The sequence below is a fragment of the Pecten maximus genome, chromosome 1 (assembly GCF_902652985.1).
Source record: "Pecten maximus chromosome 1, xPecMax1.1, whole genome shotgun sequence".
NCBI classification, from domain to species: Eukaryota; Metazoa; Mollusca; class Bivalvia; order Pectinida; family Pectinidae; genus Pecten; species Pecten maximus.
Window position 1 is genome coordinate 42,233,576 of NC_047015.1, and position 121,896 is coordinate 42,355,471.

The window sequence follows — 121,896 nt, forward strand, 5'->3', positions numbered from 1 at the left end:
TGATGACAATATTGTATAGTATGTCCGTTTGTGATGACGTTGTACTGCATATCCGTTTGTGTTGACGTTGTACAGTATGTCCGTTTGTGTCGACGTTGTACAGTATGTCCGTTTGTGTTGACGTACAGTATGTCCGTTTGTGTTGACGTTGTACTGTATGTCCGTTTGTGTTGACGTTGTACTGTATGTCCGTTTGTGTTGACGTTGTACTGTATGTCCGTTTGTGTTGACGTTGTACAGTATGTCCGTTTGTGCTGACGTTGTACAGTATGTCAGTCTGTGGTGACGTTCTATAGTACGTCCGTTTGTGATGACGTTATATAGTATGTCAGTCTGTGGTGACGTTCTATAGTATGTCCATTTGTGATGACAATATTGTACAGTATGTCCGTTTGTGTTGACGTTGTACAGCATGTCCGTTTGTGTTGACGTTGTACAGCATGTCCGTTTGTGTTGACGTTGTACAGTATGCCCGTTTGTGTTGACGTTGTACAGTATGCCCGTTTGTGTTGACGTTGTACAGTATGTCCGTTTGTATTGGCGTTGTACAGCATGTCCGTTTGTGTTGACGTTGTACTGTATGTCCGTTTGTGTTGACGTTGTACAGTATGTCCGTCTGTGGTGACGTTGTACAGTATGTCCGTTTGTGTTGACATCGTGGGATATTTCCATCCTACATAGGTGCACCGAGTGACCTCAGGTCCGGGACTACTTTTTAATTGTGTGACGTCACTGGGAAAACCCTTCTGTTTGTTTATATGCATTGCGCTATATCATGTTTTCTATGTCATTTGAACAAATTATTAATTTTGATGGTTGACCTATAAATTCAGTCATATTATCACTGTATCAAGAATTTATTTTGTACAGCGGAAGACTAGATATTTTTCGTGTGTGCTAGCAAGAATAGGGAGAGGAATATGACTTGATGTTGAACATCAGTCGGCTATTTCCAGAAAGCCGATCGCCTCTGACAAACATTACTTCATATGTGTCGTTATCTTGACACTTAAAGAGTCAGCTTATCTTTTCATGGGATACCGCAGGTTACAGGTATACCATACTCTTTTCTTATCTTCCAAATACAATTTGTATCTAATTGGTTTTAAAAAAATACAAATTTTCTATATAGTTTCGCCATGTTGGACCGATTTCCCCATGCATTTCACGAAAAAGATGTGAGACAAATAGTCCATCAAATGTGAGATATGAGGGATAGGGAAATTCTACCCGAGTGTGTAGGATTCGGGGTCAGAACACTAAATTTTACGCATTTCACGCGCTCGGGGTAATCTGCATTCAAAGGGGGCAACATTTAAAACGTCGCCTGGTTGTGTTCTGTCAGTCGTCATCGCCAGTGTCAGGTTTAAAAAGTTGGATTTAATTTAAATAATTGTATATATATGCAGTTGAAACATGTATTGTGCAACAATATCCACTCCGTTACTGCCAGTACAGTACAATAGTACCCTGCAGGTTTGTCGTTTGTCACTAACAAGCATGCAAACAAACACAGTCACCGGACAATGATTGGACGTTGAATTTACGCAATAAATAAATACATGTACAGTGTGTATCCCCAAACAGCGAAATGGTTGTGTTAACGTCAGCGCAGGGGCCTGTTATTTGCTCTACTCTACGTGTGTCAAGACTTGTCCTAGTGTGTATATGTAATACCTTTTCAGACGGTTTTGGCTGTTAGATTAACTAACATTTGATAAAAATGACATCCGCGATGTCTATATAAGAAAATATTTGTTTTAATTGCGCAAAGTCTACATTTGTGTACAGGAGCCAGGCTAACTAACAGTCACCCTTCCAATGATCGTCGTTATCGACCAACCTTATTGCGTCACTCATAAAAAACGGTTTGTGCGTATAATCCAATGTCAAAGAAACGATCAAATATCCGTATCGAGTCACTGTGTGCTGGCTCACAGATAAAGTCGCCACAACTACCATGAATATTACCACACACGAAATATCGCTGCATCATGACGACCAAGATTGACAGTGACTCCCAACAGGCGTAGACTAAGCCTATGAATGGAATTTCAATGACAGTCGTGACGTGCAGTGACGTAGTATTTTATATAAAAAGATAACTGATAAAGGAAAAGTACCGGTGTATTCCGTAAAATGATCAAAACTATGTGGAAGCGCAGATGAAATTATGTGTAAAATTGGTAACTCATTTCATCGTAGACGCTGTTGTTGATATAACTTTTTTTCTCGGATGTTGACAATTTGATCTCGGATACGTCAAAAGTCGGTCATGTTACGGACATTTTTATCGGCGAGTTATACATTGGTCCATCATAACCAGAACCATTAAAGAAATGAAATGTGTATGCAACCTTACAGTTTGCCAAAAATGGGTATGATCTTTCAGAAGTGTTCTGAGTATTTGGTTTGGTTTATTTTGTTTAACGTCCTATTAACAGCTAAGGTCATTTAAGGACGGCCTCCCGTGCGTGCGACATGCAAGTGTGTGGTGAGTGGATATGTGTTTTGGGAGGCTGCGGTATGTTCGTGTTAAGTTTCCTTGTGATAGGCCGGAACTTTTGCCGATTTACAGTGCTACCTCACTTAAGCATACCGCCGAAGACACCCAGCAGGACACCCCACCCGGTCACATTATACTGACAACGGGCCAACCAGTCGTCCCAACTCCTTGTATGCTGAGCGCTAAGCAGGAGCAGTAGCTACCATTTTTAAAGACTCTTGTATGTCTTGGCCAGGGTACAGAACCCAAAGCCTTCCTCACGGGGGCGAACGCTCAACTAAAGGCCAAAAGTGAGGCAGTGTCAAGGGAGACGTTAGGAAGAAGAAAGTTGTTAAGAAAGAAGAGAAAAGATAAGATCCCAAATTTAGTCGCCTCTTACGATCATGCAATGGGGGCAGCAGGTAGGATTCTTACCTTCCTACCTGCAGGGATAGTGTTTTTAGGAAAAACATCAAACAGAGAAAGTAATCAAATGAAGAAAATGGATTGTTGAAAGACATTTTCACCAGAAATTTGGTAGCGATATGAGAGAAAAAGACACTTTTATTATGTGTGTATGGAGTATAAGGGAATTCAACCCTCGGGATTATAAAATGTGGTAAAAACCCTCAGTAGGCCTTGGGTTTCACCACATTTTGTGACCCTCTGGTGAAATATGCCTGTCCTACATGCACGCATAGGAAAGAGTCTGATAATTTTCCACATTCGTGTCACATACAATTGTATATAGAGGATATGTCATCATTTTTCTTTCCTATTAGAAGAAGTATACGGGATTATAGAGCGACAAATAAGTATCATAAATCTAATACAATGGGTAACGAATGACAGGTTCCGTTTTTATCACATGACTGATTAACCATTATTCTTGTCTAATTATATTTTACCTCGACTCACGTTTTATAGACACGATACATTTACAGCAATGACAATACTAAGAAATAGTTCCCCTACAATGGTATCAACGACGTATTAAAGGGACAATTTAGTCAAGCATGCTTTTTATAATTCAGACAGAAACGATAAAACATATATCCAGACAAAAACATTTGCGGTCAATAATTATCTCTACGTAGCCAATGTCCATTATGGTCAGTTTAAGTTTTGGGAAAGCCCACGTCAAATATAGCTATACTCCAAATATAGTGCAACTTGTTGCGCCCTCTGGCGGGAACAGAGTTGGTTGTAAGTGACGACACGGTAGATCCGACGTATACTTATTTCTTTGGATTTCGATTTAACAACATGCGTGGCAAACAGTTGTTACATGTATCATAATTGATAGATTCAATAATGATTTATTGTTTTGACAATTCAAATCGACCAAACACAGGTTTATTCCAGGGTCACCGAACGGGAATTCGTGTTCATGTAATTGTGTACACGCATGCATGTATATGGCCGATACGTATGCAGAAAAAGATTGTATTTTCATTTGTGTACGAATGCAAACAAACGCTAACACCAATCTAGGTGATTTCTTTCATCCATGATGTAATCAGAACAATACTTATAACAAGAACGAATGGAATTATGATAATGGAAGTTGTACAGAACAAAAATATCGCACCTCAACATTACTCCGTAGGCCGATCTAGGTCAAGTCTCGGCAAACTCGCTCGCAACTGTATGAACTTCTTCATTGTTGTCGCAACCGTTCGAAAAACTCACATCTGTTATATTCATGACCTAACAGTAATTCTCCATATATTTTGTTTATCCATTCACTGTCTACGTTTGGTACGAGACCCGCAACCTATAGTTAAAATATCCGCTAACAGCTTCAAATGCAAACCAATGTTGTTTACAGTCACGAGACGGGGCTGTGCTTGCACACATGTATACAAAGTGTGTAGAGACGACTTGCTCATTTGCATATAAATCGTATGGTTATACGATTATGATCCCCCTTACAATTAATTAAAAAAACGCATGGAAAACAAACTTGTATCAATATATGACCAAGGATAGTTCATAAGGAGAACTGAAGTACACTTTCATGGAATAATTTGTGAAATGATAAAAAAGTAAACAAACTTGACTAAATTGACCCTTTAAATGAACTGTAATATATTTATAGAAATTTTATTTGGGAAGCTGTTGGTACGATTTTAAACATTACCAAACCGAACCATTTCGGGAACATTGATTAATTCCGCCATGAATATAATTGCGCCTCGTGACATTCAAGTCAGATTCATTAATAAAATCCTTTCCTGTGGTGATGTTGTTTGCAACTTGAAGCCATTAGAATGGCAAAATACATACATTTTAATTTCCTGTCTGTGTTTCGATATCAAAGGATCTGCTATCCATGCGGAGTATCAAGTCCTAAATGTGTCCGTGTGTAGTTATTGTATCGAAGGCAAAATAGGAAACACACGGGCAGCAGCATGGCTACGCCATTGTATAATCCACATTAAGTTGGTATCCATTGGGCTGCTAGCAATTAATCAATATACATTATATATGGAACTGTAAGGGATTATCAGGGTTCCTTGTTTAACAGTATATCATGATCCACTAGACACCTTATAGCGTTTAATAGGTTTACAAGATTGGTATTCGGGCTGAGAATAAGGAAACTGTCGAATCACCTGCTGAAGTTGAGCCACGTAAAGTCGATTTATCATCTCCGTATAGAACTGTTTAATACCTTAACTTTATATTGTTTGTAGTATTAACCAACTTAAATTTCATGAACAACATATTGTTTGTACCAATGGAGTAGAAGAATTGACAGGCTAATCGGCATGATGGATGATTTAGCGTATGTCATTCTTTTCGGCGGAGTCAGTCTTCGCTGAAGACGGATGTAGCGAATTGGATTATCAAACGATGTAATATATATCAGCATAAACAAAGCGATTTAGAGAAAGTTAAAAATTTGTAAGAGAGAAAGTTTTTATTACGCTTACATTATACAACAAAAGTGAGCTGTCATGGCCGTAACGTGAGTGAAAGAGTAGTGAAAGACAGACCTAGAGACGTATGTACAGTTATCTTAATAACATTTCTCTTGCCTCGCCTTTGATCTATAAAGTTGAACTCGCACCTGTTTTAATGGTTATTAGAGAGCGCACTTGATATAGCTACCGGAGTACACTGATCACTGACATCTCAAATCAAGTCTCTGGATCACTGCTCCGATCACTGTTCAGTCTGCTCTTTCTCGCGAGGTGGTGCACGTGGAGCAAACTACAATTCAAAATGACGGATGATAGTAACAGACGAACAATGTTCGAGTTAAATTTGCTGTGATAGCTCAATTTTTATGAAAATTGTATTTTCTAGAAAGACTCTCTTTGTCGTAATAGGAATTTAACAAAAATTCATTAATTTTTTCTGAATATGTTTTCCTTTTGAGACTAGTAAGAATAACGGCCGAAATGCGTAACGTCATTACGTTACTCTCCATAGTAAAATCTCGACTGATTTTTACTAGAAAAGAAGAAACATTTTTCATTATCGGAATCAAGATAAAAAAATTAGAAAATCCAGTTACGACAAAGCAAGTGCTGTTAAAAAATACAAATCATGTTAAGATAGAGTGAGTTAAACCAATTTCACAGCGATTTTTCGTCAACCAAAACTAAGTTCACAGACAGTAGTCTAGCATTTAATAGAATCACCACAGCGTAATAAGTCATAATGGCGTTAAAACTAATCAGAGACTCACATTGCAGCAACAATAGCTGGAATGAAGATGGTCATACGCTCTGTTTCGTCTTTCCTCCTATCTCCATGTTCATCTAAAATTTCATCAACAACGAGATAGGAGACCACCGCTTTCGTTTCAGACATGTTACTTCCGGTTCTGAATTGTGTAACCTACTTGATTTAATTTTGATCGGAGTGGTGATCCGAGCAGTAAATCAAGTGCGCACAGAGTTGTTCGGTGTAAACTGTTTATTACTAAGGCTTTTGTTTATTCTGGATGTTTTTTCAAGTAAAGCAAATTGTTAAACTATGTTGATTATGTTCATAAACGAAGTTAGGATGGTTATTATGTTTGGTTTGGTTTGGTTAATTGTTTAACGTCCTACGTCAACAGCTAAGGTCATTTAAGGACGACCTGTGCGTGGGATACATGGACATGCGTGTGGTGAATGTGTGTTTTGGGAGACTGCGATGTCTTCGTATCAGGAACGTTTGCCAATTTCATAGTGCAACCTCACTGAAGCATACTGCCGAATTCATCCAGCAGAGCACCACACTCGGTCAAATCATACTGACAACGGGGAAACTAGTCGTCCAACCCCAAGAAATGCTGAGCGCTAAGTAAGAGTAACAATATTTATTAACTCCGGTATGTCTCGGCTAGTGGTTTGGTTTGGTTTGGTTTATTTTGTTTAACGTCCTATTAACAGCTAAGGTAATTTAAGGACGGCCTCCCGTGCGTGCGACATGCATGTGTGTGGCGAGTGCGTATGTGTGTTTTTGGAGGCTGCGGTACATTCGTGTTAAGTCTCCTTGTTTTAGGGCGGAACTTTTGCCGATTTATAGTGCTACCTCACTGAAGCATACGCATGTGGGTTAATGTTGCGTCCCATTTCGTTGCTCATTAGTGTAGTCATGTAAAATATACATTGTTGCAACTTGTACATTCCGATGACGTCACATTGTTTACAGATCCCGCGTTGTGTCTGCACTGCCTGACACGAAAGCTTCATTCTGTGTTTTTTTGTGTTTTTGTCAGTTTTCTTTTATTTCAATTGATGAGGTATGGTCAAACAATATCAATCAATATGAGTTGTACATGTAGTTTTAAGAAAAAAATGGCATGTTGCGCATAAGACTTCAACTTTCACTTTGTCAGTGCATTCGTGATTGCGGCTTAGATCGGCTGTCATGGCAACGACGAGGATGGTGGTTTTACCACAGTGTCGAATCTACAAACTTGTTTGTACAACCGAAAACGTCTAACTATACCTTATGTCTTTGGAAATCATCTGTACATAATTAATAGAATTAATTACGATCCATTGCATTCGTCTATCAACGTTTGTTTGTTTCTATATGCCGATTTCGATACTTAAAACATTGAAGAGTTCCAATATTGAAGCGTGAACATTAACACTTGCTCTATAAATCGTCCTAGAGCACCCGACTTCCCAATTAATACATATGAAACGGACAAGAGCTTGAAGGTAATCGTACGAGAACAACGAAAAGTGCTGTACATTCTTACGAAAATGACAAACATCGTCAAAATTATTAAACAAGTAGTCAATTAATCGGCAATCCGTCAATTAATACCAGTTTATAACGTTGTTATGTAACTGTACGTGAATAAAAAGAAGAATGTACAGCACTTTTCCTCGGTGTCTTAGTACGATGAACAAGTGTATCACGTTTGTTTGTACGGCAAAATACGTTAGTTGGGTGCTCTGGCCATATTTACCGACCAAGTGTTAATGTTTCCTTCGTGCCGGTCACGTGACCACGCGACAACACGAGGACCGACGAAAACATCCCGATAATGACGTTGGACACCTAACATTAAAATCCGGTCAAGGAAACACACAGAACTGACGGGGATATTGTTAAATAATGCCTTTATTTAAAAACATAACGATTTTAGTTCTTTTTAATTATATATGCAACATTAACCCACATGCGTACTGCCGAAGACACCCAGCATCACACCCCACCCGGTCACATTATACTGACAACGGGCGAACCAGTCGTCCCACTCCTAATATTCTGAGCGCTAAGCAGGAGCAGCAACTACCATTTTTAAAGACTCTGGTATGTCTCGGCTAGTGGACAGAACCCAAAAACTTCCTTGCAAGGATGAACGCTCAACGTAAGGCCAAAAGTGAGGCAACCTATCATGTAGCAATAACTACGAATTAAATGTGTTATTTATATATCGGCGTAATTATATTGATAAATCAGTTGGTCTTCACAGGGTATTGGCCTTATTAATTTGTTTACATCGCCGATATTTTGCCAATATAATCACTCGACTATCACATGACGCTGATGATATTTTGTAAATTTATACCAATAGGGTTTCATCTCGCCGTCAACTTGCCAATACAATCAATTCGGTAATCACATTCTATTGGCCATTTCGATGAACGATAGTACTTCGTCATATTGATTATGTTGACAAAACAAGTTAACTTGACAAATGTTTGCACGTGTATCAATCATTTATTCAATGCGATTTTTAAGGATTCAAATATGTTTGTAAGTATCAACAGATTCAAGAAAATTTTCGAGCAAAATATGTACCCCGTTCGTGTTTACCCTCGTTTTATTGATTTAGTGTTAGAATTATGGTTTCAGCATTTTCAATTTAACGCTTTGAAATGTTTACTGTGTTTGGTCTGCTCCCTTTTATCATTAAACATTATACAGCGTTTAGTAAGGATAATTTTCTGGTAATAATGAAGCTCACATTTAGCGCACGTTTAATCTAAAACACCACTACTTCAGCACAATATCACCAAACCCATAGTGGACGTTTTCAGTACTGATACTGAATGACCAAAGGCTTGATCTAAAACACCACTACTTCAACAAAAGAGTCATAAAAACCATAGTTGATGCCATCATTACTAATGCGGAATTAACCCAGGCTTAAACTAAAACATCACTACTTCAGCAAAAGAGCCAGAAAAAAATCATAGTGGAAGTTTTCAGTGCAGATACTAAATTCAGTATTTTGGAAAAAGATTTTGCAAATCCAATTCGTTCGTCAAAGCAAAAAGTTCCCATAATGTGCAGAGCCACCATATAACACGACGATGGTCTTAATTCTTTTGCAGAGTCTTGGCGTCCACCGTAAAAATCTTAGTAATGACTTTCTGTCTCCATCTCAAAGGTATCCTGCCTTTCATTGTGTCAGAATAATCAATGTCGACATTTTCTTTAACTTCAGTGATATAAATAAATCAAACTAGGAATCCAGGAAGTATGCTGACACTCTATCAATTAATTCTGGTTCGTTACCGACGGGTGACAGAAACAATACTGATTGTAGACAGGCAGAAAAACACAATAACAGTGCATAGTGACATATTTTGCATAGCTTGATTATAACTGCACTGTAATCAAACAAGACAACTTAGAAAGACTTGTCTATACATACTTCCAAACTTGAACAAAATGTACTTTAAAGATTGTCTTTAGCCCTAAATAACTTTAACATAGCACTGGATTCCGGAAATTATGTAATTACATAGATATAAATGAATATCCCTGATCGGTCTTAATCGTCAGGATGATGAGATAACATGCAAATGAAGCTCCTATATAAGGCTCTCTAATCCATTACTTTTAATTGATGTTCTAATGTAAACAACAACAAAAACGAGAAAACGTATGCCCGGCCTGTATCACTTCCTCGGTCTTTTTTATCTCAATAACGGTCTAATGATAGAAATTCGAAATTTCTGCAAATCACTATACATCAAACATTTTACCTTTGATAAAGCCGTTCTTGAGATGAAAACAGTCCGAGTACTGGAATCTTTCCCGGGGAAGGAAATGGGCATCTTGGTGCAAAATGTATTAATATGTGAATTTCGATATTTCCCCGATATTCTATATGATGACCTCCATTTAGATACACCACAACCTCAAAAGGTTAGCTGCGAGCATTATCCAAGCCTGATTTGAATGACTTTTTTGGCTTTGTCAAGATAACGTGAACTGGTGTGGTGCCCGGATAAGTGTCTTTGGTAGCATGCTTCATTGTGGTAACACTAACGTCAGTATCAGTTCCGCGCTATCACAAGGAGACAGCCCGATATCAAACTCCAATATACTGGTCTTCAACCAGTTGTCTCAGCTGAAATTAAAGACGTTCTCCATCAACGATGGTCGCAATAAACTAATAACAGCAGGATATACTCAGAACATGCCTTTCTATCTTTGCGAACCGTAGAGAGGTGGTTGTCCTATCTCGACTTTGAACAGTACAGGCTTATTTTACCTATTTTTTTTCTTCTACAGGAGAAGGCCACCTGTTTGTTATGCATGCGATACCATGTTTACAGTGCGACATGTTTTAATAGATTGTTCAGATTACTCTGACCCGGGGTTTCCAGGTCTTAAATACAAAAACCCTCCTCCTATACGTGAACGATCTTAAATAAAAAAAGAGAACAACACATTATAACTAGACCTGCACGTTTTTATACAACAGAATTTTAAATTACTATATGCCATTTGGTTTTACTCTTGAAATGTTTTGAAATGCTGAGGTGGCTGGTGTATGACATTTTATAATTTAATTGTATTTCCCGCGAAATTTTGCCAGGCGATAAAATAATGAACATGAAAATCAACAATGATACAAACGCGAAATGAGGAAACTGGACCAAAGAGACTGAAAAACGCAAAGAAAAAGTTTCGTTTTTGTTTTTTCATCTGCCGATCTATATTTTATTCACTCATCCCTTTTTTAGTTCACTCTAATCAAAATGTCATAATCTATAATACTTCATTGCAGCAAAATTATGGTATAACTTTCGTTTTAAGAAGGACATATTAACAAACTTGATGAATATAATCTCTATTTTGAAGCACTGTTACTTTTATTTTATTTTTAAAAATCAGATCTGATATGCTTAGCGCGTAATTTCTTTTTTCAAATATGTTTGGTGTTGTTTCGTCTTTTGCCCATTTTACTCATTTTTTTACCCTTATGACCTTGATAGTTTTGGTGGGCCGTTTAGCATTTATAACTAACTAACTAGTATCGTCCCATACCGACAATATATATATACATGTATACAAATATAGAATACAAAAAGTATATGAATGTGTTCTATAGTTGTTTGATATTTAGTAATTGAATACCGAGCGTGTGTTGCTACTTTCACTTAGAATGATAAGAGAGAGAGTGTAAGACAAGTAACTATGTTACTTGACACCTTCTTAAACATCCTCACACAAACTAAACTTAACCACTCAGTTGTTATAGATCAATAATACCTCACGTATAGAACAATTATCCGCATGTCTATCAGCTCACTGTATAATGGGTTCCGCTAATTTACGACACTATCGTAATGATAAATCGCGTCATAAATAGCACCTGTGAAATAGGCGTTAAAGATAAGTGATTGGATCGAAATAACTTTACACTGAATAAGATCCTACGAAAGGATAGCAATTAAGTCGAGAACCGCTTTTATCGTCGTGTTGTAGGACCTTCGTATAAATTGCATCTCATTAGGGGACTTTCAAGGGTATATCATTTTCGGTTAGCATATACAGTCTGTCACAATCTCCGTTTACTTAGCAGACTTTTAAGTATCGCAGCATATTTTATATTTAAAAATTCATAACGAATATTACCAGCATGTTATTTATAACGTCTGATTGCTTTGTAAACTGTTATCATGCATACATGTGGGACGATCGACATATTCGTGTGGATGCAATTAGCAGTTTATTAGTTGTGAACTAGATCAGTGAAATCAGTGTTAAATCAAACTTGCATGATCGTGCACACTTACCATATTCACAATGCACCGCTATCTTTCTCGCGATACTATGTAACAAATTAAAGAACACTGTAGGGCCTTTTGAATATGTTCATGGTGTAGTCCGTTATTCTAAACGTCCAGCTCATTTTAGGATGTTGTCGACAAAGTATGGGGTATAACGCTTAATACGATTGTTTAGGGAACATGGAAGTAACTCCAAATGGAGTGCCTAGAAGTAAAGGGCCGTATCTCAAATTTATCAGTTTTTAGATTTTGATAAATTACAATTACGAGCCAGCTTTTCTTATAGAATTTGTACTTAATATCAATGGAAATTGTCTAATTCTTTTAAACTGCATAGTATTTTAACAGAATTAGACTATTCCAATTGATATAATGTACAAGTTCTATTAGAAAATATCACTCGTAGTTATAGTGTAATCCAACTGAAATGCCTCATCTGGAGAGTGGTAAGTTCCAGTTTTACCGAGTTGTTTTCTCTCGGCCAAGGGACAGAATCCAAGGCATTCCTCACTGCTAAAATGGGCAATATCAAGGGTGATATTACGAAGAAATTATATTTAGAAAAAAGACAAACGGTAAGTTCACAACCATATGTATTCGGCTTTTACGTATGTACGTACTATTCTTACGCCTTACCCGCAAAACTGTCAAAAATTATGGGGAATATTCTAACACTTAGTACAATATTAACAGCCGGTGCATGTTTGTTAGAATTTCCTTCCTAGCAGGTTCACACGTGGGATCATTCCAAGCTTTGCGGCGCCGTACAAATGGAATTTTCTCTCTATATATAGGGAGAACAAACACATGCTCAATATCTTTAGAACATGATCATTGTAAATAAACTAAATGTGCTGTCCTCATCCTCCTGGTAAATGGTAATACAACCTATCAACAGCTTTGTAAACACGTTGACTGTAGCATGGGAAATCAGACAATTTCATCCCCGGAGACTACAGCCTATTCTAATCTAGTGGAAATTTAAAGCGTAAAGGCTGTCAGAGAGAGCAGAAGAAATACAGCGTTGTCGTGCTCTTTAAGATATGCACACATTGTGATAAATTAACAAAGCAATTCCACGATGTTTAACAGCTCGAAATATGGTCCGAGAATCCTTCAAACATGATGACAGATAAATGTCTGGCGGAGTATTATCCTGGCTATACCAGCATATGGCGGATGTAGGGCGGATAGCACGCTTGGGATAGCTCGGCAATGTTAATTCTATCAGATGCTAGTAGATGTCTGGTGCGATCAAAAAAATATTTATCACAGAACCGTATGTAATTATTATTATGTAAACTCTATAATGATTCAACGGACACATGTCCGAATTAGGAATTCGGTCAGCAGTGACAATATCTAGCACCAGATTTACAAGATTGTGAAAATGTTTTGTACACTGTTGAGCATTGCCATATCAATAAGAAAACAAACCAAAGTCATGTAGTACAAACGGTAGGTGATCAGATAGTCTTGTATAAAACATTTAAAAAATCAAAGTATTATTTTTGTGATAGCAAAATATATTGACTTGTAAATAGTGAACTCGCGTGTAATGACAATCTAATGTTTGCAACTAGGAAATGAAATACTTCTTTTAAATTAATCAACAGTACTGATTCTGGGAGGCGGTCGATAATAAATTGGTGTGATTGAGTTATGAAATCATCTTACTATTTTGATACAGCTTTGATTTGGTTGGTTTATTATTGTTTAACGTCTTACCAACAGAGATGGCATATAACAAGCTAACCGAGAAAACTTGACGCCATGGACTTGACTGATCATTAGAGTCTCTGTATATGCATAACATAAATATAGAAACGAAACAAACTATCAACAAGCCGGTCAATGGCACTGAATTGCTTATCTGTCGGCTTAAAAACAGGATTTAATTCATGTTAGTTTCGCAGTAAATGCAGTTTGTTCGGATTTTAGATATTACTGTTATAAGCGTTCTTAGAATTCCAGTTACCAAATAACAGGACCCAATTGCCTTTGAACAAAGAAGGTATATGAAGATTTTAACTCTTTTGATTTGATCTTAAACGTGAAAAGTAGATAAAAGCAATTAATTTGAACAGACCTGGTAGCCATTTAACCTAGCATGCTACTGGTCCAATATCATGACACCGGGCCTTTTGGTTAACCAAAAGAATGTCATAAAAGTGTTAACCTAATCGACCCTTGTAAAGTTAATTTAGCTCTTGATCCCAGCATTCTACTGGCTCAACATCATGACCAGGTGCCTTTTGGTTAATACAATAAAGTCGTTTAAACACCTTTGACCTTCGAAGTATGTCATTGTCATTCACTTGGACAAACGCAGTAGCCGTTCAAACCCGCATATCACAGGTCAAGAATCAGTGTCCTCGGTCTTGCTGTATTGAGAAGTCGTTTGAAGGAGAAGGTTGAAGCCGAATGGCACGAAGGTGAACTAAATACAGAAAAGACAGTAGTCTACTAAACCACAAAACCCGTGCAGTAGTGGGGAAATACTATGGCTGCTATGTCTCGCTGCATGTCGTTAAAGACAACTGATTGCGGGGGTCCCTTGCAAGGTCGGGGTTGGTTTCCACATTGTCTTATGAAGGCGACTGAAAGCAGGCACCCTGAAGAATCGGGGATTTTCTTCCGCATTTTCTTCATAGGGGACAGCGAAGAGACACAAATAGATCTTGTGTCCCAATTACAACACTTTGTATCTTTTCATTTCGGTCTTCGCTGCCCTGTCTTTCTGTGTTTTGTGTTCTTACTCTGTCTCTCCTTGGCACCCATCCTATGACCCTGGCTGTTGCTTGGACGTTAAAACTCTAAAACAATACAAACAAACTTAAGTATCTACGCTGTTTATCTTCGGACTAACATACAAGATAAAAGGTTGGTAGCCGTCCAGACTGATGGAAGATTTTTTTTACTTGTATCGAGTTATAAAGAAAATGTTTGTAGAAATAAAACGAATGCATGTTACTTGATTATATTTTGTTATCACAAAATTTGTTTTGTATTGTGCCCCAGGACATATTCAATAACGTCTGGTAAGAAGGATATTTAACGGAATACTTTCATTTCAGATCAAAACAATATCCGTATATCAAAAATCCAGTGAGGAGATTCATTACTTTTTAACCAGAGCTGATAAACATTCAGTACTTTGCAATTGCCGGCGAATGTCTGCTGACAAAATAAGTATTTGTTTTACCTTTCATTTCTAAACATTTACTGTTCAGATGTTATGTACTAAAATGATAGTGAAACCTAAATAACGTTCCTATTGTATTGGTAATGTATACATTCAAAGGCAAGATTGCGTATATATATCGTCTGACTAGTTATTCGTTTTAGATTTCAACGCTACTGTTTATTGCCCATTTATTACATTCGTCTGCAGATGCATCACGCAAAACAAACCCTGAGCTATTCTGAGTGGACATATCGGTGTCAAGTCGCCAACGGAAACATCACAGCATCGACACATTACCACACCTTATTAGTCTTCATGGAGAAAACCGATATTTGTTTTTCTTGAAGGCAGATAAACACCCAATTATATACCAAATTCCCGCAAAATATCAATCCAGATATGCCAATCATTTCCTACTCAATGATGCCATTAAGTTCATTCCAAAAGAAATGCTAGAACTAGTTGCAGGATATAAGGATTCTTATTTTTGTTTAATTCCCCTTTTGGTAGGTATTTTTCTCGGTTAATGGAATACTCTCGTGTAATAGAAATAAATTATTATCAAGAGTTGCATACCATCTTGTAATAGTAGGAATATGGAATCTACGTGTTAACTTAGCTATCGTTTCACATTGTGATATCAGAGAAAAGTCAACTAAAACGAGAAAATAGTTTTGTTGTTTTCGCTCTCTCTCTGGTTTCATGTCATATCATTTGACCGATTACACAATAACTAAACAAGCTGCTAACAGGAATTGAAATTTACTAAATCAATACAAAGAGACTGTAAATATTTGCGCTTCTCTTTAATTTAAAATTATTTAAAGCAGGTCACCGTTAAACGGGCAATATAAAATTTCTATCAATATTCTATTTCTTCAATTCTCGATCAATTCAGTCATCATAGCTTTACCTATTTCTTTTTTTAAACAAACAAAGATCGTCATGTTTATATACCAGTACGTCGCGTAGCCGGGAGACGTATCAGACCAATGGACAGAATCAATTAACACATGGTCCAGTTGCGTCTGACCTTTCTGGTGGCGTTTTGCGTGGGTACAGTTTTGACCTAAATACGTCATCTCGTCCTCTGTTTATTTGTGTTTCTGTATATATGATGAACCAATCGCAGCCAAATCAGAAAGACAAGAAAAGAAAAACAAGCAATACCATGTATGTACGGTCAAGGACCTGTACTAAGAATGAAAAGGAAAATTAGATCAGTGCATGGTTGAGCAATTTGCTCAAGGTTTATAGAATATTGTTTATACGGAATCTCTAGTTCGGTCTATATCATCTGTGTAAAAGTCAAAATAGGACATGGGACTTCCTTGATTATTCGACATAAAATCAACAGAATACTGTCATAATAACAAAACTGATTCTATCTCAAAATCGATTGAACGAGGCTAAAATAAAACAAAAATATAAATTTGCATGGAGCCTCTTGAAAACTACAAGGAGAATGCATGATACGAGGTGTTCCGAAAGGTAAGCATCTTCAGCTTTATCAACAAAACATGCATTACAAATCTTAATCTCGGGTTAAGTCACATCATCAAATTGTGAACTATGCTGTTGACAACGAACCACTAGACATATCAAGAATGATCGAACACGTCTGACTTCACATCACACAAGAAAATAGAACATTTTCCAATTAGATCATGTAAATCATAATACTTTTCCAATGACTTCATGAACCTTAATCTCCTGAAATATTTCATGGTCATTTACCTGTCAGTAGTCTACACGAGTAACGTCTATCGTAATAATGGGAAGAAGTCCCCGAATATCAAACGAATAGTGAAGCAGGAATGTTACTAATTAGAAATAGAAGATTGATAATTTTTATCATACAACTTAGATGTAAGCTGTCCCAGTTGTTACCGCAGCTGACGTTGAAGTAAGTAATGACCTTTATCGCGTTTTACAGGATATATATCCAATCGACATTAATCCGCAGCCTCCCAAAACACACATACGCACTCACCCACGCATGCATGTCGCATGCACGGGAGGCCGTTCTTAAATGACCTTAGCTATTAATAGGACGTTAAAACCAAATCTCTGTTCATGCCAAGTGTCGCTGAAAGATTTGGAAGCAAAGTAATAAAATAATTGTTTGTGGTAGATTTGTACATTCATAAGTTTTATTTCCAGCGCAAGCTTTTGAAGGTCGTTAATGGTTTAAATAGTACCCCAACTATTGCCTTGATAATTCGACAATAACACCGAGCTAAGAGAGCTACATCTGTGCAACAAGATATGTAATTTAATTAATTCTTCAGATAGATTCCTATGGTTTCAAAGAGCAGATATAGCTGAATTATCTTGCACTATTAGCAATACAAGAAGCTACTTTATGTAGTTTAGAATGGACATCTAATATTTTTTTCTTAAGGGTTTCCAAGCGTAACATTATAATCCGTTAGGCAGTTGTAGTCTATACCCACGTCTATAATTAAATTGATTTGGAGGAGTGATCATGGGTAGAGCAACTTATTGCTAGATTCGATGATTTTCTTACATAATTTACAAGGTTTTTACATCCGTATTTTGCAGAAGGTACAGAAATGGAATTTGTATGTTATCTCTCAGACTACAGTACGGTATACTACGAGTAAGTATAGGGCAATTGACACTATGATATATTTTCTCTGGTATATGGATATTTGTTAACAAAGAAGAATGGGCATGGGACGTTTTCATTGATTCTCTCCGCGGTTCATTGCCGAACAGTAGCTATTCATTATTTGTTGTAATTGGCCTTTACTTCACCCACATATATCACACCACAAAGAGCACACTCCTATCTTACAAGTAATGAATTCATACGTTCCATAGCGATCCTTTGTCCTTTCATGTGCGAAAGTTAACCATCTCTAATTATGTCAAACCGAACGAGTATTGCGTCAGGCCGAAGGCTATTACGTCAGGCCGAAGGTGCAATAAGTTGTATTAGTCATAAAAAAACTGAAAATAAGTCGTTTGTCTTTCAGATACAAGCCTGCTGACATAAAAATAACACACATTCAACTACATCATCGACAGAGGAAAAGTGAAACAAACGTTGTTAGCTTAGTAAAGCATGATAGTTAAATACGTCTTTTACTGTAAACAGATACCATTAAATCTGGCAGATAATTGGATCCCCGGACCTGTATAATTGATACGGCTGAAACATGTCCATCGGTGATGACTTGTTTCTCTGCATAAGGTATTGTGCAGCAAATCGAAATTCAAAAGATACCAAACGACCTCATCTCCGCTAGGACAAGTTAACGAAAAAAATCTAGATTTGATTACTCTATCTCTTCAAATACTCTATCTGCAATAAAGGCCATTCATGGCAAAAATAGTTCATTGCTCGATATATGAAACACATCCCTCACCGCGTTGTATTTATCTAGTCATTAGGATAGAAAAGATGCCTAATATTTAGCTCGAATAACAAAAGGCTAATTAGAACTGTCTATTTGTACTTTCCTCGTTTAATGTCCAGTGTTTATATGTGTTCCTACTGGGTTTACTGACCGTCTGATTGATTTTAGGAACGTGACCATACATTGACATTACCAAGATTCACGCAATGAATGTCGTCGATGGAGCAGGAAACGATTACCCTGCCGGATCATTCTATATCATTATCGTTGTACTGCTCCTAGGGTCTCGGGATACAGTTTAACGGCATATATCGCAACTTGTGTAGTTTGTGTATTATGCTTTGTGATTTCTGGTTGGTAAGCTCTGATGGTGGACTTCGCGTTCCCTAGGTTTGCCGTCACCCTTTGATACCTAGAACCACAGACGAGATTAAAATGACGTTTTATCCTACACATATGTACCTGTATATGTTTTTAGCCAAATTATTTTAAAGGGATATTCCTTCGTTTGGACGGCGAATATGAGTTGCACAGTAATTTATAAAATTATTATATTAAAGCAATTTAATTTAACCTGCGATGAAAAACAAATTATTTGTACATAAAAACCGCAAGACTCTGCCGCTGTGCATCCGCTCAGGAATATATTCCGTCACGCCTCCTTCGTTTAGATGACACATGACACCGTAGGCAGATCAAAGCATGGCGAGTGATGTAGGTGTATTGTTTTTGTTGTGATGAAAAATCGCAATTATAGTCGAGTAAAACGCAGAAGCAATGCGAATTCCTCGTTTGGCTCGACCGACGGGGCCTCTTTCGCTCTCTTCAATCTTTCCATATGGTTGTCGATATTTAAACGACTATTTATGACCTTATTTTCTCGTTGATTTCGATTTCAGTGACCGATTAGCTAATCACTTCCTCGAGGAGCCGCATCCGTCATTTTAGTTTTTTGTTGGTGAATTTGTGTGCATGCTCGTATTGAAAGTTTTCAAAAACTTTAATATCTAACACCTATGGGTTATCTTCAGACTTTGCATGTTGTATTAGAAACCAGTTTATATTTTTTACTAGTTTAGAATAATACAGGAATCCCGTTTACTTTTCTTTTTATAGATCAACTTATTTCTGCGGTGTAGTGTCCGTTTAAATAGGTGATTATTTGTTGAGTGCTTTTATGTTTTGAATGTTTCGCGGGTGATAACTTGAACTGTATGTATTTTTGTTAACTTCAAGTAACAGTACTGATTATATGTGCCTAGTCCAACAGGTATTGCAGTTTGCTACACCATGTTGATAATGTCGGTAAAACACAACTCAGATTTTACAAAGAGAAGTTTTAATAAACTATTTTAATTTCCCATAATGTGTTGTTTCCTTATCAAATCACAAAAAACTCAAAAACATCAAAACAAAACAAAGAACAAAAAAGATATCGAAGGAACAATAAGTAATAAAACGCATCGTGGGATTTTTTTTTTTTTTTTTTTTTTGTACAAAATCAAAGAAGTAGCAAATACTCCTGGCGAAACAACTAAACAAACCACCGAGCTTCGTTTGATTCCAAATCGTATTTTAAAATTGTATATAATTTTGATATGTGCGCATGCGTGTGTTTTTTGTACAACCTTTACATGAAATGTGTGTCCTTTAGTTTTTAAGTGGTTGGTAATACAATATAACTATACAGCAGTGTCACAATCGGACACTAATTAAGTAAAAACCACGTTATTATGACGTCCTGTTTAACATGACGTTTGAGCGTGATTGGAACATTGACGAGGACTGGACGTTGTGAATCCATTTACTGGAGAAATGACTTGTCAATATCTTACTTAACTATATTTCACGTTTCCGAAACTTACGTACAAGTAAAAGCACAATATATACATAACCATCACGTTATGGTATAAACCACAAAGATGACAGACGACACCGTAGGCTAATAATCGCTTGACAACATTTAGGACAAAACATATTTGACAAGACCGGTGCAGATGCTTAGACAGTACTTGGAGGTCCGAAATGAAAGCTCAGATTTTGATTTGTTTCCGTGGAAGAGACATGAATGAGATTTTTTTTTGTAAATTTGCTTTAGGAAGACTTCTTTCTCGCAGGAGTTTATCTTCGTTCTCGCTAGAGTTAATGGCAAATCCACACTGGATGTCCACAAGAACCTTTGATCATTGTAAGAATGCTTTATAAATTATTAAGTTGGTATCAGTTCGACGCTATCACAAGGTTGATGTTAGGATGTTAAACAATGCTATACCAAACCAAAGCAAACCACCTTTTCGCTAACCCTGGTTACTATTTTAGAAACATGACATTGGATGAATTTGACGTAGAGTTCCATGACGGGCATTTTGTATTCCATTATGTTCTTTTAAAAGGGACCTTGGATATATAAATTTTCTGTAACTTGCGTGTAAGTACTGTTGAAGGTCCTGGTGTATGAATGCTAATTGTACGGTTCTGCGCTCTTAACCTTAATTATAAGACAGTGGGTATATATTGTTGTTTGTCTGTGCCTCTTTTCAAGCCAAATGGGAGCCATAATTGTTTGTCGAGCTATTTACTCGCAGAGAGACGTCTCTATCCTGGCGACCACTTATCATGATTGATGGCCACAGAAATCGGTATATTTCGGAAACATAAGACTGGATTTACTGTCTCTGTACAGCCTCCACTGCCCGCGTAATAGGTATTAATCTTGATTGCTAGTTTATCAAAACGGACAGACATTTTGATATTTCCGGTCGGATTAAAGTCTTTTAAGGGACAAGTTTGGATTTAGTCTGATACGAATGTGTTTGATTCAGATATATATATATATATCACTTAAACAATATCAGGATGTTGGCAACATGATCCTAACTATTAAGCAGTAGTCTATATTCTAGACTGAAGAGAGAATGGGAGACGTATTTTAAAGTAATGAATACGTTCGTCTAGTCTACCTCATTCATCATCACTTGATCATAGCGGATGACAGGACGTTAAACAATATTAACCAACTCAACCATTAGATCAAAGGTGTAGAGAATTCAGTTTAGTTTCATAGTGAGGTCAGCATCTTTCATGTTTCGTAGTACATCCCGGAACACCTTTGCTGCTATATACTCGTTGTACAGTGTCATATGTGTGTTCCGAATAAAAAGAATAACGTGAGCATTTAATGATGGAGTGTGTTGTCTGTGTGTCACCGGACCGATAATCCGGCCGATATAATATTACAAAAGGGTTTTACCGATTAACATTATATTAGTACTTGTAAATACAACTTCTTATTAACAAAACTTGATTTAAAAACCAATATATTATATAAACTGACTGATTTGCGAAAATAAGCGAGTGTATATTTTTTTTACCTTTACATGGTAAAAGAACTTTTGTGATGGTTTTACAAAAAGAAACCAGTGCAGGAGCGGGAAAAGAATACGGCTGGCTGTATCTAACTGCAAGTTGATCATAAAAGGCGAGTAAAAGTGGGTCACTGAAATATCGGGGATTTTCCTCCGTGACTTCTATCTAGGGGGTCTGAAACAGATCTTCTGTACCCTTTGCAACACTTGGGATGTGAAATCTTTCCTTTCGTTCCTCATTGCTCTGTCCCCCCGTGTTGTGTTTCTTAGTCTGAGTGTCTCCTTGAAACCTATACCCATATGACCCTTGCAAAATAAAACAGACTGGCAAATAATGTGTTCGGATCTAAAGTGACGACATGTAAAATTTGCCGGGAAAACATTAACGATAAAACATATTAAACTAGACTGCACTGGCCTACAATCAACAAGAGATATTTTTTACCATTATAACAAATTGTCATATTGGGTTTTTTATGTTTTGTTTTTACCTAATTTGCCCATCATTTATTGGCCTTAATGACAATTTCCTGTTTTGATGGGTTGTTAAGAGCATTATAATGATAGTAATTATCAGGAAATAACGAGTATCCTTACTTTTATCTTCTATATAATATAACTTCATCACCATGGAAATAAAGCATTAAAACCTAATATAGTGATATTTCGTGCTTCAAGAATTACACGAGAAAGGCGTGTGATTTTTCTCAATATTTGCAATTTATTTTCTTGGTCGTACGAGGAACTATGAAATTCGCCATTTTATTTTGATCAATTTCAAAGAAATTCTTACATTGGTTTCTTATATAAAGTGGAGATATCCTGTGTACATTTTAATCATTTTCTTTGATGTTGTTTTCAACAAATTGAGGAAATACTCGCTGATCAGTTTTTATATCTGTAGAAATGTTGTAGCGACAGCTTACCACCGACCCTTTACCTTCAGATTTTGATTTTCCACACCCAAGTTTAAGGGTCATCTATATAGCAGAATAGTGTTGAATTTCAAACACGAATAAAGATTTGCACAAAAAATGTAATATACCAAAATGTTTGTTTGGACATTCTTACAATCACCAATAATATGCTATAGATGCTACCAGTTTCTTCTGTAGAGTAACTTTGTGGTAAGATTTGGCATGGAATAATTCTAAGTCACGCAAATGATCAAACCTGAAAAATAGCCATGTTCACAAGTGTCTATAGCACAGGGTAGGAGCATTTGTTTGACCGGATTTTACTGTATGTACGTATAAACACTTATTTTGTTTTGACCTTGAAATGCAAATGGCAGCTGAGAATAATATTACACAAATATGGCTTAAAGGAGGCATTTCAGTTAATAACAAAACTCCTATATCGTACTTTTAAGACATCTCATCATAGTAACATGAACATTTGAATGTCAATGGGTTAAAATGGTGAGTTTGCAGCCTTTTTCAGAAATAGGCATATTTTACCCCAAACTCAACGGTTGAACATTTTTTCATAAAAGCAGTCGTCTTGCCACTTCAAGAATACTTTATATTGTCTATTAAGAGCATTGTTGATGTTTTAAATACCTCCTTATATGCCATATTTGTGTGATATCATTCACGACCGCCATTTGCAATTCAAGGTCAAAATAAAAACAGCGTTTTTACATATAATAACGTCAAAGCTGGTCAAACCAATGCTCCTATTTTGTGCTTTAGACACTTGTGAGCAAAACGACATGGCAAGTTTGTGTAATATATGGGATACAAATGAGTTAATTATGTCCCCCTGAAACATGCATTTTTCTTACGTTTTGTTGAAATTTACAAACAGCTTAACAAATTACATGTCAACAGCAAGACCCAGGGTTTGCCATGATACATACTAAAAGTCCATCATGTTACTTCTGTGACATTGCACCATAATAGGGATCTATAGGCTTGTAAAATATCAATGTTTTGACTGGATTTGCTGTTTAGAGCCCCTTAAATGATTTGATGCTAATGGATTCTGGAAATCGGTTACATTTATTGAAGACCTGTTTTTACTCACCGAATCAGCTGAACGGCTGTGTATATCCTAGTCAGACTCCATTAATATTGTAGATCTATGGCTTGTCATGCAACAAACAACGTAGGCTATGGGTTTTCAGCGATATGAGAATCTGTACATTCCCGACATAGAACTATGACAGGAATTACCCCCTGTGAATATGAATGTGTATGCTATATTATGAACACTGCAGGGAAGCGTGTGTCGTCCATAAAATATCCTGTCAAGCAAAACTCTGAAGGATTTATTTACAACCAAATAGTATCTTATGAGATCTACACATTTTCTGCCGAATCACAAGATCTTCATGTCAACTGTTTGGTTCACGTTATGCCACTACATGTATTAAAAATATGTGATATTAGAAATTGTAATTCATTTTGAAATATTATATTTCCTTAATCGATAGACGTCAGACGCCTTCCAACATAGCTCTCACTTCGGGAATGTGATGTATCCCGGATTTGACTTATGTATGACGGGTGTCGTCAATGAAGCAGAAGTCAATTTTTCGATGTTATCAAACTCCTTTCGTCACATCATGCATCTGAGGTAGCCATTGCGGTACAGCTTGTATATAACTACTAAGTATATGCTTCTTTGGACGAAATGACTTGAAACAGATTGACAGATTATGCAAGCTATGCACTCTAGTCATGCTATATCGCACATAAGAAATTAACTTCCAAGATTCTGTAAGTAGCAACTTGATTGGTTAATCAAAACGGTCATCCTGAAATGACCCTTTTATTTTATTTACATTGCATATTTTTTCAAACGAGATATTATTTTCAATATTTATTTTTTTCCTTTAAAATGCCATTTCAAAATGGTTTGGTTTGGTTTATTTTGTTTAACGTCCTATCAACAGCTAAGATCATTTAAAGACGGCCTCCCGTGCGTGCGACATGCATGTGTGTGGCGAGAGCGCATGTGTGTTTTGGGAGGCTGCGGTATGTTCGTGTTAAATCTCCTTGTGTTAGGCCAGAGCTTTTGCCGATTTATAGTGCAACCTCACAGAGGCATACTGCCGAAAACACCCAGCAGGACACCCCACCCGGTCACATTATACTGACAACGGGCGAACCAGTCGTCCTACTCCTTATATGCTGAGCACTAAGCAGGAATAGCAACTACCATTTTTAAAGACTCTGGTATGTCTCGGCTAGGGGACAGAACCCAAAGCCTTCCTCACAGGGGCGAACGCTCAACTAAAGGCCAAAAGTGGGGCATTGTCAAGGAAGACGTTAGGAAGAAGGGAAAAGATAAGATCCCAAATTTAGTCGCCTCCTACGATCATGCAATGGGGGCAGCAGGTATAATTCTTACGCCCTTACCTGCAGGGCAGACAATTAACTACAAAAGTACACAAACATATATATGTGTGTGTTATATGTTACAGTCTCCACAATGTACTAATGGAATATGTCATTATGTGTATTGTATGGTTTTTATAAGAAGTAAAGTAGATTACCGATATACAGTGATATCATTAAAATTAAGGCCTGATACCAACTGGCTACCAATTTCAACGTATCGGTTTTTCCTATTCATTTTCCCAAAACGTCGGACTTATTTTCGCTGTATAGATTTAAATGCATGGAATAGTTCTATCCCATTGATCCCGAGGGATAATGTAATGTATGGCATCACGCAACCTCTCGGATAGCCACATAATCTGGTCGGTTGGTTCGGAACAATGTTTAGGATTTTACATTGTTTTTGTATGAGTCCAGTTTGACCTGTCATTCGTTCTCGAGATTCCTCTTTTATTGCTCTTGTATCGGAAGTTAGTTAAGACGTTACACATGGAAACTGCTGAGCAGTTTGTAATTTGTACTTAGGTTCCATGGGAGTATTATTTCAGGAATGTATGGAAATGTAATGCCCGGAGAGAGGTTGAATGTAATCGCGCAAACACACTAACACACACACCCTCACACACCCTCACACACACACAAACACACACATATATATATGTTACTTTATTACAGCCTTTATTCCCCAATAACAGAATACGTAATACTAAGACGACTTAACCTTGGTTGGGTTTAACGTCCTCACAGCAGCTAGGGTTATATAAGGACAGTTGTGGAGCAGACACTAGCAGTCACGGCCATACAAGTACGGTTGCCATGGAGACACAAACAGTCGCGGCCATACGAAGACGGGTGCCAAGAAGACAAAAACAGCCTGGGTCATATGAGAACGGGTGTGGGGGGAACAGTCACGGCCGTACGAGGATGGATGCCAAGAGGGCATCAATGTAGGAAAATGTCTTCTGTGTTTCCACATGTTTTGCCCAAAACAGTCACGTAGAGATTTACAACAAAGCGCGCGAGGATGACTTATAGCCATCGTGTTCCGTCCGTCGTCGTGCGCCGTGCGCAAGACTTTCTATTTCAAAACGCTACTCCTCCTTAACCCTCGGGTGGATTACTACCAAAGGTTTGAAACATCATTGGGGGAGTGCGATAATACTTTATGTAAATAAGGCTGATCCGACCCTAGGGACAGAGGGGGCGGGGCCCAAAAAGGGAAACTTTGCTGAAATTTTGCTTTAAAATCCTACTCCTCCTTTACACTTTAGTTGATTTCATCCAAATTTGGTGTGAAACATTATTTGGGGAGGCCGATCATCTTTTATATAAATGAGGCTGATCCGACCCCTGGGGACAGAGGGGCGAGGTCCCAAAAGGGGAACGTAGCCAAAATTTTGCTTTAAAACGCCACTTCTTAATTGATTACAACCAAATTTGGTTTGAAACATCATAAGGAGACAAAAATCTTAAATTTTATAAATGAGGCTTGTGGGGCCCCTGGGGACAGAGGAGCGAGGCCCCAAAAGGGGAACTCAGCCAAAAGTTTACTTTAAAATGCTACACCTACTTAATGCCTTAAATGATTACAAACATATTTATTATGAAACCTCATTGGAGAAGGGCAATCCTAATTGATATATATGAGGCTTGTCCGCCCCATGAGGACAGAGGGACATGGCCCAAAAATGGTAACTTGGTTGCGTATAGATAATGTATCGTAATGATGCTGGATTGAGAAGTGTGTCCCTGCTGTAAGTGTTTGTCCGATGACCGTTAAGGCCCATGGGCCTCTCGTCTACATTACCCAACATGATTGTGTATTACTAAACTCGTAGTTGAAGGTGGTCTCACAGGGAAACAACTTGTAATGTTAACTGTCGAAGACCATGGGAAAATAATGGTAGTTAGCAATATCTTGATAGAACTCGTATATGTTGATTCCGTTATCAACACACCTGGTTCCCATTTAGAGAAGGGTTGGTTTGGTTTATTTTGTTTAACGTCCTATTAACGGCCAAGGTCATTTAAGGACGGCCTCCCGTGAGTGCGACATGCATGCGTGTGGTGAGTGCGTATGTGTGTTTTTGGAGGCTGCGGTATGTTCGTGTTAAATCTCCTTGTGATAGGCCGGAACTTTTGCCGATTTATAGTGCTACCTCACTGAAGCATGCTGCCGAAAACACCCAGCGAGAAGGACCATTGCCATATTTGACCATATCGACATTACAAGTATCGTTGATGAAGAGGGAGACGCTTACGCTTCGAGATACATGGTATTATTCACTTTGCACTGTTCAAAGTGTCTCAGTTAAAATCTATATTTTGACCCCGTTTTATCGATTTGGAGCAAGAATTACAGTTTCAGTTATACATCATTGTTTTCTTCCATTTGTGAATGTTTTGTTAAATTCATATCAGACTTCAATAGCTACCTTAGATTACCCTAGGTCATGTAAGTGGTCCTACATTTGAGATCACACCAGACTGTGTTGAGTGGTACGGATGTTCATGTTAATAGTTGGATGCTAAGTTTGTTAAGAATGTTGTAAGACAACAATAATGGAAATGTTGACCACGTGTTACAAGTAGCCCGGTGTCCCTTGAGGCTAACCAGACAACCTACCGTTGAGGTGTCATACAATCAGCAATGGCCGACAATGTCCACGATATTGGTTTATCGATTGATGTCGAGAAAATAGAAAATGTGGCAATCTAATTTTTCGACTTATCTGCGCACATTGTGAAACCTGTTGTCGGTGGTCAACAACATAAAAAAAACCTAATATGTCTCATTACAGGGAAACTCGCGTCAGTGAATAGGTTAAGAATTCCCTTCGTTAACGAGACTTTTGTTAGGGTTTTTAAACAACTAAGGTGAAATACAGCAAATTGTCGAAGGAAAGGTGTCCTCCCGCGTTAACGCATTGTCCATACATATATCATTCACCGTGATATTTTAGGAGAGGAAGATCATCCTTTTGCCATTCATGCCATCAACCTTTTACTGTCAAGCATGTTATGATAGAATGCTCCAAGTTTTGATTGACTCGTGGAAACCATTTTAATGTCAAGTCTATAAAAATGTTCATTTCATAATTTTGTGTGTGTTATTTATACCGTAAAATATGTGTTTTGCAACCAGTTCGTTTGATATGAATATTTTTTCCAGATTTTTATCATTTAACATTTTATTTTTAGTTTGATGCGTTTCTTCCTGTCAATGTCCTTTAAATCTTGTCTTGTTTGGCCCTGAATGACTTAAATTGTCGACGGGCCGTAAAACAATACAATACAACTAACATATACCGATATAACAGACATTTGTGTCACAGAAAAATACGAGTTTTATCTTCCTCGCAACAGCCAGGGTCAGAGGAGGACGAAGCATCAAATGGACGAACATACAGAAATAAGGTATTGTGAAGGTGGTAACATATCAATTTTGGTGCCTTAAATGTCCCCTTGGAAGAAGACAGAAGAAAATACCAGATTCTGCAGGGGCAGTGGAGCTCTACTCGCCCCCTACGATCAACATACAGTAGGATACAGTAGGTTTTATTGTTGGGATCTCCAACGTCCCCTAAACGGGAGACAGCGATGAAACCACTTCCGGTTCTGTAAAGATCCCACACCAATCATCTGCCCTGTAGGTAGGGCGTAAGAATTGTACCTGCTGCCCCCATTGCATGATCGTAAGAGGCGACTTAATTTGGGATCTTATCTTTTCTCTTCTTTCTGAACAACTTTCTTCTTCCTAATGTCTCCCTTGACAATGCCTCACTTTTGGCCTTTAGTTGAGCGTTCGCCCCTGTGAGGAAGGCTTTGGGTTCTGTCCCCTAGCCGAGACATACCAGAGTCTTTAAAAATGGTAGTTGCTGCTCCTGCTTAGCGCTCAGTATATTAGGAGTGGGACGACTGGTTCGCCTGTTGTCAGTATAATGTGACCGGGTGGGGTGTGGTTCTGGGTGTCTTCGGCAGTATGCTTCAGTGAGGTAGCACTATAAATCGGCAAAATTTCGGCCTATCACAAGGAGACTTAACACGAACATACTGCAGCCTTCCAAAACACGCATACGCACTCGCCACACGCATGCATGTCACACGCACGGAAGGCCGTCTTTAAATGACCTTAGCTGTTAATAGGACGTTAAACAAAATAAACCAAACCAAACCCACACCAATCATGACATGCAGCGAGATGTAATAGGCTAATCTTTTCCCGCTCATATATTTAAATGGAGAATGCAATGAAAGTACAACAGTCCCGAATGTCATGAACATTCTTAAACGCAAAGGAAAAAGTTATAAAAAAAAAATCAAAACACTCCTGAAGCTAGTTCTTAGAACCGTTCGATCGCCAGCAGAAGCCAAAATGATGGTTATATGATTAAAAATATGCAGAGAGCCGATTTCGATGCATTGCCCTCGGGTTATATGCTACGCAGCGAATAAAACATTGTAGTAGTAGTGGCACTGTTTGTCCTTACATCACTTGTATATTACTGTCTTTTTCATGTTTGACATTAAACGGCAACCGCTATTTACACGGCAGGCTAAACGCGAATATATATTTGTGTTTTTGTGTTATGTATGAGTATTAGCCAAACTTGAGTACACTTTTTAATGTAGAGATGTACAATCTCATTATCCGGGAAACCCCTCGCTGTGTGTGTGTGTATTTAGATCTCATAGTTGAGACTTGTATTGCCTTTACAAGTGAACAGTGTTATAAACGTATTTCTAGATATACCATTCATATTCTGGACGTAAACAGCAATGTATAGCCCGCAGTTTTTATATTTTCTAAAATGTTTTAAACCATTAAGCCCAATGCCAATACACAAGAAATTACGGTAGCCTCAGCATTAGGCTTCATAAAATGTACATATTTACACGATGCGTACTTGTCTTAACGTATACTTATTGTTCCATTTCGAAACCTAAGTCTCGTACGTACGGATTTGACCATGGCTATTTCCTGTCAACATTACTTTAGTTCATTCCAGGTCAATTTATTCACATTCGTGTTGTCAATATATTTCTATACTTTATAGCCCTCTACTATGACAGGTTTCCCAATTAGTGGTCATTTGTATCGGAACTGTCTTCTCGCAAATACCAGCGGCCAATGTACAAAAGATCAAGAGCTTCTGGAGAACTGTCCTCGAAAATTGCATTCACAGACTATATAATTTTCTCATTTTCATTTGTAAAAAAATCACAACCCCATCTCCGAGGAACTTTGAAATGTAATCACCAAAGCAGTTTTATAGATCCAACAATGAAGGGCTATACATTCAGAACATGAATACTAATCCTCGTAATCGTTCATTGTGGCCTTTGTTCCGTGAGACTGGTAATATTGATACATGGATCTTGTTTTACATGAACATGCAAATCCTTAATAACTGTCATTATAGCCTTGGTTTCGTGATCATTAGTATTGTGGAACGTTTAGGATATGTGAATCTCACTGGCATGTATCCAATTTCAAATGGAAATGATCCTTCATAGGTCTTCATTATAATCGTTGTTCCACGAATGTTTATGTAGAGGTAAACAACCTACCTGTTTCTTGCCTTGCAGGTAGGACCTAAGAATTGTACCTGCTGTCCCAATTGCATCGTCGTAAGAATATTTTTCTAAACAACATTTCAGAAAAGACCGTTGTCTGCGACCTGGGGGAGGCATTATAATTTATTATAAAGATAACATCAGTATGAGGAGAAGACTGGATCTTGAGGTGCCTGATTTAGAATTATTATGGTCAGAAATAACTGTTGGTAATAATAAAATCTTATTAGGTTGCATATATAGACCTCCTGACAGTAACATTGACTATTGGAACAGACTTGATAACTCCCTACATTATGTAACTGACAATTCTAGACAATCAAATGCAGACATAATTATTACAGGTGACATAAATGTAAATATGTGCAATATCCAACCAAACTCTCGCTTAAGTAGACTTCTTGTAAAATATGGTATGTCTAGTTATGTAAAAGATCCTACAAGAATAACTCCAGATTCTTCTACCTCAATTGATGTTATTTTCTCCAACAATGACAATATTGTGAGAAATGTAAGTGTTACTCCTCCAATATGTAGAAACCATTCTGTGATCAATTTTAGCATTGCTTACTCTATATTTAAACAACATGCATACAGTAAATATGTTCTAGAATATAATAATGCTGATGTCATTAAAATGAACCAAATACTTGATGATATGAACTGGGTAAGTATAAGTGATGAGAAGGATGTTGATGATCTTAACACTATACTTGTTGATACTATTAACAAAGCTGTAGATGACTGTATACCAAGGAAAAAAATAATTATCCGTCCTAATGATAAGCCATGGATGTCGAACGAGATAAGGCTAAAGTTAAGACAGAGGAATAGAATCCATAAACAAGAGGCCCATGGGCCTTAACGGTCACCTGAGATTTGAAATATTTCAGTTTATTTAATTGACCCTTTTTGCCCCCCCCCCCCCCCCCCTATCAGCCCCTAGGGGTCAGTCAGGGCCAACATATGCATATTATCAAACTTTCATTCCATGCTGAAAATGTTAACCAGAATGAATTCCAATAGAAATCAAAACAAATCAGTCAAAAATGTGATTTCCCTATATAAACTATAGTAAAATTTACCCCCTCCCCAGGGGCAAACTTGTGACCCCAGGGTCATGAAATTTAAAATTTCAATAAAGCACCAAATGACCCTTCAAACTATAAAGAGTATTTGATTCCACATTATTTCAGTCTTGAGAAGAAGATTTTTGAAATTTCAGTCAATTTGACCCTTTTTAGCCCCGTCCAGCAGCCCCGGGGGGTCAATCAAGGCCAACACGTGCATGCCATCAAACTGTCATCCCATGCTGACAATGTTTACAAAATTAGAATGAATTCCAAAACAAATAAAACAAATAAAAGTCAAAAATGTTATTTCCCTATATAAACTATAGTAAAGTTTACCCCCGCCCCAGGGGCAAACTTGAGACCCCAGGGTCATGAAATTCACAATTTTGGTAAAGCACCTTCAGACCCTGCCATCTATGAAGTGTATTTGATTCTATCATATCTGAGAGTAGAGAAGAAGATTTTTGAAATTTCAGTCAATTTGGCCCTTTTAAGCCCTGCCTATCAGCCCCTGGGGGTCAGTCAGGGCCAACATGTGCATGCCATCAAACTGTCATCCCATGCTGACAATGGTTACAAAATTAGAATGAATTCCAATAGAAATAAAACAAATTAAAGTCAAAAATGTTATTTCACTATATAAACTATAGTAAAGTTTAGCCCCGCCCCAGGGGCAAACGTGAAACCCCTGGGTCATGAAATTTACAATTTTGGTAAAGCACCTTAAGACCCTTCCATCTATGAAGAGTGTTTGATTCCAGCATATCTGAGAGTAGAGAAGAAGATTTTTGAAGTTTTAGTCAATTTGACCCTTATTGGCCCCGCCCCTTAGGCCCCTGGGGGGTGGGGACCATATAATTTACAATTTTGGTTGACCTTTAGCCATAGAAGCTTCCTGCCAAATTTCATTGAATTTGGTTTGTGGGTTTTGGAGAAGAAGTCGATAATGTAAATTGTTTACGGACGCACGACGGACGACGCACGACGCACGACGACGGACAAAAGGGGATTAGAATAGGTCACTTGAGACTTTGTCTCAGGTGACCTAAAAAGCACTTCATACCAATAGTCCAAATCACTGGGCCAGCTTCAGAAATATAAGAAATGAAACTATCAGATTGATACGTGATTCTAAATCCTTATACATTGAAAAATTAGAAAACTCTCTGAATGACTCAAATCCCTCATCATCAAAATGGTGGAAAACTGCTAAATCTATTCTTAAAATCAACAACAAATCAATTACTATTCCACCATTAAACTACAATAACACATCTCTGTTTCACCCATTTGATAAAGCTGAATGCCTTGTTGACTATTTTTCATCTATTTCTACATCTTCTGATAATATTGATCCTTTGCCGCCTGCTCCTGAGTCTCCAAATATACTTAACATTTTATTTCATGAACAGGATGTGAGAGATCAACTTTCAGTTCTTAATGCTAGGAAGCCTGCAGGGCCTGATGAAATGATACCTAAAGTTATAAAACTCCTTACACCATCTTTAGTAACTCCGCTCACTATGTTATTTAATAAAACCATGTCAACTGGTTCTGTTCCTCTGTCTTGGAAATTGGGTAATATTAATGCTTTATATAAAGGCAAAGGTGATAAAAATGATGTTTCAAACTATCGGCCAATTTCTATCACTTCCTGTTTCAGTAAAATATTAGAAAAAATAATTTTCAATCATTTATATAATCATTTATTAGAGTTTGAATTATTAACAAAATACCAGTCTGGGTTCATTCCAGGTGACTCAACTGTTTATCCGTTATTATCCATGTATGATACAATTATTAACAAACTTGATAAAGGAATGGAAATTAGGTCAATATTTTGTGATGTGAGCAAAGCGTTTGATCGTGTCTGGCATCCTGGCTTGTTATTTAAACTTGAAATGTATGGCATTAAAGGTAAGTTACTTAATTGGTTCAAGAGTTATTTAAGTAATCGTAAACAGAGTGATGACAGAAGGTTAAAGCTCCACGTATAGACAGGTAAGTGCCGGTGTCCCCCAGGGATCAGTCCTCGGTCCTTTTCTGTTTCTAATTTATATAAATGATATTGTTGAATGTATAACAAATGAGAAACGGCTATTTGCTGATGATACTTCAATTTCTTAAGTAATACAATTGTACAAACCAATTCACTTGATGCAGCTAATAGTTTAGCTAGTGATCTCGAAATCATAAATATATGGTCCAAAAAGTGGGATATTAAATTCAATCCTTCTTAGACAGAATCAGTAACCTTTAGCAGGAAAAGGGATATAGTATGTCCAGATATCATATTTCAAAATGAAACAATATCAAATGTGCCAAATCATAAGCATCTTGGAGTATTCTTATCGCAAGATGGTAAATGGCATCACCATATTAACTATATTTATACAAAAGCTTATAAATGTATAAACTTATTGAAATCTGTAAAATATAAAATGAGCCGTAAAACACTTAACACTATATATACAGCCTATATTCGGCCTATATTGGAATATGGTGATATCATTTTTGATAATTGTACTCAGCAAGAGGCTACTCTACTTGAATCCATTCAATTAGAAGCGGCTCGAACCATTACCGGACTGCGTAGAGGAACCTCACATTACAAATTATATAATGAACTTGGTTGGGACACTCTTGCTGCAAGGAGGAAAAAACATAGACTTATTCTTCTTTACAAAATTCTTACAGGCACTGCCCCAAATTATTTAAATGAATTAGTAGAACCACACTATAACAATATGAATGACTTGTACATGTTACGAAATCAAAGAGTCTTCACTACTCCTATGAGTAGAACAAATATATATGCCAAAAGCTTTATTCCAGCAACACTTAATGACTATAATAAACTTGCAGCAAGGGTTGACAAATTTTATCGAACACAGTAAGTGATATACCACTTGACATTGCTCGAAACCCTGCTTATATTAATGCAGGTAATAGAAAATATAATATCTTACTCTGTCAGCTTCGAAACTCGTCTAGCAATATGAACTCTGATCTTTACAGAGATCATCTTATTGATTCGCCATCATGCACATGTGGGAATGAATATGAAACTGTTTTTCATTTTTTTATGAGTTGTAGGAACTACAGTGAACCTCGAGATATCCTTAACGAAAAGTTGTTTGATGTAGATCACAGTCACTTTAGCCTTGACATACTCTTATCAGGCTGTGGTGAGTGTGATCATCAAACTAATTTATCTATCTTTGAAGCTACTACTGAATATATCAGAGATACTAATAGATTCTGAACCCTAAAATGAAAATACTTGTCTTTTCATCCATATATATACATTTATCCTGCAAGCAAGTATATAGTTATAGCTATTTACTGCATGACCCATTCTTTCAGAATTATTTTCTTTGAGAAATAAAATTTGTTGAAATGAAATGCAAGAGCGTCGTAAGAGGTGACTAAAATTGACTTTCTTCTTCCTTCTGTCTCCCTTGGCAATGCCTCACATTTGGCGTGTAGTTAAGCGTTCGCCCCTGTGATGAAGTCTTTGGGGTTCTGTCCCCTAGCCGAGTCTTTAAACGGTAGTTGCTACTCCTGTACTCCTGCTTAGCGCTCAGCATATTAGGAGTAGGACAACAGGTTCGCCCGTTGTCATTATAATGTGAGCGGATTGGGTGTCCTGCTGGGTGTCTTCGGCAGTATGCCTCAATGAGGTAGCACTATGAATTGGCAAACGTTCCGGACTATCACAAGGAGACTTTACACGAACATACCGCAGCCTCCTAAAACACATACGCACTCACCACACGCATGCATGTCGCACGCACGGGAGACCTAGCTGCGATAACGTAGCTCTAGACGACGGACGGACAATTTCTGACAGATGGTCGTCGTCAGAGCTACGATTCCCTCCCATTGCTCGTAATGTAGCAAACAGTGAACCTCGAAAATGCTACAAATAGCGGATATCGTTTAATTTTGGAGTAATAGTTCGTATAATTAAACATTTCTAATACAATTTTGCAATGTATTGGCCTACCGTCTAATCTAGAAATCTTTAATTCGCATATTCTGATATCATACTGCTCGGAGTTGTCTCCGTGATCCGCCATGATACTTCTCGAAGAACTCTCGCGAGAATTCTAACCCAAATATGGAACCCGTGATCCATATATGGATGAAGCTACTACGATAAATAAATACATAATCAGAGATATTTAACCACTCTTTTGTAACTCTTGTGAAGAAAGCGAATCTTACTTTGCGTAATTAAATAATTTCAGAATGAATTGACCTTCCTTACCGAGATATATTACTCCGAATCTGTTTTTCTGTTGAAATCTCGCGGAAACCTCATTAGCATCAATTTATTTTGATTTCCTTATAAGGAAATTGACCTTTACACTTGTATCAAATGCTCGTTTTGGATTTTACTATTTATTGTCAAACATTTGAAGTAATGTGCAGGTTTGTTGCTTGAATATTCATAATAGATACCAGAATCATCAATTTACATGTGGTTTTTTTTATCTGAGAAAAAATTTACCACTGCTAATACTGCCCGATGTGAATCGCATCGGGGCTTGCTACACTATCGGCAATGGGAGGGACTTCATACCCTGCCGGAGAGCAGTGTAGGCAGGGTATGAATATTCGTTCTAGGGAGACCGTCCTTAAATGACCTAGGCTGTTGATAGGACAGTTGGTGGAATTATTATTTCCATTGGAATACGGACATCAAATAGACATAATCGTAAAATCGTAACTTCAGAAGAAGAATGTTTAGTACCTCTTACTCCGTTGAAAATGGGTACATAGGGGATTTGAGGGATGCCACACACAATGGTAGCACTTTCGGGTAGCTCTGATGTCATGGTTACTGAATAGGATTTCATATGTTGAAAATCGGTAGGTAATTGTTATCTGTACGATAATAATGAGATGGCGCAATCGTGTTCATTTATTCGACTTAATTGTTTCTCTGAAACACGTGAATATCGTGGACCCTGTGACTTTGATGAAGAACATGGCATTTTCATTTAACCATTTAAACAAATATGACTAAGAGGGTTAAATATCAAACTTTGTTACATGTCTTTTTGGTTATGTTCTTACAACGATAATTAAGTCGGGAATGGACATTCGTCTTGCCTGGTCACGACAGGAGGTCAATAAAAACGTCGGTATATGTCAAGAACGTCTGTTACCGTGGAGGACAAATGTACCCTTCCAATGCAATTTGGTGATGGCTTCTGCATATATCTACTATGTATGGTTGTGTATAATAGCTTTCCAGTAAAACAGGGAACGACGCGTATAAAAATGTGACATTAAGATTAAAGGCGTATCCGAGGAAAGCCTTTCAGACATAGCTCCAACACCAGTACGTAAAATGGTTTTGTCTAAACGTCATCTTAACCAGAGGTAGCCTTCCAAAAACACACGGAACAACATAAAAATTCATAGGCTGCTTAAAAGAGACCCATTAATTGCCGTTCCTGGTGTAAACCATTTATATTTCAATATCCATGTATGCATTTTTTAGAATAGATACAATGACATTAAAATATATAAAGATAGGAAAGGTTAAATTCTGACAGATATTTGTCTTGATTGAAATCTTTCCTATATATATAAGGGCGACAGACTATTTCTACTGTCTCTTGTAAATAATTTATATGATGTGATAATTATTCGTAATGGTAAATGTCCGAACAACTGGTCATCATTCCTTAGAATATAATAGAACCGACTGCCATTATTTCTATAAGGCTTGGGCATTGCTGCAGGCATAAACATGTTTGAAATATCATAAATGATTCCTATTCATTTACAGAAATGGTCAGGGTCATGTACGTGAGGACGGATGTCAAGGAGACACCTTTAAAGGAAAACAAAGTACAGAGCTTGTTTGCTGGGTTTATTTTTCCGTAAACAGCGAGGGTCATTTTGAGGCGGGTGTCCTTGTAGTAATTGGAGACTACCTCACTGAACAATATACAGGAGACCCGTCACATGCCATTCAGAGCTATGCGGGTAAATCATCCTGCCCAGGGATAACCTCGATAGCACAGACCGGTCCGTTTCTCAGGTTCCTGACAAACACAAACCGACACGGGATAGGGAGTGTCGAACCATGTACCTCGGATCTTCACCTGAGATTACGTGGTCGGCCTCTCGAAATGCTGAGCTGGGGAAAGAAATGAAAACGGAAACATAAAAGATCAGAAAGGGTTCAATGGGGGCAGCATATCAATTTGGTCTCGTAAATAGAAGAGACGGAAGAAAATCCTTATATGTTTAGCAAGTAATGAATCTACGAAACTGATCTGCAATTCGATATGATAAAAAACATTGTAAATCGAATCAAGCTACACAAATGTTTTATGTATATACATAAACTCGTATCACTTTGCAATATTATAGGTATGTATAAGAAAATAACCTATAAGATGTATAAAGTATACATTCAATATATGGTTTTATTATAATGCGTTTTATTTTCCTTAAACAGGAGGCCAAGAAGCGAATATACGTTTATAAAAGACCGTTAACTGATATTGCTATTGCATAAACTATATTTTGAACTATTGCACGATCACGTGCGAACTATTGAACACCTGTGACATTTCGGAATTTGGTCACGTGCGAACTGTTGAACACGGTTGATGTTTTGGAATTTAATCTTACCCTTTCAAGAGTCTAAGTCACTCAGATGCAACACTGCTAGACGGCAGTGACTTCTAGGCGTACAGGAAAGTTGAGTGATTCTAAAAGTGTTTTAGTGAGTATGTAATAAAACAAGTATATCATAGTATCAACTATTTATACATATATACAAGTATATCACTGGTGTCTGTGTAATAGTCCAGAATCGGTCGATTATCAGTACCTCGTGTCTAATATTCTGGACTGTTGCTCGGACACCCGTGATATATTTGTATAAATAGTTTACATTCGTATTATAAAGTATATTTCAGCTTTGATAAAAGATGGAAATCACGTATCACCATGGTACTCTCACAGAGTATAATTATAACATCAATCGCATATTCAAGAACATTGACTGGTTTAATAACTAAGAAGAATAGCAAATGTGGACTGAATTGATGTCTCCGAGTGACGAGGTATACTGAATTGATGTCTCCGAGTGACGAGGTATACTGGGGCATCACTGTAGCAATGAAATAGCACTCACAGGTATTACTTGTCCAAACAAATAAATGTAGTAAAAGGACAAATATCTTAAATAATTGGTGTCATAATTAGAAGAGGTCGTAAAAGGAAGGGGAAGCTTGGACCAGAGGAGATGATGGTGAAAGAAAGGTAGATGCTGGAACAGAGGAAATCGCACAAGGAAGGAGATAACCTGGTACATCGGATATGGTAACAGGAAGGTGAGAACCTGAAAAAAGGAGACAGTAAAAGGAAGAGAGAACCAGGAACAGAGGAGGTTGGTAAAAAGAAGGAGGAAGCCTGGAACAGAAAGTGAAGAAAGGAGAAAACCATAAACACAACAGAGAGAAAATTGAAGGAGAGAACATTGTACATCGGAGATGGTAAAAGGAAGGTGAGAACCTGGAACAGAGGAGATAGTAAAAGGAAGGAGAGAATCTGTAACAGACAGTTAAAGGAATGGATTAACCTCAAACAGAGTTAAAGGAAGGAGAGGAAGTCTGGAACAGAGGAGATAGTAAAAGGACGAGAGGAAGTCTGAGACAGAGGAGATAGTAAAAGGACGAGAGGAAGTCTGGAACAGAGGAGATAGTAAAAGGTGGAGAGGACCTGAAAAGAGGAGATAGTAAAATGAATAGAGAACCAGGAACAGATGAGGATGGTAAAATGACGGAGACAACATGGAACAGAGAAGTAAGCAAAGGAAAGTATAAGGAGATAGTAAAAGGTGGAGAGGACCTGAAAAGAGGAGATAGTAAAATGAATAGAGAACCAGGAACAGATGAGGATGGTAAAATGACGGAGACAACATGGAACAGAGAAGTAAGCAAAAGGAAAGTGGAAGTCTGGAACAGAGGAGATTGTAAAACACACGCAGGAATTTGATACATCATTATGATACCTTTTGTTGCATTTTGCCTCGTTATATCGTATCAACCAAACAAATATCAACGTTTACCAATATACATACCATAATATTAACATTTACTATACAATGTAAATGGTGGTGTTGTATTCAGGATACTATCTGGATAAACTGTTAATTATATGAGGATTCGGCACTTCGTTCTTTAAATTACTTTTTGAAACACGTATTAGGAAATTGGTCGTAGCACGCGCGAATTTGGACACATAATGAGTGACTGACATTACTGTAGATCGTAACTGTCTCAAAGTAAGACAATCCTATCCACGGTTCTTACAGAAGTCTCCACGAGACGCCACTAGGGAAATCATGTCCAGAAGTGATGGTTGTCATATAAAACGATGCATTATCTGTATAAATACCATGGCTTGTGTTCGCCCTTTGTAACATGACGGTCGTGTTTTACAATTTGTTCTATACTCTCAGCTGTTATATTTACTACCCGCAAAACTCCATTTACCATAATAGTGCTGTCAATCGACGTGAAGTATACCAGTGTTTTTTTTATGTGCAACGTCCTCTTCAGATCCCACCAGCACCATCACACATTTCCCCTAACATCACTGGCGACTCATAAAATAACAAAACAGCTATATGATGTCCTTAACATCACTTGTATTACTGAAGATACTGTTAGATATTGGTTATTACATTTTATAGCAAAATCTACCGAGACAGCTCAGTCTCTCCCTGAATTCATCGCGGTCCCCTGTCAACGGCTCACAAATGTACGCCAAATCGTGATGTTATTTATTCTATCTTGCATAATAACGTCATATAACATGATGGAGAGCTATATAAAAATCTAAATTTTCCCAATTGTCGTTCTGATTGGTCAAATCAGTAAAAATGATATTTTTCACTAGTGGTAAAAATGTAATAAATCACCTAACACTAATATTAGGTCTATAGCAGGCTGAGATGAAGGGCTACCAAGTGTGTTCAAATGGATGACATTGACCTTCATTCAAGGTCGCAGGGGTCAAATATGTTAAAATCTTTAAGCAAATTTTTCTTAATAACCAAAAGACCAAGAGACCCAATATTAAGGTATGTAGCATGCTGGGACAAATGGCTGCGAAGTTTGTTCAAATGGATGACCTTGACCTTCATTCAATGTCACAGGGGTCAACACACATACGCACACACCACACGCATGCATTTCGCACGCACAGGAGGCCGTCCTTAAATGACCTAATCTGTCGATAGGACGTTAAACAAATACAACCAAACCAGGGGTCAAATATACTAAAATCTTTAAACGACTTCTTCTTGATAACCAAAAGGCCCAGAGACACAATATTATGTCTGTAACATGCTGGGATAAAGTGCTACCAAAATGAATGGCCTTGACCTTCATTCAAGGTCACAGGGGCCAAATATATCAAAACTCATATGACCGTTAAGGCCCATGGGCCTTTTGTATTCATTTGTCGACATTTCTATATTTACAACTACAGTCAAACCTGCCTTAGCGACCCCCTGAATTAAACGACTCTCTCTCATATGTGACCGTATTTTTTCCTCCCAACGTTATTTACTATACTAGTGACCTGAATTAAGCGACCACCTGTCAGACGCGACTAACGACCATCATTTCCGTGTCCCGATTGCTGAAAAGCGACTTTTTTCAGCGACTTTCCGAGTTTTAAAACGGAAGCAGAAGTCATAATCAAGAAGAAACTGGACGAACTTGTCCGCTTTTAAAGATAAAAGAATACTTAAGAAATGTATGAAATGTCTTATTATGTCTCAAAATGTCTTTAATTCATTATCTTTTACCCTGATAACACCAAAAAACGAACGAAACTAATTTACTTCTGAAAAAGGAGATGGGATATGGCGAAAGACGTCCTAGCCATTCAGACGATTTTCACAAAATTTTAATAGATAAAAATATAAACGTTTGCTTTGGAAGTATGACAAAGAGTGCATAAACAGTCAACTTACTGTTAAACTGAAATTGACTCCCTTAGAAGGTCACATATGACAGGTTTGACTGTAAATAAATAGATTTGTATCTAAATGTGCCATTCTGATAAACGTGTCTTTTATATAATTAAAAATGAAACGGAGACGCAAACAGAAATAATCAATTGTCCAAATGATGAAAACTAACGTAAATAACTAATTTGTAACATTTTCATTTTCCCCCTATTATTTTATACATTTTAGGTTAATACAGTCAAACTTTGTACTTTTGTATTTGTGTCAGCCGGACAATCGAACTGATTCATATACAGATTTAGAAACCTATGGATTTTCAGATAGGTCCATTAAGAGTCATTGATGGACGAAATTCGTTTATGAGATCAATGTATGGAACCGTCTTGGCAGCACTAACATCTCTTGTCATTGTCGTTGGCATTGATATACAGGTCTACATATGTTAAAACCGTGAATACATTGGTGAGTCTGGACTGGCTGCTGTCTCTAGAATTGTAAAATTATAAACAAAATTGACCTTTGTAATTTTTGGTCTCTATGATATGTCTGATTCTATGTTTCAAATAAGGGGGAGATAAGCAAGTATTAGAATTTAGCTGAGCAATCCTTAACAACACTTAAATTCATTTCTTACACATTTATAGTTTGTACTTTAAGCTACTAGTCATTTGAAGCACGTTATAAAACGAAAGTTGGTTTTAATCATTGAGCAAATTACCGGATATGATAAAACATTTTATCTCCTCATTTTCTATGAATCCGTAGGTATCCATGCCTCGGTTGGGACGTGCCAGTCTATGGTGAGTCCACTCTAACTGTCATTCAGGAAGGGCGTAAGAATAGTACCTACGCTCAATTATGTATTTCCCAAAAGGCAATTATGATCCTATTTTTTCTCTGCTGTCTATATAACTTCTGAACACCCCTGATGATGTGTCATTCTTTACATCAGCGTTCACCTGTGCGGAGTGTTGTGGGTTCTGTTCATTAGCCGAGATACACCTAAGTCTATACTATTAACACTTGCTACTTTCTGATTGACGTTCAGCTTTAAAGTTGAGGATAAGGACTGATATGCCCGTTGAATGCTGCTATGACCAAGTGTTATGTCCTCCAATGACCTTACTGTTGTTAATAGAGCATCAAATTAAGCAATACCGTACCACTTATCAGCGTATTAATACAACACAAACCGGAACAACAATATCCAGGATAATTAAGTTTAACGACTAATTATTTTGTCAATATTATTTGTTATAAAAAAATATGCCATTTGCGCATTACGTTGATAATAAAATAATTAACAAAATTTTCCATGTACTATTTTGTTTGCCAAAAAGCACGCGATCATGTTCCGGCTGTTCCAACGACTGACAAAGAATCTGCTGACTGTCGGTAAGGCGGGAATTATGGATTTTAAATATGAATTGTTGCATTTAAAAATTAAAAAGTAAAAGGAATGTAAACATAAGCGTTGAACTGTTTTTGTATGGTATTTATGATCTATTTCTATAGCTCTGGCATTCAAATATATCATAAATACCTTACAAAAACAGTTCAATGCTTAACTAACCTCGTACGTTTACAAATGGGTCCGTCACTAACTCTGCAAGTCCCGTTTAGTGACTAGCCTACAAATACAAGTAGGTACAACTACCACTATGGCTAGTTGCCGGTCTCTACAGGTTGCTGCTCTGTGTGACTATACGGGGATTGTTACTGACTTACGGCTAATTAGTTCTTCACCATTAGACCGTCAATACCTAGAATAGGCATGGTAGCTGACATGTTCGCCGACTATCTTGTAGACTTGCGAGCTAACTGCTTTGTTGACAATTACCCAGGCACTGTTAATTTTGTTTTGTTTTATTAACGTCCTATCCACAGCCAAGGTCATTCAAGGACAGCCTCCCGCACGGTATGTTCTTGTTAAGTATTCTTGTGATAATCCGGCACCTTTGCTGATTTATATTGCTACCTCACGGAAGCATACAGCAGGTTTGGTTTGTTTAACGTCCTATCAACAGCTGATGTCATATTTTGACTGCCTTGCAGGTAGGGCGTAAGAATTGTACCTGCTGCCCCCATTACATGATCGTAAGAGGCGACTAAATTTCGGATCTTATCGTTTCTCCCCTTTCTAACCAGCTTTCTTCTTCCTAATGTCTCCTTTGACAATGCCTCACTTTTGGCCTTTAGTTGAGCGTTCGCCCCTGTGAGGAAGGCTTTGGGTTCTGTCCCCTTGCCGAGACATACCAGAGTCTTTAGAAATGGTAGTTGCTACTCCTGCTAAGCGCTCAGCATATTAGGGGTTGGGCGACTGGTTCGTCCGTTGTCAGTAAAATGTGACTGGGTGGGGTGTCCTGTTGGGTGTCTTCGGCAGTATGCTTCAGTGAGGGAGACACAAACATACCGCAGCCTCCCAAAACACAGATACGCACTCACCACACGCATGCATATCGCACGCACGGGGGCCGTCCTTAAATGACCTTAGCAGTTGATAGGACGTTAAACAAATAAAACCAAACCAAACCAATCGTATATTTTGGGAGGCTTGTGTTGATCATTAAAGATGGTATCGTGTACATCTGTGTGGCTCAATTTGATTGTGATACATCATTAATGAAAATTAATTAAAAAACTATTAATAAGTTTATTGGCACCCAGCTTTTATTTTTTACATTGTGATTTGACTTCGATCGTTTCTATTTTCCACGAGGTCTTCTTGACAGCAGTGTAGCGCTACCATCTTATTTTGTTATGATAAAAGGAAATTGACACAGCTGTAATCCATATTTGACAACCTAGAAGTTGGTTTTAACTGCTTATTACCATTGAATTGCAAAAACCCTGTAATCAGGAATTGCATGTTCATCCGCGCATCAATATCATAGATAGTCACACATGGTTTATGTCCAGATTAACGGCGGTTTACGGAGTTCACGTCGAGGGGTTACTGTCACTCCAGGATGTCGGGTGTATGGGCCTTACACCAGACATGGTGTCAGGGCCAGAGGAAACTCGGGCAATCATTGTTACAGAATCACAGAAGCCGTAATTAGAGTGTTTCGTTTAGGTGTCAATGGTACGTAAAACAATACCAAACCAAACCAATACATTTCTTGGAGTTCATTTAATAGTATGTGTAATAATCAACTTTTGTTGTCGATCTATGTAGGGTAAAACAAAAGAGGAGCCGAGGTGGCCGAGTGGTTAATGTGTCACGACACTTTATTACTAGCTACCCACTTCTGGGTTGCGAGTTCCAAACCCACGTTGGTGAGTTGCCATGTACTGACTCTAGGCCGTGGTTTTTCTCCGGGTACTCCGGTTTCCCTCCACCTCCAAAACCAGGCACGTCCTTAAATGAACCTGGCTGTTAATAGGACGTTAAAAAAATTAACCAAACCAAAGTAAAACAACAATATAAACTTGCTTAATTATTATAGTTCAAGTTTAAAAGCTAACAAGGAAAAGAGTACGACGAAAACATGTAGAAGTATTTTACTGACAGTGAATAGAGTACTTTCATCAATTGTGCATGCGCATTGATATTATGTTCATCAAAAAGCTTGTATTTTATCTTAATCGCCTGGAACTAGTCCAGTTTTATATCGGTTTTAAGGATGCCGTTCTGGTCTGGTGCATCGTCAAAAGGTATGAAAATAGCCAGTAATGTTTTGTCAGAAATACTGTTTCATTAATTAGAATACCTTTACATAGCTGGCTGTTTTTTTTTTCCTCTTGTTTTTCATTTGCACCAAAACAGTATCATCTTATTTTAATCTACCTTAGGATTTCTCGTATAACACGCAATTAGGTATGTGCGTCTAGTCAACTAGGGTGATATTCCTGTAATCTTGACGTATCAATGTCTGCTTCGATTTGTCGACAGATAAACCAATCAGAATTGCGCTCTTTACATGATGCAGTCGTGATAGAACTCCGTACCTTTAATACAGTAAAACGATACCAATATCAAGTCTACTATTGCCAATGTGTTCCAATAAGAAAAAAAAATAGAACGCAGCTGATATTGTATATTTTGGTATCTAAAAATCTCGCCTGACGCTATATTCCAACCCACCAAAAAGACGTTTGATAAATGTATAAGATGGATGTGACTTGTTGATGCCAGACAATCAAAAATAGAAAATGTATAATCATTATAAAACACAGTACGGATATACTTTATGGATAGTATAGTTTATGAAAGATTATTTTTAAAGGAGTTGATGAGATATATTGTGTACAATTAGACCAAGAATCGTGATTGATATAAAAGTATCCACTGGCGGTTTGGTAACAGTGTACAAGGTCGATATTATAAGGACTGGCAAAGGCAATTGGCCTTCACTGAAGGAGGATAGCGCGTGATACGTGTACGAGGTGACATTGGGCAAACTCGCTTTCTGGTCTTCATCAGGGAAATAACACCACCAAGAGTAGGGGTAAATAAGGACAATCGATTCTCCACAAGGACGTACAAGTGTTTTAATAAATGGGAGACAGCCAAATCAATGTGTCTAAAACAAGAGTCAGAAAAAATACAGATTTCGATTTTATCTAACTGTAGACAACAATTTTCGTATGAATTTCCTTTATAAGACACCCCCAGGGATATATATATATATATATATAAACGTATGTTATTTGATTTACAGGATCCTGGTAACATGTAATGAGAAAAAAAAATCGTGATATAATTCACATGTGAAGGTGGATAACTCGTACAATTCAACCAACAACAGAAGGGGTGTTCTGTTTGAAGAAAACGAATATTAGCCTCTATCCTACTATTAGGAGTCAGGCTAATTTAAAGAAAACAAATATTAGCCTCTATCCTGCTATTAGGAGTCAGGCTAATTTAAAGAAAACAAATATTAGCCTCTACCCTACTATTAGGAGTCAGGCTAATATTGTTTACTATAAATACTTACCAAATGCAGACGCCCGGGGTTGAATCTGTTTTGCAATATGCGAATGGTAGAAATATCGACATTGCGAAATGTATTGATGAAAAAAAAATGAACATGCCGTTTTGTATAATGATATTTTGATCCATTTACGGACAATATTATGTTTACCAAAACCAAAAACAAACAAAAACCCACACACACAAACAAACCCAACTTCAACAGTGGGTAAATGTTCGCGTGACAGTTGCTTTCCTCTCCTTCCCTTGAATAGTTAAACGAAATGAGGCATATTCTTTTCTTTCAACATATTTTAGTATACATATTTGCGAAAATGCTGTTTGATTACTTTTATTTTTATTCAAATCATTGAAGAGTTATCAATTTTTACATGGTTGTAATAACGAAAAAGTAGCGATTTAAATCGTGTTTATTTACATTTGCTTTGCACTATCAGATAGCAATAAAGAAAGTTGTAGATATCGATCATGTGTGTTTTATAAAATGGTGCTGTGTTCCTAACCCATATGGCTAATGTCGTCTCTCTAACACGACGTCCTGTCGGGACACAGGGGCACGTCTAGTCTTATATTAAAAATATAGCCAGGAATACCTATATATTAAGTCTTTATATATAGGTATTTCTGGCTATTCTTTATATATAAGACTAGACGTGCCCCTGTGGTCGGGCTGATGTTTGTAATTTATAGCTATAGCAAAGTTTTATCGTGATATCACTTACTTAAAAATCCATTGCTTATATAAACCCGTAACGTTGTTGAGATTTTGTTCACCTTTTTTTTTTTTTTTTTTCTTTCTTTTTTTTTGTGCTCGGACTGTTGGGCTCATCATTTCAATTTTGCTGGATTTTTTCCCTTACATTCTCATTTCTAACTATTGCACACTCCATACTCCAATATATACTATGCGCATCATCCTGCACCTTATGCCAAATTATACACGCACTCACATACGCCCACATAGGATTACGCACACACACACGGTATCATGCACACGCACAACACATTCACCTATACAGTCCACAATCAACACTGCTCACTGCTCAATCAACAATCTCAGTCACACACAGAGAACGTGCACGCATACAAAATATATTCACACAATATGCATTTTACATACTAACCCGAACCAACAATCTCAGCCACACACAGAGGACGCGCACGCATATAAAACATATTCACACAATATGCACTTTACATATTAACCCGCTTCCAAAAATAACCACACGTACAATACACATAAAAACAAATACACAAAAGCACATGCTACATACTCAATTGCATTCACATATATTGTTCACATGCATTTTGTAATTTACCATAATGTTATTTATTATAGGTGCGTAGCACCAAGAGCCTCCAGGGTTATCATCATAGCACTTTTTTCTTTATCTTTTTTTTTTAATTACTTTAATTTTTTAATGATAATTTATACATTTATTTTTGTATTACTTGCATTCATTCATTCATTCATTCATTCATTCATTCATTCATTCATTCATTCATTCATTCTATAGTTCAATTGTTGTTTCTATAATAAAGCATTTAAAACATTCTGAACATAGTTTATCGTCACTATTTTCTTTTTCTTCGATTTAATGTACATTTCTAAATTACTTACTAATAATGCTTTTACCTTTTCAAAGATGGAAGCGTCAGTCAATATATTTCTATTGTATTTTATATCGTTTCGACATTTCCAAATAGTCCATTTGTATGCAATTAAAGCAGTATTAAGGAGTATAGACAGATTATTATTCTCTTCGTATCCCAAAATTACAATTTCTACCATTAACATTTCTTCTCTAAATTCTGGGATATGTTTTAATATTTGTGATGAACACATGTTCAGAATATTTTTTACAGTGTTACATTCATAAAAAAGGTGTACAATATCTTCGATATGTGTTTTACAGAAATGGCATTTGCCATTTGAAGGACTAAACATGCTAATTTTTGATTCAGTGTAAAGTACATTGTGGACACATTTCCATTGAAACTCTTTCATTTGCATCGTAATAATAGTATTTGTGATATTTTGCCATAATAACTCCCAATTAAATTGTTTTTCAAATTCAAATTCCCATTTATCTTTACATCTTGGAATTTCGTCGGCTTTTATTTTACTTGTAATCATTTTTGGTTTAAGGTTTTTACATGCTATTGGCTTCCCATCTTTTCCAATTATATCTAGATTAGTGTCTATTATAGGATATACACATTCTATCACTCTAGTATCATTTCTTTTCAATATATTTAACCATTCTATGGGGAAAGCAATTTTGAATTTTGCCAATTCTGATATACAGTTTCTTTTATCTGTTAACATATTAAAAATTTCAAGATCGCCTTTATCTTTACATCTTGGAATTTCGTCGGCTTTTATTTTACTTGTAATCATTTTTGGTTTAAGGTTTTTACATGCTATTGGCTTCCCATCTTTTCCAATTATATCTAGATTAGTGTCTATTATAGGATATACACATTCTATCACTCTAGTATCATTTCTTTTCAATATATTTAACCATTCTATGGGGAAAGCAATTTTGAATTTTGCCAATTCTGATATACAGTTTCTTTTATCTGTTAACATATTAAAAATTTCAAGATCGCCTTTAAAATTATTTCTACGCTCGTCCCATTAATCTTTGATTGCAAAAATGTTGCTCTTTAGAAAGGAATTGAAAAATATAGCCTTCCTTTTGTACTGAATGAAATGATTTCCAAATATAGGCTGTTCTAAAATTTAATTTCTACTAAAATCAGAGATGCTAGATTTTTGAAATTTTGCCCACACTTCTATAAGTGTTCTGTAAAAACTTGGAAAGTCCATAACTCGAACGTCAGAGAGTTTGCATAAAAAATTCTGTATTCCGTATGTTGTATCCTTGTACCCAATCCAATATTTACCAATGGCACTCCATGTGCTATTTTCACATTTTATTATTTTATATAATGTTTTTATATGTCTACTATAAACGTAATCGGTAATATTAATAATTTCCATTCCACCATCTTTATATTGCTTAGATATGACCTTACGATTGACTAAATCTCTCTTTTCATTCCATACAAAGCCCCATATTAATGCATCTATTTCTTTAGCATATCTCTCTGGAATACCGCGAGCTTCTATTTCGTAATCTATAAGCGATATGATTAAGGATTTTATTACCAGACTCTTACCGTATAGTGTTAAGTTTCTGCTTTTCCATACCTGCACACATGCTTTGATTTTTTTAATTTTCTCCTCCCAAATTGCTTTGTCATCGATAATGTAACCATGATGTACCCCAAGTGTTTTAACAGAAGTTCTTGACCATGCAATGTTTGTATAAATTGGATTTTTATCTTTCCATCTACCTAAATATATGCCTGTAGTTTTGTCTAAATTGATTTTAGAGCCTGATGCTAGTTGAAAGGTATCTAATACGTGGAATATTTCCACTACAGATGGTTCGTCCCTAACGAAGAGCTGAGTATCATCAGCAAACATGTTTATTTTTGTTTCGGTTTGATTAGGAAGTTCGATACCTTTAATGTTCTCATTCCTCCTTATTGTACAAGCTAATGGTTCCGCTTGTAAGATGTACAAAATCGGAGCTATCGGAGATTTTGTTCATCTTAAACACATACATGTTATTGATATATAGTTTAATCTTGCTTGTAGCGAGCATTTGCATTGATTTAGAAAAAATATTATATCAGCCCATGACTTAAGAACATGTCGCTGTTTGAAACGTCGCTTCTGATTGGCTGATACAGTGGGGTAATGATTTCCAAGAAAATCAAGGAAAGAAAATTTTCACAGGGATTGTGTATAAAAATTTCAATTATAAGGATCAACTCGAATATTATTTATGAGAGTGTGCTCTCATCATTTACCAGTTCTCAAAGTGTGCTTTCGTCATTAACCGGTTCTCAGAGTGTGCTCTCATCATTTACCAGTTCTCAGAGTGTGCTATCGTCATAAACCGGCTCTCAGAGTGTGCTCTCACCATAAACCATTTCTCAGAGTGTGCTCTCACCATAAACCATTTCTCAGAGTATACTCTCATAAATAAACCGGCTCTCAGAGTGTGCTCTCATCATAAACCATTTCTCAGAGTATACTCTCATAAATAAACCGGGTTTCGGGGTGTGCTCTCATCATTAACCGGTTCTTAGAGTGTGTTCTCGTCATTAACCGGTTCACAGAGTGTGCTCTCATCATTTACCAGTTCTCAGAGTGTGCTCTCGTCATTTACCAGTTCTCAGAGTGTGCTATTGTCATTAACCGGTTCTCAGAGCGTGCTCTCACCATAAACCATTTCTCAGAGTATACTCTCATAAATAACCGGCTCTCAGAGTGTGCTCTCGTCATAAACAATTTTTCAGAGTATACTCTCATAAATAAACCGGTTTTCGGGGTGTGCTTTCGTCATAAACCGGTTCTTAGAGTGTGCTCTCGTCATAAACCGGTTCTCGGGGTGTGCTCTCGTCATTAACCGGCTCTCAGAGTGTGCTCTCACCATAAACCATTTCTCAGAGTATACTCTCATCAATAAACCGGCTCTCAGAGTGTGCTCTCATCATAAACCATTTCTCAGAGTATACTCTCATAAATAAACCGGTTTTCGGGGTGTGCTCTCGTCATAAACCGGTTCTTAGAGTGTGCTCTCGTCATAAACCGGTTCTAAGAGTGTGCTCTCGTCATAAACCGGTTCTCGGGGTGTGCTCTCGTCATAAACCGGTTCTTAGAGTGTGCTCTCGTCATAAACCGGTTCTAAGAGTGTGCTCTCGTCATAAACCGGTTCTCGGGGTGTGCTCTCATCATAAACCGGTTCTCGGGGTGTACTCTCGTCATAAACCGGTTCTCGGAGTGTGCTCTCGTCATAAACCGGTTCTCGGGGTGTGCTCTCGTCATAAACCGGTTCTTAGAGTGTGCTCTCGTCATAAACCGGTTCTAAGAGTGTGCTCTCGTCATAAACCGGTTCTCGGGGTGTGCTCTCGTCATAAACCGATTCTTAGAGTGTGCTCTCGTCATAAGCCGGTTCTCAGAGTGTGCTCTCATCATAAATCGGTTCTCAGAGTGTTCTCTCGTCATTAACCGGCTCTCAGAGTGTGCTCTCATCATAAACCATTTCTCAGAGTATACTCTCATAAATAAACCGGTTTTCGGGGTGTGCTCTCGTCATAAACCGGTTCTTAGAGTGTGCTCTCGTCATAAACCGGTTCTCAGAGTGTGCTCTCGTCATAAACCGGTTCTCAGAGTGTGCTCTCGTCATAAACCGGTTCTTAGAGTGTGCTCTCGTCATAAACCGGTTCTAAGAGTGTGCTCTCGTCATAAACCGGTTCTCGGGGTGTGCTCTCATCATAAACCGGTTCTCGGGTTGTGCTCTCGTCATAAGCCGGTTCTCGGAGTGTGCTCTCGTCATAAACCGGTTCTCGGGGTGTGCTCTCGTCATAAACCGGTTCTTAGAGTGTGCTCTCGTCATAAACCGGTTCTAAGAGTGTGCTCTCGTCATAAACCGGTTCTCGGGGTGTGCTCTCGTCATAAACCGATTCTTAGAGTGTGCTCTCGTCATAAGCCGGTTCTCAGAGTGTGCTCTCATCATAAATCGGTTCTCAGAGTGTTCTCTCGTCATTAACCGGCTCTCAGAGTGTGCTCTCACCATAAACCATTTCTCAGAGTATACTCTCATAAATAAACCGGCTCTCAGAGTGTGCTCTCATCATAAACAATTTCTCAGAGTATACTCATAAATAAACCGGTTTTCGGGGTGTGCTTTCGTCATAAACCGGTTCTTAGAGTGTCCTCTCGTCATAAACCGGTTCTCGGGGTGTGTTCTCGTCATAAACCGATTCTCGGGGTGTGCTCTCGTCATAAACCGGTTCTCGGGGTGTGCTCTCGTCATAAACCGGTTCTCGGGGTGTGCTCTCGTCATTAACCATTTCTCAGAGTATACTCTCATAAATAAACCGGCTCTCAAAGTGTGCTCTCATCATAAACCATTTCTCAGAGTATACTCTCATAAATAAACCGGTTTTCGGGGTGTGCTCTCATCATAAACCGGTTCTTAGAGTGTGCTCTCGTCATAAACCGGTTCTTAAAGTGTACTCTCGTCATAAACTGGTTCTCGGGGTGTGCTCTCATCATAAACCGGTTCTTAGAGTGCGCTCTCGTCATAAACCAGTTCTAAGAGTGTGCTCTCGTCATAAACCGGTTCTCGGGGTGTGCTCTCGTCATAAACCGGTTCTTAGAGTGTGCTCTCGTCATAAACCGGTTCTAAGAGTGTGCTCTCGTCATAAACCGGTTCTCGGGGTGTGCTCTCGTCATAAACCGGTTCTCAGAGTGTCCTCTCGTCATAAACCGGTTCTCGGGGTGTGTTCTCATCATAAACCGGTTCTCGGGGTGTGTTCTCGTCATAAACCGGTTCTCGGGGTGTGTTCTCATCATAAACCGGTTCTCGGGGTGTGTTCTCATCATAAACCGGTTCTCGGTGTGTGCTCTCATCATAAACCGGTTCTCGGGGTGTGCTCTCGTCATAAACCGGTCCTCAGAGTGTGCTCTCGTCATAAACCGGTTCTCGGGGTGTGCTCTCATCATATACCGGTTCTCGGGGTGTGCTCTCGTCATAAACCGGTTCTTAGAGTGTGCTCTCGTCATAAGCCGGTTCTCAGAGTGTGCTCTCGTCATAAACCGGTTCTCGGGGTGTGCTCTCGTCATAAACCGGTTCTTAGAGTGTGCTCTCGTCATAAACCGGTTCTAAGAGTGTGCTCTCGTCATAAACCGGTTCTCGGGGTGTGCTCTCGTCATAAACCGATTCTTAGAGTGTGCTCTCGTCATAAGCCGGTTCTCAGAGTGTGCTCTCGTCATAAACCGGTTCTCGTCATAAACCGGTTCTCACTGTGTCCTCTCGTCATAAACCGGTTCTCGGGGTGTGCTCTCATCATAAACCGGTTATCGGTGTGTGCTCTCGTCATAAACCAGTTCCAAGAGTATACTCTCATCATTTACCGGTTCGCGGTTTATTTAGTTTGTATGTGTTAAGACTTCATAACATAATAATTAAAAAGCAAACAAAAACAAACTAATCCTTAATTGAAAAGACAAATCATAAAATAACCAATTTGATAAACCATTCATTTCAAAACATCGAGGTAACATTCAGTATTACATAAAATAATTATTTATTTAGTTTGGTTCACAATATTTGCCTGTCTTAGTGAATTGTTACTCCATTGTTTTTCCGAGCAGTCTTTTCTACCACATGGAATGACTTAATATTTTCAATGTTTAATGACCATGAATGAATTGGGACAATATGGGACAATAATGCAGGTGGGACAATAACACAGGTGTTTGCATGTACTGTACTTCCGGCAAACACAACACTGTCTTTAATGTATACCACAGTTCAGTTCAACACATATCATAAGATACTCTAGTCATCCCCAAATCCCCAATTTATGCCTGAACAACCTACGTTTAATGTTTGCGAACTTAAAGTCAAAATGACAACGGAACAACGTTGTTTACGGAATGTTCGTCAAGAGGGTTTCACTGAAAATAAATACTGGTTTATCATGTTTACTTTCACCAGCCTGCTAACTTTTACACAAGTCTACATAATTTGGTCTACCATATTAATATCTTGTTTACTTTCACCAACGTGTTAACGTTTACATATTTCTACACCATTTGGTCTACCATATTAATATTTTGTTTACTTTCACCAACGTGTTAACGTTTACACACTTCTACATCATTTGGTCTACCATATTCATATTTTGTTTACTTTTACCAACGTGTTAACGTTTACACATTTCTACATCATTTGGTCTACCATATTAATATTTTGTTTACTTTCACCAACGTGTTAACGTTTACACATTTCTACACCATTTGGTCTACCATATTAATATTTTGTTTACTTTCACCAACGTGTTAACGTTTACACACTTCTACACCATTTGGTCTACCATATTAATATTTTGTTTACTTTCACCAACGTGTTAACGTTTACACACTTCTACATCATTTGGTCTACCATATTCATATTTTGTTTACTTTCACCAACGTGTTAACGTTTACACACTTCTACATCATTTGGTCTACCATATTAATATTTTGTTTACTTTCACCAACGTGTTAACGTTTACACATTTCTACACCATTTGGTCTACCATATTCATATTTTGTTTACTTTCACCAACGTGTTAACGTTTACACACTTCTACACCATTTGGCCTACCATATTAATATTTTGTTTACTTTCACCAACGTGTTAACGTTTACACACTTCTACATCATTTGGTCTTCCATATTCATATTTTGTTTACTTTCACCAACGTGTTAACGTTTACACACTTCTACATCATTTGGTCTACCATATTCATATTTTGTTTACTTTCACCAACGTGTTAACGTTTACACATTTCTACACCATTTGGTCTACCATATTCATATTTTGTTTACTTTCACCAACGTGTTAACGTTTACACATTTCTACACCATTTGGTCTACCATATTCATATTTTGTTTACTTTCACCAACGTGTTAACGTTTACACACTTCTACACCATTTGGTCTACCATATTAATATTTTGTTTACTTTCACCAACGTGTTAACGTTTACACACTTCTACATCATTTGGTCTACCATATTCATATTTTGTTTACTTTCACCAACGTGTTAACGTTTACACACTTCTACATCATTTGGTCTACCATATTAATATTTTGTTTACTTTCACCAACGTGTTAACGTTTACACATTTCTACACCATTTGGTCTACCATATTCATATTTTGTTTACTTTCACCAACGTGTTAACGTTTACACACTTCTACACCATTTGGCCTACCATATTAATATTTTGTTTACTTTCACCAACGTGTTAACGTTTACACACTTCTACATCATTTGGTCTTCCATATTCATATTTTGTTTACTTTCACCAACGTGTTAACGTTTACACACTTCTACATCATTTGGTCTACCATATTCATATTTTGTTTACTTTCACCAACGTGTTAACGTTTACACATTTCTACACCATTTGGTCTACCATATTCATATTTTGTTTACTTTCACCAACGTGTTAACGTTTACACATTTCTACACCATTTGGTCTACCATATGAATATATTTTGTTTACTTTCACCAACGTGTTAAAGTTTACACATTTCTACATCATTTGCTTTATCATAATTCGGATATACTTAGCTGCCTCACTACATGATATTATCATATTGAGTCCTTTGTTCATATCAACATGCCCTTAATTCTGTCTGCTTATTTCCTGCCTTAAGACTAGATACCGGGACATCCATATTTACCCACTGCTTAAGCTCTCACGAACGACTTATGCTCCAATCTTATTCCATGGTCACAACACTCTCGCCTTCCATCGAATAGATTCATTGTTAACCCCAAGTTTCAATTTAGCGCTTTCATCAACATATATCCATGTGATCGTGTTTCTGGTACTGTTACAGTCGTGTTTCCAGAGTTGTCCTACTTCGTGGTTCATCCGAAACTTCGTTTGGATGGCGAGGCAAGACCCTCCGTTTATTATGCTGTCGGTTTTGATACTCGACCTTGGAGTTGGTCACTATGGGGTATATTTTCGTTCTTCTACACATGAGCACGTTGATAAAGTTCCTGCGGAATTTTTCATTCATTAATGTATATATTACAGGATTGTAGCAGCAACTACTCACCGCCAACCACTGTAAGAATTTACGTAGTTGTCGTATGGACTGTGTTGGACGTACGTTCGACTTTTGAATGATAATACTGAAGCATTGAAGAGGCAACCAACACAAAACATACAGGAAGACAACCACAAGCAGCATTTTGATGGCTTTCTTCTTTATCCTCAACTGATTGCTCTCGGTCGGCTGGACTGATGAACCGATAGGACGTTTAATCCACAGGCGATAGATAATGATACCGTATAGTACCGACATGACGATCAGAGGAAGTAGAAACAGCAATGTGAATGACAACCACGTCTGGAGGATTTCTCCTGCCACTCCATTCACCAACGGCTGCATGCACAGATACTTGATATGACAGCCCGACCGATACGGCACCAGCTCATACTGTTGTGCATTGGGCAAACTGGTAGCGACGGACAAAACCCAAACGAACAGCAAAAGTGCGAAAGCCTTCGTTGGACTTTGGAAGATTTTCCCTTTGAAAGGATAGACAATGGCATAGAATCTATCAAATGCAATACAACAAAGAGTCAATGAGCTGCAGGAGACCGACAAATTGTTCATGAAGGGTACCATCTTACAGGAAAAGGATCCAGATTGCCAGAACGTGGTGAATGTCACGATTATGTCAAATGGTGCAGCTGTGAGTGTGTAGAGGAGGTCGCTCACCGCCAGAGACACGATGAACACATTCGTGGTGGACCGCATATGACGGTTGAAGGCGAAGGTGAGCAGCACAAGCGAGTTACCCACTAACGACGTAAACACGATGACGCCATACAACGCTGTGAGGACGATCTTCGAGCGTTTCTCCAACTCAAAGCTCGCCAGGTACATATCCCAATCTGAGAAGAATGCCAGCATCATTTTCTCGCAAAAACTAGGGAAAAGAGTACTTGTAGTCGGATTACAACAGAGACTTTCTACATCATTGAAAAAGTTCGAGTTGCTGCCGTTTTGAACAGAAGATAAATTTAATCCGAGAGAAAATGTGGTTGAGTTATAACCGGATGTAGCATTGAATCCCGTATGTGAAGTCACACTCCCGCTACTGCTTGGGGTAGGTGAGCCTAGCATCTTGTTCTCTCGTGCAGTGAAATATCACGAGCGACTGTTCGTGCAAGTGTCTACACACGGGTTGAAGGAACAACATAAGCTACCAAAGCATAGTCCGCATTTGGATGGAAAGACGTTATTGTTTGTTTCTTGACCGACTTAATCTTTATTTATACGCGAGTTGTTTATTCTTTTAGTCAGACGAATTATACCACACCTGTACCGTTTGGTATTGAATGGTAAAGGACTACTCACCCTGTTGTTTAACGAAAAGTGACCAATCTGACGCTGTACATCAAGTGGATAGCACCACGAAGCTAACGTCACTTCCGTCCTGACCGGATGGCGGCTTCGACTTGAGGTGGATTGTCAATACTGACCAGGGGTCTGAAGAGGCAAGCAAACACCATATGTGTCAAGACGCAACAGGCAATAATGGACTCTATTTGTAGAGTTAATCCTTTTGAGCTACTTATAGTTACATGCATTGCAAATGTCATAAGAAGGCATTGTGCCACTGGATATTTGTATCATGTCTAAGTACATCCGAATAACAACTTGATGGCTAAAGAAACGTAAGCCATACAATAACAAACAATTTAACGAGCTTTGGTGATAAGGTTCGTCACGTGTCTAACCATACTGTTTCGTAAAACAAATATATCTAATTTTATTTAGTCTGTTTATTGAAATTACGCGAAATATGAGATCATTTTCTTCAAACGTTTTGAAATTTCAATATTTCTCCCATATGTGACGTCATTTATATTGAATATATTGAAGAGGAACATACTGCTATGGTCTTGTGCTTATATATAGGTAATGGTCAACTATATAGCCAATTCGGTGATATTTTCACAAGGCTATATCACTACTCTAGTGCTATAACACGTGTGAATACAATAACATGTTTATTTTGTGCAATGTATGTTGACCACACGAGCTAATTGTGTTCTCTTGAATCATGCATCTGACACATGTTTTGCCAAAATTTACAAACAGCTTCACAAATTACATGTCAACAGCAAGACCGATGGTTTGCCATGATACATACATTAATAATAATAATTAAGTTACTTCTGTTCAATCGCATCAGAGTAGTGAATTTATAGTCTTGTAAAATTGTCACTGTATTTGATATTCGGATGTCCCTTAACCACACACACTTAGTATTCGACAGAACTTAACTCCGGGAGTGATAGCATTAGAGTTAAATTCTAGGCATCACTGGGTTGAAAATTAACGGTGCATTAATAGAATAGGTGAATTAAATGTATAAAACAATAAATAACTGACTTGTTTAGTACTTGCGTTACCAGACAAAGCTATCCTCAGGATTTGTGTTGGGAGTTTGCTTCACGGACTCGTCACTCTTCTATAGTTACAGTATTATCTTCATGTTAAAACATAATCCAGACGAGAACATTATAGAGCAATGTCTTTTGATGGATATTAAATTGTTTAAATTTTCTAAATCTCCGTCAGAGTAATTATGATCGATTGAAGACAAGAATAGGTTGTTGTTCATTTTTATAGAATACCAAAACTTGAAAAGTTTAAACTATTACCGCTCTAAAAAATAGAGATTATAATTTTATCAGATAAATCCCGAAGAACTTATATCGTGATCCGCCTCTATTTTGTATGTTGGTTTCGGTCTTACAAGCGACCATTGCCAGGACGCTGATATAATTTGTTTTAATTGCTGATTTTAATTATTAGACATACTTCTAATTCCTGGATGCCATTTTCTACATTTTTGTGAGAAGCGAAAAAGAATATCTAAATGAAATCATTGTCAAAAGTGATGAGGATTACGATTATTAATGATGATTCTGTTAGATATTCTGTTAATTACATTTTATAGCAAAGTATACCGAGGCAGCTCAATCTCTCCCACAATTCATTGCGGTTCCCTGTTGACGGCTCACAAATGTAAGCCAAATAACGACGTTATGCATTATGACGTCATAGTACATGACGGAGAGCTATATGCAAATCTTAATTTTCTCATTTTCGTTTGTAAGCAGTGTTCTGATTGATCAAATCCGAAAAAGTGATATTTTCACTAGTGAAAAATATCATTTTTATAGGATGAATATTTCCCCATATTTCACTGGTAGAAATGTAATCTATTGCATGCAAGAAAGCACTCCGTTACTGTTTGTGTAACACTTTAGATGTGTACGCATTTCGATAAGCCCTGGTGATGAATGATGTATACTTGGGTAGGAACACAATCTGTGTTCTGGTTATAACATTTTATCGGGAGCAAAAATCATCAGCACTTGACTTATCGAACATACAAAACAAACACGTGCATTGCTGTATGTACAGATATCCATGTTTTTATTATATTTTTTACTGTTTCTTTTTATGACAAATTACATCCTGAATGAAAAATTGCTATCTGAGGAATGTTATACAGTACCAAATAAATATACAAGTCTTTACATGCATTGCAAACACCGTGCGTATTTCATGTCTTTTATTTGTGTTGAACCGATAAGAATGAAGAGTATACAGTAATATGATAACGAAATTTCTTTGGACGGTCTAACACTGAAGAAATAAGACATATTGATTAATAAATACTTTTAGATAACTTTGATAAGTGATTACCACTACATAAACTAAGGAGAAATCTTATAAAGTAACTCGGAAACATACATATATATTTCGGATAACACAGGGAGGGTAAATTTGGACATTTGACATGCCACACAAGCAAAATGCACTAGTTACACGCACACTAAGTGTACAAGGCGGAAATAGGATGGAAGGTATAGGCAGGTGTGGGCTATAGAGGAATATTACAGGGCTACACATGTAAGCTGGAAAAGATGTCACTAAGGACAGGTATACCTAGGACGACAAGAACATTAATTTAAAACATGGTATACATTTGATACAGATACGCATGGGTCAATAAATTCAGTTAATATATATATGGACAGATCAATGCATATTCAAGGGACGGATAAACAGAGGGAGATTTATTAGGGAAAGCCCGGTGTATACACTATGTAGAGATACGCTGGGGCGATTCGCCAGGGTCAGTCATATGTATACAGTCGGGAAGGATACACTGGCGAGATTTTCAATAGGAGTTACATGTATCGTTTGGAAGGGACACACGGGGAGATTTACCAGAAACAGTCACGTGTATATACTAGGCAGGAATACATATCGGAAGGATACCCTGGGGAGATTCACTAGGGACAGTCACATGTATACATTAGGGGGGGGGGGGGGGGGGGGATACACTGGGGAGATTCACTAGGGACAGTCACGTGTATACATCAGGGAGGGATACACTGGGAAGGTTCACTAGGGACAGTCAAGTGTGTACATTAGGGAGGGATACACTGGGGAGATTCACTAGGGACAGTCACATGTATACATTAGGGAGTGATACACTGGGGAGATTCACTAGGGACAGTCACGTGGGTATACATTAGGGAGGAATACATTGGGGAGATTCACTAGGGACAGTCACATGTGTACATTAGGGAGGAATACACTGGGAAGGTTCACTAGGGACAGTCAAGTGTGTACATTAGGGAGGGATACACTGGGGAGATTCTCTAGGGACAGTCACATGTATACATTAGGGAGGAATACACAGGGGAGATTCTCTAGTGACAGTCACATGTATACATTAGGGAGGAATACACTGGGGAGATTCACTAGGGACATTCGCATGTATACATTAGGGAGGGATACACTGGGGAGATTCACTAGGGACAGTCACGTGTATACATTAGGGAGAGATACACTGGGGAGATTCACTAGGGGCAGTCACGTGTATACATTAGGGAGGATACACTGGGGAGATTCTCTAGGTACAGTCACGTGTGTACATTAGGGAGGGATACACTGAGGAGATTCACTAGGGACAGTCACATGTATACATTAGGGAGGGATACACTGGGGAGATTCACTAGGGACAGTCACGTGTATACATTAGGGAGAGATACACTGGGGAGATTCACTAGGGACAGTCACGTGTATACATTAGGGAGAGATACACTGGGGAGATTCTCTAGGTACAGTCACGTGTGTACATTAGGGAGGGATACACTGAGGAGATTCACTAGGGACAGTCACGTGTATACATTAGGGAGGGATACACTGGGGAGATTCACTAGGGACAGTCGCATGTATACATTAGGGAGGGATACACTGGGGAGATTCACTAGGGACAGTCACGTGTGTACATTAGAGAGGGATACACTGGGGAGATTCACTAGGGACAGTCACGTGTATACATTAGGGAGGGATACACTGGGGAGATTCACTAGGGACAGTCACATGTATACATTAGGGAGGGATACACTGGGGAGATTCACTAGGGACAGTCACATGTATACATTAGGGAGGGATACACTGGGGAGATTCACTAGGTACAGTCACGTGTGTACATTAGAGAGGGATACACTGAGGAGATTCACTAGGGACAGTCACGTGTGTACATTAGGGAGGGATACACTGAGGAGATTCACTAGGGACAGTCACGTGTGTACATTAGGGAGGGATACACTGGGGAGATTCTCTAGGGACAGTCACATGTATACATTAGGGAGGGATACACTGGGGAGATTCACATGTATACATTAGGGAGGGATACACTGGGGAGATTCACTAGGGACAGTCACGTGTGTACATCAGGGAGGAATACACTGGGAAGGTTCACTAGGGACAGTCACGTGTGTACATTAGGGAGGGATACACTGGGGAGATTCACTAGGGACAGTCACGTGTATACATCAGGGAGGGATACACTGGGGAGATTCACTAGGGACAGTCGCATGTGTACATTAGGGAGGGATACACTGGGTATATTCACTAGGGACAGTCAAGTGTGTACATTAGGGAGGGATACACTGGGTATATTCACTAGGGACAGTCACGTGGGTATACAAAGGAGGGATACACTGGGGAGATTCACTAGGGACAGTCACGTGGGTATACAAAAGAGGGATACACTGAGGATGGTTACATGTATACAGTATAGAGGGATATATTAGGTATATATCAGCACAATATAAAAACATACATGTACTATGTTGACAAGAAAAAAACAACAAATCAAGAGTAGGATATTGTACAACTAGACAATTAGAGAACAAAAGCTTGTTCACTTTTCATTAATATGTAGCTATTGATTCTACCAAAAGCAGGCCAGTATATATTTGTATAATATTGTGACGTAGCCTCCTGGCCTACATATACCATCTGTTCCAACAATACGCCAGCACCAGTACACCACTCTCAATTCCTGGCCTTTTATCATACCCAAGTCTTCACATTTCTTTGCATAGCATTGTTACCAATGAATCTGATTAGATTGCCTGGCAACAACATTTAGTCACAACCATGTTTGGTCAAATCAATTTCGACTTTGGATCATGATAGAAAGACAATACTGTCTCTGACATTAATACTAACATCAATAGCAGGTCTACTGACAACGTTATGTCATGGACATCAATAGCAGGTCTATTGACAACATTATGTCACGGACATCAACATTGACATCAATAGCAGGTTTACTGACAACGTTCTATCTCGGACATCAATAACATGTCTACTATTATGTCATGGCCTTCAATAGCATGTCTACTGACAACATTATGTCTCAGACATCAATACTGACATCAGTAGCAGATCTAAAGACAACATTATGTATCAGAAAACAATACTGACATCAAAAGCAAGTCAATTTGTACACATGATGATTTCCCCTTGTCAAATTATTAAGATGTTCTCTTGAGGTTAAGCCATCCATGCCGAGATAACAATTACATTACTGTAGCTATTCTTGACTAGTACAATGTTGAAGCATTTATAAGCAGCTTTTTTATATTAATCATTTCTTGTTATTTAAACAAGCTTCTTAGCACTCCATGCTTATAATAATGGGAGTATTATTGAACACTGTTTAATTATTAAACAACCAAATGAAAACTGTCCCTATTAACCCTCCGATAAAATTACATTCTGAAAACGTTTCCTGACCATCTAGGATTTCTTTGCTGTATGTTAATCATGTGGTATGTTATCAATATATATTATGTTATAATCTGGATATTGATGTAAATTCACGTTACTAGGAAAAGTTCAGACCTTTTCTCGGAAGTGCCCGACAATACCCAAATCAATATTAACTAGGAAATCTAATTGAGGTAGAACTTGTCTAGTCCACATCTTACAAAGCAAATAGCAGTGACAGCTGAGACAATATAGCGGACGGTAAGTTACTTACTGAAATAAGTTACAGAGATGAGTGATTATGAACAATACCAGCATCAAAGAATAGCTTGATAACCAAGAAGTTTTGAAGATAAAAACAATTACCCAAGGGGAACATTTTCCCAGTATTCATCACCTTAAACAAAGATCACTTGCATCACAAGATAACGAAAACCAATAGTATATAACCTTTAAATGGCCAAGGCTAATTTACTTCATACAGTTAATCAGATCGAAATTGTGAAGGGATAAAATATTAAGTGCCAATAAGAAATACAATGCCAATGATGCCTGTAGACTGATGATGCCTGTAGACCGATGCCAGTGGACTGATGATGCCTGTAGACTGATGATGTCTGTTCGACTGATGATGCCTGTAGACTGATGCCAGTAAACTGATGATGCCTGTATATGTAGACCGATGCCAGTAAACTGATGATGTCTGTAGACTGATGATGCCTGTAGACTGATGCCAGTAAACTGATGATGCCTGTAGACCGATGCCAGTTGACTGATGATGCCAAGGGATACACGATCACAGATAGTGAACCCAGTAAAAAATGAGGCTAGTAGATCTGACACAAGCATATGTTTTTTTACACATCATACTTGCTATCATGTCAGTATTAAGGTCATACAAAAGACAACAAAGTACCAAGGCTTGGCGGCTATCCCCCCCAAAAAAAGATGAATGCAGAAAACAAATAAACTTTTGTGACTGAAAATTAAATCAATGTAAATGTGTATCCATGTATATAATTGTCTCAAACAATGCCTGCTTTGTGACAGTTCCATGTCAATTCAATTCCATGTTTGTCCGTCGAGAATTAAATCAACCAATTAACATAAGGTCAATGTCTGTCTATTGAGAATAATATTAATTATCTCAATGTCTGTCCTATGAGAATTCAGTCAATCAATTAAGTAAAACCTAATGTCTGTCCTTGGAGAAAAAGTCCCAAATAAGTTAATGTTTGTCCCATCACAAATCTGTTTCAGTACAGTAACAATTAGCCAAAATGTCTGTCCTTGATTAGGTGTCACTCACTGTTTATTTTTGCGACAATTAAGTCAATGTCTGTCCTTAAACATAACCATACAAGTATCTGAATCAAACGATAATCAACGTAACACAAGTGTCCTCTAAAGGAACATTAATAATAACATGTCAAAAATCCAACAATAGGTTAAATAAGAAAATATACTCAAACATTACAAGATTTCATTCTTAAAATTGGATATATAAAAAGGGTCAATATAAAACAGTGCAAGAAACACAGGATCCGATCAATATCGTATGATCAGAAAAATATAGGAAAAACTGTCCATCTCTAACAAAAATGGCTGCTCAACTCAACGATGGATAGTTAGCTGTATAGGGTAAAATAGACTAGAATACAGATCTATCACATATAACTAGTATCTTCTTACAAATTAGGAATTATATACATACAAAAATAACCTTTAAATAACACATATTTTTTTTAAATGGTATTTTACATAAAAATAATATTTCAATATTAAGACAGTGTAAAATTGACCTTCAAACACAAATCCCCACGATTGTTATACAATGTTATAATAGTCAGTGAGAACGGTTTGTCCCCAACAGTCACAGGAAGTCTATCTATAGAATCACTAAAACATGACACATACATTTACATACTAGACTGATCTACTATATTTATACAGCTTATAATGTACAGCAACATGCTCTCTATTATTTTTAAAAAAAAATTTTTTTATTTGATTTTAGTTTTTTGCTTCAGTTAATAGTTATACAGAGTTAAAACTAAGGGGGAAATGTTGTTAACGGCCAAAAGCATGCTATTTTTCATTAAAATATCAAATATTACTCAGTTAACACAGAAGTGTTGTTTTTTTAATCTAATATCAATTTATTGTTTAAAATATAATATTTTTTGTAATATTTTCAAATGATAAACGATATGTACAGCATGAGGGATCCTTATTTTTCAATATTTGACAAACACAAATATCAAATTTTATATGAAAACACACAAAAAAAATACACATAGGTTAATGTCTAAAATAGGTTATTATAGTAGAACACTTGTATGGTATACATAAATATAACACAAAAACCGTGATACATACATCATGTACAGGTAACTATGGGTTACAGACACCACCAGCTGTGACCGACAGAAACAAACCATATCCCACAACCACCAGAGCCCACCCAACATGGCGGCCGGAACACAATTACCTAACAATAAATAAGGACTGGCCTAAACATGTCTGACATACAGCAATATTCTGACCTATATGTTAGAACTTTGTAGTACTGGAAGACATGGGTTAAATATCATAATATATAGATTGCACTGGGTTATGTTATGTTAATAATGAATACATCAATTAAGATCTAGTTTGTGTTATGAAATTGAACTACTGGAGTAGCACTAACTAAATGTAAGTAAAATTATTCACGATTTCAATTGTCAAGGTTAAATAACGATCTCACTTGCGAAAAAAATAATTTGTAAAATGTATAGAATTCACAGTTGTGTGACCGATGGTCAGAACGATCCTCCTTCCCTGGAATAACATATAACACAAAAGCCATGTTGTTCTTTGGCTTAAAGGTGTAAACTACCATATTGTTCCTGTTTTAATGTCAAAACAGAACACCAACACTTCCTAGTCAGCATGGTGGTTACTGTCAGCTGGTCTGACTGAGTAGGGCTTCAATGCAGGCACAGTAACACAGCATGTACTGGTCCTGTTAAAATAAAAACATTTTCAAAGTTAAGTGAGTCTATAGACTTTCAGATGTATATCTATACCACTATGTATGTCTAATTATATCCTTACGTAACTGTTAGATTACATGTATATCTAAACCTTGCTAATATTTTATATTGAAAGATTTTTTTTTTTTTTTTTTTAACACAAACCACAATTGAAAACTGTATTTGTTAGCTTTCAAAACATCTATTTCTTTGGTCAAACAAGTGGTACTGAGCTTAGAAATTTCTTCACTATTCACCGATGAGACGAATGTGTACAGCAAGTTGTCTAACTTTCAACTCAATAGCACTTTTATAAAGCTGACCTTACAGTTATGTTCCATCGTCAAATAGTGAACAGTCATCAAGGCTCATATTTCATTCAGTGTTTGAATTAAAGATAAACATCCTTTTGCAATATATAAACACTGAATTGATAAATCTCCCCCCCCCCCCCCCCCAAAAAAAAAAAATCCCCTATATCTCCTCAGTGTATGCAGTGTATGGTATAGAGAGAGACTCACCTTGGTCCTTTTCATTCCAGGTCTCTATACTGCCTTATATATCCTGTCTGTATGTACTTTTACCCCTAATCATTTTGTATCTATAACTCCCGCCCCCCAGTATAGAGATAGACTCACCTTGGTCTGTATCATTCCAGGTCTCTGTCGTCTCAACTCTTTCACTATCTCGAAGATATCACACTGAAAACACAGTAAAAATCTGTGAACTACAAAAGCTACCTTAATGGATTGACTCAGTACACTTCAAACTTTGCCTCAAATTTTCCTCTCATGTCATAGAACAGTCATCTAAATGGATACAAATATGTGTTCATCTTTTTTCTGATTTCTGTTGTACAAGTAATTCTTATAATGATGAGAAATAATTATATCCTAAAAATATTTACATCCTCTCTGGTGAAAATAATTATATCCTATCAGATAAAAATACTTATATCCTCTCAGGTAAAAATACTTATATCCTAACAGGTAAAAACAATTATTTCCTCTTAGATAAAAAAACATCCTACTAGATAATATCCAGACAATGAACTTACTGAACAGCTTTGTTCTATCTGTGCCAGAGCCATGTCTACCGTGATGAAGGCACCTGTCCTCCCTATACCCGCACTACAGTGCACCACAAGTGGTCCTGTCGTGTGGTACGCATGAACCAATTGCATACACTGTAACAGCAAAGACTCATAACATAAATCACATGTGAAGTCTCGCCATATCCTTTCCAAGAGAGTATTAGCAATTTAATGATGATAAGAATGACATCAGAGGTATAATTAATATATCACCCTATTTGTACCCTAAAACTATTTGACAGAGATTCTGAGCTACTTGATTATCTGTTCACACGTCTAAGATCAATGTAACCTTTTTGCACAAACATGAATTAACAATTTAATTCTGTCACTTCAAGTAAAATCATAAATGGGACAATAAAAACATGGGAGAAAGTCAGGGCCAAATGTATTAATATTCTACACGATCATGTGATAAGGAAGTTGCCATATAGATTCTGATTATTCATAAAGGTATCCTACATGTCATGCTCACCTGTAAGATAGGTATGGCAGAGTCTGGGACACCGTGATCTGGCCACGTGATATAATTGATATGGCGTATATCCCGAATCTCCCTCGTGGTGACATTTTCAATTTGAATGTGTCGAACATCTAAATGTTCAGTGGACTGGAATGATTTCAAGCTCACTTTGTATTGGCTGAAAATCAAATGTTGCTTGATAAGTCTAAACGATGCTACTTTCTAAGTAATAAACAAGACAATGACAATGGATCCTATGTCATTAGAAGTCCTATTAATTAGTATGGTACAATAATGCTGACACAGAGCAAATTTTATCACACAACCACTTTTATCAGAATAAATAAAATAAATCTATTAGTTGCCAAGTAACAAGCAGCATAATGAGGAAATTAATGGTTAATTTACATCTCATTCTGATACAAGAACAGCATCAATGAATATGTGTTAAAATGAGGACTGTGAAGGACTCACCTGTCACACACGAACAATGGTGTCTCCATGGAGTCTGGCCAGTACCGATGACACTTGACTTTACGTGACTCAACATCCTGTGTCAACATGGTGATGACACTGACAGTCTGTTCCCAAACCATCTGCCAGAAGTCCTCCGAGGTATTAGGTAGTGGACCCTGGCAAGCAATGTAGTGGCACTCTGTGTTGGCCACATTCAAAATAATGTGGCTTGCGTTCACATAATCATTCTCGCTACAGAGCTCTACACGGTTCAGGTCATCTGAAATCAGGTACAATTTCAACTTCATTTGTGTGGAGTAAACCATCATCAATAAGTACTGTATCCAGTAAAATATTCAGTAAAATATTTTAAGTATATTTGTCAGAATAGAAACTTTCTAACTACACACTCCTTTCAGAATACAATCACAAATATTTCTCACAAAGCACTGAAATTAGTCTTTTCACAGATGACATTTTCTCTTGGTAAACTTACATGGCAGAACATTTCTGAATCTGTTTCTTGACTTGTTCTCTGGCAGTCTTCCTACAGAACAGTTGTCACTCATCTTGACCAGGCGGAGCTCCTGTTGAAATATTAAATCATTATTCAGACATGAATTGTGAACTGAAATGCCTCACATAAAACAATCTCAATTAAAGGGTTTATAACATCCAAGATAAAATCTTTGCTGCGAAGTTGTGATATAGTCTATCTGCCGTTAATATATGTACATTTATTTATTAAACATTTATACTATCCAAGATCAAAGCCAAGCTCAAAAGTTGTGATTTTTTCGAACCTGGGTAAAAATATGTTATAGTTTTAAACTAATCACATTGTAACAGGATTGGAGATCTTTGATGTACCTTATACTCCTCCATGGGATCATCATGTTCTATCTTGCGCTGAAGAAGTGGAATCAGGCCGGTGACATTGGCAGCATGTTCCTCTGTAACTAACAACAATGGCAGAGAGTCGAGCCACTCATTAGTAATCTGTTGAGGTATCTCAACATCAATTTTCCTTGCTTTAGCTTCTATAAGGAATGTTGTACTCAAACTGGCCTCATTCCTACTCTCTATCTCTGCTGCTTCCACATCAGAATCATGGTAGCTCGCTTTCTGTCTAGCTGACCGAGATGCAGTTTCTGACATCTCCTCCTTCAGTTCAGTAGGTTCCAGCTCAATGGTTTCCTCTGCAGCTAAGAGTTTCTCAGCCTCATACACAAGTGCATGCATGTCATCCTCGTCCGAGTCGTATACAGAACCCTCCCTGTCCGACCCTGTGTAGGTGACAGGTTCCACATGATTTACCTCAGATGTCCTATAGTCAGATTCAGATTTGAGTGTGTTCATACTATCGTCCTCCATTATCACTGGCGGTGTCATCAACTCCAGCTGCCTTGAGGGAAGCCTACAATACAGAGTATCAAAATTAAACCTTCACAGTCTTGTTTCTGAAAATATTAAATGACTGTACAAACATGTTAATGAAAAAACTTGCATATTAGAATTGACAATTAATAGCAAGAAAGATCAAATGGCCTTTATTGCTCATAGGCAGATCAGCAAAATAAATGTGCAATATTATTAATGCCAAAAAACGAACTTTGCTTCGATCAACTCAGCTTTTTTTTTTACCTTGAGATAGTAACCGTCACCCTGTCCTCTGCCTTCTTCAGCATGGCCACAGCTTTGGTGTGTGTAAAGCCTACTAGGGCTTCATCATTTATCTGTGGTCATAGCAAAAATCAGCACAACTTAAAATATAATCAAAGTTATGATATTTAAATTCAGGGAATCATATTCAGTTTAATTAATAGAATCATTATTTAGAAAATTAATTTAAATATGTTTAATTGGTAGGTTTAAAGATACTAATATCTTTTTTATCTTGACTTGAAGCAGGTTGGGTCTATTTTTTTTTTACCTACCTGTACCAGTCTGTCCATAATACACAGACGGCCATCTTGCTGGGCCACACTTCCGTCAGCAATGGATCTGATGAATACACCTGTTTGATTGTCCTTCTCTGCCGTCACCAGACTGATTCCCAGCTCTGTTCCTTTAGGCTTTTCAAGTTCTACCTTCATCAATCCTACCTGTAAAATACAAATTGTTACAGTGAGGTCTTCCTTCTGCCAATCATGGTTTCTTAAACATTTTCAAAAATAAAACCATTGAACAGATATCGGTTCCGTCTACAGTTTCCATTTTTCTTGAAGAAATGAGACCTTTGTGATTGTAACAGAGGTAGTTATTGATGAGATTGGGACAGTTATTGATTATATTTGAGGTAATTATTGTTTACATTTGAGGTAATTATTGATTATATTTGAGGTCACTATTGATTATATTTGAGGTAATTATAGTTTACATTTGAGGTAATTATTGTTTATATTTGAGGTCACTATTGTTTACATTTGAGGTAATTATTGATTATATTTGAGGTCACTATTGATAATATTTGAGGTAATTACTGATTATATTTGAGGTATTTATTGATTATATTTGAGGTCACTATTGATTATATTTGAGGTCACTATTGATTATATTTGAGGTCACTATTGATTACATTTGAGGTAATTATTGATTATATTTGAGGTCACTATTGATTATATTTGAGGTCACTATTGATTATATTTGAGGTAATTATTGATTATATTTGAGGTCATTATTGATTATATTTGAGGTATTTATTGATTATATTTGAGGTTTTTATTGATTATATTTGAGGTCATTATTGATTATATTTGAGGTCACTATTGATTATATTTGAGGTAATTATTGATTATATTTGAGGTAAGTATTGATTATATTTGAGGTAATTATTGTTTACATTTGAGGTCACTATTGATTATATTTGAGGTCACTATTGATTATATTTGAGGTATTTATTGATTATATTTGAGGTAATTATTGATTATATTTGAGGTCACTATTGATTATATTTGAGGTAATTATTGATTATATTTGAGGTCATTACTGATTATATTTATATAATGCCTATGCTAGTGATGGAACACAGGAGATCTGGTTTCCTAGTCTAACACTCAACCTACCAAGTTTAAGAAAAGTTCTCTCTAGCCGAGCAGTATATTGCGGATACTATAAACTGTACCAGGGTTACATGATCATAAAAATATCATTAATGACAATAAAATTATTACTCACATTACTAAACAGAGACGAATTTCCTTCAAAATCTTCTACAGACGCCGGCCTTTCCAAGGGGGATACATCTCTCCCCTTGGTAGCTGTTTGTTGCACTGCATTTTGGGATTCCGAGTACTCACTGGTACTACATTCTCCGGAGGACTGAGCTGCATCGCTAGTCTCCGGAATGTCAGATAGGGCACGGCGAAGATCCCTATCTTTACTCCCAAGACACCGGGGGTTCTCTTCTTCACTCTCCGTGTCTTGCTCATCAAGGTTTTTATCCTGGCCTTCCAAAAAGGAAAATAGAGCATCTGTCTTCTTGACAGCTTCTCCCTATAACAATGTAAGATACAGTTGGTAAACGAAAATTTTACCTCTGAACAGACCATCAAATAACCCTCTGATGGATGAAATTTAGTCACATAATCTCCTAACCGAAAACTGACACCTGCTCTCGTTCAATTCTAAGACGGGATATAATTTATAACATTTGAATCTGCATGCGTCAGTTAAGATTACCGATACTTCCAAACAATAATTCATGGCAGATGAAAATCAGTTCCTAGGACATTCCTTTTGAAACCATTACCTGGGAGAATGGCTCTGTATCGCTTTCTCCCATATTGTGGTGTGAAACCTTTTCACCACCACTATTCTCGGAGTTATCTGCTCTTGGTTGCTGGGGTCTGTAGACCCTTAGCTGGACAAGTTGGGGAGCTTGTCTGAGGTAAGTTACTGCCTCGAAATGGTTCATCTCGGCCACATTAATATCATTCACCTGGAAAGAGTACACGCAGTGGTATTATAAACCTCAATATTAAATCAATTTAAATTTTTGAACATGTTTGAATAAAGTCTATATGCTCAGCTATGATACAAACATTCAAGTAGTCAAGATGGCAGATATATGACACTTAAAGTAATTTGATCAATGAAGGAGTCACCTGCCTTAAACTTTCATGTGAGGCTTGCAAGTGTATTTTCATGAGAACTTTTACACCTTACATTACCTTCTTAAGTTGGCAAGCTTTTGAAGGAGTGACCTTCCAGGTACATTACCTTGATGAGCTTGTCGCCAGGTTTAAGCCGGCCATCAGAAAGTGCAGGGTCCTGTAGTATACCCTTGATGTAACAGCCCCCGGTCCTACCTACTCCACCAGTTACTGTGAAGCCTAAACCTTTCCCTTCAGCCTTTCTCAAGATCACTTCTAATTCCTGCCAAAACAACCATGAAGTGATCGAAGGCATTGAAAAGTAGCAAAGATCAAAACAGTTGTTTTTTTTCTCAATGTAAGTAGTGCTATGCATTGTGAACTTGTGAGAATGTAACCTATCTGTTCAGTAGAAAAACAATTGCCTTTATCAAATACATTATACTTTCATCTGGGAAAAAGGAAAATGGTTGAATCTGATCATATAATTTAAGAAATTAAAGTCTGCATGCGAATAAGATTATTTTCCATACTTCTGGTTGGAGAATATCCCCTTCCTCTTCTGACTCAGAACCACTTTCTTCTTCCTGTAATGAAGTTTGAGACTCATGGATACTTTGGAACTCTTCGCTCTTGGAGGTGAAGTGTCTCGGTGACACAGATTCAGACCTCTCTGACTGGGCATCATATTCAGTCGAGCTCAGAGTTGTCTGTATAGCTCCTAGATCCTGGTTGGACAACTTTGTATCCTTCAATGGTGACCTTACTATGGACTTGCCCGAACCCTCACTATCCTGTGAATCTGGACTTGGCGACCTTTCACCTTCTTCCTCCTGAACTCCCTCCTCCTCCTCCTCACTGAAAGTTGTGCTAATTTCCAGGGACTGCTGTGATTCTGTCTCATCAGGAAGGGACCAAATCTCAGTACCCTCCATAGTTGGGGGAGGACTAACAGGCAGTGGAGGAGGGGGACTTTCAGATGTCTGATTATCACCCTGTTCCCGTGGGGATGTGAACCCTGAAGGGGGAGTTATTACAGACTCCCTATATAGGATTGGCTCCTCCTCAGACTCAGTCTCATACGGTGACTGTGCCTTTCTGGGGCTCGATGAATTTGATGACAGTGACGGTTCACTTGTCCGTGAATCTTCATTCTAAAAAGATAACAGAGAATACTTACATTGTATATTGTAATATAATTTTTGTACATCACATTTGGCAGCAAACCCTCTAGATTTGTTTATATGCAACAAGAAGTTCCCTTCACCATAGGATGTTCAAGATCAAACTTGGTTAAAATCTCTTTATTAGTCTAGTAGAGAAATAGGAGGATTTTAAAGTCTTCATCCCAAATGAAACTACCGGTAGTGGAATATTTTTCTTTTCCCCCAAAAGTGTCATACTAGCTAATTATGCAATAGTAACGCCTTTCAACTAAGGATGTTTAAGACAATTAAGAGTTTGTACAGGAATTGGAATATGAAATAAAACACCTATTTAGAGCATTTTAGGGTCTTTTTCAGTAAAAATAAAGAGCCTGTTACATTATTGTAAAACCTTTCCAGCACTTGGAATTTACAAGCACTAATAAAGTACTAGCATCCTTTTTTTCTATAAGAATTTAGAATTTAAAAAATTGATTTTTAACAATTAGGAGAGCATGCACCTGATCCTAGTTTTTTTTTATCTTCACCACCAAGAGAAACACACCTGTTTTTGACAACACATACTGTCGGTATATAATCTTTCGTTTTCTAATCAGACCAAATGGTCAAATACATGTACCCTTTCTCCTTACAGAAGAAGAATTTTAAAGGTTTCAATTGACCTATCATTATGCCTTGATCCTCTTCCCACAGGTTGTCTATACTCTCTAAATATACAACTAGACCCTATCAGCCAAAAATACTTGTTGCCTATAGACAAGCATTGATTAATGAAAAAGTTGATGGTATGATTTTTCTTTTCCAGGTGAGCTGAAAATGAAGTTTAACAAAAAGCTAATTATCATCATAATTTTTCATCTACCAGGTATACAAACAACAACATTAGCTAATCTTGTACAACAAATGCATCAATTTTGTTCCTATAGTGAGCCTATTCCTAGAATTGTAATACCTTTTTAATTAATATTCCCAGAAAAATATCCTAAATGTGTCTCCCATAAATAAACCTCCCAATATGTACCTAATTCTCGTAATATATTTATGAAATTATGTGCAAAATTAGTGTTAAGTAGCTTTAATTATCAGAGAGAAAAAAAATATAGAAATTTTAAATTAGTCAGTGCCTTTAAATGAAAAAAAAGGCTCAAAAAGCAAACAAGAAGCATGCTAGAAAATGTCTAAAAAACAAAAGTGCCCACCCCATGCAAATTGAGTGACTTTTAATTTGTACATAGCAACATTGATACCCGGAAACATTAACTAATCAAAAGTATTCTAAGTTTTCTAACTAGACATTTATATAAAGTTCAATAAAAAGTCCTACAGAAATGAAGCCACTAAAGTGATGACATTAGTTTGGGACAGGTCGGATGTGAAAGACAAGCCTAAAATAGTCAAGTGTGATCTTCTCTCTGTCACCCTGAATAAAGACCTCCAATTAAATTTCGTGTGAAAAGTTCTTTCACCTCAAAACTTATCACCTCAAAACCTTATCATGTGTAAAACTTGATATTTTCTATAATATTGGTGAATGTGAATACAAATTAAACCTGTTTTTGAGTTCATGATATGTATACTTGTCCAAATGGATCAATCTATCGGCTTTAATATATGTACTGCTAGGGACGGATGATAGTCTATTGTCTGCCCATAGCAATATATTAAAACGTATATCAGAATCATTTGGACTATAGATCATGTATACCAGCTTTTCATTTAAAACACAACACAATCTTATCAGGACATGATAAACTAAATTTGTTGAGGGCTTTGGAAGATGTCCTGTGTACAAACTTTTCACTTTAAGATGTAGTCCTGTGTGACGTTTTATCTGCATGATTACCACTAAAATCAAATCCAATTTAGAACCGACAAAATGGTTTCATACTAAACTCCCTACTCGAGTGTGAGTATAATTAGAAAATAAATTTAATGAATGAAACATTTTAATTTAGAATCAGTTCCTTTATAATCTGAAAACAAACAAATATCAATTAAAATCATATCAAATATCTAACTTGAATTTTTCACTTTACCAAATAAAAAAAAATTCCTTAATATACAACTGGATACATTTAAACACAAATTCTATGTTAATGATACAGATTTCACGTCTCATTTGAATGATTTAAGAAACTTGACATGTATATTGTACAACTTATTTGTTTGTATGCACATAATGATAACAGTGAATATATTTGTTTTTATATCTTGTCAAATGTGAATACCTAAAATACTGAAGTGATGTTGATACCTTAGAAGTATCTGCAATATAATACCGGTACCACTTCAGGTCCTTCAATACATGTAAATGGTATCCATGCTTTCAATACACCAGGTAATGAAATATTATCTAATATAGGAAAAGTTGTGTGTATCAAGAGGATGCATGCACGAAAATATTTTGAAGAATCCCACAGAGCTTGTATTGAATTAACCTGCTGTCTGATAATAAAGTACCAAGTATATAATATTCATGCAGCTTGCTTGAGAAATCCTGTGCATTACATACTACAGGTATGTCTACCAATGAATACACGACATTTGCTGTCCAGTACATGTATTCAATTTGTCCCTCCAGCATGTTTTCAGTACTTGTCCCTCCAGCATGCTTTCAGTATTTGTCCCTCCAGCATGCTTTCGGTATTTGTCCCTCCAGCATGCTTTCAGTATATGTCCCTCCAGCAGACCTTGTTATTCAGTATTTTTTCCAAGCATGTGTATACATTTGTGTTATTGTAAAACTTTGAAGCATATGATGTAGTAATATATCACAAGCCCCATAGTAATGATATCACTATTACATATTAAGTGCCTTTTTTATGCAGAGAGCACAGACGTACACACATGTGTAGGTTACTAATTAGATTTGTTAATGAAGTGAAAGTTCAGGGAAGGTGCAATAAAGGTAAAAATAATCCCAACTTTAAATGAGGCTAAATTCTGACCATTACAATGTGTATTTAATTATTTATGGGTTCCAATAATTAAATCTTATAGTCCCCTGCTCTGTAATGATTACGCTTCTTGAATTTGTTTTTGTTTATTTGAAGGATATGTCTGAAATCAAATTCATTTCCTCATAATTATATACAAAGACAAATAAATAAGCCTTGTTGGCGACAACAAAACTTTCCTTTTTGCTTGAGTGTTGACAAACTTTGGCATTAAGTACATACATACATGACAGATAGAAAGGAAACCTATAGTTCTCAAGGTTTCACCAGTAGGGGACTAATAGGATGGATATAGCAATTTGGTTGATTCAGCTATTTTCACAAGGAAGTAATGAAAATAACAGTGGGAGTAGTAATATCTACAAGGTATTTTCAAATTAGTTTTTTACTAACATATAACTGATAGCTGACTATTTTCAATTAGTTTTTTACTAACATGGCTGATAGCTGACTAACTCTTCAGACAGAGAGTCATTGCAAAGGCAAGGGTATAATAAATTCAATGTGTTATTTTTGTATAGAATTAAAAAGGGTATATTAATAGTAGATAAACTTAGTAGTGTCGTTTATAAACTGTAGTAGATAAATGTAGCAATGATATGGTAGGTGAGAAAAGTAAATGACATGGTAGATGATTATGAGGTGCATGATGATATACAGTAGATGAATTCAGCGATGATTAAGTAGATGACTATAAAACTGCAGCATCAACAGCGTCTAGAGTCACAGCAAACCCAATGGTTGTCGTACTTACTACTGGCCCGGGGGGCCGCTGGTTAGGCCGCCACATCAACAAAGTGACGTGTGCTGCGGCTGCCCGCAGTGTTGCTAAAGTCTCCTGCAATGTAATCACCATGCCACATGTATTCCATTCTCCTATTGCTACACTATTCTGTACTTACAACAGTTGTATTTCTTTAAGTACCAATCCGAAACAAAACAGTGTTAATTTTAACACTCTGAAGTACTATTTCCAAAACCACAAAAAATAACCATAACCTTTAGTTTGAAAATAAAATTCATGCAGGAAAATGTTCCATAAAATAAAGCCATTATCTAAAATGTGAAACATACCATGTCCACATGCTTAGTGGTAAAACTCATTCAGACATTAAAAACAAAACAAAAATTAGTATGGTCAGTTGGGCCTGTTTCCTGTGAACACTGAATTTTTAAACAAAAACGATCTAGGATGTAAAATGAAATGTTAAATGAAAAGAATTACTTGCATCAAAGATCAATTTAAATGAAGAAATATATCATTTGTATACGGGAGGATATTTACTTGTTATGAACTGAAGCTATTTATAATATCTACAAGGACTGACTAGTCAAATGTCATTTAGTACCACACCTACTAACAAGTAAACGATGCACTCCTAATCTCTGGTAATTTGTCAATTACTACTGTCATAAAAACATGAAATATAGTAACTGCTCCACTTTTGAAAATATCTATCATTCATAAATGTCACCTCTCATACATTCGCAGATATCAGTTGACAATGTACCAGAATGAGGAGTGCATCATTTCCTTACAGATAATGCTTGACTACGAAATCATGAAATACTTACGGGCAAACTTAGGCCTTTCACTGAATTCCTATTCACCTCCAGGATCACATCTCCAGATTTAATCTTTCCACTCTCAGCAGCAGGACCAATAGGGAATACTTTCTTGATACATAGGAAGCTGTCTGAGGTATTGGGTGTGGGGTAAAGGTCTCTGGCATTTTGTACGCTGAAGCCCAGCCCACTACTGCCTCGTTCCAAATCCACAGTAAACTGGTCTTCTACAACAGGCAATGATCAACTATTAGATTTAAAGTATCTTGCGATCTGGATTTAAAAAAAATTTTTTTTTTGCAAATGACGTGGAACTTGAGCCGAGGCTAAGAAAATGTTTGTTATCTATAAACTTTATTTATCTAAGCTTACATTGGGAAACAAGTTCAATCATTTCATGCTTATCGCTCTTGTTGGCCCCGGGGGAATACTGCAATGGGTCTCATTATGAGAGAAAACCAAAATACCAGTAGAAAACCAACATCGCCGGACAGGTGACCCCATTACTTTTCATTGCAGATCAGGTGAAAGGCAAGTATATTACTACTGTACCATCAAATCACCAAATGAGGATGTACAATTTAAGGTTATTAGTCCCCCTACCTGCAGTATCAAAGCTGTAGTACTGGGATCCTTCAGTGTCCTGCATGCTGGTTGCTGCTGTGGCATCAGATTTACCAGTGGTGGTAGAGGAGTGAGACGGTCTCACCTCACTAATAGTAAGGTCCATAGATTTCTTGCTAGTTCTGACAGCAGGGGTAACCACAGTGCTTGATACTGGTCTGGGGGAGGATTTTGAACTACTACTCTTTCTTGGTAGATTTTCCCTACCATTGTCTTCTGTATTTGCTATGGGTAATGACCTGGAACTGCTTCCTTTCCTTGCCTGACCCCTGACCTTACCAGTTTCCAGTGGTGATGATTTTGAACTGCTGCGACTTTTGACCTTGTTACCACCATCTTTCACTGATGTTGACACCTGCATCACATCTACTGGCACCGACTTTGCACGACTGCCTTTGTTTGAGTTGCTGGTTTGTAGAGGGTTTGGTGCTGGTGATGACCTGTTTGACGTGGACACTCCCCGGGATGTGGGGTGCTGACCTCTCTCCATGACCAGCTTACTGATAGGAGGGGCATGGCATAAGGCCTCCACAGCCTGTTTGTGAGTCATTCCCACGAGACTCTTACTGTCCACGGACAGAATTCGATCACCTGTAACCAGACAACAATATAGTAAACACCCGTACTAGTCTTTTAACACACTTTTTGAGAATTATTCTGTATAAAATATCAAACTTATGATAAAATAGACATACATTTAAACATACTTACTAATATGTTTATTTAAAACCCTTACTACTCTATAATGTTGCCTGGGTAGGCCTTGCATTCATTTAAATTTTGAAGTTTTTTTTTTTTAAATATTTGTAACATAAAACAGTGAAATAATTATCTACAGTTATATAAAAGAACAGATAAAAACACCATATTGACGGGCACCACAACAGGAATTGAGTCCCAGTCTCCTGCATGTTAATCTCCGGCTAAACCAACTGTGCTTCTAAAGAAGCATGCTCCCTCAGCCCAAGGACAGATAGTTTAACACTGTATACAAATTACACCAACCCGTTCCTTTTAGTTATAACATTTTTCCTATGACTTGAAAATTTATTCAGAATCACATCAAAACATTTGATCAGGAAAGATTTGGCGAAGGATTTATTTATTCAAGTCTTGCAATCCCATTGAATTGAAAACTTTTAATAACTATTTTATCATCAAATACCTCTTTTGATACAGCCCTCCTGTTCTGCAGCACTGCCAGGAATAAGAGACTTGACAAAGATCCCTCCCTGTCTTACCGACGTATTCACACCGCCCTGAAACACAACACACATGTATATCTCTCCCTTAACCGAGACAATTTATGTTTCGAAATTCACTATGTAATAATTAAAAATATTTGCTTCAACCTTCTGTTTTATAACACAATTGATAGATTTTCACTTTCCTAATATGTTTTAGGAATTGGTACACAGAATATGGTAATTCCATCACATAGACATCTGATTAATAAGAGATCATATAATCATTCTCGCTATGTAAGCACTTAAAGTAACACTGCTTGCTTGTTTGTTGCGAGTTTATCACCCCGTGAACAGCCAGCGTCATTTTGAAGCGGATCTCCTTGTAGTAGTTGGTGACTATCTCACTGAACAAGATATAAGAGGCTTGTCACATGCTATCCAGAGCACGTAAGGTTAAGTGTCTTGCCCATGGGCACAACCATGACCGCTTAGACTGGTCACTTTCTTAGCTTCTCGAGAAACAAAAACAGACAAGGGTACAGAGTGTCGACCATGTACCTTGGATCTTCACTAACAACACACATATATAATATTAAAATTACATCTACTAGTTATACAATAATAACAATGGCTCCCCTTAATGGTATGACAATGAGCTCGAGATTCCCAGTTACTTACAGTTACATTAAGTCCAAAGCTGCCATTTTTTTTCTCCAGGAATACCTCAAACACATCACCAGGCTGGAAATCATCACTTTTCTCACTGAAATCACGATTAACAGTATACCTAAATATTGGATGTCATATATAGTGTGGGTTATGATAATAATCTGAGGCCTAAATTATTATATCACAACAAACTATCTTTAGAAGTATCACTACATTTCATCCCAGTCCTGTGATCTTCATGCAGAAGAAGCTCTTCAATTTAGTAAGAATGTGTGTTTTGTTCATTTGGTGCAAGTTATCTCCCTTTATAATAACGATATTACCAACGACTTTTACCTGTTTGACCTATGTGTTATTTCTAATTATCCAACACTACGAACAAAATTTCCATTAAGTCTGTACTGACCTTGCCGTACTGGCAGTTCTCGACTGCCCTTGTCTTTGATTACTTGGCCTACTTCTTTGTTTCACAGCTCCATTAGTTACACCAAGGTCGGAATTTGTTCTTGACCCAGCCTCACCTAAAATATTTACTATATTTCACTCGGTAACATCTAATGAAAAACATTGATGGGTGTATCAATCAGTTGTCAATGTAGTTATATATGATGACATACAGGACAATGTCCATGATAAAAATTACTGTAAACATACTTATTTTAGTGAAGTCAAATTTTAGGGCAAACAAAGAAAACTGTAAATATGTTTTATTGGCATGGACACAAATTAGTGCAGTCAAGAGGTTCAAATCCGGAAAATCTTAATCTCTAAAATTAGATGTCAGCTCAACATGCGACCACTAAATATATGTATGCATAGGTTACACATATTCTACAGGTAAGCATGGTGAACCGTTTTCATTAAAATTACTTGTAATTATTCGCCTCCAGCAATGAATGGTCACCTAACAATCCTTATGATCTCAGTCAGAAACATGTTTAAAAGACTGTGCCACTGCCTCAATGGTATCAAAGCATGTTATTAACCAATGACTAAACACGGACCGAGTGACAAATTCATTTATCGTAACATCACAGAGCAAATTATCAAGCTCTTTCAAATTGACACAATAGGATCAAGCCAAACATCAGGCATTTGTGAAAAATAACAAGACTGAATACATAAGACAAATTTTCAATGATGTTATATAGCGGTAAACGAATGAGTCGGTGTCTTTAGTCTTGGCTGGCGAAAAAAAAAAAAATTACAGGGTTTAAAAGTGATCAATAGGCAAAATTCTGACTGGACAATACCCTGCGTCATTAATTAGTGGTATTTGGGACTTTCAGAAGTGGTTGTAATTACAGAACAGCAGAGCGGTTCTTTACTGAAGCAACCAATACAAAGAGAAAAACTAACGGGACTGAAAGCATGCCGAAGAGTACAATGTACATGTTCAGTTTTAAGTTCAAAATTTTAGCACTGTTCATAAATAAGCGCTGCACAAACAGCGCGAAAAGCGCTAAAATTAAACTACCACTAAAATAAGATTAGTGCTGCACAAACAGCGCAAAAAGCGCTAAAATTAAACTACTGCTAAAATAAGTATGCATGTTTACAGTATTTCAATCTTCACTGAAAATTCTTCATAACTCTTAATTCATATTTAGGTTTTTTGTCACTTATCATTTTTTTATTGGTACATCAATATGAAGTGAAGAAACACATGCTACAATGGTATGTCTGGTTGATACCTACCAACTCTGTGTTCTTTATGGTCCACATCTTGTGCCTTTGCACTTTGAATGGAGTTTAACTGAGATGTGGTATTCACATCTGCCAAAGTCATTTGCTGATTTCTATACTTATGTCTAGTATCCGTGTTCAATGGAATGTTAGAAACTGTAGCTGAGTTTAACTGGTCCGATGGAGAATGATATTGATGATTACTAGAATTAACTACTGCTTCAACAGGTAGTTCAGTAGCCTCTTCCTCTGTTCCAGAAAGAAAATCATCTGAATAACGCGATATTTGTGAATAAAGCTGAAAATCATGGGGATTAGCATTTGAAAGTCTGAGTTTTTCCCGGATTATGGAATCATCATGTTCTTTTCGGCGGAGAGATCCGGGACACTTGACCTGGGAGATCAGAAGCTTGACATGAGATCCAGATTCCCGGATCATCTGCACAGCTGTGTGGTGCTGACGACCCTCTAGGCTATGATCATTGATGGCTATGATCCTGTCCCCAGGGCGGATTCTGCCATCACGCTGGGCAGGGCCTTTTGGGGTGACAGACTTGACAAAGATACCCAGGTCTAGCTTACTGGTACTCTCCCCACCTACAATGGTGATTCCAAATCCTGTGTTGGGGTCCTTCCCCAGCACAACCTCAAAGATATGTCTGTCAGGCTGTTCTGGGGACACTTCGCTGCTGTTCAGGCGATGTTGTAATGTGGCTGTAAATATTAACAGCACATTATAAATCTTAACAATCTAAATATACATCTACACATGTCCTCACAACATACTGCATATTTTATCCCCTAAACAGAACTTTGTCGTGATGATGTACTACACATTCAGTTTCCTAAACATACAGTTTTTTCCGAAGATCAGCTATTTATACAGACTTGAGTTCCCACTTCTCAAAGGTGTTCAAGAACAAATTTGGTCAAAATCTATCCAGGCATTAAAGAAAAGTAGTATTTTATAGATTGAAGAAGTTGACAGAGAGACATGTAATAATGTTAGGGTCATGTACAAATGGCTAATGATATACTGAAAGTTTACTCTGTATACAGCTGATTGTATGTGACTTACCACTGATAGTTTCATTGAGCACTGACTCGTCGACCAAATCCACGGATTGAGTGGTCATTCCTGTGAGCAAAATTACACATTTAGCATAACAATGCTATCATATCAATAGTAATTTATTTTAAAAAAAAGATGCCAGCATATCATTCAAATATCAAACCATTTCCAGTAACTTTATCTAAAACAGAAATTGAAAATTTCAGTAAAAATACTGCAAAATCACATCTGTATTGCTGTGTTAATTTACCAAGAACACATTTGGTTTCCTGTGGCCTGTTTATCTGTACATAGTAGATGAGCTTCCTGTGAGCTCTCTACTTGTTGATCTAATACCTGAGCTTCCTGTGAGCTCTTTCTGAGCTCTCTATTTGTTTACCTAGTACATGAGCTTCATGTGGAATCTCCCTGTGTATATCTTCAAGAATGTCCCCTGTGGATGCAGCATGCGTAGGGCCACGCCGTTTGTGGACAGGCAATGCATATTTTTCGCGCAAGTCCATCATGCTGACACTGGTGTCGGCCCTGTATGGTGGAGGGCTACACAACACATGCAACAGAAGTAAACCATACAACACATGCTGAAAATACTCGTTAGCAGTCATTACCAGCCTGGACATCCCTTAGGAAAAACATGTCTCACATAGCCATTAATATTAAGCATGCTAAATGCAAAATTTAAGTTTACAAAGTAATCCATTTACAAGTCATATTTCAAGAATTATTTCAACATGCATTTAATGACAATTCATTGCAAAAATAATGTAAAAAAAGTCTATGTTAAACAATCAGATACCATGCCAAGCAAATGTTAGTTAAAAAGTTATTCATGAAGTTGATATCAATATACAATGTACTATCATGATTATATTAAATAGTTTTAAAGAGCATTCAGTTATGTAAGGGCTCTTTCAGTAAATCTTATATCCAACAGGATGACTCGAGGTTTGTGAAACAGGAACCACCAAAAGTAATGACTTTATTCAAGCAGTACTATACACAATTTCTCGCATCCACAATATGCATAGAATTTCTCTATTTCTGGATTCCTCTTACGGGATATATCTTTCAATGAAGAGCCCTTAGGATGAAATCATATACAGTAAACCTCTGATTAGTTCGAACACGCGGATAGTTCGAACACACATTTGTTTTCTAGAAAAACAATATTTTTTTAGCTAGTAATAGTTCAAACTCTGGCTGTTTATAACTGACACTATTTAGGATAGTTCGAACTTGTCAAATGAAGAACGTAAAGTAAGATTTTTTTTGGCAAACTCCATTGAAAGCTCACGACGACTCGGCCATGACGACCAGCCCAGAAAAAATGCCAAGACTTAAATTTGATCAACGGGCACGTTTAGTTAGGTTATTAGATTGAATGCGTGATCATTAGAATGGGTCTGTGATTTAATATATGCCAAATATTTTAGCGTTAATTCAGTTTTTTTACATTGCAAAATACACCACGCACGAGACAGCTGATTGCAAATTTAGGCCCCGACAATGTATAAATAACATGCGATATTTGCATTAGCGCTGTATGGCAAACTAAGAAATCGTCCGTGTATTTTCACATATAACTATAATTATATTATAATAACTGTGACTGGACATCTCTTAAGTATTGCCAATCAAGGTATTACCTGAAAACCTGCGACCTCACGCTAGGTAAGCAGGCCACGCGAGGTGTCGCTTGCGGTAAAGTTGAAAGGATCGGCTGACCGATCGTGCTGAGTGATGTGAAAAGCATTCATATCCAGTCAAAACAATCCACAGGTTTTCCAATTAGTGATGGATAATTTTGCACGTATCAAATATGTTTGGTAGATACTACGACGGGGCATATTTAAAAGCAGACATGTTGATGTTCTGACCTAATTTTAGCAACATATATCGCCTATTTTTACAGTAGTGCTTTCGTAAACGAACAGGTTATGTAGACTGCTTTTGATGTATCAAAGAGACCAATTATTACAATAATATAGCGAGTTTCTGATTCAGATAAAAAATATAACCATGTGAAGATTATACTGTACAAATGTTTAACTTTTGTGTTACAAACGAAACGTGTACTATACTGTTTTGGGGCCTATTTCAGCTACGCATTGCCCGAGCAGCTTCGCGCAATAACCATCATAATTATCGCAAATGAAGAACGTTTAACGACCAACTAACATTGAATTAAATAAAATACTATCATTTGACTTATTTATAAATGGGCCATTGTTCAGGCCGCCGTTGTTACGTATCAGATTTACAATGGATGTGTTTGTGTCTAATGATTTTACACTGCCGAGATTTTCGCCGATATCGACTCGGATAGTTCGAACTAGCACTTTTTTTCTGAAGCATAATTCGAACAGGTTCGTCAATATTTATTTAATTTTGTTCGAACTAACCCGAGGTTTACCGTATAAATTGTGGCATATTAAGTTTCTTTCCAATTCATAAACTACATAAACAGCTGATCTGTTTCACAGAAAACCTTGGGTAAAGTAAGTTATTCTCTTAAAATATGTCTCCTTAAGTAAGTATTTTCTAATAAAATTGGATTTTCTGGGGAGGGTCAAGTCTTATTTTTAAAAGAAACAAGATATTTTTATTAAGTGTCTCTCTGGGATGGATCTAGTGGGGTTGAGTCAAGTTTTTCTTTAACAAAACACAATTGCAGAAAATGCATCTTTCTTATGATAATGCATATCTATAGAACCCATCCAACTCAAGGAAAATCAAATAATCATGTTAAGTTTTGTCCAGTTAAACAGCCAAAGGAAAAATTTTCAGACTGGGATCCTTTTATCATGCCTAATAGCAGTACTAGTGGTGCCCTGTATACTATTTTTCTAACAGATTCAATAAATTTCCACAGAAGAAAGCATGATACAGGAAACATAAAAAAGAATGATGGAGACAAAACTATGAAGATGATGGTTTAATGGAGATAAATCAAGGGACAGGGTTTACAGACATAAATCAAACACACACACAGCAGCCTACATAAACTACAAACCTTCCGTGATCTCTAAACCCACTGAAAACATAACTAATCTTTAGGACATGCTAGTATTACATATGGAAGAGGTATATCAGTATTAATTAACCAATGGACATTTGAAATCTGGGATCATTCTGCTGCAAAATTAATTTTCCTTCATACCAAGATTCTCCATCTTTTTTTGGAGACAGAAATGGATGAATTAGTTGAATTGGTGTCTCTACTTCATTTTTAAACACCTAACATGTTTTGTCTTTCAAAGCTTTAACCAGCAAGATGCATACAATCACACACCCATGCAGAATCTCAGACACTGTTACTTACAGTGAATATGGAATTGGTTGTCTGTCAGTTGTCATAGCAACCACTGCACTATGTCCATCATCTTCACTCTCCAAACTTGCCTGTAAAACATTGGATGTCTTTTTATTGAACTTTTTCATGGGTAAGATTATCTTAATGTAGGCCTAAAGTACCTGAAATATTCACCAGAATGCATTAGACAACAAGCTAAAACTGGTCGAACTATTAATGATGCGAACCTTTAAATGTCAGCTGTTACCTGGTATATATTTTAGGCATTTTAAAATTTCATTTCATCAATTTATAATAGATTGGTGTCTTAAAGAATAAGCATGTACAAAATATCTGTAACAGCTTCATTATACAAAACTTCAATTTAAAGTGCAAACTTAATTTATTTCATTGACTTAAGCATCAAAATCGCTAAAATAAAGATGACCACTGAAATACTTAAGCTTACAACATGTACCTGTGGACTTTCTTCCTCTTCCAAGTCTGCAGTCTGGGCCTCAAATGTTGAATCTGTATCCATAGTCAGATCTGTTGGAAATACAGGTAACCAGGTTAGGAACAAATTAAATGAATCTATTGATTTTAATTATATTAGTTGCTCTAAACAGGATCTATTGATCGCTCAGATAGACTGTAAGTATATATCAAAGTTAAAGAGCGCCAATCTGTTGAATTTTATTTTGTAAGAATTTAACTGTTGACAAGATCACTTAGCTATACAGTTCGCTAAAACAGACAGATACAAAGTCGCTATAGGTCACCCACATCACTTGTAAAAGCCCTAATAATTAAACTGTTTACAAACAACACATAAAGAAAGACGTGTAACATTATCCGACTCACCCACACCTTGGGCATCCAACTGCGCCTCTCTGGCTTTCATCTTCAGCTGGAATCGATGTTGCATGGTAGAAAACTGTAATAAGTATCTTCCCCTGAAAACAAACATTGTTTACAATTTCACTGATGTGTAAAATACGACTCTTCCTACATTGTAGAATACATGTATACTGAACAGTTGGTTTCAAACTGGAAAATGTCTGTAAGACATGATGCCTAGTAAAGACTTGGTTCAAAATCCCCAAAGAAATATCAATAGTCTATTTATTTTTCTGGAAGGGATAAAATAGGATGAGATTAATGGTTGGTTAAGGTCAAGTATTTGCAGTGATACCTAGAAAGATACCAGGCCAAGAGTCTATAAAGATTTAGTGCCAGCCTTACTTGCGATAGCTGTTGGTGTAATAATTCATCTTCGTTGGTTTGCCCTGACCATGGTCTGGTTTGGGTTGGATGCTGAAGCGACGCTTGTTGAATGATATCTTCTGGATCATGTTCCATGCATAATGTTGGTCGATAGCTCGTTGTAGGCCTTGGTTCTCTGCTAGCACCATACATTTGACAGTGATCCCCATCCACATTACACTTGTAGTATCATTCTTGTTCTGAGCAAATCAACAATGACAAGAAAATATACCACAATTCCCTTACACAGAAAATATATTAGGATAAAAATGTTAATTTTTTGTCTTTTTGATAAGTTGTGATATTTTACAGATAAGAAATATAAAGGTACTTTATGAAGAAGAACAGAATTAGAGAATGTATGTAAGACATTAATGCCCAGTTCTCCTATACAACAATGTGTACTGTGAAGAAAGGGTAAAGGACACTTTAAATTTGACAAATGATCATCAGAATGTGCTCAGGTGTAGAATTTGCTGTTAGACATTATGGTGCAAATATGAATCAATTCTGTTGAGGGGTTCTCTTTATCCATTGATTCGGAACAGGACAGGATGGACCAACATGGGTAACACAATAAACACCTCCAACAATAAACATTAAATGATTGGGCATAAAAAAAAGAAAATATTGTCATTAGTCTCTATTGAATTCCTTCTGCTTTAACTGAATGTATCTAACTTACTAGGAGAGATGGACTAAATCAATTTATCAACAATCCCTCCTGAACTTAGTCAAATCCTATATAAGGTATTAACACACAAACGATATAGAATTAACTGTATGCTAAGTTAAAATGTGAGGAAACTCATGTTTGTATGATCCCTACCTTCAACAGCTTGTAGAAGTGGACTCCATACTCTGGTAACTGTTGTGCTATCTATAAATTGAAGACAAAACAATGAATTATAACAATAAAATTTGGTAAAAATAGCGACATATATGCTTTTTAAACTTATATCTAAATATGTATATGGATACTTTAAAATTTACCTGACGGTTCTACATCTAAATTTTATTTACGAGGTAGCCATTAAATGTTTTTTTTTTATTTTCAAATTGGGATCAGGCCTCTTTACCTTGATGAATTCCAATTCTGCCTTAGTTTCACCCATTCCTGCGGTCCTCTGGTGGAAGTCTGGAGTGTTGTCTCGTATGTAACCCACACCAACACGCTTCACTATCCTCTGTGGGTAGTAGTGTTCTGCCATGAAGTAGTTTCGCCCCATTGTGTCATGGTCATAGTCTCCATACTCCTACCTGAAGGGCGAGGGCCGAGAGTGTAAGGGCCTTGTCCTCATTACACATGGTGCGCTCCTCAAGTAGGTCATGGCGGAGTTGTAGGTACAACAAATGCCGTGAGATCTGATGTCTGTTGGGAAAATCAGGGTTTGTTTAGAAGTTAACTATATGTCATTGTTGGAACAGATAAAGTGGTATTCATTCAGATGTCATTGATGGAAAGTAGGATAAATCACATCTTTACATACATACATGTCAAAGTTCCGAGTAACAATTTGTATTTTTTCAGTGAGTTCAGTATATACTTAATAACAAAAGTGACAGCTGTATGCACCAGGAAGTGCTTTTATTTCCTTCTTTTTCTTGTAAAAGCAAAGACAAAATTCAAAATGAAAAAGAAATATGAAACATACTTATATAAACTAAAGCTGAAACTTAAATTAGGAAGACTGTCAAGCACAAAGTTTACCTGAAGAGGAGGATGTTATCAGGGTAGAACTTGACACGGAGATATAAGGTGAATGTGATGGTGGGCAAGTTGCCTTTCCATCCCTCCTTCCAGCCTTCAGGTGCCACTTTGTGCAGCTTCATCTCTGGGTCCACAAAGAAGTGCTCTCCATCTAAAACACAATCAGTAGCATGGTTATAAACACACATATATCGATAAATGCTATAATACAAAGTAAACTTTCCAGTAATCATAGAAAATTTGTCAGTAGTATAGCATATGATAGTATTATAACAATAGGAGGAAAAAGTCTGGCCACATTAGTAAGTATTTGTAGATTCACATTGTTTAATTTTGATAACACAATGGTGCTTCAGACATTGTGATGTCACCAAAGAGACAGGAATGGAGTGAGAATATCTCCATTTTAGATATCAGATCAGTATGAGATTCAAGAATTAATATCCTGTTTTGACAATTTTTGTTCAAAAATGTTATGTGATAAACCGAATCTTGCAATAGCTCCAATTTTGAATAAAAGTTTTAATGAATCTTGTCACAATTTCTTTCTCTTACATACCAGAGGCTGTTAATATGAAAAATTCTTTCACTCCTAAATCGTATGAAGTAGAAACACAATATGTCCTCATTGTCTCTTGTACACAGTGTATCATTTGATCATATTTTCTTCCTTACCACTGACATAGGTGAGACCAAAGAAGAAGAACTCAGGTAGTTCTATGTGTGTGATGACCGACTCAAACAGCTGTTGACCTGTAGTACTGGGGTCACACATGGCCTCCAACTTCTGACCAGTCAGAAGGACAACTACCACCCGCCTCGCATGGGATGGATTCTTCAAGCTCTGTTGAAATAAATACACAATATGTATGTAAAAAAAAGACAAGGAAAACATTTATTGTCATGAAACTACCATAACAATCTGTTTAATGTAAGCACTTTTTTTTACTAAAAACTGCTGTTGTAGTAGCTGGGGTGCATAGATTACATTAGTACAAAGATCATCCATTTTGTTCTGTGTCGGCCTTGGCTGCTATGACTGTTTAAGTATAAGAGTCCAACATGAATCCAAGTTACTACAATATTTTTTGTGTCCAGAATTATTTCTGTAAGCTTCATCCCCAGGTAAGCTGCAGTATTTGAGATCTTGACAATCCATAAGCATTCCTATTTAACGCCAGAGGCTAGGGCCCCTTCCTCTTAATTTAATGAAAACAGTCTCCTGTTTCTTATCATAAAATCAGTATTTTTGGGAGATTTTTCCAATAAGACAAGCTGTATGAGCATTTATCTTTGAGAGTCTATCTTTCTATGTTGAATATATGTTTCAAAACTTTGTTACTCCATCTGATGTTTAAATTCATTCATTTTAAGACTTACCTCCCCTTGTAAAGGAATTGGCACTCGGATGATAGGTTTGCTGGCTTTGTGAACAAACTCTGGACCATAATATTCCTGCAAACAATGAGTGTATGCATTTTCTTCAATTAATGTATCATACCTCATACCAAATATTTCATATGGGTTGGGGAAGAGGAGTTAGTGGTATATGCTACATAATATAATAACAGTTATCTAATTAAGAGAGGCCCATGGGTGTATGAGAGGGACATTGAGTATTTCAACTTAATTTGTATACATGTAAAATAGTTTAGCGATGATTGTGTTACTTATTTTAAGAAAACGTGAACATTGCAGAAAAGTTCCTTCTATCATTAAATACCTGTGTAGTAATCAAATATAAATAATTATTTGCATGATTTTAAATGCCCCCCTTAGGACCCCCTCTGGTACAGCATCATCTTACATAATATGTACCTCATCACCTGAGGATCATTTTATAAAATGTTCATTAAAATCCAGCAACAGATTAAATTTAAGAGATGAATTCACACTTTTTCGAGTCTAAAGTCTCAGCCCCTGAGAGTGTTCTTGAGGAAAGATTCTTTGAAAAGTTGAAGTCTGTTTTACTAAAAGCTTAAATATCTATATTCCGCCATACTCATGAACTATGTTAGGTATGCAATGGGAAGCCTTAAATTATCCTATATATCATATTCAAATTGTCATTATACAGCCCTGAGATTCACTGACCCTGGGTTTCCTTGGTGATGTGTTGGTGTGAGGAACTTTGACCTTGGCCTTGACCCCCCTCTCCGGCAGTGAGTGGTGACCATGATCAGTAGATCTGTAAATAAAGACCAACAAATTTTACATGTTTTCTATGACAATCTTGCCATTCTCTTTCCCCATCCAACAACATCAGTATCAAACAATTGCATAATATACACATTTTATGGACTAGGGGATGACTGAATGCATCATTTTCATTCCAACACACATAATCTACGTCACCATTGATAGGCACAGCTGCAAAATTCATCTGCTTGCAGATATTTTATTACTTTTTGTTGCATTTCCTGGACAAAATCCAATTACACGTAATTTAATTTTTTTTCTGTTTATTTTATTGGCTTTACTTCTGATAAATTTGGAATAAGTTTCATAGTATTTATACCAGCTATACAAGATTATACGTACTGATGAAACGTCACACCATCACTGTCTCTATCAACATGATCAAAGATATCAAGGACTGTAATTTACACAATGGGGAACCTAAAAATAATTCTGACATTTGCCAGGTTATTAAATGTTAAATAAACAGTGCTGGGATCAGGAGCCAGCTACATAGGAGGATAGTGTGTTACACAGGCAGCAGGATAACATTACCCAATGTTATGTGTGACTCATAGTCGGGAGAATCTGTATATATAGTTCTCCAGTAGGTCCCGCCCCACTATCCTCCTTAACTTGTCACACTAGCTGGCATCATAATATCTTCATTCATAGGTTACACAGTAATGAACCTGCCTAATCTAACAATCGTGAGGTATATGAAATTCTGTAGCACTAGATCTAGAGTTTGTCTGAAGTGAACTACAAAGTGAGGACAGAAATGTTCACTCTAGTTTGTTCCCTATAATTGACAGTGAATGTCTAGGTTACCAGTTTATCTACCCCCTGGCCTCCCCAACGTTAATTGTCAATTATAGGTCTGATTGGTATGGTGACTTGTTTCCATTCCCATACAACCCTGACCAATACAAGCCACAGTCATCTCATCACACACTGAACAAAACTACATGTAACTCACAAGTATAAATCAACTAAATGGAAATATAGTTTCCAGATTTCTATAAGCCTGAATCATTTTAAGGTATGGTGTTGATTAGAATCACTGGTGTATCATCCTAATGCTGTACCTATATGAGTACACAGGCATTCAGTACAGTACATTACTAATCAATGTTATATCTAACAGACACAGCAACCATGACATCAGTCCAATCTGGTGCCAGCATCAAGGAGATGAGGTTTGTTGGTTCAATGATAATTTGGATAACTTCCTGCCTTATAGACATGAATCTAATGAATCTAAGAGGAAAGCCTTTCACCGATCTACCTGAGAGTTGAAAACAGTTGTATGTACTGGAGATTTCTAAGTCCTTAGAGCAGCAAGTTTTCTAACAAGATTGTAATCAATACTTTATTTCTGAACAAATCCTGGCAATACTGCAAGCCAACATATCTTATATAGTATGAATGTTTCTATACATCCTTAAAGTATCATAAACTACATCAAACCTGATCAGCTAACTCATAATGAGTCCTAAGTCCTGGTGGTACTGTATAAATAATTATATACAGCTGTGAGAACACAAGGGATCCATTTTAATTCTTAGCAACATAAAGTATTATAGCAATATCACTTTCCCCCATTCACACAATATTTTGGTATTTTCCCTTATCTTCCAGACGAGATAAACCAAAATACTCTTAGACAAGCAAGTATGCAGTTGGTATCATATAACGACATAAACACACAGATTATTCACAGTAACGGTACCTTCGTACCTTCGTGCACACGCATTTTTATGCATGTGTCTGTTAAGCCAGATACGTTGTCTTACTTCCCACATTTCCTATCATGCAGATATCCATTGTTAGCAAGAAACACACCACCAGAGTCTGGGCAATGAGGAAAACACTGTCTGGTGCAAGAGGTATCACAGGTACATACTAACAAAGTCTGGGCAATGAGGAAAATACCCACTGGTACGAGAGGTGTCACATGTACACACCACCAAAGTCTGGGCAATGTGGGGAACACCCTCAGGTGCGAAAAGTATCACAGGGTGAACACACTAACATATATAATCTGGGCAATGAGGGAAACACCATCTGGTGTGAAGTATCAAAGGTCCACACTATCTGAATCTTGGTCATGATCGAGGGAAACACCCTCTGGTGTGAGAGGTATCACAGGTACACACCATCCAAATATCGGTCTTGAGGGAAACACCCTCTGGTGTGAGTGGTATCACAGGTACACACCGCCCAAATCTTGGTCATGATGGAGGGAAACACCCTCTGGTGTCAGAGGTATCACAGGTACACACCATCCAAATATCGGTCATGAGGGAAACACCCTCTGGTGTGAGAGGTATCACAGGTACACACCGCCCAAATCTTGGTCATGATCGAGGGAAACACCCTCTGGTGTGAGAGGTATCAGAGCTCGAGGTACACCAACTGAATCTTGGCAATGAGGAAAACACCCTCTGGTGCAAGAGGTATATATATATTCCAGGCATTTCACATACTCAAGGACTACTCATGGGGTATTACCCTATATATACTTGTGTATCCCACATATACCTGACCAAGAGCTGTAATGTACGTAAAATATTCATCACCATCAGCCACTCCAAACACACATGTAATTAATAGACCTTTTAATTTCCAAATCTCATATAATATTTAGACTGTGGTCGATATACACAGTGAAATATATTAGAACTTAACATACAATACATGAAGTGTTTGATATAATAAGAGACAGGCGTAGATATATCATATCTACAACTACCCCTGGGGAAATTACATGTAGCACAAAACCACATATGTTCTCTATACCGTATACTGCAGACACTTCTGACCTATAAAAATATTGGCAAGCTACTTTGTGGTTAATAAATTTAATCAGATGAAAATTCCTAAAAATGTCTCTCTATCTTAATTTTTTTTTTTTGTTACATCTTGTGTTTGCTGGACAGCCTTGTTGGTATAGTTTCTGCTACTGACATCAATAGAGTGACAAAACAAACATTGCGCTCAATAATAAGCATTTACATACACATAGATCTAGATTACTGCATTTATCCAGTAATAAGTCCACTGGGGAGGAGGCCTGGGCAACATATAAACTTGGAATAAGAGATAGAAGTGGGTTTAATAATTGCTGGGCAATGAAAAGGCCAGTAGCATATCTATGAGTGGGTTTATTAGTAGCAATAGAGCCTACTGTAAGATAGACATAGTAAGTCACACTAAACTTCTGTGTTACGTTCAGTAGAAGGTATAAAATGTTCTGACCTTTAATAATGAGTTAACACTATCTAATATAGATGTGTTGTAACATTCTGATATATCTATGATGTCGAGACTAAGTCATCATTCTTGATTAAAACCGATAAACCCAGTAAGACATCATGGTCATCTTTACCTATTAATCACATGTTAATTTACAGTTGAATCTGTCACAAGCAACCATCTTTATTAGGCGACCCTCTGTTCTAAGTGACCATTTCAATTCCATCCCCTCACCTTTAAAAATTTTTGCTATTTTTACCATTAATAGTAAATAATACTGTACATATTTTTAGACTGTACAAAATCAAGATATGTTGAAGTTTCAACAAAAAATATCCTATACATTGTGATCAGTATGGCAGATGGATAATGAAAGATGAGCTGTTCTAGATAGGAAAGTGATTGATGAAGCAATCTCCAAAGTGAAATCAGAAGACTTGATCTGGTACTGGATTTAACAGAACTTCAACTGAATCCACAGGTCTGAGCTTTCAGTATCTGTTCAGACAGATAACTTTTGAATTCCATCTGATAAGTTCAGTTATACAAACACAATGCTGACAGCTCAGCTTCTATTTTTAAGATAATTACAACATTTTTGGGACCGATGCCAGAATCTTTGTGAATTTGGTCACTGCTTGGAAGAGTAGAGGAAAGTGATTAAAATATTGGAGAATTACAGAAACCTGATTTCTTACACAGTATAATACTACAATACTTTGCCCAATCTCATGACAGTGAGTTTTATCAATATCATTTTGCTGCAAGTGTAAGATAGACAAGAATGGGCACACCTAATACTGACAGGGACAAAATACAAGGTTTATGATTCTTGGCATATACTGGGGGTGAGGATGAGGGGGAAGGGGGGATGTTTATGTGTGAGGGGGAGGGAGGGGGAGGGAGGGGGAGGGGAGAGAATGAAGGGGGGGAGGGGGGGGTGCAGTTACCTCAATGGGTATTCCTGCTGGTACAATGAGAATTCACTGCTGACAATGCTCTCTCTGTCGGAGTCTCTCCCACCGACCCTTAGGGCCATCTCTGAACCATACTGCATGTGTATCCCAGGTAGGTAGGTACCTGTAAACAAATCATGCATAGTTTATAGGTCATTGTGTCTCATGTAGTAGACATCATAATCTATTATTTCAATAATTCAGATCAAAATTATATGTTTGTACTTGATCATAAAACAAAAAAAAGTGAAAATATTGTGACATTATATATATTTAATTTAGTGAAATCTGTTTACAAGAGTACATTCTATATATGTATACATGTATATATATTGATTATTGAAAATGAAGTCCAGGACAGGGGTATTTAAATTTACTGATCGATACAAAATCAATATGGATTTCAAATGACCCACTTTTACTAAAATGTTGGAGATATTGGTATTAATAATGTACATCAAAATAAATTTTAACTTATAAAAGTTCAAAGAACATCCTGAAATTATAAATAGTAATTGAATTAAAAAAATATTTTACCAGTAAGCAAGTGCCACGCTTGGAAGAATAGTTCACTCATATAACAATACACTATATCTTATCTTCACAGGATATGTTTTAATGACATACCATGTAATGACATATTAAATGTGTTAAAGGTCACCATGGTCCACTCTACTCTAATATAACTAAGTACATATTTTCCCAAGGATTTAACATTTATAACAGTACTTATTGTGATAAGTCATCTTGATAGAATTCTGACATTATTTCGGTGATATATGTGGGAGGTGTGTACTGATACTGTGTAGTAGCTTATATAGATGACATGTGTAGGGAGACATACTTGGGGGAGAGACCATCATGTGTACAGATATATGCCATTATAATCAACATGGAGGCATGTAGTATCACACCTGTTCAAAATGAGTAGTTTTCTCTGTCTTAACATTCTTCGGGACATATACCATGCATGGATGTGTATTGGATGTTATCTTTTAGTCATGATCACAACCCTTGTTAAAGTGCAGGTCATATAAATATATACATGTGTTCTTATTGAAAAAGATTTGGTTTCTGTAAGTGATCACTTAGACAGACAAGATTTATAAGACTAGGTGGGGTTTTATACGCACATAATGATCATCAAGACAAGCCAGTAATTATCTACACATAATTTATAAATCTTAAGGAATACACAGTTCTTATCCCAACCATTATAGCATTTGGCAATCTATTTACTGAATAAATTTTGATGAGCTTACTCCAGCCAAAATTGTCTTGTGTAATGGTAAATTTGTTCTGAGGGAATGTCATTTCAATCTATCCATACACATTAAGGTTGTCTTAAGTAATACATAAAGATTATGTAATTGTAGATGGCAGAGATGATCTAGACAAAGCCAATTCAAAAACTAATGTGTTTCCAATGCAATACAGAGAGGATTAATGCATGGCAAGGTTCTGGGGCTCTGAGCTTGTATGGTAGGGGGATCAAGAGGAGTTTTGAAGAGGGGTAATGGGGCGGGGTAGAAATACTAATGGGGCGGGGTAGAAATACTAATGGGGCGGGGTAGAAATACTAATGGGACGGGGTAGAAATACTAATGGGGCGGGATAGAAATACTAATGGGACGGGGTAGAAATACTAATGGGACGGGGTAGAAATACTAATGGGACGGGGTAGAAATACTAATGGGGCGGGGTAGAAATACTAATGGGACGGGGTAGAAATACTAATGGGGCGGGATAGAAATACTAATGGGGCGGGGTAGAAATACTAATGGGGCGGGATAGAAATACTAATGGGGCGGGGTAGAAATACTAATGGGGCGGGGTAGAAATACTAATGGGGCGGGGTAGAAATACTTTGTATAAGGACACTATGACTCTAGTGTGGCAAGGCCTTGGGGTATACGCTTTTGGCATGGAAAATTTTGCTACAAGTAGGGGAGGGTCACTGGGAATTAGTGTTACAGTCATCAGGCATGGGGAGTTTACACTGGATGGGAAGGGCATATATATATATATATATATATAAGAATGGACAATCGGTATACTGGAAGGGGACAAGTTCTTGGGAGGTGAAACTTGGTCAATATGGGAAAGCGAAACTATAGAAACAAGGAGGAAATGGAATCCCAGGTATTGGAGGAGAGTATACTCAGTATATTGGGTACATGTATGGGACATTCCAAGCATTAGGATGGGACACCAGCCCCAGTTTCATAATATATTACTTATATTAACTTAAGGAAATTCCTTAATCTAGATTTCTCGTATATAGGAAAGCATTACTGAATCTAAATAGAGCTCCTTAACCTAGATTTTCCTCAAAAATACAATAATGTTAATTATCCTATGGAAAATTTAAGAAATGGTAAGATCATATGAAACTGTGGTGGTATGGGAAGTATAGGGGACAACCCAATAGGGTAACAAAACATAACAGCCAACAACACACCATATCCTAGAGCAAGCAATATGTATTTCCAAGTTTTCAATGCAACATTTGGCAGAAGTGCAGATAACAAAAATATTTTGTAATATGGAAAACCAACATTATTAATATCATTATTGCAGAAGTTGGCATCCAACCTAGAAAACAGATATATATACATACTTACAGTCAGACATAAACATATTTTGTGATGATGTAATATTCTGTATGATGGCAATGATTAATATATAACACATTATCATCAAGGGTGTGTCATGCAGCATGCGTATATAAAAACAGTTAGGAGTGTTACCTGTGTTATTCCGGTCGGCTTCTGTAACACAGCGATTCCATGCCAATATAGAGTATATAGTTTTGCAATCCATATAATTTTCACGCAATGCCAATCATCAAAACAATCAAAACCATTCTAACATGCAGAAGACTCAAATCTTGTGTTAGAGAGTTACACTATAGATTTTTAATACTTAATTTTTATTTATTTTAACTGTATAACACTTAATTTAATCATAGCACTTACAAAAAAGTAATGGGACTACGTCAAATGTATCATGTTCATATATAAAACTCATGTTTTTACTGCACATCGCTAATATATTAATGTACCGGGTATTAACCTCGTATTCTTCATATTCTTTGTGTAACATGTATATCAATTGTATACCAATATGTACCCATAATTGTATATCTAGTGGCCAAAGTGAACCAATCTTTTTTTTTTAAATTATGGTTCACATTTTAATTAATTATTAATTGATTCTGAAGGTCTGATTAGATGTTTTGATACAAAATACTGATTCAAAATTGTAATTTACTACACACTGTTTGTCTGTAACCTGTGATTTTTGTAAAGTGTATTCATTTTGACCTAGGTTTTAGTATTATCATATTTTGAAATAAACTTTTATTCAATTTAAATATGAAACCAGTTTCATCACATTATACTAATCATTCAACATAATTGGTCAGGCTGGAGTTCAAAGTGCAAGAGAGGTCCTACAGTCTTGGAGAAACTGATAACTCTGAGAAAACTCTTGTGGTTAGGCAATGACCTGCATACTTTTATCACCTGGCTTGGTTGGTTCAGTGGCACAGTCGTAACACACCTAGGCGGCTGGGGTTCGATTCCCCGATCGGACATGAAAAGGTATGGGGTCACCTGCCCGACCACGTGGGTTTTCCCTAGGTACTCCGGTTTTCTCCCACAGAAAGACCCCTCGCGCTTCCATTTGGGCCAACAGGCATGATTAATATAAGTTGTTATAACTTGTTTTGCAATTATTGTAAAATAAATCAAGTTTACATTTGCATTTAGGATTGGGAAATTTAATATCGGTCCCGGAAGTTAAAGGTTAATGCATTAACACCCAGGTCATCCATTGCCTCAACAGTACAGGGAATATTTTGTAAATTTTATTCCTTCAATTCTACTTCAGAGTTAGTTCAGACCAGACAGAGACATCTACACACAAGTTAATACAAATTCTATAAAGTTATATGGCATTCCCTGAATTTCTACATTCTAGCAACCCTGTGCCAATATCTATTGTACAATCAAAAGCATGCTTCATGTAGATTAGAGTAACCTACCTTGGTTGTAGGAGACACCCGAGCTGATGGACCTGGTGTCAGCTAGATGATCGGCACGCTCTGACAAAGTGATCGGTGAATCCTCGTCACTTCCCTCCCCAAGTAAACCTCGCCGAAGCACTTTCAGTTTTTTCTGACGTTCCTTGATCCTCAAGTATTTTTCGTAAGCTGTGTTTCCCATGTGGGATGCTGCCAGATGCTTGCCCCTTGGACTGAGAAGATGTCCAGTTCTCTGTCCAGGGGCTACCCCTGGAGACACAGATCCACTGTTTTGTGAGGATGAGAATGTAATGTCCGACAAGTGATATGACTGACCCGTCTGTGAGGACTCGGTCAAATCGAGCTTCAGATCTGACCGACTAGTCAACTTGTAAGGCGGTGGTGCTGTCTGTCCTGGACCTGCATATATATTTTCAGCATCCTGTATGTGAACACCATTGACAACATCTTGACGATTGTTTTTAGATGATGCTTGATATCCTGAATCAGTTTCTGGAAATAAAGATTTATCATCTGAATATATTATACAAATGAAGATCTCAATTTACAAATCAAACACTGAACTATGTTATGTAAAACTGATGATATTGTGAAATTTTTTTGAGATTTATATGGGTATTGGCAGTTCCCAGGGTCTTAAAGTTGATATTAGATGCAAGAAATTACAAAACAAGTAAAATTGCACAAACAGAATATCGCAGTGTTAAAACTTGCACATGGTTAAAAATACTGATGAGCATGTCGCACACACACTCTGTCCTTCCATCTTCTCAATGCTTACCTTCATTTCCACTACGATGCCTAGACCTTGACCTTGACCTTGATCGTGACCTTGACCTCTGTTGCTCCCTTCTTTGTGAATACTTGTATTTCCCTCTTGACCTGTTAGCTCTATTTTCCCTCTGGAAAGAGCTGGTCTGGCGGCTACTGTTCTGGGCTTGTGGAATAGTTTCCTCCTAAAGGACAAGTTCACTTATTTGGTAATCAACTGATTTTCCATGCATTAGTACATTTCTGGTATTCAGCTAACAAATAAGACAGGTATCTACTTGTCTATCAAGTTTTCTTTATATCAGATTAGACAGGTTTCTTGGTGTTCTTTGTGACAGGTTTCTGGATTTTGATCAGACAGATATCTTTTCACCATATATGTCACCAATTTTTGGGTGTCATGATAAGCAGGTTTGCGTGTATTACTAGAGGACAGATTTATGTAGCGGGTTAAAAAAATCTTTCTTGGTATCATACTGGCACATTTCACAGGTTTCTGGACTTTGTGTTTTTGGATATCAGAAAAAAAAGGTCTATGGGACTTTCTACCAGATAAGGCAGGTTTTTTGTGCTTGATCTATGTATGACAGGAGTGTCAGTATGATGTAATATAGCTAGACTGTACCTCACTTCCACTGCCCAGTATAGTTCTGTACAGGCCTCTTACACACTGGCTATGTGACTTCATCTCTGTATACTTGTCTGCATACATATCACATGCCTGTAAAACAAGTTATCATATAATGTTGTATCGAGGTTAATCAAATTATAAACCAAAGTTTGTAGACATGTGTGTTGTGGCTTCAGCAAAATAATTTTTAGACACTTAAAATTAAAAGTCAATATTATGTTCAAACATTTTGGAAAGGAAATTTGCATATATGACCAAATTAAACAGGAAATTTTGCGAATTTGCCAGGCTTAGATATGATATAATTTCAATTAGGAATGGGGTCGATCATATACCCTAAAAAGTCCCAAGAAAAAGCCCTGATTGACATTGTAATCATTAATGAAACAATAATAATAATGAATATAATGACAATTGCTTAGATGGAATTTTTAAAAGAACAGGCCTTTAGTGACTGTATATTACTCTCAAAAAATGATCCAATATAATTACATAGCTTCTTGTTGTAATAATATACAGAAATGTTTATATCTTTCAACATCAACATCATTTACTGTTGCTACATGTAATTTTAAAAGGTTTTTTTCTGAGAGAACCACCGTGGCTACTCCACATCAGACCAGGAGTACATAATAGTGTAGACAGGAATAGCTATAATGATTACCTAGACTATCGTTCCTGTATCTAATGCTCCTACTCAAACTCTAACATTCATCTTCCTTTACCATAGTCATCGTTTGATGTTTGTAAATCGTGTTGGCTTTTCTATCACTTTTCCTTTTTGGTGCATTGCATTTGTGTGTTTGAAATGGTGTGTTTGAAGTTATATATCTACCTGGAGCAGTTGAATCATGCTGGGCCTCTGTGAAGGATCTCCTTCACACATAGAATTCAGAACTGCTCGAAGGTTACTGCTCACCCTGGCGGGCTGCAAAAACAAAGCAATCTCTTTAAGGAAACAATTTACTGAATACACAAACATTGGATCTGAGGAAAACAATCATAATAAACAGCCACTCTAGATCTGTCCTCCCCTGAAATTCAAATCCATTACAAATTGTGTTGATGTAAAAGAAGATATGTTTATGAAATTCAACCTCATGAAAGGCTTGTTATGTATATTGCTTACATATTGGGCTAATAAAATCAACAAGGCAAATATTATTTATCATAACTGACATTTTCAAGTCTTTAAGCTATTTATGAAATTGCTGCATATATATTTTTGGCTATAGAACAAGGTTTTTTTTATCATTTCGGAATTAATTTAGACAGAAGAAACTGCAAGTTTGTTATTCTCATCGCCTGTGATAGGAACCACTGGAACAATTTAGGCATCAAGATAAGCACATAATTGTGTATACATGTGTGTGTGTACAAGACCCAGAATCTAGCTGTCAAACAAATTCATGATAATCTTTACACTGTAGTTTTACAAAATAGCCATGTGAATTGTAACTCACACAAAGTGTCTTGTTGCTATACTGCTGACCATAAGTTTAAAAAACAAATGATCATGCAGAAGTTAACACGGGAAGCGTTATTGACATTTCCAATTTTACATATACATTGTATATATTTATCCTGCCACCGCATTGTCGGAATACACGCACCGTATATATTTTTGCTGTATACGGCAGTGACGGAAAACAGCCGTATTTTGGAATCTTAGCACGTGCGTCAGTTCGACTGACCTACTTCAATGTGAAACTACGTTTAAAAGGCGAACATATTTCTGTCATTTTTTACACCGTTTCACTTCAAAATGATTATTTTTGATGATTAATTTTATGTTTGTTGCAGGATAAATAGAATACATGGTCAGTGTCTTAAAACATAAGCTGTATTTTTGGCTCGGGACAGAAAGACAAAAGTGGCTCGCCACTTTTGTCTTTCTTTACCCTCGCCAAAATACAGCTTATATTTTAAGACACTGACCATGTATTCTCTATATATATACCTTATATAAGATCCATGATATCAAAATTATCAAAATTAATTTTATTGAACTATACCAGATAACTATTCATTACTGGCAAAGTACAAGATAGCTATTCATTACTGACAAAGTACAAGAAGTTTGATCATTTTTACCCAAACAAATTTCTACTCTATTTCGGGATCCACCAGTGCAAGCTAGTACAACCACATCAAATTGTACAACATGTCATGACATATGCCCTATCATAAAACAGTAAAAGACGAACAGAAATCGGTTTTCCATTCACATAACACGAGTTTCTCCAGTGCAGTACCAATCAACAAGAGCTCCGCAAGCGGGAGCAATATGATACCCCAGTCGCTGGAAAAGCTACCATAGGAAAATGTAGCGTCGTTGACAGGCTAATGAAAAACCGTAATATATGTTGAACATAATTGCTTCTAGTTGTATTGTGCAAAATCTTGGAGAAATTGAATTAAAATAGAAAACTTCTTGCACTTTCTACACAATGCCCATATTTGGCAATAAAAAATGGCCTTATATTTTACTCTGCTAAAAATATTCGCGAAATTCCATAACACAAAACCGCTTGGGGTATTGTGCCGTTGAATATTTGTAGCAAGTTTCTTCAAAATTTGTTGATAAATAAAGGCTAGAGAGCGCTAACAAGGAAAAGTTAACGGATGGATGTACGGTCATACGGAGCAGCGCAGGCCTAGGGTATACAATAATACGACCCTTCATTGACGGGCATATAAAAGGATAATTTTGTCTAATTTCAGATGTAAAAGACATAGATCTAGCTATCAGAGATGTCTAAAATATTATGATCATCTGTGTTTTAACTATAACAACTCAAAATGAAACTTGTAATTTCAAATGCAATGTAATACCCTCAACAAGTCATCAAGATGGGTGACATTTAGGCTAACTTTTACATTAAACTGGCAAATAATGCTGACCCTATCTATAAACAAATATATCCCCCAAGGAGGTTCTCTATATATAAATATCTACACTTTTATACAGAGTTCAGCATTTCCACTAGTCCTACCTACAACTGTACTTACAAACTACCATCACAGTGTATCTATACTGCCATCAATACTAGGGTAAGATATTTACCAAAGAACCAGATTGTAGTCCAGATAGGGTTTCAGATACTGACTTTGTTATATACATTATATATCTATCAAGGAATGAATGTTTATACTCCCTACCAGGTATATCAGGACTAGCTGTGCCAGTCTGTTTATACCTGAACAGGCCATGTTTTATTCATAGCCATGCATTATTTATAAACCCCCGGTCAGAAGTAAAATATATAAACCAGGTGGATTGGGTGGGACCCAACAGAAGCCACCCTCCCACTGTTAACTGTTTGCCATGTGTAAAGTCCATTTGTACATTCACCAATTCCTACCACTGATACAATAAGGCTTATGATCTGTTTGCTGGGTTTATTGAACAACTAGGGTCAGTTTGAGGCAGGGTCTCCTTGGAGTAGTTAGTGACTACCTCAATGAACAACATACACAAGGCCTGTCACATGTCATCCAGAGCAATAAGGTTTAAGTGTCTTTCCCAAGGACACACTCACGACAACACAGACCAGTTCGTTTCTTTAGCTTCTTGAGAAACACAAACCAACACAGGTAGAAACATTGAACCACTTTTGACCTGAGCCAAACTACAGCCACTTTGTGAAGATGGAATCAGACAAAGCAGTGAGGGACAAATACTGACCCCTGTCTCGGGAATATCTTGATAAATAAATAAAGCTGAGCTTCATAACTCTCTTGGATGTGTCTTATTCTAGAGTTTTAAAGTAGGGGGAACCTAGTGTAGGGTGTTACAAAGTGAGCGTAGTATGGGACAAAGTGATTACAAAGTTGTTTTTTCTGCCTAAATTCTACAGCAGTCTGCAGCCACATAAATTGGAAAAATAAAGTTACATAATTTCTTTTTAAAATTCTGAATTCTGTCGAGAATATTTAATTTTTTTTCAGTCTGGGAGAACCTTTTATAACTTCCTGAATTGGGCCTATTTTTGGCTGTCTAAAACTGCACACATAAAAACTGTATCTATATATATATTGTATGTATCAGTTGACTGATGTGTTAAATAGAGGTGTCCCATTTTAGACTTTTTATTGGGAATGGCAGAGATAAGTATAGTTGGCCGTTAACCAGACATATATCTATTCCAGTCCATCACTCAGGTTTACTGGGTAGGGTGATCCATCACCTTAATTAGCCCACCACAGGTACAACTGCTACAGGTAGGCGTACTCCTACTCATGATCAGCCCACCACAGGCTAGGCCTCAGCAACAAAATTCTCCCAATCCAAAATATTCCACTGGTCATTTCTAACACTATGATAGCAAAAAGGATCATGAAGAGTATATTTCCAGTACATATGCAAGGATACTGTGAAACTGGGTGTCAATTGATTAAACATAACAATACTTATTACAGTACTTTTACATGTATTAAGTTTACTACTTATATGATAATACATGTATATACTTCACTCACCAATTTACTTGGACATTTACATGTACATTGTATATGATACTAAATACAGATTTTTAGTCACTTTTTATGCAAAAAAAACAACATCAGGATTACTTACAAAGAAGTGTACAAGTATGACCTTTGACATAGAAACTGTGTGCATGACCTCTTTGACATCAAAAATTGTATGCATGACTTTGACACAAAATCTGTATGTGCAACCTTTGACACAAAAGCTGTATGACGTGTTACCTTTGACATAAAATCAGTATGTGAAACATTTGACAAATATGCTGTACATGTATGTGAGAACTTTGACACAAAAGCTGCATGCATGACCTGACACAAAATCTGTACGTGTGACCTAGTTAGACACAAAAACTGTATGCATGACCTTTGACTCAAAAACTGTATGTGTGACCTTTGACGCAAAAATTGCATTTGATGTATGTCTGTTTGACACAAAAGCTATGCCTTAGAGTGCAAACTCTGACCTAAAGCATATATACAGGTGTGACCTTAATTGGCAGTAAAGTTGTGACCTTCCTGGAAGACTTGATCCCTATACAACATTATAGTTTCATTTGGTATGTTGACTGCTATAAAAAATTAACAGTAAAACAATTGGGTCTTCTGTCATGTGATAAAGCTTACCAAATGAGAAAAAGTTGTACCTGACACATGGCCATAGGTTAACGTACTAAAAACTCTATTATTGGTTACTGGTAAGTAGTTTTCCAGGTCATCTGTAGTGATTATCTTAAAAATGTGGAGACCCTGATGTGTGAATGAACGTCAGAATGGCCTGAATCACTGACAGACAAGAGGATGGTTCTGTAGTAAAATGTCAGGTAGTATTTATATGTGTATATCTGTTGGTACTGTACTGTACCCTACTGTAGACATGGAGTAGTAAGTCTTGTAGTAATACAAGGCCAGTACTTAGTGGGTTCTTGACTTTATCTACACACAACTCATAAACAAGCAATACAAAGAATATTTCTCTTTCATCTGATCAGTTCTGGACCTTCCACTTGTGCTGCTGTCTGTCTGATGGCTTTTTCACTAACATCACATGCAGCTGTTCTCAACCTGCAGTGAGCTAATAAAAGCACCATTTCACACCAGGTTATCTACAAGTCAGGTTCCTTACAACCTGCTGGTCCATGCACTGCTGATATCTCAGGTACAAAATCATAGTCAGGGTATTACCTACAACCTATATCTATCTCCCCAAGTCATTGGACCAAGAAGGACCCCATGGCCACTATACCAATGCCGTCACAGAGAGCTGGCCCTGGCCGAGGACAGATGGATTGGCCCAAGGACAGATGGAAATAAGCTATATCCCATCACAGGGGAATCCAGCCAAACTCAATTTGCATTGGCACAATCACAGTCCTGATATAGGAGATGTAAAACTACCAACCATCATATTCCCAAAGCTATTATCAACCACTGCTCCATTACAAATAATATAAGACAATGTAGTATTCTCCTTTCATTCATTAATTCTTATTAGATCATGGTAAAATAAAACACAAATTCTTCAAAAAGAGACTTTAATTTGATCAAATTCTTACAATTTTTACTTCTTTCCATGTGAGCATTTTAACATGTATATGGTAATGAGCTACTGAGACAAAAAATATAAGAATCGACTTGTGCAAGTCTAATTTTTAGTCACTATTGCCTTTGAGTAAATAATTATATATCCATAAAAAAAAATTGAAATGACATACAGTACTTGTATGAAGTGTTCAGTCAAAGTGGGATTAATGTGTGTAATTGTGTTTTCAGTACATTGTGTACATTACCCAGCACTGAGAATAACAGGTATCATTGAGAGATGTATCAGTCACAGTTCAATACCACAGAAAATGAAATAAGACAATCTATACATAAAAGAATATAGTTTAATGTGGTATTGATTCTCCAGTGAGATTTTCCAGTGACAGATTGAGTTACCGAACTACAGCTGTTAAAGATTCAGGTGCGAGACATGTGGCAATCAATAGGTGTGAGTCAGACAAAGGTGTTCCCCGCCACCGATGTGCCCTCTACTGTTTCCTGTTGGAGCTTCTCCAGACAGGGGAGATGAAACTGCCAATGAACTGTAACTTGTATACCAGACATACGTTTGACATATAGCAGAACTGATTTAGTGCCTGAATGTAAAACCCATCTGTAGCCTTATATTAAGGACTGTGCGTCTTGGAGGTATTTCTGTGATAATGTACCAAGCTTATGTCAAGGTAGATAAGGAATCACTTGTGGAACTGACCAGTAACTATAGTGATAGGCCAGGTAATCAAATATAACTTGTGCAAGTTATAGCTGGTTAAATTGGTTTGGTGTTGTTTCACATCCTATTAACGCAATAAGGTTGTTCAAGGGTGGTGTCCTCAAATGATAGGCTTTACTGACAGACACATTTATAGTGCAATCACAATGAAATGCCAAACCTGCATACAGTTGTGTGACACATCATCTGGACACAATACACTGACAACAGGCAAATAGGTCTTCACTGACAACTTTATAACTGAATTTCAAACAGAGAGCAGCATATAGATGTAAAGTTTGTCTCAGACAGGGGACAGAACCCATAGGGCCACCCTTAAAAATATCTTGGGTTTGCTGTAACCCGACCAGGGAGTCTTACATATGGGTAGGTGGGTAGGGCTGAAATGTTTTTTATTCAGTTCTGAAAACAGATTTTGAACCTTTAATAGGAAAACAAACCAGAATATGGAAATAATTATTTATTTTGTGCTCTTAAACAAAAGAATCACACACCAACCTTATTTGGGTTTGGGAGATGTAGTTTCAAACCTTCACAGCAACTTCCAGACATAAATATCCAGAACGCTCAAATCGTTAAAAAACATTTATTTTTCACAATAAATTTTTTTGAGTCAGCACTTTTTTCTGGGTCGGGCGAACTCAGGGTATAATAACAGTATTTCTAGTCTATTTCAATTACTTTCCAGTACATCATTTATATGACATAATGGTTACAGAAAAAAATCAATGGAATTCATTTAATTTTAAGCTGCACATATTGATTGAACATATTCTGACCAAGACAGAAAATGAAGATTGCCTGCACATCGTCATGTGACCCTGGATGTTGGGAGGATGTTAAATCACTCAAAACTAATTTTCAACAAACATGCACTGTGGTGATGTTTCAACAGCAGAATATAAATACCTGATTCCCTATGAGGCTGTACTCTGCTGCATACCGTAAAGTTTTCCCCAAGGAGAAGGAGTGCACCTGCAAAAAGACAAGAATGGAGGTCACAAATTGCTTATCTCTAATTTAGTAGTGGTAAATGTTACACACACTTGTAACCGGACTTCAAAAAAATTATGTATCTTAAAATATTCTAAAAGCTTTGAAAAACAGGAGTCATATGAATACAGATTAATGTTAAAATCAAGAATAAGTAAAAATCATATTCTAGAATCAAGAACACTTTATATGATTCCATTCACATGTACATTAAAAGCCATCAAAATTTCCGGACAGATGCCACAGCAACATGTGGAATGAGTACTCATTGGGATAATTGAATCACAAAAATTATATCAGCTATATAATCATGATATTACAGACAGAACTGTTTCTTACTGCAGTATCACTGAATTATTGCTAGGATCTTACGAAGATGTCCTAGAAACCATGGTAACAGTAATGAAGAGACAGAATACGCCTAACATCTGAATGTGTATGATACTGTATAAAACAGAATGGCACTACTGTCATCAGTACATATACATCAGGAAAACTGTATACAATACAACAATGCACAATACAATTACTGCATAATATTATCTGAAGTTACAATATGTATCACAGTACATGTTTTAATATACAATATATTACAATACATAAGTATCAAACTCTGATAACTCCGCCACTGCTAATTAACTCAAAGTTAAAATTCAGTACTGACACTACAAGTTGTACAGTGGAACCTCTATAAACCGAACATGCATGGGACATGACTATTTGTTCGGTTTACAGAGGGTTCGGTTTGGAGAAGTTGATCGAAAAATGACCGGTCGAATTCCGGATATAATTGGTCGGACGATTTTTTATTAGAATGCACCCGATTACAAACCGGCACGTACACACGTAGACAATATTTGGTTTGTCTGAATAATATGCATATTATGAAAGTTAATAAATGTACATGTATATATTGCAGAATATATAAGAAAGGCAAATGACTTTAACTATAGTTTTAAACAGTTTTTTCACATGTACAACTACACTTTACGATCGACCTACATTTTGTTACATCCGGTGAAGCTTCCGTCATGTGGATGGGGCCGATAGTCCAATACGGAATATTTTACATATCGACTAATATTAAAGGGTGTGAAGATGTTTTGTTTCAATATCAATTACAATTGATCAGTTGATACTGGTCGTAATTCCAACATCGCTGGTGTCTAAAAAAACATCAGTGGCTTCTTTTACGAAAACAACCCCCTTTGGGCCTCATTTAAATTAAATGCGAAACTCAGGCTTCTAGCTCTACTTGCATTGAGAAGATAAACATACTGACGCGCTTCAATGAAGTGTGAAATTGTTTCATAATTATCGTGTTGATTATACACTGGGCCATCCGTCATAATGCCCCCTTGGGATATATATTGGATACCTGTACAAATCACATACGTAGGTCCCGAGACAATAAGGCTTCACACAATACCCGTCACAGTTGTTGTTTCACGGTTGACTGGCCTGACCTCGTGTCATAATCGCTCAGGTAAGGCCGGTTTTCAGAAGTAATTTTTGGTATATTTTAACAGGAACCGGACGCAAAATCGGTCCGGTGTTCGGAATTCAGAGGGATCGGTATTTGGAAGTTTTTTAATACTATAATAAAGAAGGACCAATTCCGTACAATGTCAATTCGTTCGGTATTCAGAGGTGTTCGGTTTTTAGAAGGTTCGGTTTTCGGAAGTTGCACTGTATATAACATATATACTAGCTACAGGCTACCTCGAAAACTCTGGATATCCCAAAGTTTGTTCATGATCCTGATGATTTTGAGATAACGTTTGACTGTTTATACCATTGCAGGTTTGTAGACATTTTGTTGCTGGTGAAATAGGTAAAAAAATTCTATATATGTGGTGATCTTTCTTACATTTTTCAAATAATCTAATTTAAAAATCCAAAATATTCCATATCAGCGACTTAATTATTACCAGTTGTTAAATAGATTCTTTAATATTTTGAAAAATCAGTAATATATTGTAACTGGTGAAACCATCTCCAATACATAAGTTGGTGAGAAAATAACGGTGTTGTCATTCCAGAAAGTCATAGTTTTTTTTCTTCAAAAATCATAATTGTCAAATGTACTGCCATAATAAAAACAAATACTATGAATTGAACTGCAAATTGTTTACTATATGATATTCTGTTATTCTGCCCCAAGATATAGTACTGTTGTACTACAAGGCAGTCTATAGGATTTCATTATAAAGTACCTGGAGCTTGATGTGAACTCATCATCAATTTGAGAAGAGACTTAACTGTTGTGATATGAAAAATCTTCAGCAAATGTAGCATCTTACTATAAGACTCTGAAGTTTGATACTCCTGGAGCTTGAGATTTATTATCCTTAGATGCATGAAGGCAACTGTTTTTGGAGGACAATAAGACTCTATTAAGCCTGCTGCTATCTCAGAATCCCTTATGTACTGGACAGTTGCTGACTGATGCTAGTGTAATTACTGATGTACTGATAAAATCAAACAGGAAAGGAGGATTACATCTTATTCCAGCCTTCTATCTATATACTCAAATCCTGGATGATTTATAATCACGCATATTAAAACTTAACATTATACATACCAGTGTGTAATGGCATAGTGTGTAATAAGACTTTCACTATCTGTGCGTGTCATAAAGGTTTAAGTAGAAAATCGTTCAAGAATCTTATTTTCATTTTTCTGGTATGTTTATTCCCCCACTTAACCTGTCTTTGAAGTTGCAACTGTGCCATAGGATGGGTTGTTCTTAATAATCCATCAATCATAACCATCATAAACCAAATTATCAACACTAGTACCTTAACTAACTTTGTTAAGAGATATTCATTTTTGAAAAACAACATTCATTTTATAACAGAATATTTGATAGTGGCATATATATCTAAAAACGAGGTATTCAATTCAAAATTGTTTATATATAATTAACATAACAATTATATTTCCTATGTCAATACATGTGGTGTTGTTTTTAACAGGACACATATGCATGGTGTTTTGGTAATATTTTTGGTATGCTTACATGTGACAGGACCAACTTCTATTTGATAAATGGGTAATGTATTTAATGATAATAGCTAATTATAAGGTATTTAATAATGAGTGGATATATAATAGAAGAGTATTTAATTACAGGTTATTGAAAATAGTCTATCTAATAAATAAGTTATCTAATAACAGGTTATTTGATAAATGAATTATCTATTAACATGCTATTTGATAAAAGAATTATCTAATAACAGCCTTTTTGAAAAATGAATCGCCAAATAGCAGGCTATTTTGAAAACATGGTGAAAAGATCTTTTTATTCTCATTTTACCCATGGTAAAATCTGAATTAATTAACAATCACATGTTACCAATGGTGATTGTTTATCAATATTCATTGTTACATATTTTAATATCAGTGAAAAATCAGAATTAAATCAATTTAATAACAACAAACTTGTGTGACGGAACATTTTTAACTTGTGATTTGCACTTGTATTGTAATTAAAGTACAAATGTATTGATATTTGTGAAATACTGTATTTATCCTAAGCTATTATAGGTCCCCTCCCCTAGAATAGTTTAGTATCGTATTTATCCTCAAATACGCCCCCTCCCCTCTTTAAAGTTTACTATTAAAGTTTTGGAGGGCTTTCATTTATTTGTGAACCCCTTTTATGTAACTATTTTGAAATTGATGATTCAGTAAAAATTAAGAATGGGGCTAATTTTTTGGCAAGGGGCTTATTTGTAGATAACTATGGTATATATTGTTTGTGACAACATATGTATAAAGCTAGGTTGATGTACATGTCATTGTCTAATTATGATGTTACATTGCATTACAATTAACAGCTTATTAACAATAAACAATAACAATGCACCATAGGGAATCAAGTCTTACATTCTGTGTGTGTGGGCATATCTTCTACATACCATGCTCAATGTCAAACTTATGACATGCAGACATTCTATTGTTTCCAGTTAAGTGAATGATTTAAAGAAGAATCCTTAAGAACAAGTTATACATAGTACCATATTGCAAAAGGATAAACTGGCATCTCCAGAAACCTGACGATATACACTTGCTCTGATTGGCATATACATACAAGTTATGAGAACTAATTATAACAACTTTTTCCTATTGAGCACAAAGTAGGGAAAGAAAACACCAAGGAATTTTGGACGAATATCTGAATTACCCACTGATCACATAAACATACAGGGAAATAATGTAAGCACACCAATGGCCAAGTATAACCAACCACAGGCCTGATCCTACACCTTTCTGACCCAGTCCCGCTCCCCCATACGGAGCCCTCAGCAGCCCTCAGCAGTCCGTCTCTACTGACATGTGCAAGTCTACACTTGTTAACACTGATTGTTCAGTAAACCTTACCCTGTGGCAGTTCATTAACTCAATAACATGGGTAATAGTGGTAACTCATTACAAAGACAAGACCCCTGACTGATTGTTGGAAATTCTCAGTAATTAGTCCCATCATGCCTAGTTATTGGAGGACAAGTCCCAAATGTACTCCCCTCATGTTACAGGGTGGTGTTTATCCCCTCCCATCAGTAAAACAAATATACCATCAATTGTTGTAATTGGTTTTCCACATAAGCATTGACCTAAAACATTCATAAGCACTTGCTAATAGTAGGTAATTATTAAAATGCCATTAACAAATCATCGTTTTGATTAGAAATATTTTAAATATCAATTACTCCAATTGAAAATCATCAAGAGACTAAAGGTATTCATTATTCAACAATTATTTCATACATGTAGAATTCTGACCTTGAAAGTGAATACACCTCATTGAATTAAAAGACAAACATCTTTACTAAGACATCCTGATGGTTCTTTTGAGAATCCCCAGTTTAAAAAACACAACAGGTACAGTACCTATGACTTGAAAGTGAATGGATCGGTCATTCATTTGAGCAAAACATTTTCAGTGTAATAAAGATGCACAGAAAATGTTGGCCAACATTTTAGCATCTTGACACTTAATTGAAGTTCAATGCCGTTTATTTGACTTACTTGAACTAAAGGAATGCATCCTAATTGGAGTTCATACATCTTCAAGACAGGCAATTTCGTGCTAAATAATTACATCTCTGTTTCGATTAAACAATGCTGCATATGATATTTGAGGATTTTTTTCATCTTTTTTAAAGACCAGTGGCTCCAATTTGTTTCTTTTTTTTTTTTCATTCAAAAGATAAGGGTGGGGTATACGTAGAGGTTGGGAGAGACAAGAAATGGAGATCTGCATTTATATTAACAAATGCTGGGCCCTAAAATAGCAACCATTATCAGCTCTTACTGTAGGTTGAGGGAACTGTTAGATTGTTTGTTGTGTAACATTACATAAATAATTTGAAACTGACCTTTTCTGTGTCGACTCCTTCGAAGTCTGGTATCTGCCTCAACTCTGGCGCTGCGTAGGCGTGTCCTTCAGTACTAATCCCACGACTGTGTGGAAACTGTACCTCCCCACCACAGGTGAAGGTCAGGGTATCCGGGCTTATAACGAAATTTGGACCCCCCTCATGTCCTTCACCTGGAAACAAAAAATTAGCATTCACTACACAGAGACACAATACTAGCCCTGAAATTGTTCTTTTAGAAATAGCATTGCATTATATATAAATTACATTGAAATTCTACTCAACACTTGAAAGTTTATAAGGTGAAGTGAAAAACATCACTTATATTTCGCGTGGGATTTATTTTCGCGTTAATTCGCGAGGAGAGTCAAACACGAATTCAAATCCCTCGCGAATATTTGTATAAGAATGACAAGAATACTAAGTGGCGTCTATTTTGAATCTACCGTAATCTTTAGTTGGTGAGCAAACATCGCCATTGAAATAATGAGAGACTGATAGATAATATACTTATATCAGAGTGTGTTTTTATATTACAAAACACCAAAATTTCACACACAAAAAAAAACACTGAACACCGATAATGTGGTTGAACTCGGACTTAATTAACTTCTAGACTACGTTTTACATGTAGTTAATTTAAGTGTAATAGGTACGGTCCCGAGGATCCCGAATGGTCACCCGAAATACGTCGTACTTGATTACCCACGCTGTTGCAAGTTATGTAAGGTTACATGTATACATAGCACTTCACATCGCTTGATTCTCGAAAAGATATTTACCATAACAAAGTTGAAATCAAACAAATTATTTATTTAATTCAAACATTCCGAGCAAATAATCGCCTGGAGTAGAAATCATTTAAATAGACTGTCCTGAGAACTGTTCATCGGTATCACTGTATACACACGTACGTTAATAACAATGTACGTTAACTCACAACCTATTCTAGTCCCGTCATCATCCAGGCATTTTTAATGAGCCGTGGGTTTTGTTCAATGTCTGACACCACCTTTGTAAGCCATTTAGCATGTATACAGGTACGGTAAATACAATTCAGTATGGCCAGACACTGAAATCACATGATTGAATCACATGACTTTTCTTGTACTGTCACATGACTCTCATCAACAAAATGGCTACCAACATGGGAAAATCGCTGTTGTGTTAGACAATCTAACGTCATTCGCAAATTTAAAGTCATTATGAGATCGGAATTCGCGAAATTATGTATTCGCGAATAAGTCAAATTAGACGAGTTCGCGAAATTAAGTACTCGCGAAATATAAGTGATTTACAGTAATCAATGAAATAATTGTGGTAAGGGTGGGGTGGGATTTAATGTTGGGTGTGGTGGTCTGGGGTGGGGTAGGGAGATGGATAATCTAACGTTTGACTATTACCTGTATAGCTGTTATGTAGAGTTGTCAGTTATATGATTTTGATGTTTAAACAGGTAAACTTTTACCTGTAGATATCTGTACATTTTTGCTGCCATTCATTACCTGGAGGAGGGGGTAAGGAGAGCTGTTAGTTGATATGTTTTATGGAGTGATGGAATAAGGGATGGGGTGCCAGGGGGGGGGGGGAGAGACATACCAGATGTGTAAAGTGGATATAGTTTTTAGTTACTTTTTTACTGAATGCAGGTGGCCAGGTTTGGGGGGGGGGGGGGGGGGGGGCATTCTGATGTATGAAGAGGAACAGGTATAATATTACCTGTATAGTGGATATGTACAGTTGTTAGTTACATGTCTCAGGTACACCATTCATTACCTGTTCAGTTGATCCACTAAACAGTTAAACTTATCCATACCTGAAATGATGTCTATAATTTAGACAAACCAGATTTTATGCTACCTGTCACTATAATCTATTTAAGATGGGGTGCTGAAATACTTAATTTTATTTTTAGGAATATCTCGTACTTAATTTTTTTCATATATAATTTATATATATTTTTTATTTCAGACAAAGTCTACAATTTTGCTTGAAAAATGAAACAAAATTATTTTCAGGATAAATTTCCTTTCCTTGAAAAATATTTATATGACTCACACGTTACATCACTTCTGCTATCTACATGCACATAGCTGTACTGTTGTGCTAGCTATAGCCTGCTCTGGCTTATCTGTATCAGGGAGACTTGCCCTTACATAATGATACTGAAACAACTTTCCTTCTCATACATGATCAGTGATATTTTTTTTACTGTGTTTTCAACAGAAAACAGGTGTACCTTGCTGTTTTACCAAGCAAACATAAAGTGTGATTCCCAAGATGAAGAACTGGGAAAGAAGAATACATCTTTCAGATTTTCATTAAAATGACTGTACTTTACAAATGTATGCAGATACAGGCTGCTGGAAAATAAGATAAGGAAATATCACTGGTTAAATTCCTATCATGTCTGCAATTTTTGTGAGAATTAAAGCACAATAACTGAACAAAATGCATTGCTGAAGTTAAGAATAAAAAAAAATATGTGTGCTCACCCTGTGCCAGAGTGTTGTGTAAAGTAAGAGCACTTTGGTAGGCAATGCCCCATATCTCGGGTTCCGAAAGAGGTGCTCCCCGAACCTCTAGGACCTCAAATAAAGACACTGACACTTCTGCTACCGGCATCTTCCTTTTTATACCTGCGAATAATACAAATAAAATATTGCATGAATTTTTTGCGAAAGTACAAGTTTGATTATCATAACCTATTAATTGGAGCATATATAGAGACTTGTGTTTCTTGCGAGTCAAAGACTTTGTTGAAGGATGGAAAACAGCAAGAAAATTGAACAGTTTGATAGCAAGTGATTATAATGGCCCAGGGTTTAGTACATTGAAACAGTGATATATAAGACTGTATTATTCACGATCACTTATGTTCAATTCAAAATTGATTTATTTTTCATGAAAAATCCAAACTTATTCAATCAATTATCATTTAGGAAAATAAATATCCCCAAATATTTTTTACTAAAATCATGAACTGATATATACAAAGCATATATTCCCAGCCAAAATGTTTCCAGTATAAGTATAGTACTTATATGTATATGGATATGGAATCCTGGCTGCATACTGATATACCAATTACTTATAGTGCCCCTCCCCCTCCCTTCTTAATTTCAAACTTATGTGATGAGAAATATCCCCATTTAAAACTTTGACGATTGATATCATAAATTCCATAGGCCTATATGCTAAATAAAAAGTTTACATGATTACTGATTTGTATTTTAGCGATAGTGCATCTTTCTGAAAGTCTCTGAAATGCACGTGTTACACATGTACACATGTAATGTGTAGGTATTTACAAATGATTAGCACACGTACATAAAAATTAACATTTCAAAGCTGAATCAGTAAGATCATACTGTTTACTGGCGATATGTTCTACACAGTAGACTAATTTTAAAATAAAACGAACACATACAATAGCCGTTCGTCAAACCCAGGCATCATGTATGAGCTCACACGCTGCTCATACACTCGCTTCAGCAGGCTATGGTTTTCCCTCAAGTTCTCGCCGAACTCCTTTCCCATACCGCTACAAGTGATATTTTTCACGTTGTGATCACAAAAATACACAGATAATGGTATGAAAAGATTACTTACCAGAAATTACAATTATTCTGCAGCTTTAACACGAAACAAACGGCCCATCCTCGTTTATGTAGAAGAGAAGTTCTCTTCAGCCGCCATAACCTGTCAACTTCGTCTAACTGAATTTGTTGACGTTTGTTCGGAGGATTTTGATTGGATGAATTTGACAGGTGCTCGCTAAGCAAGGGAAGCAACTCGTACAAGACAACCAACATTGAGACGCCCACATTCAACGCCTGACGTGAAAAGGTTCTACCAAAAAGTTTTAAACGCAAATATAGGGTATACGTGTATGCGCACTTTGTAGAATATCCATGGTAAAAGATATAATGAACACAGAGGGTTCATTTTTACCGAATTAAAGCCCCAAAAACCTCTGGAAATGTACTACATACACACTTTGAAAGGTCCCATTACACATAGATTGTAACAATTCCCAGGTCCCTGTGATGTTTTACAGATGCAGGACCTACACACTACGATCAGCAACAAGACGGGAATAAACCATAAACTACTTAGAAATATTAACTTCCAAAGAATGGAAAAAGGAAAATAGATCATAGATTCGGAAATAAAAATTGCATTTAAACGAAAATGTTAACAGGTCAAAATTGATTTGGACTGCTAGGAAGAACTGTCGTGAATAATAAACCCTTTCCCATTAAAATTTGTGTCATAACTCGGCTAGACCATGCAACCAAGGCATCCCCGAAATGAATAATTTAACATATTTAGGCTACACAAAATGTCCACCTTTAACTTTAATGCAAGACATTTAAAAGGCTTGGAATACTCGACAAGAGCCATGCTGTGTATATATATGATATAAGAGTCGTGTAATTAAGATATTTTTATCTTGTACACGTAAAACATGTCTAACATGGCATGGTGTTTATGAGCGATGCCGTTTTGAAAGACAAAACATTTTATTCCGGCTTTTTTGGGGTTTTTTTCAATATTTTTGTTACCGTTCACTTCTAAAGGGGGAATGGGATCCAGTTCTTTTTATTCACACTTTTTTGCGGCATATGATAGACTAATGGAACTAATTTATTCCGATATCTATCGAGAATGTGTATACATTCGATATAAACTTTAAATTCAATCGCCTGCATTGACCTCCAGTTTACGTCCGGATCTCCATTTACCTCTTCTTTTTTTTACGTAGGCGATTGTCGACAATTAATTACTGAACGTGTCAAGCAATTTATAAAGTTAGTTTGTACGTAAGGTACTGTGCTTGTATTCATAGGAGAAAACAACTTTATTCGCGCTATATAACATAATATTTCTAACCTAACAACTGTATACAACAATAGACTTCGTTCGAAAAAAATAACCGGCAATGTTGACATTATTGTACATTTTGAAAGTATCTTTCATTTTCGATATAAATGAGCAATCAACAGGCTCTGGGATAATTAAATTCTGGACTTGGAGGGAATATGTAGCAACAAATGATGTAAAAGAAATCGTTGTAGCAAATAACAGGGTCTACTCTTAGCACGAATTTCCTGCTATTACTTTATTATATGAAGAGAAAAAGTGCTATTGAAATTGATTTTTTATTGAGTTACGTACAGTAGTCTAATCCAAAGAAAGCCGGAATTTTGGACATTAAACGCATTAATCCATAATCATTAGTAAGCCGACGTTCAAGAAAAGAAAGTAAACGAGAATAATGTAATGTTGATGGATTGTCGACTGACAGGTGTTGTTCTGTGTATGTGACATTATTTTACGTCTTCAAGTATATATCTGTGTACATGTAGATTAAATTTGAATAGATAATTTGATTATCAATATATCTACTGTTTTACCTAAGCTTTTTAGTGTTTAGCGAAATACACATCATATATTACACCAACCTATAAATCATTCAAACACTATATCAGATATCCGTCATTGTTCCCTGAATAGCTTAGGGTTACATTACGACATTCAGATATCTTATGCCATTGTTCCCTGAAAAACTTATGATGACGTTACGACGGTCAGATACAGAGTTAATACATAATGTTAAGGGTATTCAAATATTTTTATCTGTAGGATTTGTTTTTTAAAAGACATTCGGGGAATAGGCATTTGGTCGTCTGTCATTATTGGAGTTGAAAGTTTCTATTGAAAACAATCTCAAGGTTTTTAAAGAAGGACAAAAAGTGTCATTATTTTCTCTGAAATTCCGTGAAATTCCGCTAGGTGTGTGTCATTACGCGATTTTTTTTCTTCGGCGAAAATGAACTCAGATTTAGGATCACAGCGACATTAAGACAAACTAAATCGTCTACATATATGTAAGATTTCAATTAATTTTTATTCAATTAATTCACATCAAGTAAAGTTAATCTCTAGGTATTTGACTAAGCCTTTGTTTCCCCAGCGCCAGCGTCATTTCTGGAACAGTCATATGATGGTCGCACGTTCTACCACTCGGGAGAAGAACTGACAAAATGGTGGTGATCCAATTGCATTTATAACCCTTCTGTTAGGGATATGGGGACTTGCAGAGGAAATAAGAAAATACCTGAACTGGCAGAGTCAATAGTTTCTCACATAAAAGATATGCCTTCATAATAATGATGAAAAGATATCCGTCATTGTTCCCTGAATAGCTTAGGTGACATTACGACATTCAGATATCTTATGCCATTGTTCCCTGAATACCTTATGATGACATTAAGTGCAAATCATCTCATGTAATTTTGTGTCCAATATCTTATGATGACATTATTTGTCCAAATCATACGAGGTCATTGCATGTCCAGTAATTCATTATGTCGTTATGTTCCACAAAGCTTTTTAATGATGTGTCCAAATTTTATGAGATAGTTTTTTTTATACAACATTGAGTGCCTTTATGTATTATTACACTATGTGACCCAAAGCATTTGATGCAATTATGTATCAAATAATTTATGTCATCACTGTGTCCAAGCATTATCAGATAATTATGTGTCCAGCAACTAATAATGCCATTTAGTGTCAACTATATTGATTGACAGTATTGTGTCATTATGTCTCATTTACCTGAAGAGGACACACGTCCAACATCTATGTGCCATATTATTTGTCCAATGTTTATGAGATCATTAAATGTTTTGTTATAATATGTAATTGCATGCCCAAATATCTTATGATGCCATTATGATTCGCATATTGCATGGTTTCCTTTTTTTGCGCCATGTTGTGGTCCTCTTTACATGCCTGAATCACAAATCATCCTCCAGGGTTCTTGAAAGAAATGAAAGCACTCACAAATATGGATTGCTGACTGGATTCATTTGTCAACTTAAAATGTTTTTTTTTCTTTACTTTAACCTTCACCTGTACAGGTAGTTGTATTAACACTTGTGGTTAATCATATTA

General features: G+C 36.8%; 3 protein-coding genes and 1 long non-coding RNA gene across 4 annotated transcripts; 1 reads left to right on the forward strand and 3 right to left on the reverse strand.

The window, feature by feature from the left end:
• Nucleotides 1-53,136: 53,136 nt before the first annotated feature.
• LOC117343976 lies at nucleotides 53,137-53,607 on the reverse strand. The gene has a single exon (XM_033906595.1). It carries the CDS (start codon nucleotides 53,605-53,607, stop codon nucleotides 53,137-53,139), a length of 471 nt encoding a protein of 156 aa, XP_033762486.1.
• Nucleotides 53,608-55,975: 2,368 nt separating this feature from the next.
• Nucleotides 55,976-59,093, reverse strand: LOC117334144 (QRFP-like peptide receptor). Its single transcript, XM_033893613.1, has one exon. It carries the CDS (start codon nucleotides 57,651-57,653, stop codon nucleotides 56,346-56,348), a length of 1,308 nt encoding a protein of 435 aa, XP_033749504.1. The 5' UTR covers nucleotides 57,654-59,093; the 3' UTR covers nucleotides 55,976-56,345.
• Nucleotides 59,094-62,481: 3,388 nt separating this feature from the next.
• LOC117334160 lies at nucleotides 62,482-65,953 on the forward strand. The gene is made up of 2 exons (XR_004534051.1): nucleotides 62,482-63,094; nucleotides 63,133-65,953. It is a non-coding gene; the product is annotated as an uncharacterized LOC117334160 (long non-coding RNA).
• LOC117334152 (tyrosine-protein phosphatase non-receptor type 13-like) lies at nucleotides 65,625-118,658 on the reverse strand. The gene is given in 43 exon segments (XM_033893623.1): nucleotides 65,625-66,633; nucleotides 67,282-67,344; nucleotides 67,701-67,829; nucleotides 68,212-68,377; nucleotides 68,674-68,935; nucleotides 69,152-69,242; nucleotides 69,526-70,072; nucleotides 70,300-70,391; nucleotides 70,593-70,760; nucleotides 71,833-72,150; nucleotides 72,407-72,595; nucleotides 72,877-73,032; nucleotides 73,283-73,903; nucleotides 77,627-77,710; nucleotides 78,448-78,665; nucleotides 79,042-79,653; nucleotides 80,228-80,321; nucleotides 80,928-81,012; nucleotides 81,325-81,439; nucleotides 82,617-83,318; nucleotides 83,683-83,742; nucleotides 84,056-84,216; nucleotides 86,999-87,078; nucleotides 87,447-87,517; nucleotides 87,833-87,924; nucleotides 88,214-88,434; nucleotides 89,064-89,114; nucleotides 89,314-89,490; nucleotides 89,492-89,606; nucleotides 89,946-90,096; nucleotides 90,621-90,789; nucleotides 91,326-91,400; nucleotides 92,040-92,133; nucleotides 96,332-96,461; nucleotides 99,088-99,108; nucleotides 100,386-100,877; nucleotides 101,167-101,341; nucleotides 101,782-101,877; nucleotides 102,623-102,715; nucleotides 109,463-109,528; nucleotides 114,931-115,103; nucleotides 117,426-117,569; nucleotides 118,543-118,658. Coding segments are annotated over 42 exon segments (7,665 nt in total). The 5' UTR covers nucleotides 117,556-117,569; nucleotides 118,543-118,658; the 3' UTR covers nucleotides 65,625-66,573.
• Nucleotides 118,659-121,896: the final 3,238 nt, after the last annotated feature.

Bases quoted from the DNA above. Each gene is read 5' to 3' on its own strand.
- LOC117343976 (XM_033906595.1), bottom strand. From the start codon at position 53,607: ATGACGAGAGCACACTCTAAGAACCGGTTTATGACGAGAGCACACCCC.
- LOC117334144 (XM_033893613.1), bottom strand. From the start codon at position 57,653: ATGCTAGGCTCACCTACCCCAAGCAGTAGCGGGAGTGTGACTTCACAT.